General features: G+C 34.0%; 3 protein-coding genes and 1 pseudogene across 4 annotated transcripts; 3 read left to right on the forward strand and 1 right to left on the reverse strand.

Annotated features, from left to right (window-relative positions):
* Positions 1-3557: 3557 nt before the first annotated feature.
* Positions 3558-26094, forward strand: LOC110653473 (cellulose synthase-like protein E1). 2 transcript variants are annotated; one of them, XM_021809125.2, is made up of 8 exons: positions 3558-3900; positions 3993-4305; positions 23902-24042; positions 24147-24278; positions 24386-24598; positions 24687-24911; positions 25013-25360; positions 25447-26094. In XM_021809125.2, the coding sequence occupies exons 1-8, from the start codon at positions 3629-3631 to the stop codon at positions 25996-25998; spliced, it is 2196 nt and encodes a 731-aa protein (XP_021664817.2). In that variant the 5' UTR covers positions 3558-3628; the 3' UTR covers positions 25999-26094. The 2 variants fall into 2 exon arrangements, with proteins under 2 accessions (XP_021664817.2, XP_058001584.1); XM_058145601.1 differs by having other exon boundaries at positions 3759-3900; positions 4043-4305.
* Positions 26095-29857: 3763 nt separating this feature from the next.
* Positions 29858-88777, reverse strand: LOC131179430 (protein FAR-RED IMPAIRED RESPONSE 1-like; annotated as a pseudogene).
* LOC110653464 (putative E3 ubiquitin-protein ligase LIN-1) lies at positions 88720-96198 on the forward strand. Its single transcript, XM_058146275.1, has 9 exons — positions 88720-89062; positions 89709-91459; positions 91896-92156; positions 92247-92274; positions 92364-93012; positions 94137-94281; positions 94420-94671; positions 95187-95493; positions 95639-96198. Exons 2-9 carry the CDS (start codon positions 89735-89737, stop codon positions 95755-95757), a joined length of 3486 nt encoding a protein of 1161 aa, XP_058002258.1. The 5' UTR covers positions 88720-89062; positions 89709-89734; the 3' UTR covers positions 95758-96198.
* Positions 96199-140501: 44303 nt separating this feature from the next.
* On the forward strand, positions 140502-142178 carry LOC110653465 (uncharacterized mitochondrial protein AtMg00810-like). Its single transcript, XM_058146432.1, has 2 exons — positions 140502-140751; positions 141244-142178. The coding sequence occupies exons 1-2, from the start codon at positions 140733-140735 to the stop codon at positions 141696-141698; spliced, it is 474 nt and encodes a 157-aa protein (XP_058002415.1). The 5' UTR covers positions 140502-140732; the 3' UTR covers positions 141699-142178.
* The last annotated feature ends 2001 nt before the right edge of the window (positions 142179-144179 follow it).

The following is a 144179-nucleotide window of genomic DNA, read 5'->3' on the forward strand; positions in this document are numbered from 1 at the left end:
TATAAAGCTAATACAAAAAAAGTTGTAATTTTCTAACTACCCAAGAATATTTTATGAAATTTTATTCTAAATCCAGCACCATGAAATTGAAAAAACTCAAAGTTCAGGTTTACCAACGCCAATTCTGACGCTTGAAACGCATCCAGGGCATCTGGAAATGGTGGGTAGACTATTACTTTGACCTAAATTGAGAGTTGTCCTGGTAGACTGTTTGTCCGGCCAAAAAATGTAGACCCGAGCAACAGTAGAATTTCTATGAAATGAAAGTACCTACGTGAAGCCCATAACACCAAATGTTAGAATAAAATTGTTACAAAATTAAATAAGCTCATTTGGAGCTCAGAAAAACCCTGCGAAGTTCAAGGGATCCACCGAAATTTTAGTGTTGAAAAATTTTGGAATTTATATGGTTGTGGAGCTCTCATCGAGTAGAGCACGCTGGTACTCTCAAAATTTTCTTGAGGTTCCCGGTTTGGGAGAAATTTAGCCTAAAAAGTGAAATGGGTAAAAATTTTCCAGATAAAAATTGGACAATCCGTTCGATGAAAATTTGGGTCTTGGTATCTATGGAAAAACTCTCGAGGTGTAGATGAGTTTTGGGACAAGACATGGTCTGATTAGTGGTCGGATTGGCTGTAATCACGCTAGGAAGATCAAGAGTCGCGCGGTGCGTAGAGGCTCCTTTAGGTGTGTTTTTCGACAACTAGAGCAACAGCTGGCAGCTGAGAAGGAGACCGGGAGGTCGTTGGTGGGCTGGGGAAGGGAGGGGAGGTGGCGGCCGGCAAGGAGGAGGGAGGAGGAGAGTTCTATAGATAGAGGAAGAGGGCCTGTTTGGAGAGAGAAGAAGAAGGAAAAAAAAGAGAGAACTGGTCTGATTCCATCGGTCCGATTTGATCTGGTTCGATTCGACTGGTCTAATTCAGGATATTCGAAATTGAATTTTTTACTTTGCTCTGGGATAAAAAAACGAAGTCCAAAAATTTCGAAAAAATTACCAAAATCTCAAAAAAAATTTTTTGGAGTTCAAATATATTTTTAGTTTTGTCACGTGATCTTTAAATTAATTTTTAAAAACCAATAAAATTTATTGCCTTAAGAAAATCAAACTCAATTTTTAAAATTTAAAAAAATTCCAAATAAATTTTTATAATATTTAATATAACAAAATAATAATATTTACATATAAATAATTATTTAAAAATTAGAAATATTACAGTAACATTCTTATCAATGTTGAATTTATCTTTGATTTCTTTCGAAATGGGTTGAAATGGTAAATAGCAAAAAATGACTAAAATTTAAGCATTCATTTAGTAAAAAATTAAAAAAATTGAAAATAATAATCTTTAACACTAAATTTACTAAGATCGCGTAGTGTTTCAATATAAACTCTGATTTATGAGCAATAAACCTAATACTCCATTATAACTCCATTATAACTTGTATAACTCTATCACTTTATCAAAAAGCAAGAATTTTCTCTAACAACTCTTTAAGATTAAAAGTCGACTTTTCAAAGTAGAAAGTAATTTATAATAGTTAAAAAAAAAAAAATCACCATTGCCGGAGTTGGAGAAATTTCACATTTCTCAAAAAAAAAAAAAAAAAAAAAAAAAAGAAGACGAAGGACAGAAAGTTGTCTAATTGGAGCAAATGTGGGACCAATTGTAATAACAGTATGTAAACTGCATTGATTATAACAAAAGCATATAATAATTCACAAATTAAAGCTAAGGGTAACTTTTTTTAGTTAATTCATGAAATATTTTATAATTATTTTTTATTTATATTTTAAATTTTATTTTAAATTGTTGATTATAACAAAGCATATAACAATCAACAAGTCACCTTTTTTTTTTTAGTTAGTTAAAAATTTTATTCTAACTTATAATTAGTAATCTTAAGCTAAAGAAAATTCTATTTATAAATAAATATTATCAATTTAATTTATTTTTATATTATCACATTAATTAAACTAAAGTTACATTAAATCATTTTTATCCTTATGAAATTTAGATAAATATTTTTGAAGGATAAAATTCACTTTTTGTTAAATTATTTCAGAGTGAAGATTTATTTAACTAATGATTAAAGTTTCAAAATTGAACTTTTTTTTTCTTAATATATAAACAATAAATAATTACAAGCGAAAAAATAAAAATTAATGTGTAATCTAAAATTACATATTATATATTTGGATTCAATAATAATTAAAAATAATGATCACGTAAAATGTTATCAACTTTTAATTTTATGTAGAACAACTTTTAAACTTTAAGTAAAATTTTCATCATTACGTAAAATTTTTTCATTAAAAATATGATTTTTTATTATTTAAAATTAAAAATTTAATTTAATAAAGAAAAAACAAATTAAGTATAAAAAGTAAATAAACAATATATATATATATATATATATATATATATATATATATTAAAACAAAATTATAAAAATTATGTAATGATTCCTTTTGTGAAAATGTCAATGAAGATGGTGGCAAGCATCCTGAAACTAGTATAATAATTACTCATCCCTCGAAGTCAGATCAACTCACAAGACCAACTGGCTATTTTTGTTTGCTTGTTATTTTTTTTTTTAAACAAAAGTGTGTATCTATATTCTATTATATTATAATAAAAATACATTAGGTTCATGTATTTTAATACAATTTCTTTTATCCTTATTCGACTTTTTTAATTCATTAATGAGTGCACTCAACTATATCACTCGTGAGGGTAAGTTACTAAGTGTTTGTTTGCCATTAAAATTTTAAAATTAAATTTATTTTTTTTAAAAAATTATTATAAATATTGTTAAAAAAATAATTTAAAAAATTATTTCACAATTTTAATATTTTAATAATTAAAATTTATTAAATTTAATTTTAAATTATTAACTAATATATATATATTTTTTCAGCATAAATACCAAATAATCCTAAGTTGTTCTATATATATATATATATATATATATATCTGTTGATGCAATAATGTTGCTTTAGAAAACAGATCCAAGAATAACATTTTACAACATAATTTATAATTACTTGAATGATGTTAATCAGTTAGAATCGATTACATGAAATATTTTTTGTTATTTAATTTCATTTAAAATTAATATTTTTTGATCATTTAATTTTTTTTTTCATTTTTGTGTAAAATTATTCGATACTCTATATTGGATTTGAGGAAATTATATTAATCGCTTCTTTCATTTTATTCCCAACGTGTGTTATACACTCTTAAAAGCGGATATGATCAATTCTAACCTTGTGCCTTTTTTTATCATACTCATTTTAAGAGTATACTGTAAATTAAATACCCAACATTCATTGCAATACCTGATATTTCTACCACCATATTTTTTTATCAATTCATTGTGGCGCTGTAATATTGACATTTATTAAGTATTTAATGAAAAATATGATACACTCTTAGAAGGATTTATTGATAATATTTTATGCTTTTACCAGTGATGAAGTCATGTCTTATCTTGTACAATACAATAATTCTTTCATTTTTTAAATTTTATTGGCCGCAAATAAAGACCAAAATGAAAAGGATCGTGTTGCATCAATTATATATGGACAGATTGTTGCTTTGGATTCTCTATATTGAGAGAAACAGAGATGGAAAGTGAGAAGTCTATGCCTTTGTTTGAGACAAAGAAAGCCAAGGGAAGGGTCATGCACAGGCTCTTTGCAGGGACTCTATTTATGGGTGTATGTTTCATATGGGCTTATAGATTTGGTAACATACCAAGAGAAGGAGAAGATGGGAGATGGGTGTGGATTGGATTGCTTGGAGCTGAGTTATGGTTCGGTCTTTACTGGTTACTCACTCAAGCTTTAAGGTGGAACCAAGTCTATAGGTGCACCTTCAAGGACAGGCTCTATCACAGGTACATACCCTAGCTATTAATATTGCTCTTCATGGTATTCAAGATTAAGCTAAGCATGTTACAGACAATCATGCTATTTCTTGTTCAAAAAGATATGCAGAGGAAGACTTGCCTGGGATTGATATATTTGTTTGCACGGCAGATTCCACCGTAGAGCCACCAATAATGGTGATCAACACTGTCTTTTCTGTTATGGCTTATGATTATCCAGCAAAAAAGTTGAGTGTGTATCTTTCTGACGACGGTGGATCAAACCTTACATTTTATGCTCTGCTGGAGGCATCTAATTTTGCAAGATATTGGATACCATATTGCAAAAAATTCAAAGTGGAGCCGAGGTCACCTGCAGCTTATTTTGCTTCAGGATCTAATCCAAATCATTATGGTGAGACCACAGCTATTAAGGTAATACTTAATTCTGAATCCTTTGCTCAAAGAGATAAAGTCTCTCATATTGGGGTCCACATTGTTTAATAATATCTAAACAGGTGGTGTGTTAAGGACGGCACAATTATACTAAATCCAAACAAGACACGATTATTATTATTTTTAATTAACAAAGAATTCGAGACAATAAAGTTTGTGGTGGAAATTAGTTGGGTTGCCGACAATCGTAGGCGTAGAAGTTGTGTCGTGTCGTGTGAACAAGAGAGAAATATTAGTGTATATGTAAACGCAAGAGAGAGAATCGAGAGAAGCATAAAAATCACTTTGCCTCTTTTGGACTTCTTCGGTAATATTAATCGTTTTTAATAATTATTAATTATTTTATTAATTATTTATATAATAATTTAAAATAAAAATATTTAATAAAAATAATTATTAAATTATCAGTTAAATATAATAATGATAATATTATATTTTTAATTTTATTTAAAATATTTTTTTAATTTTTTTAAATTAAGAAAAGTAATTTTTTATGAATTATTTTTTTAATTTTTAAATATTAATATAAATATTATTATTATTATTAAATAATATAAATAAAAAATAATATTTTAATTATAATTAAAATATTAAATATTACTTTAAAAATTATTATGAAATATAATATTTATTGACTACGTGGTATTAAAAATATAATTAAAATAATAAAAATTATATTTTAATAAAATAAAATTTATTTTTTATATTAATTTTTCAATAAAAAATTAAAAATAAAAAAATTAAATTTAAATATGTGAAATGAGTATTTTATTTACAAGCGCTCTGCTAGATAATTCAGAGTAGGCTATTAAATTATTTTTTTAATCACACTTAAAAATGGTGTTTTTGCTTTAAAAAAAAAGTTTAACTGCAATCACAAAATAGTGTATGAGGTGTAACCTAGGGAGAAAAGATATCTGTTTATAGTTTTTTTTTTTTTAAGAAAATTTTAATTTTTATTTTATTTAAAAAATAAAAATATAAAAATATATTTACATATAAATAATAAAAAATAATTTTTAATTAAAGAATTATTTATATTTTTCATAATTAAAAAATAAATCATTGTAAAATATATTTAAAAATTTATTTTATTTCTAATTTTTTTAATTTAACCATTCATTTATTTTACAATAATAATATGATTATTTTTTTATTATTGTAAATAAATATTTTTTAAAATAATTATTCAATTTCAATTTTAGAAAAGTTATATGATTTTGGTCATAAAAAATTATTGTTTTTTCATTAACTTTTATTTTACAGAAAAATAATAAAGAAAATTAAAACTATATTTAAAATCGTAATTAATTAAATTTTAAACAAGTAAAATACTTAATTAATCACGAAATTCTATCTTTTAATTTTTATTAAAAAATATTTTTAAGAAATCTGCTTCAATTTAAATGGGAAAAAGTGCAGAAGTGCGAGAATTGGTGCATGAATGCAGTGAGAAATAAACAAACACTATTTTTAGAAGACTATAATATAATGCAATAATTTTTTTTTATTGAAATTCATCAATACAAAACTTGATTACTTTTACAACTTATTAAACATGATCGAAGGTGCTATTTGATATTGTTATTGAAATTGTTATTGAGAATTTTTTTAATTAAAAATATTAAAAAATAATTTAAAATTAAATTTAATAAATTTTAATTATAAAAATATGAAAATAATAAAATTATTTTTTAAAATTATTTTTTTAAAATTTTTTTTAACAATATCTAAAATAATATTTTTATTAAGAAAATTAGTTTCAACTCTCTAAACGCTATATTAATCACAATAGGCACCAAGTATATATTATGTTAGAATGTGAGATTTGATGGTCTTGTAAAAGTTATTTTTGATATATTCGATAATAAAAAATTTTCAACAAGTCCATTTTTCTCGTCCCTTAAACTCAACGACCCTATAGTTCAAGGACGTGAAGAATTCAAATCCCACAAATTCTCTTCTTTTTCTCATGTTTGAAAGTATAATTTTATAAAAAAATTAATTTAATTTAATTTTTTTTTGTTAATTCTCATATTCTAAATGAAAAAAATTTATTTCTTTTAATTAAAAAAATAATTCATTTTAAAAAAAATAAAATTTATACATGTGAGAATTATTTTAAATTCCTTTTTTTTTTAATAAATAATCAAAGAAGAAGAAGGTGGAGGAGTTAATTATATATATATAAAACTGTACTGTTAATTTTTTTTATAATTATATTCTAAACTAAATAAATTACTAATTAAACTCCATAATTTTTATGTTTTCCTAATTATATCCTAAGAAATTATTAGTGCACCCGGTGCGCATGCACCATCTCTTACAATAATGTGTGACTCACTTTCTATATTGTAGGATGGGCTCACTTTTCTGTGAGAGAGGGAGTACTATTTTTTAGTGCTCTCGGTGCATCTAATAATTAGCCTTATATCCTACTCTCAACTAGTCTGTTAATAATCTAATGGACTTGCCACGTCAGACAGCATGTAAACTCCTATTAATTTTAATTAATTTAAAAAAAATAAAATGAAGAAGTTTTTAGAATTCAGCCTTTAAATCAAATTTGGAAAATATGTGGGCTTTGTGAAGTTGGGTAAAAGGGACATTAGTTTTGGGCAATGGAAATTTATCGTCTTGAACCAATGATTTTGGTCCATATCGTGTAATTGGGGAAAAGTTGTATTCCAATGGGCCGTTTAGAAATTAGGCTGGTTTTGAAAACTTTGCCATCTGCAAATGATTTTAGCCTTTATCAACTTGGGCTTACACACTCAGAAGACTCATAGACTCCCATGGTATTGAAGACAGGCCTTCGCAATGAGGGTTCGGGAGCCTCATACTATATACAAGTACAAAAAGGTCTCCAGCCAGAGAGTACCAAAGGTGGAAAGAGGCATTGGGCATGAGTATAAGTATACAGTATATAGTATGAGGCTCCCGGATCCTCATTGGTATCAGAGCCTGATTTACGTTAAATAGTATATACTTCAAGGAATAGTAAGAAGAGAACCTCCATACACCATGAGTTGCCAAACACCTACTCCTATAGAAACTATTCTACATACACCTACTCGTTCAGATATAGTTAATCTTTCTTCTTCTTTATCTTTCTCCTCACCTCTTCACAGAACCCTTTCTTCTAGAATAGATAATCTTGTTGAAATATATACTCTTCCAGAAGATGCTCAAATAGGAGAATCTCTCTTACCTCTTCTCAGCCCCTATAATATTTACAGAAGATCTAATACCCTCACTAGAGGTATTAGGTCCATCCTAAACTCCAGAAGATCTCTACCCAAAGAATATGTCCAAGCATTTTGCATTGACCAGTGTAGTCTACATGCCACATCTTCAGAACAGTATGTAACTTTGGAGATCCCTCCTCCACTTGTGCCTAAATGAAAGAATGAAGGATTCTCTCACCTTCACTTTAGAGCAGTAAGGTTGATTCTAACATTATATGGAAAATGAGGACTCCCAATCACAGCTCGAGTCTCTCTTTTAGATACTCGCTTCTTACAGTATGAGCATGCTGTCATAGGCACTTGTCTCATAACACTTCATGCTGAAAGTGTGGTTCTTACCTTTTTTCCCAACTACAATATGTCTTTGAGAGATTCAAACCTTTGTATTACCTTAAAAGTACAAGTTCAGATCACTGGTGCAGAACAAGTAACTTCCTTTATGATGGCTACTCTCCATCACCAGATCATCTACAGACTGCAAGATCATGCAATTGATCTCGCTCAGGCCTCAGTTTCTTCAGACGCCTTGCTCATCCTTGCAGATACTGAGCAAACTCCTACAATAGTCCAGATTCCACGGTAAATTTCCAGATCAGAACTGGAATAGCTCATTCCAAAAGTTTGGCTTATAAACTATGGGAAGAGCCACACTACTTCTCATCCTATTCAGCTTACAGAGTCATCTTTTCAGAGACAACCTGATGGGACTGTCCAGACCACATTTCAGCCAGCCAGACACTCTACAAGTTCTCTTCTTATTTTTCAGTCAATGATGATCACTCCACTCCCTAAAGAAGAAAAATGGTATCCTATCAGAGCAGTCACTGCAGATAGTCATTATGTCTATTCCATGAGGATCAATGGCCAATGCCCCTGGGATCTCCCAGGATCAGAATTATGTGATAACGATTGTGACTGTGATGGAGATTATTGGGAGAATGAATATGACATCCACTGTTTAACAAAAATTGGAGAAAATAAACCAAGACAAAGAAGACATCCTGCCGATCTTCATTTTGCCATTCATCTCATCACAAAGATGACCCAGATGACAAACCCTGGGTAGGAATCCATGAGGAGACAATACAGAAGAAGCCTTTACCCATTTATGAGTTGGCCTTAGAAATTCTAAGGAAAGAAGGTTATCCTCCTCCTTCTCCAGTAAAGTGTTCACCTTTTACACCACTTCCTGCCTTATCAATGGTTTCTCCTTGCATGATGATCTCACCATCCTCTTATGAAACGGACTTTCCACCTCTCTCTCAACAGACAGACAAAACCTCTAGTGTCTCCCTAAGACCTTTTGTTCAACCTACTAAGATTACTCCTGAAGGACACCCTAGTCCTTTAACTCAAGCTGAAGAAGTTCTTAATTGGCACACAAAAAATGCCACCGCTCAAAACTAGACACTCCAAAGGCTTGATTCTAAGATTGATCGAGTCCTGTCTTACTCACATATCATTGAAAAGAAGGTTGATTCTTTCTCAATGTACGTTGAAAACATGTGCAAGGATCTCCAGTCAAAGATCTATCATCTTGATAAGGATCTCCGTACTATGATCCAACAGAGAAGATTCGGACCTGACTTCAATCAAAAGGAAGTAGAAATCATAAGGCTAAAAAAGCAGATTGCCCAGATAAAAGCTGATATGCATCGACCATCAAAACATCAATAACCAACAACTTACAGCCCATTTGCCTTTGTAAAAAACCAAAATCCATTCATAGCCACTCCTGCTCTGACTTATTCTCCTTTTGCACTTATTTATACAGAACCCCTGCCATCTATATACTTTCCCTTTCCTTTCCTATCCAAACCAATTCCTCATCCATCTCAGCCATGACCTTTTCACCCAGAGACAACAAACTCATCTTCTGATAAATCTTTACCCAGAGATCCAACTAAAGGCAAAGCTTCTATGAGCTCTGTTCCACCATCTCCACTACAACATATGCTTTCTTAGCACACTCCTGCTCCACCAATCCAATTACCTATTATGCCTGCAGAACAATCATCTTTAGATGATTCTGATGCATATGATTCTTCTGATTCTGATGAAACAAAATAATTGACAGACCTCATTGGTTTACTTATGGCAGTTCCTACGGCCCCCACTGCCTCTGAAAGTAGTACTACTGGTGCCACAGGACCTCCTCCACCAGCAGAACCTACTGCTAGTACTCCTCATATTGAAGTACCAAATGATGAAGTAGAAGAATTGTCATTCACACCGCCTAACTTGCAGCAATCCTCCAGACCTGCTGTAGGACCTTGGTTCACTTTGGATGACGTGCCGCCTTCCCAATGGCGAATCCGGATTGCAGAGTTAAAGCTTGGATTGACACCCAAGTTCTCCATACTGATGTTGATTCCCATGCTTTCCTTCGAGAGTTTGTGTCAAGAATTGTTGGAACATTGCAAGATTGGTTCTCCTCTGTAGGAGAATATCACCTTCTACAGTTCTACCATCTTACTTCTCTTGCTGCTGTAAATGCCATTTTTAATGAGTTTCTTGGAGACACTTCCCTTTACAACAAACAACTCAGACAAGAGTTCTTTGACATGCACTATTTCTCCCTTAAAAGAATAGATAAAGAAAGACACTATCAAAAAATGGTGCAACGCTATTATTTGCTCAATGGCTTTAATGATGTCAACTTATGTCACACTTACTTTGCTTCTCTTCTAGAGTAATTACAACCAGAACTTCACCGCTCCATCATCGCTACAAGAAGAGATTTCAATACAATCTCTATTGGAGAAATCCACCATCTCATGCTAGCTTGTTTAGAGAAAATGTGTGACCAACAGAAGATGTTCAGAGACATTATTGATAATAACAAGACACTCAAACATGTTTTCCAGAAATCTCACTTGTCAATCAATTGCAAAGACAGGAATTGTTAACGCATGACGAAGAAGAAAAAGCATCACAAAAAATTCTATAAAAAACAATGGCATTCCTCCAAGTCATCTTTTCCAAGGAAACATAAATAGAAGGTCAGATATTTCAAAAGAAGAACTCATGGGAAACCTTCCGCTAAATCTGATCGCTGTTACATATGCGGCAACAAGGGCCACAATGCAAAAAATTGTCTAAAAAACCCAAGCAAGGCTATTAAACTCATCCAGCATATTCAACAACTCTGTCCATTTGATGATGATAATCATGATGTTGAATCGCTATTCTCTGAATAAGAAGAGCCCAATGATGAAATAGTCTTTGCATTAGAAAGCCTGGAAACAAAAGTCTTTAACTTCGGACTTAGACTCAAGTTCTGATGAAAGCCCATACTTTAGCCTCCATTTGGCCCAACAAACCCAAATACAACAAGAAACCCATCAACAAACCATTCATGTTCCTTTGGTTTCATTATCCATCCTTCTAGAGAAATACTCTTGGCCCATCTCAGTTATTGGTTTCCTTGACACTGGTGCTCATAAGAGTATGATGAACACAACCATTTTACCTCCAGAAGAATGGCTTCCCCACTCAGAATATTTCAAGGCTGCAGATGGCAAAGTTTTCAAAACCAACCTGATTTCTAGACGGCCCATTAGAATACAGTTTTTCCCCAATTACACGGTATGGACCAAAATCATTGGTTTAGATTTACCTAATAAAGATATTCTCATTGGGTTTGATATATACCAGAAGGCTCAACACTTGAGGATCCTGCTGACAGGCTTGAAATACAAAAGACACTTCAAACCTTTCACCACTATCCCCAAACTATTCTCATTGATGAAAGCTCCTCTAGATTTTCAAGAACAGAAATAATCTCTCCTTCTTTTGTGTGCAGACTCACATGCTAACTTCCTCCATCCTCATCCTCTTTGGAAAAACCAAGACTTCTTCATTCACCTGCCTTTCAAGTTAAATGAAGATGTTAATCCCACCAAAGCGTTACACCTAGGAATGACTCCCTCTGACCTAGCCTTGGCCCAAGAAGAATGTAAACAACTGCTTCAATAAGACCTGATTGAGCCCACAAGCTCACCCTAGGCTTGCCAAGCCTTTTATGTTGAAAAACGATCAGAAAGGCTTCGAAACAAAAAAAGGCTAGTCATTGACTATAAACCCCTTAACCACTTCCTTCAAGACGATAAATTTTCATTACCTAAAACTGATGTCCTTTTTACCCAACTTCAATGCCCACATCTTTTTCAAGTTTGATTTAAAGGCTGGATTCTGGCAACTTGGCATCCACCCCTTACACAGGCCCAAAACCGCCTTTTGCATCCTAACAGCCTAGTACCAATGGACTGTAATGCCTTTTGGCCTCAAATAACTCCTTCATTATTTCAAAAGGCCATGATCCACATTTTTGAGCCCATCCTACACTCTACCCTAATTTACATTGATGACATTTTTCTCTTTTCAAAAGACATCCATAGCCATAAAATAATTGCTGAGCCAATTCGTTCCATTGTCCAAGCTCATGGAATAATGCTCTCTGAAAAGAAGAGTTATTTAGCCTGCACTGAAATTGAGTTTTTGGTATGCATTTCAAAAATGGGAAATACCTGCCCGGTCCACACATAGCTGTTGAGCTCCTCAAGTTTCTTGATAAGAATCTGACTCACAAATAGTTACAACAGTTTCTGGGTATAGTCAATTATATCCATCGGTTCTTGCCACATGTCTTAGTCCACACCAGTCAACTTTCAAAGATGCTGAAAAAGAATGCCCCATCATGGGGACCAGAACAAACAACAGCTATTAAAGCACTTAAAGCAGAGGCACAAAACCCTCCACCTCGCCATATCCCTGGTAATGGCAACAGAATCTTGCAGACAAATGCCAGTAACACTCACTGGGATGCCATTTTGATTGAATCACATGATGGTCTCAAAGACATCTGTGGTTATGCTAATGGACAATTCAAACCTGCTAAACAACACTATCACTCAGTTTATAAAGAAATCCTTGCAGTAAAAAATGGGATCAAAAAATTCGAGCTCCATCTTATTGGCCACCATTTCACTGTCATGATGGACAGCTCTTCATTCCTAAGAATATTAGACTTCAAGAACAAGGCGCTTCCTGAACCACAAATTTTACGCCTAAAACACTGGTTTTCTAAGTATAAATTCAAGGTTCAGCACATTAAAGGAAAAAACAATCTCATCCCTGACCTCCTTTCAAGACCAAGCCCAAGCCCAGTCCATCTTATTAACTCTATCTCTTTCAAGACCAAGCCCAGTCCATCTTATTAACTCTATCTTTGCCCTTCCACTTATTTTCATGGTCAGTTCATCAAACACACCTAACTCTCTTATTCCTCCTCCAGATACCTTTTCACCTAGAAGTTCACCCTCCATGACTCCTGCAGAACTTTAAACTTATGCCAGGAACCACCTTTTTCATTTTCAAAATGCAAGAAATGTCCTCAGAAACATCATTCCCCCTGTTTCTTATTTCCTGCCAAATTATCCCTTTCTCACCTGCATTAGCCTTCATCCTGAAACAGACATGTTCCTTGAAGAACTATGGTTTCTCTGGTGCTTAGCCACCCTGTCCTCTGTAGGCATTGAATTTCCCATCTTGGTTCTTTATTACTATGTCCAAAACCACACAACTAGGACGTTACTCTCAAGATTCCTAGAATGGTTTCAGCCTTTATCAACTTGGGTTTACACACTCAGAAGACTCATAGACTTCTATAGTATTGAAGACAGGCCTCCAGCCCAACAAAACACAGTTCGGTCCATTTTCATTTTCCATCGGCCTTTTTCCAGAAAATTTGATGACCTACTTTGGTCACAGAACCATAATTATGAATAGAGGACTTTTGAAGGAACCATTATTGATAAGGACCACATGGGACCTCTGAGATGCCAACTGGCACACTATTTGTGTGAAAACAATAATTATATATCAGACTTAGATACTTCAGTCACATGCACTTCCCAGGCAACAGCCCCACTGACTGGTCCAATCCTGTCTTTCATGACTCACAGAACCTAATGGATATTGAGGCCCGTGAAGCTATAACAAGTGTTATCCCCTCCTTATCTGAAGAAAGAGAGCCCCGGTACCATGGCTTTTATGGTGATGTTGACTCTGACAGCTCAGACTATAGAAACTATAACCTGTCCAGATCTCCATAAACTATATGTGCTCGTAAACCTGTGAACTTTATCACTGTTGGCTTGTCCCTACTTTAAGTGTGTCGGTGTGTATTATTTAAAGTGTGTTGCTTTATTCAAAGTTTGTAATTAGCTTTCTTTTTGAAGCTTGTCAGTATAATTATTCTTATTTTTTATGGTCTTAAGGTCTCTCCTCTATATAAGAAAGCCTCCTCTAGTTGCAACTCAAGAACCATCTTAGAGAAATAAAACTTGGTGTTTCTCTTTATGGCTTTCTAAAACCCTCTTTTCTCTCTTCTGAAACTCCAAGAATGTATGCTATTTCTTGTAACTCAGTTGCACGTATGCTCTACACTCACCTCATATGAGGATCTTGTGTATCAGAAATGCATATGTTTTGATCCAGTAAGCTACAGTCCTCATACTGTATACTGTATATAAGTACAAAAGGGCTCCCAGCCAGAGAGTACCAAAGGTGGGAAGAGGCATTGGGCATGAGTATAAGTGTACAGTATATAGTATGAGGCTCTCGGACCCTCATTCTCTGTTGGATCATAGTACGGAGATCCTTATCAAGATGATAGATCTTTGACTGGAGATCCTTGTATATGTTTTCAACGTACATTGAGAAAGAATCAACCTTATTCAGCTTACAGAGTCGTCTTTTCGAAGACAACCTGATGGGGACTGTCCAGACCACATTTCAGCCAGCCAGACACTCTACAAGTTCTCTTCCTATTTTTTAGTCAATGATGATCACTCCACTCCCTAAAGAAGAAAAATGGAATCCTATCAGAGCAGTCACTGCAGATAGTCATTATGTCTATCCCATGAGGATCCTATTTGAGCATCTTCTGAAAGAGTAGATATTTCAACAAGATTATCTATTCTGTAAGAAAGGGTTTTGCGAAGAGGTGAGGAGAAAGATAGAGAAGAAGAAAGATTAACTACATTTGAAGGAGTAGATGTTTGTAGAATAGTTTCTGTAGAAGGATAGTTGTTTGGCAACTCATGGACACTTCAGTCACATGCACTTCCCTAGGCAACAGCCCCACTGGCTATCCCCTCCTCATTTGAAGAAAGAGAGCCCTGGTACTATGGCTTTTATGGTGATGTTGACTTTGATAGATCAGACAATAGGAGTTATAACCTGTCCAGATCTCCATAAAATTCTATGTGCCCGTAAACCTGTGAACTCTTCTTCAGCTTGAGTTAAAGGACCGGGGTGTCCTTCAGGAGTGATCTTAGTAAGTTAAAAAAAGGGTCTAAGGGAGACACCAGAGGTTTTGTCTGTTTGTTAAGAGAGAGGTGGAAAATCCATTTCATAAGAGGATAGTGAGATCATCATGCAAGGAGAAACCATTGGTAAGGCAAGAGGCGGTATAGAAGGTGAACACTTTACTAGAGAAGGAGGAGGATAACCTTTTTTCCTTAGAATTTCTAAGGTCAACTCATAAATGGGTAAAGGCTTCTTCTGTATTGTCTCCTCATGGATTCTTACCAAGGGTTTGTCATCTGGGTCATCTTTGTGATGAGATGAATGGCAAAATGAAAATCGACAGGATGTCTTCTTTGTCTTGGTTAAGTTTCTCCAGTTTTTGTTAGACAATGGATGTCCATATTCATTCTCCCAATAATCTTCATCACAGTCACAATCGTTATCACATAATCCTGATCCTGGGAGATTCCAGGGGCAGTGGCCATTGATCCTCGTGGGATAGACACAATGACTATCTGCAGTGACTGCTTTGATAGGATACCATTTTTCTTCTTCAGTGAGTGGAGTGATCATCATTGACTGAAAAATAGGAAGAGAACTTGTAGAGTGTCTGGCTGGCTGAAATGTGATCTGGATAGTCCCATCAAGTTGTCTTCGAAAAGACGACTTTGTAAGCTGAATAGGTTGAGAAGTAGTGTGGATCTTCTCATAGTTTGTAAACTAGGCTTTTGGAGTGAGCTGTTCCAATTCTGATCAAGGAATCTACCATGGAATCTGGACTATTATAGGAGTTTGTTCAGTATCTGCAAGGATGAGCAACGTGTCTGAAGAGACTGAGGCCTGAACTAGATCAATTGCATGATCTTGCAGTTTGTAGATGATCTGGTGATGGAGAGTAGCCATCATAGAGGAAGTTACTTATTCTGCACTAGTGATCTGAACTTATACTTTTAAGGCAGTACAAAGATTTGGATCTCTCAAAGACATATCGTAGTTGGGAAAAAAGGTAAAAACCACACTTCCAGCATGAAGTGGATTGAGACAAGTGCCTATGAAAACATGCTCATATTGTAAGAAGCGAGTATCTAAAAGAGAGACTCGACTAGTGATTGAGAGTCCTCGTCCTCCATGTAATGTTAGAATCAACCTTGCTGCTTCAAAGTGAAGGTGAGAAAATCCTTCATTTTTCCATTTAGGCACAAGTGGAGGAGGGATCTCCAAAGTTACATACTGTTCTGAAGATGTGGCATGTAGACTGCACTGGTCCATGCGAGATGCTTAGACATATTCTTTGGGTAGAGATCTTCTGGAGTTTAGGATAGACCTAATACCTCTAGTAAGGGTATTAGATCTTCTGTAAATATTATAGGGGCTAAGAAGAGTTAGGAGAGATTCTCCTATTTGAGCATCTTTTGGAAGAGTAGATATTTCAACAAGATTATCTATTCTAGAAGAAAGGGTTCTGCGAAGAGGTGAGGAGAAAGATAGAGAAGAAGAAAGATTAACTATATCTGAGGGAGTAGGTGTTTGTAGAATAGTTTCTATAGAAGGAGTAGGTGTTTGGCAACTCATGGTGTATGGAGGTTCTCTTCTTACTATTCCTCGAAGTATATACTATTTAACATAAATCAGGTTCTGATACCAATGAGGATCTGGGAGCTTCATACTATATACTGTATACTTATACACATGCCCAATGCCTCTTCCCACCTTCGGTACTCTCTGGCTGGGGGCCCTTTTGTACTTATATACAGTATACAGTATGAGGACCGTAGCTTACTGGATCAAAATAGATGCATTTCTGGTATACAAGATCCTCATATGAGGCAAGTGTAGAGCATACGTACAACTGGGTTACAAAAAATAGCATACATTCTTGGAGTTTCAGAAGAGAGAAAAAATGATTTTGGAAAGCCATAAAGAGAAACACCAAGTTTATTTCTCTAAGATGGTTCTTGAGTTACAACTGGAGGAGGCGCTCTTATATAGAGAAGAGACCTTAAGAACACGAAAACAAGAATAATTATACAGAAAAGCTTTCAAAAAGAAAGCTGATTACAAAACTTTGAATAAAGCAACACACTTTAAATAATGCATATCGACACACTTAAAGTAGGGACAAGCCAACAGTGATAAAGTTCACAGGTTTACGGGCACATATAGTTTTATGGAGATCTGGACAGGTTATAGTTCCTATAGTCTGAGCTGTCAGAGTCAACATCACCATAAAAGCCATCATACCAGGGCTCTCTTTCTTCAGATGAGGAGGGGACAACACTTTCTATAGCTTCACGGGCCTCAATATCCATTGGGTCCTGTGAGTCTTGAAAGACAGAATTGGACTAGTCAGTGGGGCTATTGCCTAGGAAAGTGCATGTGACTGAAGTATCCATGGTTGGTCTATAATTATTGATTTCACACAAATGGTATGCCAGTTGGCGTCTCAGAGGTCCCATGTGGTCCTTATCAATAATGGTTCTTTCAAAAGTCCCCCATTCATAATTATGGTTCAATGACCAAAGCAGGCCGTCAGATCTTCTAGAAAAAGGCCGATGGAAAATGAAAATGGATCGGACTATGTTTTGTTGGGCTGGAGGTCTGTCTTCAATACCATGGGAGTCAATGAGTCTTCTGAGTGTGTAAGCCCAAGTTGATAAAGGCTGAAACTATTTTAGGAATCTTGAAAGTAACGTCCTAGTTGTGTGGCTTTGGACATAGTAATAAAGACCCAAGGTGGGAAATTCAATGGCTACAGAGTACAAGGTGGTTAAGCACCAGAGAAACCAGAGTTCTTCAAGGAGCATGTCTGTTTCAGGATGAAGGCTAATGCAGGTGAGAAAGGGATAATTTGGCAGGAAATAAGAAACAGGGGGAATGATATTTCTGAGGACATTTCTTGCATTCTGAAAATGAAATAGGTGGTTCCTGGCATAAGTTTGAAGTTCTATAGGAGTCATGGAGGGTGAACTTCCAGGTGGAAAGCTATCTGGAGGAGGAGTAAGAGAGCTAGGTGTGTTTGATGAACTGGCCATGAAAATAAGTAGAAGGGCAGAGATAGAGTAATGAGATGGACTGGGCTTAGTCTTGAGAGGAGGTCAGGGATGAGATTATTTTTTCCTTTAATGTGCTGAACCTTGAATTTATACTTAGAAAACTAGTCTTTCAGGCGTAAAAGTTGTGGTTCAGGAAGCGCCTTGTTCTTGAAGTCTAATATTCTTGGGAATGAAGAGCTGTCCATCATTTCAGTGAAATAGTGGCTAAAAAGATGAAGCTCGAATTTTTTGATCTCATTTTTTACTGCAAGAATTTCTTTATAGACTGAGTGGTAGTGTTGTTTAGCAGGTTTGAATTTTCCACTAGCATAACCACAGATGTCTTTGAGACCATCATGTGATTCAATCAGAATGGCACCCCAGTGAGTGTCACTGGCATCTGTCTGCAAGATTCTATCTCCATTACCAGGGATATGGAGAGGTAGAGGGTTTTGTGCCTTTGCTTTAAGTGCTTTGATAGCTATTGTTTGTTCTGGTCCCCATGGTGGGGCATTCTTTTTCAGCATCTTTGAAAGTTGACTGGTGTGGACTGAGACATGTGGCAAGAACCGACGGATATAATTGACTATGCCCAGAAACTATTGTAATTGTTTGTGAGTCAGATTCTTATCAGGAAACTTGAGGAGCTCAACAGCTATGTGTGGACCGGCTGGTATTTCCCATTTTTAAAATGCATACCCAAAAACTCAATTTCAGTGCGGGCTAAATAATTCTTCTTTTCAGAGAGCATTATTCCATGGGCTTGGAAAATGGAATGAAATTGGGCCAGTAATTGTTTATGGCTGTGGATGTCTTTTGAAAAGAGAAGAATGTCATTAATGTAAATTAGGGTGGAGTGTAGGATGGGCTCAAAAATGCGGATCATGGCCTTTTGAAATAATGAAGGAGCTGTTTTGAGGCCAAAAGGCATTACAATCCACTGGTATTGGGCTGTTGGGATGCAAAAGGCGGTTTTGGGCTTTTTTGAGGGTTGGATGCCAAGTTGCCAGAATCCAGCCTTTAAATCAAACTTGGAAAAGATATGGGCTTTGTGAAATTGGGTAAAAAGGACATTAGTTTTGGGCAATGGAAATTTGTCATCTTGAAGAAAGTGGTTAAGGGGTTTATAGTCAATGACTAGCCTTTTTTTGTTTCGAAGTCTTTCTAATATTTTTTCAATATAAAAGGCTTGGCAAGCCCAGGGTGAGCTTATGGGCTCAATCAGGCCTTGTTGAAGCAGTTGTTTACTTTCTTCTTGGGCCAAGGCTAGGTCAGAGGGAGTCATTCCTGGGTATGAGGCTTTGGTGGGATTAACATCTTCATTTAACTTGAAAGGCAGGTGGATGAAGAAGTTTTAGTTTTTCCAAAGAGGATGAGGATGGAGGAAATCAGCATGTGAGTTTGCACACAAAGGAAGGAGAGATTCTTTCTGTTCTTGAAAATCTGGAGGAGCTTCCATCAATGAGAATAGTTTAGGGATAGTGGTGAAAGGTTTGAAGTGTCTTTTGAATTTCAAGCCTGTCGGCAGGATCCTCAAGTGTTGAAGCTTCTGGTATATATCAAACCCAATGAGAATATCTTTATTAGGTAAATTTGAACCAATGATTTTGGTCCATACCGTGTAATTAGAGAAAAACTGTATTCCAATGGTCAATCTAGAAATCACGCTAGTTTTGAAACTTTGCCATCTGCAGCCTTGAAATATTTTGAGTGAGGAATCCATTCTTCTAGAGGTAAAATGGCTGGGTTTATCATACTCTTATGAGCACCAGTGTCAAGGAAACCAACAACTGAGATGGGCCGAGAGTATTTCTCTAGAAGGATGGATAATGAAACTAAAGGAACATGAATGGTTGGTTGATGGGTTTCTTGTCGTATTTGGGCTTGTTGGGCCTAATGGAGGCTAAAGTATGGGCTTTCATCAAAACTTGGGTCTGAGTCCGAAGTTAAGACTTCTGTGTCCAGGCTTTCTAATGCAAAGACTGTTTCATCATTGGGCTTTTCTTATTCAGAGAACAAAGATTCAACATCATGATTATCATCATCAAACGGACAGAGTTATTGAATATGCTGGATGAGTTAACAGCCTTGTTTGGGTTTTTTAGATAATTTTTTGCATAGTGGTCCTTGTTGCCGCATATGTAACAGCGATCAGATTTATCAAAAGGTTTCCCGTGAGTTATTCTTTTAAAATATCTAACCTTCTGTTCATGTGTCCTTGGAAAAGATGACTTGGAGGAATGCCATTGTTTTTTTTATAGAATTTTTTGTGATGCTTTTTCTTCTTCGTCTTGCATTCACAATTCCTGTCTTTGCACTTGATTGACAAGTGAGATTTCTAGCAAACATGTTTGAGTGTCTTGCTATTATCAATAATGTCTCTAAATATCTTCTGCTGGTCACACATTTTCTCTAAACAAGCTAGCGTGAGCTGGTGGATTTCTCCAATAGAGATTGTATTGAAATCTCTTCTGGTAGTGGTGATGGAACGGTGAAGTTCTGGTTGTAATTGCTCTAGAAGTGAAGCAATGTAAGTGTGACGTAAGTTGACATCATTAAAGCCATTGAGCAAATAATAACGTTGCACCATTCTCTGATAGTGTCTTTCTATATTTGTTCTTTTGAGGGAGCAACAGTGCATGTCAAAGAACTCTTGTCTGAGTTGTTTATTAGAAAGGGAAGCATTTCTAAGAAACTCATTAAAAGTGGCATTTACAGCAGCAAGAGGAGTAAGATGGTAGAACTGTAGAAGGTGATATTCTCCTATAGAGAAAAACCAATTTTACAATACTCCAACAGTTCTTGACACAAACTCTCGGAGGATAGCATGGGAATCAACATCAGTACGAAGAACTTGGGTGTCAATCCAAGCTTTGAACTCTGCAATCCGGATACGCCATTGGGAAAGCGGCACGTCATCCAAAGTAAACCAAGGTCCTGCAGCAAGTCTGGAGGATTGCTGCGAGTTAGGCGGTGCGAATGACAATTCTTCTACATCATCATTTGGTACTTCAACATGAGGAGTATTAACAGTAGGTTCTGCTGGTGGAGGAGGTCCTATGTCACCAGTAGTACTAGTTTCAGAGGCAGTGGGGGCAGTAGGATCTGCCATAAGTAAACCAGTGAGGTTTGTCAATTATTCTGTTTCATCAGAATCAGAAGAATTATACGCATCAGAATCATCTAAAGATGATTGTTCTGTAGGCATAATAGGTAATTGGGTTGGTAGAGTAGGAGTGTGTTGAGAAAGCATATGTTGTGGTGGAGGTGGTGGAACAAAGCTCATAGGAGCTTTGCTTTTAGCTGGATCTCTGCGTAGAGATTCATTAGAAGATGAGTTTGTTGGCTCTAGGTGAATAGGTCGTGGCTGAGATGGATGAGGAATTGGTTTGGATAGGAAAGGAGAGGGAAAGTATGTAGATGGTGGTGGTTCTGTAGACATAGGTGCAAAAGAAGAATAAGCCGGGGGCAGGAGTGGCTATGAATGGATTTTGGTTTTTGGCAAAGGCAAATGGGTTGTAGGTTGTTGGTTGTTGATGTTCTGATGGTCGATGCATATCAGCTTCTATCTGGGCAATCTGCCTTTTCAGCCTTCTGATTTCTGCTTCCTTTTGATTGAAGTCAGGTCCGAATCTTCTCTGTTGGATCATAGTACAGATATCCTTATCAAGATGATAGATCTTTGACTAGAGATCCTTGTACATGTTTTTAACATACATTGAGAAAGAATCAACCTTCTTTTCAACGGTATGTGAGTGAGACAGAACTTGATCAATCTTAGAATCAAGCCTTTGGAGTGTCTGGTTTTAAGCGGTGGCATTTTTTGTGTGCCAATTAAGAACTTCTTCAGCTTGAGTTAAAGGACTGGGGTGTCCTTTAGGAGTGATCTTAGTAGGTTGAACAAAGGGTCTAAGGGAAACATCAGAGGTTTTTTCTGTCTGTTGAGAGAGAGGTGGAAAGTCCATTTCATAAGAGTATGGTGAGATCATCATGCAAGGAGAAACCATTGGTAAGGCAGGAGGCGGTGTAGAAGGTGAACACTTTACTGGAGAAGGAGGAGGATAACCTTCTTTCCTTAGAATTTCTAAGGCCAACTTATAAATGGGTAAAGGCTTCTTCTGTATTGTCTCCTCATGGATTCTTACCAAGGGTTTGTCATCTGGGTCATCTTTGTGATGAGATGAATGGCAAGATGAAAATCGACAGGATGTCTTCTTTATCTTGGTTAAGTTTCTCCAGTTTTTGTTAGACAGTGGATGTCCATATTCATTCTCCCAATAATCTCCATCACAGTCACAATCGTTATCACATAATCCTGATCCTGGGAGATTCCAGGGGAAGTGGCCATTGATCCTCATGGGATAGACATAATGACTATCTGCAGTGACTGCTCTGATAGGATAGCATTTTTCTTCTTTAGGGAGTGGAGTGATCATCATTGACTGAAAAATAGGAAGAGAACTTGTAGAGTGTCTGGCTGGTTGAAATGTGGTATGGACAGTCCCATCAGGTTGTCTTCAAAAAAATGACTCTATAAGCTGAATAGGTTGAGAAGTAGTGTGGATCTTCTCATAGTTTGTAAGCCAGGCTTTTGGAATGAGCTGTTTCAGTTCTGATCTGGGAATTTTCCGTGGAATCTGGACTATTGTAGGAGTTTGCTCAGTATCTACAAGGATGAGCAAGGCGTTTGAAGAGATTGAGGCATGAGCGAGATCAATTGCATGATCTTACAATCTGTAGATGATCTAGTGATGGAGAGTAACCATCATAGAGGAAGTTACTTGTTCTGTACCAGTGATCTGAACTTGTACTTTTAAGGCAGTACAAAGGTTTGGATCTCTCAAAGACATATTGTAGTTGGAAAAAAAAAAGGTAAGAACCACACTTCCAGCATGAAGTGTTGTGAGACAAGTGCCTATGACAATATGCTCATACTGTGAGAAGCGAGTATCTAAAAGAGAGACTCGAGCAGTGATTGAGAGTCCTCGTCTTCCATGTAATGTTAGAATCAATATTACAGCTCCAAAGTGAAGGTGAGAGAATCCTTCATTCTTCCATTTAGGCACAAATGGAGGAGAGATCTCCAAAGTTTCATATTGTTATGAAGATGTGGCATGTAGATTGCATTGGTCCATGCGAGATGCTTGGACATATTCTTTAGGCAGAGATCTTCTGGAGTTTAGAATAGACCTAATACTTATAGTGAGGGTATTAGATCTTCTGCAAATATTATAGGGGCTGAAAAGAGGTAAGAGAGATTCTCCTATTTGAGCATTTTCTGGAAGAGTAGATATTTCAACAAGATTATCTATTCTGTAAGAAAGGGTTCTGCGAAGAGGTGAGGAGAAAGATAGAGAAGAAGAAAGATTAACTATATCTGAAGGAGTAGGTGTTTGTAGAATAGTTTCTGTAGAAAGAGTAGGTGTTTGGCAACTCATGGTGTATGGAAGTTCTCTTCTTTCTATTTCTCGAAGTATATACTATTTAAAGTAAATTAGGCTCTGATACCAATGAGGGTCCGGGAGCTTCATACTATATACTGTATACTTATACTCATGCCCAATGCCTCTTCCCTACTACCAGTTTTTCCCAAACTCAAGACCTTCTTTTTCTATTCTTTAAATCAAAGCTCCAAAAAATACTTTCATATCTATAAGTGATGGCTCCCCCTGCCTGAAGCCAAGAAGTTTCAAGGTGATTCGGGGTTGGCATGGTGAGTCCGTTAGGTCATTAACGAACCAGTTGATAGTAGAGTGTTATTAGGAAAACATACAAAATATAGAATTTTAATTACTAATTTATTTAATTTATAATATAATTGGAAAAAATTTGGAAGTACAGATTTTGGTAATTTTTCATAATAATAATAATAATAATAATAATAATAATAATAATAATAATTTTTTGGAAGCTTTTTCTTATTTTGCACTACAAGTTGAGGCCTCATTACTACTTTACATTGCTACATATCATTGATGTAGAAATTATATGAAGAAATGGAAGACCGAATTGAAACTGCAACCAAATTAGGTCGAATCCCTGAAGAAGCACGCTTGAAACATAGAGGATTTTCACAGTGGGATTCATACTCTTCACGGCATGATCATGACACCGTCCTTCAAGTAAAGCATCTAATATCTGCTCTATATCCCACAAGTAATAATTTTTTATTTCTTATTATTGTGGTCTAGTTGTTTGATAGATGAATTTTCATCTTGTTTCACAGATTTTAATAGACGGAAAGGATCCAAATGCCACAGACATTGATGGGGGTACATTGCCTACTTTAGTATACCTCGCTAGAGAGAAGAGACCTCAACATCCCCACAATTTCAAAGCTGGTGCCATGAATGCATTGGTGAGTTTATCCTGTGAAACAAAACTTAATTCTTTGAATTCTCCTGGCTTTTTATGCCATAGATTGCTCAGTAGATCATTGCTTGCTTTTTTGGTCTATTGTTTCAGATCAGAGTGTCATCAAACATCAGCAATGGACAGATTATTCTGAATCTAGACTGTGATATGTACTCAAACAACTCACTTTGCATATGGGATGCACTTTGCTTCTTCATGGACAATGAGAATGGCCATGACATTGCTTTTGTACAATTCCCACAGGGATTTGAAAATATGACGAAGAATGATATCTACGGTAGTTCACTCATAGTGATTTACAATGTAAGTGTGTTTGGCTCTTTTATCTCAATATTCTTACCGAGTTATCATGTTTGATTGGTAATGCATTTTATAAATGATGGCAATGAAGATGGAATTTCATGGTGTTGATGGTTTCGGAGGTCCTTTATACATTGGAAGTGGCTGCTTTCACAGGAGAGATGTTCTTTGTGGAAGGAAATTCACTAAAGATTATAAGTTTCAATGGAAGAAAGATGATGAAAATAAGATACAAAAGAGTATGCAAGAATTAGAAAAAGAAACAAAGCCTCTTGCAAGCTGTACTTACGAGCAAAACACTGAATGGGGAAATGAGGTGGTCTATGTGCTCTCTCTCTATTTTTAACTTCTCCTTGGAATTTGGAAAAAAACAAATCTGTGACTCCATTTTATTATAATTAGATGTTTTAATTGCAGATAGGACTTAAATATGGGTGTCTAGTGGAAGATGTGATTACAGGGTTGTTAACCCAATGCAAAGGATGGAAATCAGTTTACCTCAACCCTGAAAGGAAGGCATTCTTAGGTGTTGCACCAATCACCTTGTCTCAGACACTAGTGCAGCAAAAGAGATGGTCTGAAGGTCATCTCCAGATTTTACTCTCTAAGTATAGCCCTGCATGGTATACGCATGCAAAGATTAGCCTTGGGCTACAACTGGGATATATCTGCTATAATATCTGGTCTGTAAACTGCTTGGCAACCCTGTATTACTCCATCATTCCTTCGCTTTATCTCCTGAAAGGCATATCCTTGTATCCACAGGTACACCTTCTTCCCCTCCTTCTTTGTGACAAAGATATTGTTCTCTTTTTACTTGTTACTACTACACTGTGTTTTGATTATTTCAGGTCTCAGATCCATGGTTTCGGTCATTTGCCTATGTGATATCTGCAAAGTATATTTATAGCCTTGTTGAATTCTTGTGTTCTGGGGGCACAATCCTCGGGTGGTGGAATGAACAACGAATATGGCTATACAAAAGAACAACCTCCTACCTTTTTGCATTAATTGATACCATTTTAAAGACATTAAAATTTACTAATGTAACATTTTCAATCACTGCCAAAGTAGCTGATGAAGATGTATCTCAACGATATGAGAAAGAGATAATGGACTTTGGAGCTTCCTCTCCAATGTTCACCATCTTAGCTACACTTGCAATGCTTAACTTGTTTTGCTTTGCAGGAGTGGTGAAGAAAGTGATCATGGATGAGAACTTTAGGCTTTTTGAGGAAATGTTTCTGCAACTTCTTCTTTGTGGTGCTTTGGTTCTCATCAACTTGCCCTTGTATCAAGGCCTTTTCCTAAGGAAGGATAAGGGTAAGGTGCCAAGTTCTATCACAATTAAATCATTTATATTAGCTCTTCTTGCTTGTACCAGCTTCACATTCCTGTATTGAATTTCAATTTCATGTCCTGTAGTGTAATAGGTCGGGTTAAATTTCTGTAAATTTTTCCTATTTTCGCGGATAATAAAAGTTTGGTTTTGAATTGTAGCTTATTGTTTTCATTATGGTGAATTTTTTTTTTCTCTTTTCTTGCTTATGAACATAGATTTTACAATTGAACCACATAAATCTTGTGTTTTCGTTTATTTTTTTCTCTAAAATGTGTTTTTGCGGCTATGTACATTAAATTCGTGTGCTTGTTATAATAATTTTGTTTAAACTTAAAACATCGTAGTTATCATAATCTCTAAAATTTTTATTGCTTGAAATAAAATGAGAGTTGCCATCAACTAAATGTAAAAAATAGGTTAATATGAAAAAAAAAAAAATACTTTGATGAATTAGCTATTTAAAAATTATTTTGCTAGTTTATACTTAAAACATCATAGTTATCATAATTACTCAATGATATAATAAAAATTATAAATTGCTTTAATCCATTAAGGTCTTCAATAGCATAAGCAAAAAAGAATTCACCGTTTTCTAATCTCCCATTTCACTTCACTTCCTGCATCAACCAAGTAGTATCTGAAAAAAAAAATCACCTTTCATATACAGATTTGAATAATCAAGATATGCCATCAATAAAAAAAAATTACATTAATATAAGGATAAACAAATAAAAAAAAAAGGGAAAAATTTTTCAAAAGAGTTAAATTAGTGAGCATTACCTTTAAGATGTGAAAAAGTTAAATGCCCATACACCGTGAGACGTGAATCCATCAGTGCATGGACATACTGAAAAATCAATTACTACATCAGTGCATTGCGACTATGTATATTAAATTTGTGTGATTGTTATAATAATTTTGTATCAGAACCTAGTCTAGTGCGTACAATCTAGAATTACTGATGGAAAATCAAGTTTCAGTTTGTGAAAGATTGAAATAAAATCTTCGCTGATTTTGAAAGGCTTATGGAAGATAGATGAGAATAATTTTTCAAATGGTACAAAGGAGGTGAATAAAGCTCATATGAAAGAAAAAGCTTTAGTTGTGATTTATGTGAGCATCACTGATAACATCATGCAAGAGATTGTTGTGAATAAACAATATCTGTAGCATGAAAGAAATTGAAAGAGTTATATTCTGTAAAATCATTGACAAATCACCTTTATATGAAGAAAAAATGGTACAAGCTTTGATTGAGAGAAGGTATGACAATCAAAGAACATGTGGATAAATTTAATTCAATTATCATCGGCATGAAGAATATAGATATTGATCATATTGACAGTGAAAATTAGACTTTGATTGTGTTATGTCCTTTGCCATCCTCCAATGAGATATTTATTGATATTTTGTTGTATGGAAAAGACAGTATGCACAAAATGATGTTAGTGATTCACTAAAATTAAAAGAGTTGAAAAAGAATTTTCCAGATAACTGATAAATGTTTGAAGGAAAGAGTTTAAGTAAGGAAAAAACACAGTTAATGAAAAATTATTCAAATAGACTTGAGCCTAGAGCTTTTAAAAATTGTAAATTTTATCTATCTTAGCAGATAGCGAGAGTTTGGATAAATCCATTAGAATTAGAGTTTAGAGAGCTGTAAGTGACTATAACTTTTTTTTTTTGGTCATAGTGAAATTTCACTATTGTCTTACTTCACAATACAAACTTTACAATTGAATCAAGAAAAATGCTAGCAATAGTCGCTTAATGGAGTGGCTATCCAACACTCTTTATCGTATTTGTGAAAAAATATTTATTATATTAATTGATAATTTATTACCTATGGTAACTTAAAAGAAATTAATTCATTTTTTCTCTCTTATAATTAATTATTATTTTCTCTTTTTATAAATAATCCCTCGTTAATTTCACTCTCCTATTTTTACTCTCTTATTCCATTTTTCCCTAAAATTTTTATTACTTGAAATAAAATGAGAGTTGCCATCAGCTAAATGTGAAAAAATAGGTTAATATGAAAAAAAAATATATTTAATGAATTAGCTATTTAAAAATTATTTTGCCAGTTTAAACTTAAAAATCATAGTTATCATAATTACTAAATGATATAATAAAAATTATAAATTGCTTTAATCCATAAAGTCTTCAATAGCATAAGCAAAAATCACCTTTCATATACAGATTTTAATAATCAAGATATGCCATCAATAAAAAAAAATACATTAATATAAGGATAAACAAATAAAAAAATAAAAACGGAAAAAAATTTTCAAAAGAGTTAAATTAGTGAGCATTACCTTTAAGATGTGAAACAGTTAAATGCCCATATACCGTGAGATGTGAATCCATCAGTACGTGGACATACTGAAAAATCAATTACTACATTTTTAGATAAAAAAAAAATAATTTTCACATAAGCAAATAAAATAAAAGATGTAAATTAAATAATATTACCATGCTATTGTATTTGTTGACTTGGAAAGTAGTCATTTTTTTTGTTTCTTGATTTGGAAAAAATTAATAAGTGTTCTGCAACATATTTTTCAAATTAAAAATTGATGCAAAGCATTATGAATTTTAGAAGTTAAATATTATCAAAAGGAGTGAAAAATACACCAATTCGTCAATCAGAGTTCTCTCTCCAACGTTAGGTATATTAAACTATGGTTGTACCTAAACAAGTTGTAAATGATACAATTAGTGAAAAATGTTAATTAAGTCACTACGAAAATTTATAAATTTATAAATTCTAAATAAATTACTAACCTTTTTTACTTGTTTGTCTCTTTTTTTTTTTTTTTTTTTGTCCCTTCTCTATCCCAGATTTGATTCTTTAAGGAGCTCCTTTTGCTTTTGATACTTTGGGATCAAGTATTGATATATTTCTCATGATATTGCAATCAACGTTTTCTTTATCAAAATCTCCACAAGGATGGGTTTTCTTATGATTTTCTGTAAAACCATTAATAACTTTGCACAGCTCTAAAGCATTTTTCATAACTTGAGACACAAAATTGTAGCTTTCATGAGAAGTTGATCCTTCCTTACTTAATAAAGTGGCTAATTGGAATAAGTCATCATGATGAAGCTGCTTAGTCTGAAATTCTTTAGTCTCAAGCTGTTTTGACACACCCTTTATCTTGAAATTGTCTTTTCCATCTCTAGTCCACCATTTTAAATTACAATGAGAAGGAATGTTAAACACCCCACAATACTGGAGCACACACAAGGAATGTCGACAAAGGAATCCACTAAATGACCAACAAAGACGTGATTTCAGCCTTCCCAGCATCCCATTCTACTATGAAATCTTCATGTTTTCAAAGTCTTGAACTTTGAAAATTGTAACCAATCCATCCTCTTGTTTCATGGGATGACACCCAGATGCTCCCAAAACCTCCACTTGAAACTTCTTGAAAATGTCATGTGTATAAATCAAAGACATTTGCTTCAAAGATGGAGACTTCAAAATAGGTTGTTTATGCAAAGTATTAAACTTTGCATTAGATTCTGCTTCATTGTTGTCTTCTAAAGCTACCATATATTTCTCAATAAACTCTTTCAATGTGTTTTTTTTTTTTTGGTTCATGTACTAGTCAAAAAATGAATTGATGCTTTTTAACCTTTGTGTGGTTGACATGCCTAGAAAAAAAAAAGACACAATACTTATCTAAATTTATAGATTTCTACTAAATAAAATGAAAACCTAATATAATAATAGTTTAGATAAATATATTTAACAAGGAAAGTTTATGCTACATACTTGTGAAAAATGTATCTCTCATATAAGTAGGCACCCAATACTCATGATCTTCATATAACGACAGAATCCATGCATCTTCAATCAACTCAAAATTTTCTGTCATTTCCAACTACCTCACTTCAAATTGTTCTTTAGTCTAAGACTTGTAAATGCATCTATGGAATATCCCTATAAAATCTTGATATTTTCTAGTCACATGACCAAACTTCTTAGGCACCTTTCTCATAATATGCCATAAGCAATAGCAATGACGTCCATTTGGAAATACATTTTCAATTGCTACTTTCATTGCTTTGTCTTGATCTGTGATAATGGCATCTGGAGATTTTCCATTCATGGCTTTCAACCATGTTTTCATTAACCAAATGAAAGTTGATATTTTTTCATCTGCAAGTAAAGCACACCCTAAAATTGTTGACTGAAAATGATTATTCACTCCGATGAAAGGAGCAAGAGGCATTTATATTTATTGGTAATATAAGTGGTATGAAAAGAAACAACATCTCCAAAATTTTTATAGTCACTCCTTCCTTTTCCATGTATCCAAAAAACATTTTTCAAAAGTTGTTCCTCATCAAAATCCATTGCATAAAAGAAATTAGGATCCTCTTCTTTCAGGCGCATATAATATTCAATCATTGCATTGGCATCACCTGATTCTAACTCCAAATGCCTTTCCTTGTCAAGATAATTTCGAACATCTTTCTCCAAGTAACCAATGTTTTGATAACCACCATGTTGTTTAGCTATAGCAGCAAATATTTGACTTGTCTTCACCACTACACCATGTAAATTACTAATTTCATTCTTCTGTGACAAAGTAATATTTCTATGGCAAGGGAAATAATGAGCATGGTCTGGAAAAAGATCATTGTTATGATCTTTAACAAAATCATGAACAACCCATCTTTCATCTTGTGTCATCTTTACATGTAATTTTGCATCACAACCTATTTTCAAGGAGGGGCGAGGATTATTGGCATTTGATTCTCACTTTTTTCCATGCCTTGTGCAAGCATACTTAATATCAATAAATTCCCTTATAACTTTTGAACAACGAGAAGCTTTGGTCGACACACCGAATTCTGCTAACTTAGAATAATTTTTGTAAAACAAAAATACCTTATGATGTGAATTGAATTTCATGCCAACTTGTGGTTTTAAAGAGCTACAGTCTTTACTTTGACCAGTTTTATCCTTCCCAATTATATCTGGCACTTCTTCAATATCATCTTCATTATAGGCATCCCATCACAAGAATCAACATCTTGACTTTCATTCAGATCAAACACCATAGGTACCTGCAATAAAAACATTAAAAAAAAGATTATCATGTTTTCCAACATTATACTAAATTTACTTGATTAATTGCACAAACTTTTTGTATATTTCTTCTTCAAAATTAATTGCAAATAGCATAACCAAAAAATAAATTATTTTGAAATTATCTATATAATCTCATTATATATATATATTAAAGTTAATTCTGAACCAATCAATTAACGAAATGTTATATATTAATTAATACCTTTAACTAACTAAGCATCAAATAATTAATATAATCTGACCTTTTTTTTTAAAGAAAGCTAACTATTAACTAAATTAATTTATGAAAGTATTACATATTGACAAATATCTTTAACTAAAAAGATATAACTTTTTACATACAAAAGAATGCCCACCTCACTAATTGTCCAAAAGGCAAGTAATATATTTTGAAAGAGATTACTAATTGTTCAAACAATGCATACATTAAAAAAAAACATAACATACATCAAAAAATCCAAAACACAAAAATCATAGTGAGATAAAAGAAAAAGCCAATTGCAGTTAAACAACAAAGAGCCCAGTGAATTTTGACCCAAATTTACAATCTACAAATTAAATCATAAATCAACTAAATTTGGTAACAAAATAAGAAAATAAAAAGGGCAAATTAACATATGTACCTGCTAAGGATGTGTTTTTGCTAAAGTCCTAAAGTCCTTTAGCAAAAACAATAGCTTCCAAAGCAAAATATTCAACTATAAAAAGTTATTGCAACAATGGAAAAGAATAGAAATTTTAGAGATAAGAAGATTAGAAAGGAAAAATAAAAAAGGAATGGTGGGACAAATAAGGTAAATGGCGAGATAGGAGAGTAAAAATAGGAGAGTGAAATGAGGAATTATTTATAGGAGAGAAAAATTAAAATTAATTATAAAAGAGAAAAAAATGAATTAATTTCTTTTGAGTTACCATAAGTAATAAATTACCAATTAATATAATAAATACTTTTCCACCGGATAAAGAGTGTTGAACAGTCACTTTTTTAAGTAACTATTGCTTGCATTCCTTATTGAATCAAATATGTGTCTTCTATAATTACTTGATTCTATAAAAATTATAATTACTTTATTACGAAAAATAAAATAATTTAACATTAATTTATAGCTCATCTTATGAGATATTTATAAAATGATTCTTTTTTTTATAAAGTAATTAATTATGAAAACTTTACTAAGTTGATAGGGAAAAAAATAAAATTTCTTTACATAAAAAAACACATTTAATACTTTTTTAAAAATCTAGTAAATAATAATTAATAAAACCTAAACTTGTTAATATAATTTTTTAACAAAGTTTACCATATATAATTTATCTCTTAGACTTTAAAAAAATATTACATATGTTTTTTTACATGGAGAAACATTTTTTTTATTAAGTTAATAAAATTTTCATAATTAACTATCTTAGAAAAAGAGAATCATCTTACAAAAATTTCATAGAGATGAGCTATAAATTTATATTAAATTATCTTATTTTTTATAACAAATTAATTATACTTTTATGAAACAAGTAACCATAGAATATATATTTTTCATTCTATACGATTCTGTTTTTTTTATATTTTTTTTTCATACAAATAAAGACAAAATTGTAATAGCAGTGCTGTACCCATTCTCTTAAAGAATGAAAAAGGGTAGAAGTTAAAATTATTGTCACTCAATTTAAAATTTAAAATTTATAAATTTAAAATGTATTCAAACTTATATATTGGGTTGAAATTTTATTAATAAAATAAGAATGCCCAAATTGAGCTTTAACTTACTCTAGGTCTGATGGTGAGTTTTTGTCTTTGCTTTTTTTTTTTTTTAATAAGTAAAAAATTTATTAATGACAAAAGCAGTGTTATTAAATCTGGTTTGGAGGTTAACCTGATAAAAGGATAGAGTGATTAGATTAATGGTTTGATCAATGGATAAATAGTTGGGTCATTAAAAATTAATTAATATAACACATATTAATATAAATAAATAAATGAATATAATTAAATTTTAATTATTTAAAATAAAACTTTAACATTATTAAGTTATACTTAATAAATTTTTAATAGTGTTTTTAAATTTTATACAAAAGTATTCAACATATATAATGCATAAAAATTTCTATAAATGTATAATTTTCTTTTTAATATTTATGAAATATTAAGTATATGTTAAAAAATAAATATATTAAAAAAAAAACATAACTACCAAGCTAAATCAATTGATTTTTTATTTTAAAAACATTTTATGAGGTTTTGAGTTCAATTTTCTATACCAACACAGAGAAAAAAGATTTTATTAAATAATTAAACTATTCAGGTCATACCTAATCACACAGTTTACAGGTTCAAGTGCCGGGAGATCAATCGGATCTAGCCGGCTCGCTTATTTATTTTATTCAATTACAAACTTAGATCGATTTGAAAGCCAATTCATTGATTCAACTAGTTAGTTTGGTCTAGTTTAATAATTATATATAAAAGAGAGCTTGGGAAGCAATGTATCTCAAAACTACACCAACAGGTAAACTCTGACCCAATCTAAGAAACCAAAAACTTCTTATAAATAGAGCTTATAAACCAATAGAAAATAGAACAAAAAGAAACAACAAATCTAACAAATGATTATGATTGCCTTGGCCTCGCACTATTTCTAATTCGTTGGAAGGCTTGAAAGTGAATGAAGATTATGGAGAACAACCAAAGACCCCATAGTATCTACTAAAGAGAAACCAAATTCACCACCAAGATAATTGCAAACTTCAAGATAGCAAACCAAAATTTTCACTATTTGAAAGCTCCAAAACCTTGCAAACTCACACACTAAACAGTTACATGAAACCCATAGATGCATCAGATGGCAAATATCCGGAACCCACAACTCAACTAAAACTTCATTTGAACAAAAAATCAAACATTTAAAGGGTTCTCTTAAAATACAATAAAAGGAAGATTCAAGGAGGGCAGGGGCAGAGAAAAGGGAGGTTAGGGGATGGCCTTGGCCCCCAAATATTTTTAAAATTATTTTAATATATATGTAATAAAATTTGTTTTTTCATTAATTAATCTCTAAAATTTGTATTAACCTTTATAAATATTTATAAAAAAATATTAAATAAGTGCAATAAATTTTGCTTTTTATTAATTGGCCCCCTCAAATTTTTTATGTCTCTAATAATTTATATTTTGTTGTTTAAGTTGAAACCTTAATATTATTTGGTTGTCATTAAATAAGGGCAAAAGTTCAATTAAAAAATTAATTATTTAATTTTTTATTAGTAGTTATTATTTGATGAAAATTAAATAAAAGTTAGGGTAATAATATCCTATCACACAATTTAAAATCAAAAGAGATTTTTCTGTTTGTATTTTTTCTCTAATAATTCCTATAAAAATATATTTTTTTAATCTACTTTTCTCATTTTGCTTTCTCTCCTTATTTCATTTTAATTAAAAAATTATTTTATTTACACAAATGCAAGTAGATAATAGGTGATCTCAACTCTCGTTCAAATTTTGAATTGAATTAATCAACTTGAATAAATATTTATTTTTGTATAATATATTTAATTTATTAATTTAACAAATTATAATTTTTCATGTCTTTTTAATTTTAATGATTATTTTTTTAATCTTATACTATTATGTGATATAATTTAGTTATTTGGGGTTTATATTTATTTTTTTGGCTTTTGAATATATGAATTTCATATGAGAATTTGATATAATACTTTGATGCTGTATTTTTATTTTCTAAATAATATAATTTATATTATGAAGTTATATAATAATCAAAACTATAATTTTGTAATACTTATATTTATTATAGAGATTTTACTATAATTTTTTTAATAGATAAATAATTCTTACAGTTTGACATTTTGTGTTATTTTTTTATTATATATTTTATACTTAAATATATATGTGTATATGTGAGTGAAAAAAATATTTTATTAATGTATTACGATTGGTCCCCAAATAAAATTTTCTGGTTCCACCCTTGAAGGAGGGAGCCTAGCAAGAAACATAACAACTAAACAATCCATTTAAGAACAAAAAACTAATCAAACAACTCTAGCTAAAGGATCACAAATTAAAATTCCACCAGAAAAACAATCAGAGGACTGCAGAAGCAAGGGAAAAAGGACAAAAAAAAAAAGAAAGCAAGCAATCATCAAGACCTGAAGCTAGAGATCATCATTTTATTGGTTTTGGAGTTGGCACTTTGCAGAGATGAGTATTTCGAGTTTTCATTTTCCTTTTTGCAAGGTTCTTTAGAATTTCATCATAGATTCATAAGTATTTTATTTTGGTTTGGGTAGTAGTGTTGGGAATATTTAATTGTTCAAATTTTTGTATAAGAAAAAGAAATGAAATAAGCAAAAAATATATAAATAAAAAGACTTATAAACTCATTGTCTTAAGATTTTGAATTAGATATATTGTTAAATTCATGAGTATGTTCTTTCACAAGGGTCAATAAAACAAATTCTTTCTAAGCATTTTAGGCTCATTAAATACGTAACTATGATGGTTCAGTAGAATGATATAGTGTAAATGATTCTCTTGGTACCATACACAAAGAAGAGCAAAGGAGACACCCAATGTTTTTGAATAGTAAAGCGGTGACTCTTGATAAAGGAGTGCCAAGGCGCAAACAAAAAAGAGTGGAGACATGATTATATATATATATATATATATATATATATATATATATATATATATATATATATATATATATATCATGTGGCTCTTGATTCTTTTCTCTCCGCAATCTCTTTCTATCTTCTTTCACTCATGCCCACTCGGTTCTTTTCTTCTCTCACTTTATTCACTCTCAAGTCTTTATCTCAAACTCAAGCTCATTCAATTTTGCGTCGCTATTACCATTTTTTTTTTATATTTTTTTATTATGATTTTTCAGTTTTGGTCCAATTCTTGTTGTTGCTTCTTTATTCTTGAATTTGCAGTGGTGGCATTTTTTTTCTAGAAGAGCAAACAGGATATGTTTAGATACATGGGCCACAAAACTAGGGAAATGGGACAAGTGAAGGGAAATGATAAATAAGAGGAATTAGTTACAAGGTTTTAAACTAGAGGGCTTTAAACTTTATTTGGGAGAGAGACTTTTTAACAGACATAAGATTTTTGAAAGTTTTAAAATCTCTAAAATTCTTAATTTTTCAACCTATTAAATTAGTAGGTTGAGAATATTTTGATAATTTATCTTCCATTGTCTTTATTTTAAAAAAATCTCTCTCTTTATATATATATTCAATTTCAATGAATAGAATATGACTAAAAATCTAACTAAATAATATTCAAAGCTCCAAATAAATAATTTTTTAGTACACTTTATACACTCAATGTAACTTGAAGAAGAAAAAAAATCAGGTTTAGTGAGCCACTACAATGAAGTCAAGGTGTAAATGCAAATAAGACGACACCACCAAGTAAGTCTATAGGAGGGTGGAGCACACAGAAATTTTGTAGACACCTAAGAGGCCAGATTAAATATATAAGCAAATATTGATGGAAAAGCACATAAAATATATTCAATCAATAGACTCAAACTAAGTAAAATAAAATGGAGGGTTCAAATCATTGCTTTTTCGAATTGGTTCAATTGAAACTTTCAAGAATTATATTAAACTCAAGAAAATAAATTTTGTTTATTTTAAGATTATTATTTTTAATATTTATAAATTGATTTTATGAAATTTTTTATGTTCTAAATAAATAATTTACCTTACTACATAATTAACAATTTTTTAGGATATCAAAGTTCAAGTGATAAACAATGTAATAAAGCATTTCAAAGATTCTTTTGAATTGTGGAAGACCTATACCATTACTAATTATTTAATTAAAAATATTAATCTTCATTACCTAAATTAGCATTTTTTTAATAATTTTTTAATTATTGTGGTTTATATTAAAGTAGCATAATGTAAAGGATAAAGCTAGTAGGAAAGGAGATACTACTGTTGTGATTGTAAAATAGCGTTTATTTATTTAAATTTTATCATTTTCTTTATTTATATTGTTATTTAAATTAATTACAACAATGTATTTTATTATTATTTTTAAATTCTCTTACAAACTAATTAAATATATCATTATAACATATTAATTATATTTTATATTTATAATAATTACTTAATATTTTTATAAGTAATTTTAATTAATGCTAAATTTAAAATATCATAATTTTAAATATAATTTTATTATTAAAATTCATTAGTATTATTTAATATTTATTGATATATAATAAATGACTCAAAAAATTTAGTATATAAAAAGTTTTTTTTTTCCTAAAAAAAAAGGAAAAATATATGTAAAGCGGGAATCAGAATGTATCAACTGTCACGTTGTAATTTTTTTTTATTTGCTTATTTTTCTCTTTCATGGAAGGTGTATTTTATAGTTATTTTATTTTATTTAAAAAAATAATTTAATATAAATTTACAATTCATTTCTTGAAATTTTTGTAAAATAATTTTTTTAAAATTAATTAATTATAAAAATTTTATTAATTTAATAAAAAAATTGAACATAAAAAAATAAATACAATATTTTTTAAAAATTTAATAATAATATTTAATAAGTCCAAAATCTATTCTTACGTGTATAATTTAGTAGATTTTTAAAATATATTATATTGTTGCGGTACATAAAATTTTTTTATGGGAATGGACCTGCAAAATAAAAAATAAATTGGTTAGAGGTCCACCAAGTATAGACCTGATGAGGACTTTTCAATGCTCAAGTTACAGCTAGTATGATAGAATAGAAAAAATCAGAGGAAAGAAAAGGCTCGTGATTGATTGTAAGCATTTAAATTATTTTTGTAGAGATGACGAATTTCCTCTGCCCAAAATCAACTCCCTGTTCACTCATCTCCAAGAAACTCACATCTTTTCAAAGTTTGATCTTAAAGCAGGATTTTGGTAATTGGGTATTGACCTAGAAGATCAACACAAAATAGCTTTTTACATTCCAAATGCCCAGTACCAATGGATTGTTATGCCATTTGGGCTCCAATATCAATGAATCCAATGACAGAAACAAGTCGCTCATAAAAGCATGATAAATCCTGCAGTTCTTTTTCAAGAAGCATGTGTTCCTCATTCTGAATATATTTGTGCAGTAGGTAGAAAGGTATTTAGGATTGATCTTATTACGAAAAAACCCATTGGCATACAGTTTTTTGCTGATTGTATTATCTGGACAAAAGTAATTTACACAGATCTTCCTGACAAAGACTTGCTGATTGGCTTAAATGTATATCAACAAGCTCAAAAGCTTCAAATTCTATCCATTAGGATAAAATATGAAAGGTTTTTTAAACCTTTTACCACATTTCAAAAGATGTTCTTACTCTCTGAAGTTCCTCCAGACTTTCAAAAGTATAGGGATCTTTTAATGCATTCTTATGTAGACTCTCATGTAGATTTTTTTCATCCTACACCATTATGGAAAAATGAAAATTTCTTTATTAAGCTTCCCCTTAAGCTTAACGAAAACATTAATCCGACAAAGGCAACCCATCCAGGAAATGACTCCTTTAGATCTCTCTTTACCCCAATAAGAATGCCAGCAACTTCTTCAACAAGGCCTCATTGAACCCACAAACTCAGCATGGGCATGTTAGGCCTTCTATATAGAAAAAAGATTAGAAAAAATTAGAGAAAAGAAAATGCTTGTGATTGATCATAAGTCTTTAAATAATTTTTTGAGAGATAACAATTTTCCTATGCCCAAAATAAACTTCCTGTTCAGTCATCTCCAGGAGGCTCATATCTTTTCAAAGTTTGATATTAAAGCAAGATTTTGGCAATTGGGCATTAACCCAGAAGATCGATACAAAATAGCCTTTTGCATTCCAAATGCTTAGTACCAATAGACTGTTATGCCATTTGGGTTCAAGGTGGCTCCTTCCCTATTTCAAAAGGCCATGATTCGGATTTTTGAACCTATTTTATACAGTGTTTTGATTTATATTGATGACATCATATTATTCTCAAAAGACGTCTTAGCTCATAAGAAACTTCTTGTCACACCTTACCCCTCTGTAAGGCATAACATGATCCCGTAGAATACTTAATGAACTACCGAACTTCACCTACCGATAACTCATTAAGTACCCTACAAGGGATTTTAAAACAATTTTCTTACATTTTGGAAGTGGTGAGCATTTTGGTAGGAATTAAAAACCATTTATTCAAAGTTTAAATACTAGTAAAATTTTTTGTCCATTTTAATTTTGCCGCAAATTTTATAAAAATTTTGACAAAGTTCCGTTTGTAATTGGAGAAAACAATTCTTCAAATACCTGAGAAAAACACTTCCAAAAATTTTTCACAACTCCCAACCTCCAATAAACCTCAAATCAACTCAATTCAATTCACTTCAAAATAATTCCACAATTCAATCAAAATTTATCATCAAAAAATATTTAATAATTTCATTCACATGGCATAAAGTATGAAATTCACAAGTACAAATATTTATTTACAGAAGGAAATAAAAAAAAATAATATTATTACAATTTATTTACAACTGCTTAACTTTACATTGATACATACAACATTACTATATTTACATCAAAAATTAACTACAAGGGTATAAAATAATACCCGTACAAAAAGACTGGTGTAGTCCTCAATTCAATAGCAGCTCACTTTGCTGCTTTCTCCTTACTCTTATCTGCGACAGCAAAATAAGCTATCGCTGAGTATAAAAATACTCAGTGGTGCACAATAAAAGAAATTTGAAATGCAATACACAAATCATTCATTATCAAAACACAGTTTAAATATTTCTCAATCATATTTCGCAAATTATCAAAGCTCATAATAACACAATTTAGTCAAATAATTTAAGAAACACAGTGTTGCCAATTCATACACAACTTAAGCCATGACACAAAATTTTCGATCAATGCCGTGTTGTACACCACGACAAAGCAATCTACAACCCCATTAATCGAAATCAATGAGGGAGGTGGCTAGCTAGCTAATGAGTACTCATCCGATTTCAACCTCAACTGGCAAGCCAGAGAGGGAGGAAAATGAACGATCTCAACCCCATAAATGAAGGAGGAATAATGTGATACTGTCATGCTAAGTGTGAACATAAAATCAATTCAAAACAATTTATTCAAATAATTTATGAGAAATCTGGTTAATTTTCAAAGTCATATTCACAATCATAAATGGCAACACAATTCATAATTAACTAAAAAAAAAAATCAAATTTTCAAGAATCATATACTTAAATAAAAATTACTATGCACAGACCTGACGTGAGTCGCCTCTAGGCCTTGACTCAGTCTCTCCGAGCTTCCAAGTCTTTTTCAGCTGAAACACACAGTTTCATAATGTTTCAGTACCATATCTTAGCATAAATCTAAAAATAAATTTAACTTCACTTTTACCTAGCTCTAACGTGCCAAATTCGACGTTCTTGAAATTTTTGTGTTTCGGGTTACTATTCACTACACTATTCAAGTCAATTTGTTGACTTTCTAAAGCTTAATAGGTATGGGAACTCCAACTTCACCCACATACCACATTTTGGTCATTAAATTTGTTGGTTTTGGTCATTTTCTCAAAGCTTAAGTCCTTTAGGCAAAATTGTCAAATTTTCAGTTTTTATGTCCCTAGTTGCACTGTTCCATTGGTCATTCTACTACTGGAATTTAGCGAAACTTTCTTCATAGAAAATGTTCCCTATTGTCTTAAGTTTATTCTCCTTTTCGAATCACCCCAATTGGAGTTTTGTAGCTCAAGTTATGGCCATTTGAACCATGGCTGCCGGATTGGAAACAACCCAGATTTTCTGGGCAAATTTGGTGCTGGCAGTTTTGGGTCACCAACTTAGGGAGGCTAAATGACTTGGTTGCTGGCAGAATTTGGGTTTGTGTTCTTCATGAAAGTTTTAGGTCTATATCTCATCTAGCCACTGGTAAAATTTCAGGTCATTTGGACCTGCCTAACTCGAGTTATGACCAAATGAACAAATACTATTCATTTGGTCAGTTTGTACAGGGCAGCCTGCACTTTTCCAAATTTGGTCAATTTGTTCACTTTTTGGGCATGATTCCTAAATGAAAATTGTGTCATTTTATGTCTATTTTCATCCCCAATTGGTCCCATATCAATTGGACTTGTAAAATTTCATTTTTGGTCCTTCAAAGCTGACTTGGTCATGCTGCCAGCAGCATGACCACACTCCCTCCGAATTTAGCTTTCACTCCAACCATTCCAACACAACTCATTTGGTCACAAATGACCATTTTTAACTTCACAATAGGTCCAAGACACCATTTACTCATTTCTTATATTTTTGGTTCATAAACCCTAAGTCCCAAAACCCTAACTCACTTAATTTGTTACATTTTACTAATTCCAACCATACAAACACAATTCCTCAACTTATTCAAGCTTTCTAACATATTTTATTCAATCAAACTCATGAAATTCTCACCCCTGCATAGGCTGGACGAATTTTCCTTTGGTCCTCTAAAGATGTTTTCTTTTCATTTTAAGTATATTTCTAGGTTAATTAAGTTATAAACATAACTAAATCAACTAACAAATCAAGTTTAGTTTACTAACCTTGTGTGCAGAATTTTCTTCTGCCTTTTCTTCAAGTTTTCTTTTCTTTCTTTCCCTTAGATCTTATTTTCTAGTTGCCCAAACAAGTTTTATCTATGGTAGACTATTTTTTTATGGTGGGATTTTTAGTTCTTCAAGCTCACAATAGAGCTTGAATGGAGATTTGTGAGGGAGAGAAGAGAGAGGCGGCAAGAATGGGAAGAAGATGACTTATTAATTTTTTTTTCTTTTCTTTTCTTTATGTATTTTAGCTTATGGAAGACCCAAAAAAAATCTAATAAATTAAATATATTAATTATTACTTTTATGACATCATGCATGATGTCATGCATGATGTCATCTCCCTACACTTTTTCTTTTTCTTTTTTTTTAATTAGTTCTTTAACTTAATTCCTGACTCCGAAATTTTCTTTTCTCCGATTTTATTTGACAGTTAGTTCAGGAGTCAGCTCTCGGGGTGTCACACCTTACCCCTCTATAAGGAATAACATGATCCCGTAGAATACCTAATGAACTACCGAACTTCACCTACCGATAACTCATTAAGTACCCTACAAGGGATTTTAAAATAATTTTCTTATTTTTGATAAGTGGTGAGCATTTTCTAATAAGTACTTAAAACATTTAGTTAAAATTTAAAACTAGTTAATATTTTTGGCCCATTTTATTTTTTCGCAAAATTTATAAAAATTTTCACAGAGTTCCCTCTGTATTTTGAGAAAACAGTTCTTCAAAGATTTGTAAAAAGCACTTCTAAAAATTTTTCTCAACTACTACTTCAATTTCACAATCAAACTCAATCAATTTCACAATCATTTCAATAAATTTCTCAAGTTCAAAATTCAATAATCCTCAGCATACTAGCAACACATTTCATTTAAATTAAATAAAATAGTTGTACTCATATTTCATTAGAGACAAAACAATTTATATACATTCTTGCAAAATTTACATTAAGAGAGTTTCAAACTACAATATATACTACAAATTTATACAAATTTTATACAAACTACTCAAGACCCATTTTTACATGTCCATACATTTATGTGCAATATATATACATCAAAAGAAATATTTACAGTTAGGGTATAAATTACACCCGAAGACTTCAAGCTGAATGATCCTCAATCTTCATGACTCGATCACTTGCTCCTCTAGTCTCTAAATCTGCGACAGCAATAAAAGCTATCGCTGAGTACTAGGACTCAGTGGTACACAACATACTAAAATAATCTTTATGCAGAATATAAATCACATTTATTCAAAAATTTAACTAAACATGAGCATTAAACACAAACACGAATTATGAAATTTTAATGCAAACCAAGTTCATTTCGAAGAATCAAAACACATTTCATAAAATCCACAGTTAGATCATGCCATTGGAAACAAATAGAATCTCAATAGCCAGAGGCTAAAGAGAAATTACATCACAAGGCTAGCTAGCTCAAATATATGGATATCCATTCACATCCTCTTCTACTGGCACACCTCAACACTTCTCCAGAGAAGGAATCAAAATTCGAAACTAATTACCTCCACTAGTCGTGCTAGTGAGGTGTTCAAATATATGGTCATGACACTGTGGTTTCAAAACTTATCTTAACAATTTGCTAAACATTGTCATTTCAATATACATAATAACTTTCAACAATTTAAATCAAAACATCATAAGAATGCCATAATTCAATATTTCACATTATTCAAAACAGTATGAAAAAGATGATTATAAAAAGTATACGTTGTGCACAAACCTCAAATGAGTCGCCTGTTGGCCTTGACTCGACTCCTCGGGTTCTGTCCCGGTATTCTTTTCCACTGAAACACACAATTTCACAGTGTTTCAGTACCATAACTTAGCATAAATCCAATAATAAATTTAACTTCACTTTTACCTAGCTCTGACTTGTTAAATTCGACGTTCTCGAAATTTTTGTGTTTCGGGTTACTATTCACTACACTATTCAAGTCAAATAATTGACTTTCTAAGGCTTAATAGGTATGGGAACTCCAACTTCACCCACATACCACATTTTGGTCACTAAACTTGTTGGTTTTGGTTGTTTACTCAAATCCTAAGTCTTTTAGGCAAATTTGGTAAATTTCAGTTTTGGAGTCCTAAGTTGCACTGTTCCATTGGTCACTTTATTATTGGAATTTGACAAAACTTTCTTCACAGAAAATGTTCCCCATTGTCTTAAGTTTATTCTCCTTTTTGAATCACCCCAATTGGAGTTTTGTAGCTCAAGTTATAGCCAAAATACAGTTACTGTTCACGCAATCGCTCATGCTGCAATTTTGGTTCTGGCAGATTTTTGATCCAACTTCGTTCAATAATTTGATCAAGTTAAGTCCGTAATTTGGTCTAATTTCCTTCATAAGAAATGTTCTACTATGTCTTAGGTTTCCATCGGTTCAAGATTCACCTAAATCGGAGTTTTCTAGAGAGAGTTATAGCCATTGAAACTTTACTGTTCAAATGGCAATGCTGCAGTTTTGCAGGTTTAGTAACTCAACTTTGCTCAATAATTTGATTAGGTTAATGGCATAATTTGGGTTGGTGTTCTTCATGAAAGTTTTAGATCTATATCTTGTCTAATTACTGGTAAAATGTCAGGTCATTTTGACCTTCCTAGATCAAGTTATGACTAAATGAACAATTACTGTTCATTTGGTCAGTTTGTGCAGTGGCAGACTGCTCTTATCCAGCTTTGGTCAATTGGTTCACTAGGTTTTGGTCAGTTTTTGGGCATGGTTCCTTAACAAAAATTGTGTCATTTTATGTCTATTTTCATCCCCAATTGGTGGCATATCAATTGGACTTGTAAAATTTCCATTTTGGTCCTTCAAAGTTGGCTTGGTCATGCTGCCAGCAGCATGACCATTTACCCTACGAATTTGACTTTCATTCTAACAATTCCCACACATCTCCTTTGGTCATTATTGACCATTTTTCACTTCAAAATAGGTCCAAGACACCATTTACTCATTTCTTACATTTTTGGTTCATAAACCCTAAGTGCAAAACCCTAACTTCCATGTTTAGTTCATTTATTGAATTATAAATGCATATTTAGTTCTCATTCACTTATTCTCACTTAACTACTTTCTAATTTGTATCAAATCACCCATTTCAAACATAAACCCTAGCTGGTTGAACTCATATATAGTCCCTCAATAATTGTTTTCTTTCCATTTAAAGTTAATTTCTAACTTATATCAATTACTTAAACAAAAATTCAATAGACAATTTGAAGAATTTGTCACTAACCTCTTGTGAAGTTTCCCCAAGCTTCAATTTCCCTTTTATTTTCCTTCAAATTTCCTTCTCAATAGGCTTGCCAAGATCTAAGAACAAGTTTTATTTAGGAAAATTATGGGATTTATGGGGTTGATTCAAGCTTTAAAAGCTTGAAATTAAGTAGCCATGGAGGATTTAGTGAGGAAAGGGGGAGGGATGAGGAGCTACGGGAAAGAGAAAAAGAAGAAGAAGAAGAAGAGATAAAATTTGGCTTTTCAATTTTTGTTTTTATGCCCATAATTGACTTGGTCAAAAAAGGTTGGAAAATTAAAATAAATTTTGACATCTTATATGATGTCATCATCATGATGTAATAAGTATCATTTTTATTCTTTTTCTTTTTCTTTAATTCTTCAATAGTTCTTTAATTTAATTCTTGATCCCAAAATTTTCTTTTCTCTGATTTTATTTGACAGTTAGGTCAGGAGTCAGCTTTCGGAGTCAATTGACCAAATTGCCCCTCGCCGGTTCAACCCGGTTTGCAATTAATTTAATATTTCTTCCGGCTCCCTGACCTAATTATTTGACTGGTTTAACAGTTCTTTTTCGTGATTTTCTCTTTTCCACTGTGTTTATAAGGGTCCTAAGGACCGCAGCGTCACTTTTTACGGTTCGAAATTTAAGTTTAAAACGACTTCACAGTTGTTCCCGAGAAGGTCACCCATCGTTGTGACTCTCAGCTCGTTTAACTTCTTCTATTCTGTTTTTCTTATTTATACTCAACTAATTGAACATTACTAATTATTTGTATTTATGGCTTCTCTAGTTGTCTTAAGTGTGGTTCTAATCTACTTAATTGTTCGGACCAACACCAGTCACCGGAACAGTGAAATATACCTAGCTATACAAATAGGGGTGTTACAATTCTCCCCCCCTTAAATAAATTTCGTCTCGAAATTTTACCTAGTATCAATCTCTGAATAGCTGTGGGTGTTGTCTCCTCATGTCCTCCTCTCGTTCCCAGGTAGCCTCCTGGCCCGAATAATGATTCCACAACACTTTCACCAACGGTATCTGCTTGTTCCGTGGCTGCTTCAACTCATAAGCCAGAATCCCTATGGGTTCTTCTTCATATGTGAGGTCTGGATTTACTTCAATTTCCTCTACTGGTAGTACATGAGATGGGTCTGATCGGTACCTCCTCAACATAGACACATGGAAGACATTATGTATCTTCTCCAACTCTGGAGGTAGTGCCAACCGATATGCCAAAGGACCCACCCTTTCCAGAACCTCATATGGCCCAATGAAACGAGGACTCAGTTTTCCCTTTCTGCCGAATCTCATAATTCTCTTCCAAGGAGAAACCTTGAGGAAAACTTTCTCACCCACTGCATACTCAATATCCCTTCTTTGCAGATCAATGTAGGACTTCTGATGTCTGATGCAGTCTTAAGTCGATCTCGAATCACCCTGATTTTCTCTTTAGTTTGTTGAACAATTTCGGGTCTAATCATCTTTTTTTCACCCACGTCATCCCAACACAACGGGGTTCTACATTTTCTGCCATACAAAGCTTCATATGGAGGTATCCCAATACTTGATTGATAGCTGTTGTTATAAGCAAACTCAATCAAAGGCAAGTGTGTATCCCAACTGCCCTCAAACTCAATCACACAAGCCCGTAGCATATCCTCCAAGATCTGAATTACCCTCTCAGATTGGCCATGCATGCGTCTGGGTGGAATGCGATCTTGAAATTCAATCTAGTTCCTAGGGCTCTCTGAAGACTACCCCAAAATCTAAAAGTGAATCTAGGATCTCTGTCTGATACGATGGATACTGGCACTCCATACAGTCTCACAATCTCATCAATGTACAACTTGGCCAATCTTTCTAAACTGTAGTCCATCCGGACTGGCAAAAAATGAGCAGACTTGGTCAGTCTGTCAATAATGACCCATACTGCATCATGACTCTTCTGTGTCCTCGGAAGTCCCATTACAAAATCCATTGTTATTCTTTCCCATTTCCATTCTGGTACTGGTAGTGGATGTAACAACCCAGTGGGTACTTGATGCTCTGCCTTCACTTGCTGACAAGTTAGGCATTTGGATACAAACTCTGCCACATCTCTTTTCATACCCATCTACCAGTAATGCTCCTTTAGCCCTCTATACATTTTTGTGCCACCAGGGTGCATGGCAAAAGGAGACTCATGTGCTTCCTTCAAAATGTTCTTCCTCAATTCAACATCATTAGGAACACATATTCTGCCCTGGTGTAGCAGTAGACCATCATCTCTGATTGAGAATTCTGGTTTTTTGCCCTGCCGGACTTCTTCTAAAAGCTTCTGATACTTCTGATCATTCTAAGCAGCCATTCTAATCTGATCAATCAACACTGGTTGTACATGCCATGCAACTGCTGTCTGCCCATCATCATTAATCTCTAAGCTGGCATGTAATGATCTCAACTCATGTACCAATGACAAAGGAGTAACCCGTAGACTTGCCGTAGTCTTGCGACTTAAGGCGTCAACCACAACATTAGCTTTCCCTGGCTGATAGTCTATTAGACAATCGTAGTCTTTTATCAACTATAACCATCTCCTCTGTCTCAAATTCAGCTCTTTCTGGGTGCCCAAATACTTCAAACTCTTATGATTTGTATAGATATAACACTTTTCCCTATACAAATAGTGTCTCCAGATCTTAAGAGCAAACACAATAGCTGCAAGCTCCAAATCATGTGTTGGATAATTCCTCTCATGCGGTTTTAGCTGGCGTGATGCATAGGCAATGACATTTCGATCTTGCATCAACACACAACCTAACCCATTGTGAGAAGCATCACTATATACTGTATATTATTTACCTGGAGTAGGTAAAGTCAGGACTGGAGTTTCAATCAAACATCTCTTCAATTCATCAAAACTCTGCTGGCATTTGTCCGTCTACTGAAATTTTACATCTTTTCTAAGCAGCTTGGTCAATGGAGATGCCAACATGGAGAATCCCTTCACAAATCTACGGTAGTATCTAGCTAAACCCAGAAAACTGCGAATCTCTGTGACATTTCTGGGTGGCCTCCAATTAAGGACAGCTTCAATCTTACTTGGATCTACCTTGATGCCCTCTTCTGATACTACATGCCCCAAGAAAGATATTTCTTTCAGCCAAAATTCACACTTCGACAATTTGGCATATAGCTGTTTCTCCCTCAAAGTTTGCAGTACAATCCGCAGATGTCTATCATGATCTTCTGCATTCCTCGAATAGACCAATATATCATCTATGAATACCACAACAAACTGGTCGAGGTATGGTCTGAAGATAGTGTTCATCAGATCCATAAAAGCAGCCGGAGCATTAGTTAACCCGAATGGCATAACCAAAAACTCATAATGGCCATAGCAGGTTCTAAAGGCAGTTTTAGGAATACTCTGCTCTTGTACTTTCAGCTGATAATAACCTGATCTCAGGTTAATTTTGGATAACACAGCTGCACCCCTCAACTGATCAAACAAGTCATCAATGCGTGGCAATGGATATCTGTTCTTTATAGTCACCTTATTCAACTGTCGATAATCAATACACAAGCGGAGAGTGCCATCCTTCTTCTTTACAAACAATACTGGCGCTCCCCAAGGTGACACACTAGGGCGGATAAAGCCCTTGTCAAGCAATTCTTGCAATTGCACTTTCAACTCTTTCAATTCTGCTGGTGCCATTCTATATGGTGTTATGGAGATTGGGTCCACACCAGGCATAACATCAATTTCAAACTGCACCTCTCTTTTTGGAGGTAATCCTGGCAATTCATCAGGAAATACATCCGGAAAGTCACATACAGTAGGGATGTCTTTCAGTGTTGGACTCTCCACTTGGGTGTCTATTACATGTGCCAAGTATGCTTCACACCCCTTTCTGATCATTCTTCTGGCTAGTGCAGCCGAAATGATGTTTGATGGCAGTAAATGCCTCTCCCCATGTATTAGCACATCACTGTACAAAGGGAGACCAAAAGTGACTGTCTTTGGTCTACAGTCAATCATGGCGTGATGCCTGGCTAACCAATCCATGCCCAAAATAATATCATACTCTCTGAAGGGCATTTCAATCAAGTCTGACAGGAAAACATGTCCTTGGATCACCAAAGGACAGTCTTTATAGATTCTGATGACTTGGACCTCTTGTCCTAACGGACTAGTTAGTAGCACTTCAAAACCCATTTGCACACACGGAACGGCCAGTGAACTGACTATGCTAGCACTAACATATGAATGGGTTGGACCCGAATCAAATAATACAAATACTTCTTGATCAGAGATAGAGAATGTACCCGCTACCACATTAGAAGTCTCAGCCTCTTCTCGCTGTCTCATTGTGTAGATTCTGGTTGAAGCACTTCCTTGTCCCGATCGACCAATCGTGCTCGATCGCTGCAAAGGCGGTGCCTCTACCTCTGCCTCTTCCTCTGCCAACAGACTATGAACCTCTGGGAGTAGGGCTCTGAATAGATCCTTCGGTAGTAGTAGGAGCTGGACCATATCTCGAAGAAGGAGCACTAGTGCAGTCTCTTGCTAAATGACCCTTGCCTCCACAGTTAAAGCAGGCTCCAGTGGCCCAATAACACTCTCCCCCATGAATCTTGCCATAAGTCTCACAGGGGCGGGCAGAATGTGAACCCCTGCTCGACTGCTGACCAGACCTAAGGGGCCTCTGTCCGGAGAATCGGCCCCTACCAAATCTTCCACCTCGACCCCTACTGGGTCCACTAAACTTCTTTCTCTTTCCAGAGGTAGCACCAGAACTCTGTTCAACTGATTTTTCCCCCTTGTCTTTTTCTGATTTCTCAGCTTTTTCTGATTTTTCTTTCACTGGGGTTACTTCTGATTCAATTCTCTCCAGTTCAAGTGCTTGAGACATAAGCTCTGAGAAATTGCTGTGTCGGAATCCCACAACTTGCATCCTTATGCTGGGCTTCAAACCCGGCTCAAATCTCTTGCATCTTGCCTTGCTGGCAGTAAGGAGACTCCCCGTATAGTGACTCAGGCGGGAGAACTCCCTCTCATGCTCTGCCACTGATCGGTTCCCTTGTTTTAGACTCAGAAACTCTTGTAACTTCTGATCAACATATGCATATGGGATGTATTTTTGTCTGAACTCTCTGATGAAGTCATCCTAGGTTAGCACTGGTGGTTCAGCTAAGCTGTGGGGAATGGTCTTCCACCAATCATACGCATCCCCTTGCAGTAGCGACACGGAATACTCAAACTTTAATTCATCTTGGCAGTGCAGCTTCTTAAATACTCTGTCCATTCTTTCAAGCCATTGCTCTGCCTCTAAAGGGTCCACTGTACCCTTGAATTCTGCAGCCCCATACTTCAATAACTTGTCATACTGTCTGGCTGGAGGCAGTGGTTGTGCCACAGGTGGTTGGGGTGGAGCTTGGACAGGCATACCCCCAGCCATTTGTTGAAATATTGTCGCCATCTGCTGTGCAAACTATGCAGGAATCATGCATTTGGGGTGGTGCTATCGACTCCATGACATTCGGTAAAGCCCGGGCTTCCCCTTGTGCCTTAGCTTCAACAAACTGCTCAACTGAGTGATCCCCTTCTTCCATTTCAGACTGAAGTTAGGGTATCTCCTGAACAAGTAACACATGGAGATTTCCCTTCGTTAGTTCATATTCATGATGTAATGCACTGTATGTAATAATTATGGACATTGAGCAGTTATACTTAACAAAGAAAAGACACAAATTCACAATTTAAAACATACTTCAAAAACTTGCTCTGATACCACTAAAATATGTCACACCTTACCCCTCTGTAAGGAATAACATGATCCTGTAGAATACCTAATGAACTACCGAACTTCACCTACCGATAACTCATTAAGTACCCTACAAGGGATTTTAAAATAATTTTCTTATTTTTGATAAGTGGTGAGCATTTTCTAATAAGTACTTAAAACATTTAGTTAAAATTTAAAACTAGTTAATATTTTTAGCCCATTTTATTTTTCCGCAAATTTTATAAAAATTTTCACAGAGTTCCCTCTATATTTTGAGAAAACAGTTCTTCAAATACCTGTAAAAAGCACTTCTAAAAATTTTTCTCAACTACTACTTCAATTTCACAATCAAACTCAATCAATTTCACAATCATTTCAATAAATTTCTCAAGTTCAAAATTCAATAATCCTCAGCATACTAGCAACACATTTCATTTAAATTAAATAAAATAGTTGTACTCATATTTCATTAGAGACAAAACAATTTATATACATTCTTGCAAAATTTACATTAAGAGAGTTTCAAACTACAATATATACTACAACTTTATACAAATTTTATACAAACTGCTCAAGACCCATTTTTACATGTCCATACATTTATGTGCAATATATATACATCAAAAGAAATATTTACAGTTAGGGTATAAATTATACCCGAAGACTTCAAGCTGAATGATCCTCAATCTTCAGCAGCTCAGTCTGCTGCTCCTCTAGTCTCTAAATCTACGACAGCAATAAAAGCTATCGCTGAGTACTAGGACTCAGTGGTGCACAATATACTAAAATAATCTTTATGCAGAATATAAATCACATTTATTCAAAAATTTAACTAAACATGAGCATTAAACACAAACACAAATTATGAAATTTTAATGCAAACCAAGTTCATTTCGAAGAATCAAAACACATTTCATAAAATCCACAGTTAGATCATGCCATTCGAAACAAATAGAATCTCAATAGCCAGAGGCTAAAGAGAAATCACATCACAAGGCTAGCTAGCTCAAATATATGGATATCCATTCACATCCTCTTCTACTGGCACACCTCAACACTTCTCTAGAGAAGGAATCAAAATTCGAAACTAATTACCTCCACTAGTCGTGCTAGTGAGGTGTTCAAATATATGGTCATGACACTGTGGTTTCAAAACTTATCTTAACAATTTGCTAAACATTGTCATTTCAATATAGATAATAACTTTCAACAATTTAAATCAAAACATCATAAGAATGCCATAATTCAATATTTCATATTATTCAAAATAGTATGTAAAAGATGATTATAAAAAGTATACGTTGTGCACAAACCTCAAACGAGTCGCCTGTTGGCCTTGACTCGACTCCTCGGGTTCTGTCCCGGTATTCTTTTCCACTGAAACACACAATTTCACAGTGTTTCAGTACCATAACTTAGCATAAATCCAATAATAAATTTAACTTCACTTTTACCTAGCTCTGACGTGTTAAATTCGATGTTCTCGAAATTTTTGTGTTTTGGGTTACTATTCATTACACTATTCAAGTCAAATAATTGACTTTCTAAGGCTTAATAGGTATGGGAACTCCAACTTCACCCACATACCACATCTTGGTCACTAAACTTGTTGGTTTTGGTTGTTTACTCAAATCCTAAGTCTTTTAGGCAAATTTGGTAAATTTCAGTTTTGGAGTCCTAAGTTGCACTGTTCCATTGGTCACTTTATTGTTGGAATTTGGCAAAACTTTCTTTATAGAAAATGTTCCTCATTGTCTTAAATTTATTCTCCTTTTTGAATCACCCCAATTGGAGTTTTGAAGCTCAAGTTATAGCCAAAATACAGTTACTGTTCACGGGCACTATTCATGCTGCAATTTTGGATTTCCATCGGTTCAAGATTCACCTAAATCGGAGTTTTCTAGATAGAGTTATAGCCATTGAAACTTTACTATTCAAATGGCAATGCTGCAGTTTTGCAGGTTCAATAACTCAACTTTGCTCAATAATTTGATTAGGTTAATGGCATAATTTGGGTTGGTATTCTTCATGAAAGTTTTAGATCTATATCTTATCTAATTACTGGTAAAATTTCAGGTCATTTTGACCTTCCTAGCTCGAGTTATGACCAAATGAACAATTACTATTCATTTGGTCAGTTTGTGCAGTGGCAGACTACTCTTAACCAACTTTGGTCAATTGGTTCACTAGGTTTTGGTCAGTTTTTGAGCATGGTTACTTAACAAAAATTGTGTCATTTTATGTCTATTTTCATCCCCAATTGGTGGCATATCAATTGGACTTGTAAAATTTCCGTTTTGGTCCTTCAAAGTTGGCTTGGTCATGCTGCTAGCAGCATGACCATTTACCCTACGAATTTGACTTTCATTCTAACAATTCCCACACATCTCCTTTGGTCATTATTGACCATTTTTCACTTCACAATAGGTCCAAGACACCATTTACTCATTTCTTACATTTTTGGTTCATAAACCCTAAGTGCAAAACCCTAACTTCCATGTTTAGTTCATTTATTAAATTATAAATGCATATTTAGTTCTCATTCACTTATTCTCACTTAACTACTTTCTAATTTGCATCAAATCACCCATTTCAAACATAAACCCTAGCTGGTTGAACTCATATATAGTCCCTCAATAATTGTTTTCTTTCCATTTAAAGTTAATTTCTAACTTATATCAATTACTTAAACAAAAATTCAATAGACAATTTGAAGAATTTGTCACTAACCTCTTGTGAAGTTTCCCCAAGCTTCAATTTCCCTTTTATTTTCCTTCAAATTTCCTTCTCAATAGGCTTGCCAAGATCTAAGAACAAGTTTTATTTAGGAAAATTATGGGATTTATGGGGTTGATTCAAGCTTTAAAAGCTTGAAATTAAGTAGCCATGGAGGATTTAGTGAGAAAAGGGGGAGGGATGAGGAGCTACGGGAAAGAGAAAAAAAAGAAGAAGAAGAAGAGATAAAATTTGGCTTTTCAATTTTTGTTTTTATGCCCATAATTGACTTGGCCAAAAAAGGTTGGAAAATTAAAATAAATTTTGACATCTTATATGATGTCATCATCATGATGTAATAAGTATCATTTTTATTCTTTTTCTTTTTCTTTAATTCTTCAATAGTTCTTTAATTTAATTCTTGATCCCGAAATTTTCTTTTCTCTGATTTTATTTGTGATTAGGTCGAGTCACTGGGTCAATTGACCAAATTGCCCTCGCGGTTCAACCGGTTTGCAATTAATTCAATATTTCTTGGCTCCGACCTAATTATTTGGTAGCTTAACGCTTCTTTTCGTAATTTTCTCTTTTCCACTGTATTTATAAGGGTCCTAAGGACCGCAGCGTCACTTTTTACGGTTCGAAATTTATGTTTAAAATAACTTCATAGTTGTTCGCGAGAAGGTCACTTATCGTTGTGACTCTCAGCTCGTTTAACTTCTTCTATTCTGTTTTTCTTATTTATACTCAACTAATTGAACATTACTAATTATTTGTGTTTATGGCTTCTCTAGTTGTCTTAAGTGTGGTTCTAATCTTCTTAATTGTTCGGACCGACACCGATCACTGGAACAGTGAAATATACCTGGCTATACAAATAGGGGTGTTACACGGGGTCAATTGACCAAATTGCCCCTCGCCAGTTCATCCCGGTTTGCAAATAATTCGATATTTATTCCGGCTCTCTGACCTAATTATTTGACTAACTTAATAGTCCTTTTTCATGATTTTCTCTTTTTCACTGTGTTCATAAGGGTCCTAAGGACCGCGGTGTCATATTTTACGGTTCGAAATTTGAGTTTAAAATGGCTTTGCAGTCGTTCCCGAGAAAGTCACCCATCGCTGTGACTCTCGGCTCGTTTAACCTCTTATGTTCTGTTTTTCTTATTTATACTTAACTAATTGAACATTACTAATTATTTGTGTTTATGGCTTCTCTAATTGACTTAAGTGTGGTTCTAATCCCCTTAATTATCCGGACCGACTCCGGTCACCAGAACAGTGAAATATACCAGGCTATACCAATAGGGGTGTTACACTTCTAGCCTAGTTCCAAGCTCTAATTCAAAAGTATGGGATCGTGTTGTTTAAAAAAAAGAGTCACTTGGCTCGTACTAATATCAAATTTCTAGGAATGCAATTTGAAAATGGAAAATTTCATCCTAGACCCACATTGCTCAAGAGTTATTAAAGATTTTTAGATAAGGATTTGACTACTAAACAAATCTAATAGTTTCTTGGAATTATCAATTATCTGAGAGACTTTATTCCACATGTGTCCAAATACACTTCCGTCTTGTCAAAAATAATGAAAAAATAGGCCCCTCCTTGGAGCAATGCACAAATGATAGCTGTCCAAAAATTGAAGAAAATTGCACAGGGTCTACCCCCCTTAAAGATCCCTAGCACAAGAAAAAGGATATTACAGACTGATGCTAGTGGTGAATATTGGGAGCTGTTCTTCTCGAAGAAATAGAAGGAAAATGACATGTCTGTGGTCATGCAAGCAGGCAGTTCAAAGACTTTGAAAAACACTACCATACAATCTATAAAGAAATCCTAGCATTAAAAAATGGAATCCAAAAATTTAAATTTCATCTCATAGGGCACTGCTTCCTGATCATCATGGACAACTCATCCTTTCCTAAGATACTAAACTTTAAACATAAGAGTCTTCCTGAACCACATCTTTTGAGATTAAAAAAAATTTAGTTTTCCAAATATGAGTTTACTGTCCAGCATATAAAAGGAGACCTCAACCTGATTCCTGATCTCCTTACCAGACCACCTTGTATCCAAATTCTTACTTCTCTTCACTCAATTTCTCTTATCTTTATGGCTAGCTCTTTCAAGCTCTCCGACTCTAAAACTCCTTCATTCTTAATCCTTGCACTAGAAAGTTTTTCACCAAGATGTAATGGATGAATGACACTCAACCAAATCATTGAATTTGCAAAGAACCATCTCTTCCATTTCCAAAACCTTGTCAATGTTCTTAGACAAAAGCAAGAAACACACTCTATGTTCCATCCAGATGTTCCATTTCTGACTATCTTTTGTCTAGACCTCCAAGAAGATTTGCTTTATAAGAAAATCTGGTTTTTATGGTACATGGTCACTCTATACGCCATCACCTTTGAAGTTCCTACTCTAGGGCTATACGATATCCTCGAAGACAAAAATTCAACAGAGCTTAATATGGTGCTTCCTTGAATGGTTTGCCCCTGCTTCATTGTGGTGTAAAAACTTAAGGATAGCTAGTGAGAACCATAATCTTCTCCTCAAGTCTTCATCAGAAGTCAAAGTAGCCTGCTCTTTGTTCATTCTACACTGGCCCTTTTTCAGAAATTAAGAGGGACTGTTATGGACTCAAAATCAATTCTATGAATGGAAATCCTATTCTAAAACTATCAAGATAGGACAGAGCCTTACATTACGAAAAGAAATTATTGCTCATCTATATAAAATTGACAACTATAAGTCCAAGGCCTAAATGATGACTTCCACCTCAATCGGTCCAAAGACCCAACCAGAAAAAGTTCCTAATCTTCTTCCTAATTATACTGATCCAATCTGGCAAGATTATCAAGACTCCACTGAGACAGAAAAAGAGGAAGCCATCAAGAGTGCATCTATTTTTGAATAGAAAAATAGTCCATGTCCTTAGTACAAGAGTTTATATGATAAAAAAATATGATTCTGATGACTCGGACTATTATAATTATAATCTGAGTTCAAGTCAAAACTCTTTATAAATTAACAGCAGATTGTCCCCCTGAAGCTGGAAGGAAAATACATCTATATAATTAATTTTAGTCAGATAAGTTATTTGTCTTCATGTATGACTTAGTTAGGCATGAGTCATGTGCCTACCTAACTAGTTCTTATTTTATTAGATATACTTAACTAATTATTAGGTAGACATGTGTTTGTATAGAAAAGTGGTTGTAATAGTTCCAGCTCTTTTCCTATATAAAGGAAGCTTTGGTTTCATTTACAATAGGACTTACCAAGAAATAACATTCTAGCTTCTTTATCTTATGGCATTCTAAATTTCTCTCCCTCTCCTGAAAATCAAAAATTTTATCTTATTCATATAATCTTCTACTAAGGCATGAGTATGCTCTACACTTGCCACTCTTAGTGGATCCTATGTATCAAAAAGTGCTAGTTCATTGATCCATTACTGCGATCCTCCTAATCTAATTCTGTATAATAATACAAAAGGGCAAAGCTTTGAGATTTGCTTGGCTATGGTGGCTTGTTGTATCTCAGTACTACATGAGTATTATTATGCTTAACTAAGGTTTGGGGGCTCTTGGCTAACTGTGGTATCAGAACTGGCCATAAAAATGAGAGGAATTGAGTGAAGAGAAGTAAAAATTTGGATACAAGGTGGTCTAGTAAGGATATCAAGAATCAGGTTGAGGTCTCCTTTTATATGCTGTACAGTAAACTCATATTTGGAAAACCAAGGTTCTGTGGCCTGTACAAGATGAGAATTGTTATGCAGCTTCTCATAGTTGGTTAGCCACTTCATGGGGATTATCTTTATCAAACTCATATCTGGATAACTGTTGTGAAATTTGAACAATTATGGGAGTGAACTCTATATCTGAAAGAATATACAGAGTGCCAATTACTTTTGTCCAGATAATAAAATTAGGGAAAAACTATCTGCTAATGGGTTTTTTTTTTTTTTTTTTTTTTTTTTTTTGTGTAATAAGATCAGTCCTAAATACCTTTCCATCTACTGCATGAAAAATTCTTACTTCTTTTCACTTAATTCTTCTCATCTTCATGGCTAGCTCTTTCAAGCCCTCGAACTCATGGTGTTGATTTGTCCCAACCATAAGTCTCTTCAGATGCTCTGTGTATCCTTTTAGATAAAGAGTCTAATCTCACAATTATTCAAATTCTGTGGCAGTTATCTAAAGATGAGTTGGCAAAACTAATCCGCACGGAGTGGCTAACCAACTATGAAAAGCTCCATAATAATTCCCATCCTGTACAGGCCACAAAACCTTTGTTCCATAGACAATCTGATGAAATTATTAAAATGGTGTTTAAAGCTCCAAAAACTCCCTCCAAGTAGATTTGCTCTATGAGGAAATTTGGCTTTTATGGTGCATGGTCACTTTGTATTCCATCGCCTTTGAAGTTCTTACTCCAGGGCTCTACGATTTTCTCCGTAAGTTAACTATGTAATTATATTGATATTATTGGCTAGCATAATTATAGGATTATATTTTTATTTATAATACATAATTATAGGCATTGCTATATTTGATAATCCTACCAAGATTGCTTATCTTTAATAAAAAATTCTTTCTTTTTATTGAGTAGGTCTTGCAGTGGTTGAACTAATTGAACAAATCTCGTGGTTGAACTGTTAAATATCATTAGGCTCATGGGCTATCCAAAAACTCGAGTTACTAGGTTAATTATATATATTTTGAGGAGCTGTATCATTAGTCCTCGAGTACAATTCTTTAGGTTTGTTTACATGTCGAGGCTTGGTCATCGCCTTATTTTTTTTTTAGTACAGACTATCGTCTTGATAAACTTGATAATGGTAGAATTTTTGCCTTAAGTGGATTTGCACCTTCGATTTGCTTAGTTTGGTAAACTATTCCTTAGGTGGACTTGCACCTCTAATTTGCTTACTTGGTGGACTACCACTTTAGATGGGGTAAGTACCTTTGTTTTAACTTGACAGACTATCATCGTAGATAGGCTAAGCACATTTGTTTTAGCCTGGTAGACTATCACCGTAGATGGGCTAATCACCTTTGTTTTACTTGGACAACTATTGCTATGGATGGGTTAGCACTTTAAGATTTTTTAGCCTGGTAGACTATCACCGTGGATGGGCTAAGCACTCTTATTTTATTTGGCCTGGCGGACTATCTATGTGGATGGGCTAAGCACCCTTTATTTTAACTCGATGAACTATCACCATGGATGGGATAAACACCCTTAGATTTTTTAGCCTGGTGGACTATCGCTGTGGATGGGCTAAGCACCCTTAATTTATTTGCAAAAATAATTCTTGTACAAGTATTTTTGTGAAGATAATCTATATAATGCATGTTGTAAACTTATCTACGATTTCTCAATAAATAGTATTACAAATAGAATGTATAATGTACATTTCCAGGGGATTTACCAACTAATTTTGACAAAAAATAAAGGCCTTCAAGTTTAAAGAATATTTGAGAGTGATATGTTATTCATAAACATATATTCATATATACATAGTAATAAAATGAATTTTAATTTCAATCGCATCTAAATTCTACAGTATAATAAGTATGGGCTAAATAGAAATCAAAAGCAATGCTAGATCATAGAAATTAAAACGATAAATTTTAAAATAATTTTAGGTGTCACCAATTACTATTCTTCTTGAAGACAAATTTAGACTATAATTTAATCTAATGGAGCTTATGCTATTGCCCCCTAAATAATTCTAAAAATTAATTTTTAGAATCATATAATTTTTCAAGTCCCATTAAACTAAAATACAATCATAATTTCTATTTGTTTAAAGTCAAGCAATGAATTTAATTTTGATAATAATAGAATTCAATGTCAAGAAAATTGACTAAAATTTAGATAATATTGATTGGAAGCATTATAGGTGATTTTCAACAAAACACAGCAATGGCCCTAAATACAAAACTGAAGATGTGGTGATGGACTTATTTTTTTATGGCTATTAGCATAAATCGAGATTGTTTCCTTACCATAGAAACATTGACAATTTTGTAAAATAAATAAAAATGATCAAATAAGATTTTTTTATAAGTTTAAATAATTTGAAAGTTTTGAAACTTCACAGTGATTTCCTGTCAATTGTTAAACTATTAAAAATACTCCACAGCAATTGAAAATGTGAATTTTTTTTTTCTTAATGTAAAATCTTTGTAAAATAAAATATGCAAATATCATTTAAACCACATGGGTTATATATAGGTAGTAATAGCAAAGAAGAAAGAGTGATGCAATGATAAAGCATTTATACTTATTACAAGAAGAATGTCATTGATTGATCGTTCAATAGGATATCCCTTTTGCAAATTTAAAACAAAACTCATATGATTGTAAATAAATTTTTTAGATCGTACTTGAGTAAATTTAGAAATTTCTTGTACATGATAAAAAAAATTTTTGCTGGATTGTTACAAACCACAAGCCATCCTCTCACTTGGTTCATTCTCCCATTTTGAGTTCAGAATATAAAGAATATAAGGGAGAGACACAGCTTCTTGTGTTGTTTCCCATAGACGTCTTTACTATTGGGGTCTATGAAAATTTCTTATTGGCATGGACCTACAAAACAGAAAATAAATAGATCAGAGGTCCACCACATGGACCGGTGAGGTCCCTCCAATGCTCAAGTTAGAGCTAATATGGGAGAATAGTATATTAGATTGATTAGGGAGAAAAAACACCTTCCATAAATGATTTGATATCTTTATATAGGATATAGATAATGATTGATTATGGTAAGTTAACTATGCAATTATATGGATATTATTAGCTAGCATAATTATAGAATTATATTTTTATTTATAGTTCATAATTATAGACATTGCTATTGTAACACCCTCACATTGGATAACCCTGTACAATTTACTGTTCCGGCGACAGATGTCTGTCCGGACAGTCAGGATGTCTAGAACTATATCTGTGACATCTAGAAAAGTCATGAATAAAAATTAATAGCAATTACATGAAGGTAAAATGGAAATGAAGAAAATAAAGCATAATGGGTTAAATGAGCCGAGGCCACAGCGATGGGAGACCGTACCAGGAAGTGGCTGCGAGCTTAGTCATTACCCTAATTTCGTGTGGGACCCTATGACACCGCAGACCTAGGAAAAATTGCGAAGCTAAGAGAAATGTGAAAATCATAGAAAAAGGTAGAGAACCAATTTAAATAATTAGATCAGGGTTCCGGAAGCAATACAGTACTATTGGAAAATCGGATCAGACTGGTAAAGGGCAAATTGGTCAATTTACCCTTAGAGGTGACTTTTAGCCTAAATTTCCAATAAAATGTAAGAAATTAAAATTTTGAAATATATAGTTAAAGTGGAGAGGTTGGTAGAAAATGAAAGGAAAAGAAAATTAAATTAAAAAGACTTATGACATCATAAGGCCCATGTAAGCATGACATCATTAACAAATTTAAATTTATATTATTTAACTATGGATAATTATAAAGAGACAAATAAAGAAAATTAAAAGGAAATTATTTTTTTATTTTCTTCTTTTTCTTGCCGTGAACCCTTTCTCTCTCTTCTCTCTCAATTTTTCTTTTCCTTCTCTCCATTAAAACTCACTTTGAGCTTTTGTAAGCCTAAATTACCCCATAAATCCCCTAAAAAACTTGTAGAAATCCTCAAATTGAGCTTCAAGAAAAAGATTTGAAAGAGAAAAATTGAAGAAAATTGAAGAAACAATAAGTTAGGAAAGCCTCATATAAGGTTAGTGAAGTTATTTCCAAATTTCTCTTTATATTAATGTTTAAGCATAAGAATTAAGTTAGAAATTGCTAAAAATGAAACAAAAATAACATGTATAGAATTCCATGGAATTTCAGCCAACTTGAGATGTGGTAGGAATTGATTGAGTTTGATTGAATTAAAGGTGAACATGAACTTGAATAAGTTGATTGGTAACGTTTATATACTTTCATTTGGTGAAATGTAGCAAATTGTAGGAATTAGGGTTTATGGCCATTGGAAATTGGGGAAAAATTTAGGTATTTTGGGAATTGTTGTCAATTGACCTAATTGAGGTTTAAAATGGTCAATTGGTGTCATTTGGAGTGTGTTTGAAATGGTAGAATTGAGTAGAAATGTGAGTATGGTGTTGCCCAATCTAGATAGCATGACCATGGTCCACTTAAAGGACCAAAATTGAAATTCTGCTACTCCAATTGGTGTGAGATCAATTGGAAATGAAATTAGACATATAATTTTACAACTTTGATGAAGAAACCCTGCCCAGAAAATGAACCTAAGATGACCTAAAAATTGACCAAATCCAGGTAACCAATTCTGGACCTGGAAAAATTTACCAAATGAACAGTATGGCCATAACTTGGTGTAGGAAGGTCCAAATGACCTAATTTTTGAACCATTGGAAAGCTATGACATAGTACCACAACTTTCATGAAGAATATAAACCCAAATTCTACCCATAACCAAGTCGAATTGTCAACCTAATTTAGTTGCTCAAAACTTCCAGAACCCTAGTTGCCTAGAATTTCTGGGTTTTTCACCAATCCGACCAGCCATTTTAAAAATAGCATAACTTGAGCTACAAAACTACAAATGGAGTTATTCAAAAAGAGAAATAAATTAGATACAATAAGGAACAATTTTGATGAAGAACATTTGGTCAAATTCCTACTGTAGAAAGGTCATTGGGAAAGTACAATTTGGAAGACCAAATCTGAATTTTTGAATTATTTCCCAATAAGCTTTGAATTTAGTGTGGCTATCAATGCCAACAAATTTGACACTCAAAATATGGTATATGAGTGCATTTAGGACTAACATATCTGTTAAAAATGAAAAAGTCAATATTTTGTCTTGAATAGTACAATGAATAGTAACCCCATAACCATAAATACAAGAATTCATCTTATGAAACCTAATAGGTAAATTTAGTAGGCAAAAATGAAATTATTGTTGGATTAATTCCTATAAATAATTGAAGGGGTATTGAAACACCTTAAAATTTTGTGTTTCAGTTGGAAAGGAACCACTCAAGGAAAGAGGGAAAATTAGATTAGATCAAGACAACCAAAGAGGTTTGTGCACAGCTAATTTTCAGTTGATAATGTTTTGCATCTTTATGTGATTAAATGATTTTATTTTCTTTATGTATTATGTTTACCAAGTACTGAATTTATTTCAACAATTATTGAATTTTGTTACGGTATGAATGAGTTTAGTTTTGGGAAATGGTTAAGTTATGATTTTATTTTAACAATTATTGAGTATTGTTGTGGATTGAATAAAATTAGCTTTGGAAAATTGTAATTGAAATAAGGTTTACATGGAAAATGGACAAATTATGTTTTGAATTGTGATGAGCATGGAAATTTTTTGTTATTGAAATTGGTAATGAAATTGATTTGTACATGCTCCCAAAATGGGGCAATGAATTTTCGGATGTTATGTTGTATCTCACTACTAATGCTCGACATAATTATTACCCGTCCCTCATTTGTTGAGGAGACACTGGTGTTAGCTTTGTTTTGAGTACCATGATACGTGCACATTGATGATTAGATCTTGCTCTTATTAGAGGTTAGATCTAAGTTGAAGATGGCCCTTTTCGAAATTTAATTTGTTATGGTGTTATGGATAGAATGTGTACGATTCGATCTCCCCTACTATAGGGTGTAAGAATCACTTCGAAGATGGCCCTTACGGATTAATCTTGCATGAAGATTGTGAGAATAAGAATGAATTTGAAAGTGAGTCATTGTACTTCCTAAATGATATTTTTGCACAAATGATTTAAAAGAGATTATATATTGTGATTGATTTATATTTTCATGCTTTTCCATATTTAGTGAAATTCAATATTTATTTCCATAATTGATGGGAATGTTCAATTTCCATTTATGATTTGGAGAATTGTAATTATTGATCAATGTCATTTAAATAAATGATTTACATTAAATGGAAGTATTGATTTTGATTTTATGAATTGTGATGAAATTAAATATTTCTAAATTCTTTGCTATGATTTTTTCAATGTATTATGTATTACATTATAAATTATAGTTGTGCACCACTGAGTTCACCTGTCATATCTTACCCCTTCGTATGGTATGACATGTTCCCGTAGTATACTTAATAAATTACCAAACTTCATCTACCGATAATCTATTAAATATGCTACAAGGGATTTTAAAACAATTTTATCTTGTTTTGAAGGTGGTGAGTACTTTTAATAGGTATTAAAAACTTTTAATTTCATTTTAAAGACTAGGTTAAAATTTTTCATAAATTTTATTTTTCTGCAAATTTTGTAAAAATTTTGGCAGAGTGCCGTTTGTAATTGGGAAAAACCAAATTTTAAGGATCTATAAAAAGCACTTCTAATAATTTATTTCACAACTCTCAACCTCCAAATAAATCTCAAACGAGCACAATTCAACCAATTTCCATTCAAAATTCACATCTCAAATATTTTCAAAAATAACTAGATAAATTCATGCACATTGCATAAAAAAATTAATTTACAGATATAAAATCTAAAAATAATATTATTACAAGTTTACTATACAACTGCTCAATTTACATCAATACATATGAACAATTCTATATTTACATCACACTAAATACATTGGGTATAAAATAACACCCGTATTAAAAAGTCAGTGAAATCCTCATCAACTCAGCAGCTCACTCTGCTACTTTTTCTTTTTCCTTAAATGCGACAGCAAATAAAGCTATCACTGAGTATGATTTACTCAGTGGTGCACAATAAAAATTTAAAATACTGGAAATGAAACATTCACTAATAAATAATAATTCAAGCATTTCACAATCTCATTTCAAAATTTTCAAACCAACATTTATAATACAATTTTGTCAAATAATTTAATAAACATAGTGTTGCCAATCCATACACAACTTAGGTTATGACACAAAATTTCCGATCAATGCCGTGTTGTACACCACGACAAAGCAATCTACAACCTCACTAATTGAAATCAATGAGGGAGGTGGCTAGCTAGCTATGTGAGTACTCATCCGATCTCGACCTCAACTGGCAAGCCAGAGAGGGAGGAAAAATAATCAATCTCAACTCCATAAATGGAGGATGAATAATATGGTACTGTCATGCTAAGTGTGAATTCGAAATTAATTTAAAATTATTTATTCAAATATTGCATGCAAAATCCAATCAATTTCCAAAGTCCAATTTACATTCACAAAGTGGCAACACAATAGTTCTTAAAATTCAAAATTAACACAATACACTTACAATGAGTAATAAATCAAGGTTTCAATGTGAAAGCAATAGTTTAAAGTTATTGTGCACAAACCTGGACTGAGTCGCCTCTAAGCCTTGACTCACTTGTCCTTATCCTTCTCAGTGTTTTTTTCAACTGAAACACACAGTTTACAGTGTTTCAGTATCACATCTCATAATAAATCTATCAATTTATTTCATGCTTATTTAATGGTACCCTTAAATATGCTTAAAATGATATTCTTTGAATTTTGCATTTCAGGGTTACTATTTATGGCACTATTCAAGTCAAAATATTGACTTTCTCATGCTTAATAGGCATGTGAATTCCAATTACACCCACATGCCACATTTTGGGTATCTAACTTGTTGGCATTAGTTGCCATTTCAATTTCTAAGTCTCCTAAGAAAAATTTCAATTTTTTAGTTTTGGTCTCCTGTTTTATACTATTCCATTGGTCTAGTTATTGTGGGAATTTGGCTAAGTGTTCTTCATCAAAATTATTCTTCATTGTCTTAGCTTTAATTCCATTTTTGAATCACTCAAGTTGGAGTTTTTTAGCCCATGATATGCCTATTTTTCTAAAGCTGGCCGGATTGATAGCTACCCAGAATTCTGGGCACTTTTTTTGTTCTGGCAGTTTTGGTGTACTGACTGCAGCTTACTTTTTGGATGAGTTATGGTCAGAATTTGGGTTTGTGTTCTTCATAAAAGTTTTAGTGCTATGTCTCAGCTTTCCATCGGTATAACATTTAGGTCATTTAAACCTTCCTACACCAAGTTATAGCCAAATGAACAATTGGTCACTTTTATACAGTGGCAGTGTGCATTACCCGGATTTGACCTAATTGTTCACTATCTTAATATCATTTTCTGGGTATGCTTTCTGCATAAAAATTATGTGATTATGTGTCTATTTTCATCCCTAATTGACCTCATACCAATTGGGGTGGCAGAATTACAGTTTCGATCATTGAAAAGGACCTAGGTCAAACTGCCCAGAAGCGAACCCTCACTAATCCGAATTGCCTTTCAATTCTCACCATTCTAATACACCCCAATTGGCCCCAATTGACTATTTCTAACCTCACTTAGGTCCAATTGCATGAAATTCTAATTTTCACCAAAATTTTCCCCAAATTCATTGGCTCAAGAACCCTAGTTTTTGCATCTTGTTCAATTAGTGCAATTAAAGTGTATGGCTATCTTTTACACACCAATTTACACTCAATTACACTTTTAATTCATCAAAATCATGTAAAACCTAACCTCCTATATGCTGGCCGAAATTCCCATAAGGGTAGAGATGCATGATTTGTTTCATTTTTTTTTATCAATTCGAAGCTAATTCAAGTTTATGAACATAAATCTAAAGAGAGATTTAAGAGAAAATCCACTAACCTCTTTCTTTGAAATTTCAAGCTTTAAATCCTTTAGTTTCTTCTTCCTTTTTCTTCTTCAATCTTCTTTTCAAGTTATGAGAACAAGGTTTAATCAAGAACTTTGAGGAATTTATGGGTAATTTAGGGGTTTTAAAAGCTTAAACATAAGCATAAATGGAGGGTTGTAGAGAGAGAAATGGGAGAGGGAGTGAGCCGGCCAAAGGTAAGGGAAGGAATGAAATTTGGCTTTTTAATTTTTTTTTTTATCTTTAAATCGACTTAGTCAAACTTTAAATTAAATAAAAATTATTTATGATGTCATTGCTTAGGTCTTCTATATGATGTCATACATATGATGTCATTATTCTATTTTCATTTCTTTTTCTTTTTCTTTTTCTTTTTCCTTTATTTTTCCACACTTCTTTAATTTAATTCTATATTTCAAAATTTTTATTTCTTAGATTTTATTAGACAGTTAGGTTATGAGTCACCTCTAGGGGTGAATTGACCAATTTTTCCCTCATCGGTCTGATCCGGTTTGTCAATAATTTAGTATTTCTTTCGGAACCATAATCTAATTATTTGCGCTACTTATTAACTCTTTTATGTGATTTTCTCTTTTCTACTAACTTCCCAATACTTGTTAGGACTACGGTGTCACAATGTCTCGTTCAAAATTAGAGTTACGGTTACCCTCACAGTCACTTCTCGTAAGGTCACCCATCGCTGTGACCCCGGCTCATTTAACCTTTTATGCTTTGTTTTTCTTATTTATACTTGTCCTTCTGGTAATCACTATTAATTCTCATTCAAGGCTTTTCTAAGTGACTTAAACATGGTTCTAATCTTTTTAATTGTCCGAATCAACCCCGGACACTCGAACAGTGAAATATACCAAGCTATGCATATAGGGGTATTACAATTCTCACCCCCCCCCCCCTTAAAATAAATTTCGTCTCGAAATTTTACCTATTCTTAGTCTCTGAACAGCTTTGGGTGTTGCCTTCTCATATCCTCTTCATGCTCCCAAGTAGCTTCTTGGCCTAAGTGATGGTTTCACAGCACTTTTACCAGTGGTATCTGCTTGTTTCTCAGCTGCTTCACCTCATATGCCAGAATTTCAATAGGTTCTTCCTCATATGTGAGGTATGGATTCACCTCAATCTCTTCTACTGGTAGTACATGAGATGGGTCTGATCGATACCTCCTCAACATAGATACATGGCAGACATTATGTATCATCTCCAACTTTGGAGGTAAGGCCAAACGATATGTCAGAGGACCCACTCTTTCCAAAACCTCATATGGTCCAATAAAATGAGGACTCAATTTCCCGTTTCTGCCAAATCTCATAATTTTCTTCCAAGGGGAAACCTTGAGGAATACCTTATCATCCACTGCATATTCGATATCCCTCCTTTTTAGATCAATGTAGGACTTCTGATGGTCTGATGCAGCCTTGAGTCGATTTATGATCAGTCTGATCTTTTCCTCTGTCTGCTGAACAATCTCTGGGCTAATCATTTTTCTTTCACCCACTTCATCCCAACATAAAGGAGTTCTACACTTTCTGCCATACAAAGCTTCATATGGAGACATCCCAATGCTTGATTGGTAGCTATTGTTGTAAGCAAACTCAATCAGAGGCAAGTGTGTGTCCCAATTACCTTCAAATTCAATCACACAAGCCCATAGCGTATCCTCCAATATCTGAATTACCCTCTCAGACTGGCCATCTGTCCATGGGTGAAATATCGTAATGAAGTTCAATCTAGTTCCTAGGGCTCTTTGAAGACTACCCTAGAATCTAAAAGTGAACCTAGGATCTCTGTCTGACACAATCTATACTGACACTCCATGCAATCTCACTATCTCATCAATGTACATTTTGGCCAATCTCTCCAGACTGTAGTCCATCCGAATTGGCAGAAAATGAGCAGACTTGGTCAATTTGTCCACTATGGCCCATACTGCATCATGGCTCTTCTGTGTCCTCGAAAGTCCCATCACAAAATCTAAAGTTATTCTTTCCTATTTCCACTCACATACTGGTAACGGATGTAGTAACCCAGCTGGTACTTAATGTTCTGCCTTCACTTGCTAACAAGTTAGGCACTTGGAGACAAAATCAGCTACATCTCTTTTCATACTCATCCACCAGTAATGCTCTTTTAGCCCTCTGTACATCTTAGTGCCACTAGGATGCATAGCAAAAGGTGACTGATGTGCTTTCTTCATAATGATTTGTCTCAACTCAACATCATTAGGAATACACATCCTGCTCTAGTGTAGCAATAAGCCATTATCTCTCATAGAAAATTCAGGTTTTTTGCCATCTTGAAATTCCTTTATCAATTTCTGATACTTCTCATCATTCTGAGCAGCCATTCTAATCTAATCAATCAACACTGGCTGTACATGCCATGTAACTACTATTTGTCCCTAATCATCGACCTCCAAACTAGCCTATAGTGCTTTCAACTCATGTACCATGGACAAGGGAGAAACTTTTAGACTTGCCATAGTCTTACGACTTAAGGCATTAGCCACTGTATTAGCTTTTCCTGGCTGATAGTCTATCAGACAATCATAATCTTTATTTAGTTCTAACCATTTCCTCTGTCTTAAATTCAACTCCTTTTGGGTACCTAAATACTTCAAGCTCTTGTGATATGTGTAGATGTAACACTTCTCCCCATACAGATAATGTCGTTAGATCTTTAGAGCAAATACAATAGCAGCAAGCTCCAAGTCATGTGTTGGGTAGTTTCTCTCATGCGGTTTTAGCTGGTGTGATGCATAATCTTGCATCAGTACATAGCCTAATCCATTGTGAGAAGCATCACTATAAACTGTATATTCTTTACCCGGTGTAGGTAAAGTCAAGACTGGAGCTTCAGTCAAACATCTCTTCAACTCATCAAAACTCTACTAGCATTTATCCATCCACTGAAATTTCGCATCTTTCCGAAGCAGCTTGGTCAATGAAGAAGCCAAATGGAAAATCCCTTCACAAACCGACGGTAGTATCCAGCTAAACCCAGAAAACTGCGAATTTCTGTGATATTCTTGGGTGGCTTCCAATTAAGGATAGCTTCTATTTTGCTGGGATCTACCTTGATACCTTCTACCGATACTATGTGCCCCAAGAAAGAAATTTCCTTCAGCCAAAATTCAAATTTCGATAATTTGGCGTACAACTGTTTTTCTCTCAAAGTTTGCAGCACAATCCGCATATGTCTATCATGCTCCTCTATACTCTTAGAATAGACTAATATATCATCAATGAATACCACTACAAATTGATCTAGGTATGGCCTGAAGATAGTGCTCATTAGGTCCATAAATGTAGCTGGAGCATTAGTTAACTCGAATGGCATGACTAGGAACTCATAATGGCCATTTCGAGTTCAGAAAGCAGTTTTTGGGATACTCTGCTCTTGCAGCTTCAGCTGATAGTAGCCCGATCTCAAATCAATTTTGGAGAACATAGCTGCACCCTTTAGTTGATCAAATAGGTCATCAATGCGGGGCAACAGATATCTGTTCTTTATTGTCACCTTATTCAACTGCCAATAATCAATACACAAGCGGAGAGTGCCATCCTTCTTCTTAACAAATAACACTGGCACTCCCCAAGGTGACACACTAGGGCGAATAAAGCCCTTGTCAAGCAATTCTTGCAACTACACCTTCAACTCCTTTAATTTAGCAGGTGCCATTCTGTATGGTGTTATGGAGATAGGATCCACACTAGGCATAACATCAATCTCAAATTGCACCTCTCTTTCTGGAGGTAATCCTGGCAACTCTTCAGGAAACACATCCGGAAAGCCACATACTGTGGGGATGTTCCTCAATGTTGGACTATCCACTTGGGTGTCTATCACATGGGCCAAGTATGCTTCACATCTCTTTCTGATCATTTTTTTGGCTAGTGCAGCCGAAATGATGTTTGATGGCAATAACTGCTTCTCCCCATATATTACCACATCATTGTACTGAGAGAGACCAAAAGTGACTGTCTTCAGTCTACAGTCAATCATAGCGTGATGCCTGGCTAACCAATCCATGCCCAAGATGATATCATAATCTCTGAAGGGCATTTCAATCAGATCGGATAGAAAAGTATGTCCTTGGATCACCAAAGGATAATCTCAATACATTCTGTTGACCCTGACCTCTTGTCCTAGCGGAACTACTAAAACATGTCACACCTTACCCCTTCGTAAGGCATGACATATTCCCGTAGTATACTTAATGAATTACCGAACCTCACCTATCGATAACCTATTAAATATACTACAAGGGATTTTAAAATAATTTTATCTTCTTTTGAAGGTGGTGAGCACTTTTAACAGGTATTAAAAACTTTTAATTTCATTTTAAAGACTAGGTAAAAATTTGATAAATTTTATTTTTTTACAAATTTTATAAAAATTTCGGCAGAGTGCCGTCTGTAATTGGGAAAAACCAAATTTTAAGAACCTGTAAAAACACTTCCAAAAATTTATTTCACAACTTCCAACCTCCAAATAAATCTCAAACCAACACAATTCAACCAATTTCCATTCAAAATTCACATCTCAAATATTTTCAAAAATAACTAGATAAATTCATGGACATTGCATAAAAAAATTAATTTACAGACATAAAATCTAAAAACAATATTATTACAAGTTTACTGTACAACTGCTCAATTTATATCAATACATATGAACAATTTTATATTTACATCAAACTAAATACATTGGGTATAAAATAACACCCGTACCAAAAAGTCAGTGAAGTCCTCGTCAACTCAGCAGCTCACTCTGCTGCTTTTTCTTTTCCTTTATCTGCAATAACAAATAAAACTATTGCTGAGTATAATTTACTCAGTGGTGCACAATAAAAATTTAAAATGCTGGAAATAAAACATTCACTAATAAATAATAATTTAAACATTTCACAATCTCATTTCAAAATTTTCAAACCAACATTTATAATACAATTTTGTCAAATAATTTAATAAACATAGTATTGCCAATCCATACACAACTTAGGTCATGACACAAAATTTTAGATCAATACCGTGTTGTACACCATGACAAAGCAATCAACAACCTCACTAATCGAAATTAATGAGGGAGGTGGCTAGCTAGCTATATGAGTACTCATCTGATCTCGACCTCAACTGGCAAGCCAGAGAGGGAGGAAAAATAATCGATCTCAACCCTATAAATGGAGGAGGAATAATATGGTACTGCCATGCTAAGTGTAAATTCGAAACCAATTTAAAATTATTTATTCAAATATTGCATGCAAAATCCAATCAATTTCCAAAGTCCAATTTACATTCACAAAGTGGCAACACAATAGTTCTTGAAATTCAAAATTAACACAATACACTTACAATGCGTAACAAATCAAGGCTTCAATGTGAAAGCAATAGTTTAAAGTTATTGTACACAAACCTGGACTAAGTCGCCTTTAGGCCTTAACTCACTTGTCCTTATCCTTCTCAGTGTCTTTTTAAACTGAAACACACAGTTTACAGTGTTTCAGTATCATATCTCATAATAAATCCAACAATTTATTTCATGCTTATTTAATGGTACCCTTAAAAAATGTTATTATTTAAATTTTGCATTTCGAGGTTACTATTCATGGCAGTATTCAAGTGAAAATGTTGACTTTCTCATGCTTAATAGGCATGTGAATTCCAATTACACCAACATACCATATTTTGGGTATCTAACTTGTTGGCATTAGTTGCCATTTCAATTTCTAAGTCTCCTAAGAGAAGTTTCAATTTTTCATTTTTAGTCCCCTATTTTGCACTGTTCCATTGGTTTGGTTATTGTGGGACTTTGGCTAAGTGTTCTTCATCAAAATTGTTCCTTATTGTCTTGGCTTTAATTTCCTTTTTGAATCACTCCATTTGGAGTTTTGTAGCCCAAGATATGCCTATGTTTCTAAGGCTGGACAGATTAATAGCTACCTAGAATTTTGGGCACTTTCTTGGTTCTAGCAGTTTTGGTGTGCTAACTGCAGCTCACTCTTTGGACGGGTATGGTCAGAATTTGGGTTTGTATTTTTCATAAAAGTTGTAGTGCTATGTCTTAGTTTCCATCGGTATAAAATTCAGGTCATTTAGACCTTCCTACACCAAGTTATGGCCAAATGAACAAATGCTGTTCATTTGGTCACTTTTGTACAGTGGCAGTGTGCATTACCCAGATTTGACCTAATTGTTCTCTATCTTAATGTCATTTTCTAGGCATGATTTCTACATGAAAATTGTATCATTATGTGTCTATTTTCATCTCCAATTGACCTCATACCAATTGGGGTGGCAGAATTACAATTTTGGTCCCTAAAAAGGACCTAGGTCAAACTGCCCAAAAGTGAACCCTCACTAATCTGAATTGCCTTTCAATTCTCACCATTCTAACACACCCCAATTGGCCCCAATTGACCATTTCTAACCTCACTTAGGTCCAATTGCGTGAAATTCTAATTTTCACCAAAATTTCCCCCAAATTCATTGGCTCAAGAACCCTAATTTTTGCATCTTGTTCAATTAGTGCAATTAAAGTGTATGGCTATCTTCTACACACCAATTTACACTCAATTACACTTTTAATTCATCAAAATCATGTAAACCCTAACCTCCTATATGCTGGGCGAAATTCCCATAAGGGTAGAGATGCATGATTTGTTTGATTTTTTTTATCAATTCGAAGCTAATTCAAGTTTATGAACATAAATCTAAAGAGAGATTTAAGAGAAAATCCACTAACCTCTTTCTTTGAAATTTCAAGCTTTAAATCCTTCAATTTCTTCTTCCTTTTTCTTCTTCAATCTTCTTTTCAAGTTATGAGAACAAGGTTTAATCAAGAACTTGAGGAATTTATGGGTAATTTAGGGGTTTTAAAAGCTTAAACATAAGCTTAAATGGAGGGTTGTAGAGAGAGAAATGGGAGAGGGAGTGAGCCGGCCAAAGGTAAGGGAAGGAATGAAATTTGGCTTTTTAATTTTTTTTTTATCTTTAAATTGACTTAGTCAAATTTTAAATTAAATAAAAATTATTTATGATGCCATTGCTTAGGTCATCTATATGATGTCATACACATGATGTCATTATTCTATTTTCATTTCTTTTTCTTTTTCCTTTGTATTTGCATACTTCTTTAATTTAATTCTATATTTCAAAATTTTCATTTCTCAGATTTTATTGGACAGTTAGGTCATGAGTCACCTCTAAGGGTGAATAGACCAATTTTTTCTTCTCCAGTCTGATCCGGTTTGCCAATAATTCAGTATTTCTTCTGGAACTCTGACCTAATTATTTAACCTACTCATCAACTCTTTTCTGTGATTTTCTCTTTTCCACTAACTTCGCAATACTTCTTAGGACTGCGGTGTCACAATGTCCCATTCAAAATTAGAGTTACAATTGCCCTCACAGTCACTTCCAGGTAAGGTCACCCATCGTTGTGACCCTCGGCTCATTTAACGTTTTATGCTTTGTTTTTCTTATTTATACTTGTCCCTTTGGTAATCACTATTAATTCTCATTTAGGGCTTTTCTAAGTGACTTAAATATGGTTCTAATCCTCTTAATTGTCTGAACCAACATCGATCACTAGAACAGTGAAATATACCAAGCTATGCATATAGGGTGTTACATCACCGCTCAACGATAGCTTTGTATTCTATTGCAGGTGAAAGACAGGATAGAGCAGCTGAGTGAGATTACTTGAAGCTGCGATTTGAAGACAGATTGGATTTATTTTGGGTATAGAATAGGTATAGCTCTAGATACTAAATTTTGATGTAAGTATGTATATAAGTACGTTCGAGCAGTTGTATGAAAACTTTTGTAATATTATTTTGGTATGTAATCAAATACAGATTATTGTAGTATTATTGGGAAATTTTAATTACTTGTATATGTTGAAAAATTAATTTTATTACCCCAATGTGAGTACCATTTAAATTTCTTTTTGAATTTGAAACTAATGAATTAATTTCGTATGATGAGTTTTGTTGCAAATAAACTGAGTTGAGATGAATTGAATTTGATTGCTGGATTGGTTTGTGAGTTGGTTGAAATTTGGATTGGGATATATTTTGAAAATTTCTTTACAGGTAAATTGAAGAACTATTTTCGCCCAGTTTTAGTCATAACCACACGGATTTTTCGCAAAATTTTAAAAATACCCAATTAGTCCTAAATAAGTTTCATGACTCATACGTGGGTTGAAAATACTTAAGATAAAATTTTATCACCGCGCTAAATTTAAAAATGCATTTGTTTCATTAAAATCCCTTATAGTATATTTAATAGATTATCGGTAGATGAAATTTGATAATTTATTAGGTATACTACGGGATTATGTTGTGCCTTATGGAGGGGTAGGGTGTGACATGTTTAAGTAGTATTAGAGCTAGTTTTTAAAGTAAATTTTGAACTATGAATTTGAAATATTTTTTAATAAGTACAACTGCTCAAATGTTTGTTATATATAGTACATTTACATCATAAATATGAACTAACGGAGAGAAATATCCTTGTGTTGGTTGTTCAGGAGATAGAAAACCCTGTGAATGGAAATGGAAGAGAGAGAGATAAAACAGTAGAGCAGTTTGATGCAGCTGACATACAAGAAGAGGCTCCAGTTCCTCAGAGTGTTGGAGGTTTGGCTACACCAATCCCTCATGTACAAATTATCGCACAAATGACCCAGTAAATGGCCACTTTCTTTCAGCAAATGGCTAATAATCTGTCAGCCCAAACCCAAGTACAAACCCAACCTCCGTAAGGGCTACATGAAAAAGGGAAAAGTGGGAAATCTAATGGTCAAAGTTCGAGTAGTAATTTGGGGAAGAGGAAAAATTTTGAGGGACCCTGAGTTCATAACTCTGACAGAGGCAGATCTTTAGAACAGAAGCCACTAAGGTCCAATCATCGAACAATAAGAAGTTCCTATCCTACTCATATCTGTGACTCTTGTGGTAAACTGCATGGGGGCATTTATTATAAGGCCACTGGAGCCTGTTACAATTGTGGTGAACATGGACATTTTGCCAGAGATTGTACTAGAACACATTGATCTACTCTCTGAAGTTCACAAACAGTCAGTATGGGCCGAGATAGAAATGGAGTCGGCATTTCTAGCAATCATAGCACAGTGAATCAACTCGAACATAATAGTACAACAGTCAGGGCGTCCACTATGCGCTAAGGAGAAAAAGCAGAAACTTCGGATGTAGCTGTTGGTAAGTTCTTAAATTTTAGAAGAAATAATTAGTTATTATTTGATCCCATCCCTACTTATTCATATGTTAGTATTAAAATTGTAACACCCTCACTGTAGCAACTCCGTACATTTTACTGTTCCGGTGACCAATGTTGGTCCGGATAGCTAGAATGTCTGAAAAAATAATTAGACTAGAGTGAGGAGTCACAAATAACTCAAATATTAATAAGAAAAATTTAGGAAAAATTTTAGAAATAAAATACAGCCAAGTTAAATGAGCCGGTGCCCTAGCGATGGGTAACCTAGTGAGAAGTTGCGGTTCTCACAACTAGGAGCCCGAGACCAGGGAGAAAATTCATAAAATAATTTTTGATTCTCCAGAGAAGAGTCATTGAGTTTTCTATGACATTAGAATGCCAAGAAAAGGTTTAGAAAAATTTTTCAATCGGTACAAATAATTTTAGTCTGTTAAGCCAAACGGAGGGCATTTTGGTCATTTCGTCCTCAGAGATGACTTTTGACCGACTTGTCCAGTTAAGTAAATAATTATTATGATCTAAAATATGAATAAATATTGCTAAAAATTGAATTGAAAATGATTAGAGAAAAGAAGAAAAGAAAATGAAAGAAAATACCTAATTATGACATCATATGATGTCATTAAGAACCTATCCACTAATCACCATTCAACAAGCTTACATAAAACCATTAAAAAGAGATAAAATTGACAAAACAAATCTGTTTTCTTCCTCATTTCTTCAGCTAGCCGAACCCATTCTTTTCTCTCTTCCTCCATTAGTTCTTTATTCAAGCTCCATTCTCCCACTCAATTCTACCATAAAAGCTCTAGTCTTCTTCACAAAAACTTGATTTTACCTCTTGGGAAAGTGTTTGGCAGCCAAGAAAAGCCAAGAAAGTGAAGGAATTACTTGGGAAAATTCTGCTCAAAAAGGGTTAGTGCACTAAACAATTTCTTTCTTTCTTTCTTTAATCTTGTAAGCATGCTAAATCAAGTAGAAAATTGTGTGAAATTAAAAGAAAAACTTGAGTAAATGAAATCTCTAAATTTGGCAGCCATGAGAAAGTTTAAGGATTATTGGTTTTGATGAAATTAAGTGGCTTAATTATGTTATTGATGAGTATAGATGATGGATAAAGTGATTTGGTATGAGTTTGGTGTGTGTATGTCATGAATTGGAAATTGGAGTTAGGGTTTGAGCATGAAATTGAGACTTTGACCATGTAATGATGAAAGTGAGTTTTAATGGTCAATTAGTGACCATTTGGTTATTGGTAAACAAGAAATGAAGTGTGTTTAGTGATGTAATTTAGGTTTAGTGTGGCTGCCCTAGGTGACCTGCAGAATTGGACATAAGTCCAGTAGGTTTGGGTAGCCATAACTTGAATTTTAGAGGTTCAATTGGTGTTTGGCCAATTAGATATGAAACTAGACACATAATGGCACAACTTTGGTGAAGAAACCATGCCCAGAAAACCAAACCAAGTTGACCAAAAGTTTGCCCTAATCCGAGTGACCTGCAATCTGCCTGGGCAAAATAACTAAATGAACAGTGTTTGGTCATTTGGCCATAACTCAATGTAGAAAGGTCCAATTGACCTGAAATTGTACTAGCAACAAGCTGAGATATAGAGCAAAAACTTTCATGAAGAAACCTGACCCAAATTATGACCATAACCTAGTCAAATTGCCAACCAAACTTAGGTTACCAAATCTGGTGGAACCAAATTGCCCAGAAAATCTGGGTACAAGTCACTCCGACCAATTATGGTAAAATGACCATAACTTGAGCTAAAAAATTCCAAATGGAGTGATTCAAAAAGGGAATTAAAGAAGACACAATAAGGAACAACTTTGATGAAAAAAGGTTAGCCCAGTTTCCACTCTAAAATTGTCCAATGGAACAGTAAACTTAGATAATAAAAACTGAAAATTTAGAAATGCATCTAGGGGACTTTAAATTGCAATTGGCAATTAATACTAGCAAATGTAAAACTCAAAATGTGGGATCTTGTTGTAATTAGAATTAACATATCCATTAAGTATAAAAAAGTCAACATTTTGGTTGACTAGTAAGGTGAATAGTAATCAAAATGATTAGCAAACTAAGATAAAGACTTAGAACCAATTCTAAGCTTAAATGCTTAGAATTGTATGACAAATGTGGACTATGCATCTTAGTCAAAATTGTTAAAAAGAAATTAAGGCCATAAATTTGAAATCCATAAAATGTTCATGGATTACTTGAAACATGAAAAATAAGTCACCTAATTGATGTGAATAGATAGTTAGGGCTTATATGCCCATTACAAATGGAATTTATAAAATATTAGTAACTCAACTTGAAATATAAAATTTGTAATTACATAAGTAGATTCTTGAATACAATGGTACATGTGAACCATTGTTTAGAATTGTGATCAATATGAATAACATAATGAATGAATAAATGAACTATATTAATGTATGAATGAGATATTAGTTCTCATTATTGTAGAAAGGAGAAGTATTTTGAGTACAATGGTAAAAAAGGATAATTGATGTAAATTGTGATCATATAAATGATCAAATGAATGTAAGAAATATAATTGAAATTTATCATGAAATAATGAAGTCATAAAACACAATATATTAATATTTGATGATATTATGTGCCCTTGTATTGCCTAGACAAGTGTGTCAGATAGGATAGATTGGCATGCCAATAGGGTATTGTTTTAGCAGTACTGCGAAAGGTTTTATGCCTGTATTCATGGCTTTATGCCCGCATTTATGGCTTTATGCCAACATTCATGGCTTTTATGCCCGATTATGTGTTATCATGGCTTTTTAGCCATACTGACTGCATACGTGGTTGACGTTCTGCGTCCCATGGTATGACGGCCCGAGGCATCGCGGTGTCCAGTGCCAATGACCCGTTATCCAGTTTATTCAGCCTGTCATAGGTTACTTGGGCAGTGAAATTTATTGAGATAATTTAAGAATATTCGCAATTAAAAATATTAGAAATTAAATAAAATAAATGAGTAAGATGACCTAAAATAAATTAAAATAGTTATTTATTAGAAAGAATCGAAATGAACTGGAACGATATTAAAATTTACTTATTATGAGATAATCTAAAACAACCTAGCAAGCATAGAGAAAATGCTAAAAGATTAGCAAAGAAAATTATAACATAAATAAATATTGCAAATGTGACTTATATAATATAAATATAAATTTATTATTTTTAGATCATTTTTCTTTGTACATTATTACTGTACATTAGCGAAATAAACACTTTCAAAGAAGACTAAATTAGGATAAAACATATTAAATTTTAGAAACCGCATATGAAGTATAAATAAATCTTAATTAATTGAATTATGTTTTATTTCTATCTTTATTTGTATATTATTTCCTTGTTATATTATTGCACCACTAAGCAGCAATGCTTAGCGCGATGGAATTGTTTCCTCGCACAGGTACTGAAGGTAAAGCCCAGATAAAAATATTAAACAGAGATTTTAGAGTTCTGATCTGCAGAAGTGTAGGAAGTATTCAAGGTTGTCACCTCCTCAGCAATGCATGTAGATAGGGCCCATATAGATTATATTTTATATTTTGTATAAAATGCTTAGATATTGTATTGTAATGTATATTATGAACAGGTAATTAATAGGAATGCGATGTAAATTAATTAATTAGCTTTTTCATATGTAATTAATTTATATATCATGCAAATTATGAAATTTTGTAATTATTTTATAAATTATGTAAATTAATGAAATTTGAGAATGTTTACATATGAATTGAGTATGAATAGAAATGTATGGAAATGATTATGAAATTGAAATGAATGGATGAGATTTGAAAAATGAGAAAATTATAAGAATAATTGATGAGATAATTATGATTAGCATGTATAAGATTTTATTTTTAAAATATTATTGAATTTCAAACAGGTGAATATTGAAATACGCCAAACGATAATAAAATAGGGGAAACTCAACTGGTTTCTCCATCAAAAAAATAATTGATATTAAATTAAATGAATTCAAAATTATTAAAAAAATAAAGTAAGATATGTTAGGGTGCTCCGGCACTGATTGTAGCACACCTTACTCGGCTACACTGTAGTCCGGTGAGGGATGTTACAAAAATTATATGTTTTGCTACTATTCCTTTATATGGGAATAAATTTTGATATAGTAGTGACTAGTCCTTTAGGATAAGATATAGGGAAGTTAATCTATTGGGATGTATCGTAGTAACTATGCAATGTTCTTGATGTTTGTACTGTAAGCTGCAGATTATAGTACCGACTTAGGATTATTGTGTAGAGCTACGTACTACCCGATAGTGCACTAAGATAAGGATATTTGCAAACGACATCTGTTTTGGTATAGTTATGTCAGGATAGAATTTTATTATTGGAAATGAGTTTGAAAATCCTATTTAGGGATTTAAAACTCTAAAGTTAGAATATCGAAAAGTTATGGTTACAAGATAGCTAGAGTCATCGACTTAGTTATCTAATACGAGCTACGGTATGTCAAGAATTACTATAAAACTATAGATTTTAGTATAGTATAAATTAAAGAGAACACCTATATGGTGAGGTTATCCGATCTTTGATATGGAGTCTTTGCAGTTATTTTGGTATTATAATGAATCTTTTGCCAAAAGTCTGCTACTTGTGTAGCAGTGAGACACGAAATATGATTTTGTTCCCCTAAATGAGACAGGATGCTATGGATGATAATTATAACTTATAAAATGATTGTGAAACAATGTTTTCATAGGGACAGTGATGTGCTAGTAAATAGTTGGACAGGTATTCTTTAGAAAGAGCTCAATTTTATTGTGTAGATCATAAGGATTTAGATTTTGATTGGTGTAAAACTTTTGAATAACATGGGAAAAAGGAGAGTTCATTAGACTCCCTTCTTAAGGTATTAGGGAATAGTGTATGGTTCAGTAAAAGATAAGGCAATGATTGTAAATCAGTGAAAAAAAAAAGCTATAGAATATCGATAGATAAAAGAGATGTGGAAGTGAAAATTTGAATAGTTGGCTCAAATGTAACAAAGAAATATTACAAATATCAGTGAGAGTGCTCACTAGAATGGTTAGAGGACCAAATCAGAGTAATATCAAAGTATAGTGGATTTATTAGGAATGATGTTAAGGAAAAATATTTATTGTAGTATAAAAACATAGAAGCACGAAATTTGGAGTAAGTTAATTTTGGACAGTTTTAAGAGCCCAGACATGGAGCTCATGATTGTAGGAAAAGGGCCAATAATTAGATAAGTAATTCTAATACGACCACAATGGTCATTTAATAAGGAAATTTGAATTGAAATATTAAATAGAACAACAATAAGAGAAGATTATAATTATATAAACAAATTAAACGTTGCATTAGATTGTTAGAAGTCTTACATAGACTTAAAGGAAAGAAGATTATAAGATTATATAAAAAGGAGAAAGACTAAATTCTCACTTCATAGGATCACACGGGATCTTAGAAAGAGTAGATCCGTTAGCATACAGATTTGGTTATCTCTAGAATTGAAATGAATTCAAATTTAACTTATGATGAGGAACTCATAAGGATCTTAGCATATGAGACGAAATCATTCAGAAATAAATGAATACTATTAGGTAAAGTGTTATGGCCCATCATTTAGACTATGAAGCTACACGGAATTGTGAGAAAGACATGAGAAAACAACACATACGACTGTTTAAGGACTGACAGTAGGCAAAATTTTGAGGATAAAATTTCTTTTAAGGAGGGGAGAATTGTAACACCCTCACTTTGGATAGCCCTGTACAGTTTACTGTTTCGGCAACAGATATTTGTTCGGACAGTCAAGATATCTAGAACTATATCTTTGACATCCAGAAAAGCCATCAAAAAAATTAATAGCAATTACATGAAGGTAAAATGAAAATGAAGAAAACAAAGCATAATGGGTTAAATGAGCCGAGGCCACAGCGATGGGTGACCGTACCGGGAGTGGCTTCGAGCTTAGTCATTGCCCTAATTTCGTGTGGGACCCTGTGACACTACAGGCCTAGGAAAAATTGCGAAGTTAGGAGAAATATGAAAATCACAGAAAAAGATAGAGAACCAGATCAAATAATTAGATCAGAATTCCGGAAGCAATACAGTACTATTGGAAAATCGGATCAGACCGATAAAGGGCAAATTGGTCAATTCACCCTTAGAGGTGACTTTTGGCCTCAATGTCCAATAAAATGTAAGAAATTAAAAATTTGAAATATAGATTTAAAGTGGAGAGGTTGGTAGAAAATGAAAGGAAAAGAAAATTAAATTAAAAAAACTTATGACATCATAAGGCCCATGTAAGCATGACATCATTAACAAATTTAAATTTTAATTATTTAACTATGGATAATTATAAAGAGACAAATAAAGAAAATTAAAAGGAAATTATTTTTTTATTTTCTTCTTTTTCTTGCCGTGAACCCTTTCTCTCTCTTCTCTCTCATTTTTTCTTTTCTTTCTCTCCATTAAAGCTCACTTTGAGCTTTTGTAACCCTAAATTACCCCATAAATCCCTTAGAAAACTTATAGAAATCCTCAAATTGAACTTCAAGAAAAAGATTTGAAAGAGAAAATTTGAAGAAATAAGAAGTTAGTGAAGCTTCATATAAGGTTAGTGAAGTTATTTCCAAATTTCTCTTTATATTCATGTTTAAGCATAAGAATTAAGTTAGAAATTGCTAAAAATGAAAAAAAAAATATCTATAGAATTCCATGGAATTTCAGCCAACTTGAGATGTGGTAGGAATTGATTGAGTTTGATTGAATTAAAGGTGTACATGAACTTGAATAAGTTGATTGGCAATGTTTATATACTTTGATTTGGTGAAATGTAGCAAATTATAGGAATTAGGGTTTATGGCCATTGGAAATTGGGGAAAAATTTAGGGATTTTGAGAATTATTGTCAATTGACCTAATTGAGGTTTAAAATGATCAATTGGTGTCATTTGGAGTGTGTTTGAAATGGCAGAATTGAGTAGAAATGTGAATATGGTGCTGCCCAATCTGGACAGCTTGACCATGGTCCACTTAAAGGACCAAAATTGAAATTCTGCTACTCCAATTGGTGTAAAGCCAACTAGAGATAAAATTAGACACATAATGCCACAACTTTGATGAAGAAACCCTGTGACACCCCTTTCCCGTGTACAGTATACCCGAGTAAGCAATGTCACATGGTGTACCGGCACACTCTAATATACCTTAATTAATTTTTATCATGCTTTTGAATATAACTTGTGAACTATAATGTATTTGAGCCATTTATTGAAATTATAATTTATTTGAGGTTCCGAAAATTCTAAAGAAAATCCGGCAGAGTACCGGCTAAAAATGGAGAAAACAGTTCTTCGGAACCTGTGAAAAACACTTCCAATAACCATATTCAATCATCTCAAACTCCAATATCATCACAAATTCAATATTTTTCAATTTCAGTTCTCAATCATCATTTCTCAGGGTACTCATATATAAACAATAAATAAATACTCAAATTACTTCCATACATAACCATAAATCTTCATTATTTACATGAACCTCAAAATACATTACATAAGTTCATTTACATATGAGAAAATAGAAATTTAGTTACAAAATACCAAAATGACACCTAGTGTCCTACCAATGCACTGCAGAAGTTGAGGTGACACGGACACTGTGCAGAACTGCAGGATGGACTCACCCAGTCTGCGGTCTATTGGGCTCACGATCTGTATCTCCAGAACCTACACGTGGCAAAAGCAACGCGCTAAGCAATAATGCTTAGTGGTGCAATAATAAAATAAAAGAAAATAGCAGAAAATAAATATGTATTGAATGTATATGTCTTATTTGTTTTGTATTTGTTATATTCATTTATTTCTTTAACTTTATCCATTTTCATTCATTTGGTTGCCCAAGTAACCTATCTTGGACGATCGGATCGGATAAGCGGGTAAACCGCTTTGGGTATCAAGTACCTCGGGCCGTCACACCATCGGTCACATATGTATCTCTCGTGCAATGTAAGGCTAACAAATCAGAATAATATTAGGCACGAGGCCAAGTCTCAACACAATATCAAAATGGCTAAAAGCCATAAAATCACAGAATGGCATAATGCCATGTGCAGTACTGCTAACTGAACCCTATTGGCATGCCAAACTATCCAAACCAATCTTGTTAGGTATACTAGGGCATTTGATACTTTTGAGTTCTTCAAATTTTGAATTTCAAGTTTTGGTGTCACTATTCACCTCATTGGTCAACAAAAATGTTGACTTTTTGATAGAAATAGGTACATTGGTTTTGGCACTCCCAACATACCACATTTTGCATTCAAAACTTGTTGGCATTAATCCCCATTACCATTTCTAAGCTTAAACCAAGGGAAGCAGAATTTTCAGTTTTTGTAGCCCAACTTTACTGTTCTATTGGGCACTGTTACAGTGGGAATTTGAGGAAATGGTAAACATAAAAGTTGTTCCTTATTTTGTCTAGTTGAATTTCTTTTTTTGAATCACTCCATTTGGAGTTTTGTAGCTCTAGATATGGTTCAAAAACCACAGCTGGCCGGATTGGAAAAACTGCAGAATTACCAAATCTACAGTACCATGAACAGTGACTGTGACTGCCATTTGGGTTAGGTTCTGGTCATAATTTGTGGTAGTTTTCTTCATGAAAGTTGTTTTTCTATGTCTTAACTTGTTTCTGTAAAAATTTCAGGTCAATTGACCATTTCTACAGTGAGTTATGGCCAAATGAACAGTTACTGTTCATTTGGTCATTCTGCAGAATTGGCTTGCAGGGTACCCGGATTGGGGCCAACTTTTGGTCCTCTTGCTTTGGTCCTTTGGGCATGGTTTCTTCAGAAAAAATGTGCCATTATAAGTCTAGTTTCATTTCCAATTGGCCAAACACCAATTGGACCAACACAGCCAAAGTTATGGCTGTCTAAGTGGGCTGGAATCACAGCCTCATTACTGCTGTCTCTAGGCAGCCTGCACATTTCACTTTGCCATGCATTAGCTCACTTCAAATTATGATTAACTTGCCTCAAATGGTCACTAATTGACCATTAGAATGTCCTTTAATAATTTCATAAGCCAAGTCAAATTTTCACTCTCAAAACCCTAGTTTCCATTATAAATTTTCACAACATACCTTAATTACTAACTCATTCACTAACCACATGCAAACATGCTTTAAACATGATCTCTAATCCACTTTAAGTCCATCAAAACACTCCATCATTGTTCCTTCCTTAGCGCTGCCGAAATTCATGGTAGGCATACACACAAATTTGGTTCATTTAATTCACAAATTCATGTTGATTTCAAGTCCCTAACATGGAAAATAAGAGTTTTAAGTAGATAGGTGCACTAACCTCTTGTAGGGCAGATTTTTCCAAGCTCAAACTTCACTTTCTTTCCTTTTCTAGGCTGCCAAACACTTTCCCAAGATGAGTGGACAAGTTTTAATGAAAGGGGTTTAGGGTTTAGTAGTGGAAACAAGAGAGAAATGAAGCTTTTTTTTGTGGTGTTAATGGAGGTTTTGGGCATGGCTTGGTTTCGGCTGGTTGGGAGAATGAAGAGGGCTGCTGTGTTTTCTTTAATTTTTAGTCATATTTATCTCTTTTTATTAGTTAGTTAAATGGTTTTTTGAATGCAATTGGTGGTAGCTTTTAATGACATCACATTATGTCATAAATAAGCCTTTTTTTCTCATTTTCTTTTCTTTTATTCACTACTCAATTTCAATTTAATTTTTAGTAATGTTTATTCATATTTTATGTCATATTAATTATTTACTTAACTGGACAAGTTGGCCAAAAATCACCTCTGAAGGCGAAATGACCAAAATGCCCTCCGTTTGGCTTAACGGGTCAAAATTGTCTATACCGATTGAAAAATTTTTCTAAATATTTTCTTGGCATTCTAATGCCATAGGAACCTCAATAACCCTTCTCTGGAGTCCCAAAAATTATTTTATAATTTTTCCCCCGGGTCTAGGGCTCCTAGTTGCGAGAACCGCAACTTCCCTCTGGGTTACCCATCGCTAGGGCACCGGCTCGTTTAACTTGGTTGTATTTTATTTCGAAAATTTTTACTAAATTTTTTTTCTTATCAATATTTGAGTTAGTTATGGTCCATCACTTTAGTTTAAATATTTTTCTGGACGTTCTAGCTGTCCGGACCGACACCGGTTACTAGAACAGTAGAATGTACGGAGTTGCTACAGGGAGGGTGTTACAAACCCTGCCTAGAAAACCAATCTAAGATGACCTAAAAATTGATCAAATCCAGACAACTTATTCTGGACCTCGAAAAATTGACCAAATGAATATTGTTCATTTGGCCATAACTTGGTGTAGGAAGGTTCAAATGACCTAATTTTTATACCATTGGAAAGCTATGACATAGTACCACAACTTTCAGGATTGGAAAGCTATGACATAGTACCACAACTTTCATGAAGAAAACAAACCCAAATTCTGCCCATAACTAAGTCGAATTATCAACCAAAGTTAGTTGGTTAAAACTGCCAGAACCCTAGTTGCCCAAAATTTCTGTGTTTTGCACCAATCCGATCAGCCATCTTAAAAATAGCATAACTTGAGTTACAAAACTCCAAATGGAGTGATTCAAAAAGGGAAATAAATTAGACACAAAAAGTAACAATTTTGATGATGAATATTTAGCCAAATTTCCACTGTAGAAAGGTCAATGGGACAGTAAAATTTGGAAGACCAAATCTGAATTTTTGAATTATTTCCCAATAAGCTTTGAATTTAGAATGGTAATCAATGCCAACAAATTTGACACTCAAAATGTGGTATATGAGTGCATTTAGGACTAAAATATCTGTTAAAAATGAAAAAGTCAATACTTTGACTTGAATAGTATAATGAATAGTAATCCCATAACCATAAATACAAGAATTCATCTTATGAAACCTAATAGGTAAATTTAGTAGGCAAAAATAAAATTATTGTTGGATTAATTCCTAGAAATAATTGAAGGAGTATTAAAACACTTTAAAATTTTGTGTTTCAGTTGGAAAGGAGCCACTCAAGGAAAGAGGAACAATTAGATTAGATCAAGACAACCAAAGAGATTTGTGCACAACTAGTTTTCAATTGATAATGTTTTGCATATTTATGTGATTAAATGATTTTATTTTCTTTATGTATTATGTTTACCAAGTACTGAATTTATTTCAACAATTATTGAATTTTCTTATGGTATGAATGAGTTTAGATTTCAACAATTATTGAGTATTGTTGTGGATTGAATAAAATTGGCTTTGGAAAATTGTGATTGAAATAAGATTTACATAGGAAATGGACAAATTATGTTTTGAATTGTGATGAGCATGGAAATTATTGGTTATTGAAATTGACAATGAAATTGATTTGTATTGTGATTTTATGCTCCCAAAAATGGGGCAATGAATTTTCGGATGTTATGTTGTATCTCACTACTAATGCTCGACATGATTATTACCCATCCCTCATTTGTTAAGGAGATACTGGTGTTAGCTTTGTTTTGAGTACCATGGTATGTGCACATTGATGATTAGATCTTCTTCTTATCAGAGGTTAGATCTAAGTTGAAGATGGCCCTTTTTGAAATTTAATTTGTTATGGTGTTATGGATGGAATGTGCACAATTCGATCTCCCCTACCATAGGTTGTAAGAATCACTTCGAAGATGACCCTTACGGATTAATCTTGCATTAAGATAGTGAGAATAAAAATGAATTTGAAAGTGAGCCGTTGTATTACCTAAATGATATTTTTGCACAAATGATTTAAAAGAGACTATATATTGCAATTGATTTATGTTTTCATGCTTTTCCCTGTTTAGTGAAATTCAATATTTATTTCCATAATTGATGGGAATGTTCAATTTCCATTTATGATTTGGAGAATTATAATTATTGATCAATGTCATTTAAATAAATGATTTACATTAAATGGAAGTATTGATTTTGATTTTATGAATTGTGATGAAATTAAATATTTCTAAATTCTTTGTTATGATTTTGTCAATGTATTATGTATTACATTTTAAATTATAGTTATGTACAACTGAATTCATCGCTCAGCGATAGCTTTGTATGCTGTCGCAGGTGAAAGACAGAATAGAGCAGCTGAGTGAGATTACTTGAAACTGCGATTTGAAAACAGATTGGATTTATTTTGGGTATAGAGTAGGTATATATCTAGATACTAAATTTTGATATAAGTATGTAATTATGTGTATATAAGTACGTTCGAGCAGTTGTATGAAAACTTTTGTAATATTATTTTTGTATATAATCAAATACAGAATATTGTAATATTATTGAGAAATTTTATTTACTTGTATACGTTGAAAAATTAATTTTATTATCCCAATGTGTGTACCTTTTAAATTTCTTTATGAATTTGAAACTAATGAATCAATTCCGTATGATGAGTTTTGTTGCAAATATACTGAGTTGAGATGAATTGAATTTGATTGCTGGATTGGTTTGTGAGTTGGTTGAAATTTGGATTGGGATATATCTTGAAAATTTCTTTGCAGGTAAATTGAAAAACTATTTTCGCTCAGTTTTATTCGTAACCACGCAAATTTTTTACAAAATTTTAAAAATACCCAATTAGTCCTAATAAGTTTCATGACTCATACATGGGTTAAAAGCACTTAAAATAAAATTTTATCACCACGCTAAATTTAAAAATGCATTTGTTTCGTTAAAATTTCTTGTAGTATATTTAATATATTATTGGTAGATGAAATTCGATAATTTATTAGGGATACTACGGAATCATGTCATGCCTTACATAGGGGTAGGGTGTGACAGCTATATTTGACAATCCTACTAAGATTACTTATCTTTAATAAAGAATTTTTCTTTTTATTGAGTGAGTCTTACAATTGTTGGATCAATTGGATAAATCTCGTATTGAACTATTAAATATCATTAGGCTCATAAGCTATCCAAAAACTCAAGTTAAATATATATATTTTAAAGATATATATATATATATATATATATATATATATATATATATATATATATATATATATTTACATGAATTTTTTTTAAATTAATAAAATTTTCATAATTAATTAATTAATTTATAATAAATTATTTTACAAAATAAAATAAATTATAATTTTATGTTAAGTTAAGTTATTTTTTTTGGTAATAAAATAATTATACAACCAAGTAAACGGACAGGGCAGGGGGCGGCAGTTGAGACCGTTGAATAGACAACATTATCATTGTTATATGGAAGAAAGCATCTTGAAACAGTCAATGTTTCATTTAACTTATCAAAGTCTCCATTCCATAAACACTCCCCCTCTTTTGTCATCTTTCTTTTGTCATTCATCGCTCCTGCTGTTTCCCTTGCTGCCTATTGTAATGTCCCTCTACATTTACCCTTCTCTTTCTTTCTCTTTGTTTTTTCCTCTGTTTTGCAGTCCTTTATAGACAACGCACACCACCTTTTTTTGAATGGGTTTTGCTCATCAAGCATCTTCTTTATTCCGTTCTCCTCCCCTCCTAATATTCTCCTACATTCCCTCTAATCATCGCAAAAGAAGTCGAACCCACAAGTTGTTTCGCAAAAATAATGCGATTTGTTTGATATTCGCTCGTGAAAAGTAGCTTCATGGTAGGGGAATTCTTGATTTTGCTATTGAATTTTATAAAGAATGATATGTATTTCTGTTTTGTATGCTATTAAAGATTATGTCTTTCTTCTCTTGTTTCTGTTTTGTGTCGAAAATGATTGACTATAATTGAGAATTAGGTTGTAATATGCATTTATAATATGATTACTGTAGTGAAGTTGTAGATTTCTGACAGAAATTCTTTCTAACCATGTGTTTGATCAAAAGATGGAACTCAAAATTGTTAAAGAGATGCGTGCTTCAATTCATATTTTTAGGTGGTTGATTAAGTTGCTAGTTATAGTTTGAAACTTCACACATTCTAGTTCTGTCTCTTTTTATGAAGTGAATGTGTAGTTGTTAATAATAATGCTAACAAGCAAATGTTTTTCAGCTTGTCAGTGTAGGAAAACTTGTCAAATTAATTATGTATTCTGTCGACTGAAAAAATGAATTTGTAAGTTAGAGAAGAAAAAGAAATGTCCTATCTGAAGTAACTGACAGATTTTTCTGATAGAGAATAAGAACATGTTTTATTCTGGTTTCATGTTTATCCATAATTCTTGATTTTTTATTCATGCCTGTTCTTGGTTCATAAGAAGATGTTGGATTTAGCTTCTTTCTATTTTCTTTGGTACAAATTTACAGTGAGGTAGATTCTGTTATCAGCAGAAATGGCATCATCTTTGGAGGACCTTCTTGTAGAGGAAGGGTTTAGAGGAAGAAGATCAGGGATGACATCAAGAGCTTCATTCCGAGCAGAAGCTGTGATTAAGTCTCTTCACCCTTCTCGAGACAAATCAAAGACCTACTCTCCATCAGGTCTATCAGGCCGCAGAATTAAGACTGAAAGGACCAGATCTGATGTTTCTCGATACGTTTTGAGAGGTGAATTGCCAAGAAGTGATAGTAGCTTAAGCAGGAGACCTAGGGATAATCTGGTTTCAAGGGAAAAAATAGATGGAAAATCAAAGATAGAAACCTGGGAAAGACCTGTCCACCGAGTTTCAAATGATGTCCAGAATAATAAGACACTTAATTCAGAAGATAGTGATGGCTGTGAAATAACTGAGATTGGTGTGGAAGAAGATGAGAGAGTTAAGGATATATATTCTGATAGAGCATATAATTCAGAGACGAGTGAGAAATCCGCTGAAGGAAATAGGTGGAAGCAGATGTACATAGAAAAGAAAGGAAACAATATAAAAGTAGATCAGACAGGAAGTAGCAATTCTAACAAAAATTTGCTAAAATATACAGCATTTACTGATAGCAATAAGAAAAGCATGAGACAGCCTGATCCATCTTACGACAGTTCCATTAGAAGTTCCAAGAATGCCAAGAACTTTGAAGATGATCAGGGAATGAAGCATGAGAATCTTTCACTTCCATTTTCTAAACTTGCTCTTGATGAAGTTGCTGTCAGAGCCATGGTCTCCATCTTAAATGGTTACATTAAGCGTTTCCTGAAAGATGAGGAATTCCGTAGCACGCTTTGTCACAATTGTTTCTCTTCCCTTAATTTTATGGAAAATGGACAAGACCACAACATTAAGAGCAAAGTCATTACCAATCTTGAACAAGCAATTGACATAGTGGAAAAGGCTACTGAGGAGGCTGCAAGCACAAAGGATTTGAAAAAAGCTTCACTGCAGCTACGCATGATCACAAGTTTGAACTCGAATGGTTTGAAAGATGGATATACATCAGGAATTCCGAATTCCAGGCTGTCAGCTTGTGCTCATCTTTACCTCAGTGTGATATATAAGCTACAGAAGAAGGATAGGGTTTCAGCTAGATATCTTTTGCAAGTATTTTGTGATTCTCCATTTCCAGCTCGAACACTTTTGTTGACTGAACTGTGGGACTATCTTTTTTTTCCACATCTTTCACATTTGAAGGGATGGTACAATCAGGAAGCTGATTCTCTTCTGAACACACCAAGCAAGATGAGGAAACTTAAACTTCTTGACAAAGTTTATAATGAAATTCTGGATTCCAGTACTTACCAGCTGGCAGTTTACTACAAGGACTGGCTTACTGAGGGGGTTGAAGCCCCTTCACTTCCTTCTATACATATCCCTACCTTGTCTGTTCAGGAAGTTCAGCAGGCAGATTCACAGGATCATTCTTCAGGTCTCAGTAGATCTTCTGATAATTTCTCACCTCAGCCAATGGTTAGTAAGAAGCTGTATGAATCTGTATTTGGCCATTCAAGTAAACCTGAAGCTGAATATGATGGGGAGGCACATAACTTCAATAATGTTGCAACATCCTCTGATGGTTCTGCTGCTGAAGTCAAACAAACATTGACATATCCTTCAGAAATTGTTAAATATCTGGATCAGGATATGGGCAATGATTACTGCAAGAATGAAGAAGATAACACAATCCTTTCTGTAAGGAAACGTCATGTTTTTCTATTATTATTATTATTATTATTATTATTATTATTATTTCTTTTGTATCATTTATAATGTTTGTTTCTTTTCCATATCATGTACATACATGAAATAACCTTAGGTGACACCCCGTTGTAATTCTAGGGATGTTACTAGATGGGAAAGAAGCTTGAAGTACAGGACTTCACATGTTGGGCATACGTCATTATTGATGCATACATAACCTATAAATTGATAGTATTGTTTATCTAATTATTGTACCACATTCACAAAGAACTTCAAGACTTCTCATGATTCATTGCATATTAAAAATAGCTCTTGGTGCCATGTAAGGTCTGCATGAGACGATGATAATGCTTAAATGCATTATTTTCGTTCTTTCTCTCTCTCAAATGAATTAATTCCTGCTCCTAATAATTTAATGCTTCTGCAGGATCATGGGCTCTTATCAGCATCTAAGGAAGAATGGAAGTTGATTAAAGTGAGTGCTTTTCTAGAAGCTGACATCAATGGTGAGAGGTGTAACTCTAATGGACAAGAAGAAACTGCAGGAGATGGTCATATGGTAAACACGTTTTCACATACAAAATCAAATGAGTTGATCCTCAAAAACCTAGCAAAATCGGTTTTTGAACTGCAACAAACTGAGGATTCTGGTGATCTAACTGTTTCTGCTCTTTCACACGCCAGTGAGGTACCAATTCTCTACTACGTATTTCGTTTAATGCTTTCTGTTAATTTGTCTCTGCTCATTCCTTCTGCGATTTATTCTTTCCAATTGCAGCCTGTCAATGCATTGGATTCTTATGAAGGTAAGTTAAAGGGAACATGTTATGAGTAGTAATTCTCCCATTATATTAATTTTTAGATTCGCTGTTAATACTGCATTCTCAAAACGCAGAGTTAGATGGAACCTATGAATATTTTGATAAAGGATCCTTTCTTGCAAGCATACCTGAGGACTTCATTTGTCCCCTCTCTGGAAAGTTATTTGAGGAACCAGTGACCCTGGAGACTGGACAAACCTTTGAGAAAGAAGTTATCAGGGAATGGTTTAATCTGCGAAACAGAACATGTCCTGTAACAGGGAAAACTTTGGAATGTCCAACTGTGCCATTTACCAATTTTATTTTGAAGCGTATTATTGATGGTTGGAAATTGGAGCATTGTAGTCATCTATTGGCTCTTGCCTCTCAAATATTTAGGAATTCAGGAAAGCATGACTCAAGGCAAAGGGATGAAACCGCAATGCTTATATTAGAGAGGCTTCTTACTACTTTCAGAAGGAAGGAAAGATTAGCAAATGCCAAACACCTTGTCTCTATAGGAGGCTTGGAATTTCTTATTAGGCGGATTAAATTGGGAAATGTGGAAGAGAAAACGCAAGTGGTAGCTTTCTTATCCTGTTGTATCGAAGCAGATGGAAGTTGCAGAAATCAGATAGCCCAAAAGATTGATAAACAGTGCCTCTTTGAGCTACTCCATAGCAAGCATCCTAATTCTAGAAGAAATGCAGTGTTTCTGATGACTGAATTACTTTGTCTTAGCAGGTATGTAATGTTTTTTCTTAGTAATTGTTGAGAACTACAGGCCTAGGAGTATGGGTCAATAAACAGACAGTCATCCATGCTGAACCGGGCTTGAAATTGGCTCTCCATCACCTAAATTGCCTAGGCCATCACCTAATTTGCCTAAGCCATTTTGGTTTGGTGTGTACCTGCACTTATATGCCCTTTATAATTCTCATGCCCTGGGGATGTAGGATTTTGTTCCCACCTTCAATATTTCAGTACTTCCCCTTTATAATTCTCATGCCCTTCTGATGTGGGTAGTTGTTACTTGCTATTGAATAGGGTGATCCATCTAACTTGGATCTGACTCCTATTGCATCTGCCCTTGAAGTTTAACTCTTCTTGACTAGCTTGTGTGGATCCACCTGAGTTTGGCTCCTCTTGACTTAGCTCACAAGTCTAAACCGTTGGGCCTCACTGCACAAATACCATGTTGAAAATCACGGGCCTAAAATTATGGATCAACAAATAGGAAAGCTTCGATGCTAAACTGGGCTTGAAATTGGGCTGTCACCAAAATTGTCTGAGCCATTTTAATTTGGTTTATCAATTCTTTGTGCCTTTTATAATATAATTCTCATGCACCACCAATGTGAGACTTTGTTCGCACTTCAATATTCCAACGCTATCCCTTTAAGTGTACTGTAGATGTGTGGGATTTTGTTCCCTTTGGTCTGTTTATGATGTGATTGCTGGAAAAGACATTCTTCAATTCTCTTTCTTCAAAGCTTTCTTTTAATAATTTTTAGATTAGTAGAAAATTAGAAGAGAATGACGGGTTGTGTTTCTTCGGCTTTGTGTCTTCTTTGCAGTTATTTGTCTCTCTAAACTTGTCACTACTGGTAATTCGAGCCAGAATTGTTACATTTTCTAATCCGCAATATCTTTCACTTCCTCCTTTTTAGAGTCATACACGCTCATAAACAAGAAGCATAAACTAAAACAACACACCACACCCACCCCCCCACCCCCCATATTCTCTTTTAATTAGTTTATCCCTATATAATTTTTTCTTCTACCAGAAGTCAAAAAGCAATCAATCACATTTTCATGGACACTGTTCTGATGAGCCATAGCAACAATATCTTGTTTTCATGTTACAGGAGGAAGGATGTTAAATTATTTTTAAGTGGGTTGCGGAATGAGGAGATAATGAATACAATGCACATGTTGCTCATGTATCTTCAAAATTCTCCACCTGAGCAAAGGCCCTGGGTTGCTCTACTTCTTTTGCATCTTGATCTTTCGGTATGCTGCTTGAGCAGAAATTTGATGATATAAATTCATTCATTTTATCCATTTTTGCGGACCTTTTGTTCCATCCATCCAAACTGCTACTTCAGAAACTTTGACCGTGATCTTGCTGATATGTGTCATCTGTTGTAGGTTGAACCTCAGAAGTATAGCATATACAGAGAGGAAGCTGTTGATGCCATTGCAGCAGCGCTAGAAGATAGTTTAACTGATGAGAAGATCCGAGAAAAGTCTTGCAGAGCTCTTCTTGCCTTGGGAGGACGTTTTTCTGCTTCTGGGAAGTCATTGACAGAAAGTTGGATACTAAAGCAATCAGGGTTTAACAATAATTATGAAATGAATTCTCAAGAATACAATTTATCACTTGATGACTCTTTTTTATTGGTATGTTGATGCCTATGTTCCTTTCTCTACAAATCTCTCTCTATATCTCCTTCTAACGGTAATTGATTATTCAGAAAATCTGTACATATCTATTTAATGATCAGAATTGCTTTCAAAAATGTTTATCCTGGTTGTCATATTTTCTACAAACTTTGCATATATTTACAGCATAATGATTTGTTAGTGTAAGCGAAGAGTGAAAAGGTGTCATGATTGAATAAATTGAAGGCAAAAGTGTGGTGTTTTCCTGTTTGGTGTGTAAACTCAGCACCCAAGTTCTCATGGTACCTTGCTACTGATCTGATGCGTGGTGGCCTCTGATTTGGTTTGAAAAGTGCTTCATGAGTGAAGTTGCCTGATGTTATTATACATAAAATATTAGAAATATATTTTGCATTTTTATATTAAGCATAAACATTTAAATATTATGAAACACAAAAATTGAAGTTTTGATTCATTTGTTTTAGAAGAATCGCTGAATCATTTATCTGAAGTTCTTATTGTAAAAATTATAGGAAGATGAAGAAACTATCGATGAGTGGCTCAGGAACTTGTCAACATCTTTACTTGGTAATGGAAGGAAATCATTCTTAGAGGTCATTTCAAAGTGCTTAGCTTCTGGAAACTTAGATTTAGTGAAGGCATGCCTAACCACTATTGCATGGTTGAGCTGTGCACTTTCTGCACTATCTGATGCCGAGTTCCACCTCTCTGCCTTCTCCGCCCTCATATCTAATCTGAAAGAAAGCTTGGAAAATGGTCACCGGATCGAGCACAAGGTTCTTGCTTCAATGTCATTGCTTAATTTCAGTAAGATTCCAGGTTAGCAAATCTTCTTAATGGCATACAATATATGTAAATATACCGAGTATAATCAAACATGCAGATTATGCAACAAAATTTTCAGGCTTTAGCATTTCTTTTAAGAATGAGTTTTACAGTTATTACATGAACTTTTATGTTGCAGAATGCAGGGTTTTGTTAATGACAATTGCAGAAGAGATTGCAGTTCCACTGCAAAGCCTGGTCGAATCAACATGGACAGCCAAGCAATTATATGCCATCATTTCTGGAGAATATGTTTAGCTAGTTAGGCAAACATGCTCTGCATCAACAAAATGTAACAATTTTTTCTAGCTTTAGCTCTTCTTTTGAACTCTGAAGTTTTAGTTATATCAAGGGTCATTAGATTATTAATGATAGCATTGAAGCAGCAAATATTTTGGAAGGAAAGGGGAATACTGACATCCAACAATAAAAAGGAGATCACGATGTTGATACTATTACCAGCCTTAGAGAATGCTCAGGACAAAGAATGCTTTTCTAAATTGTAAAATAACTGAATTGCCTTGGAGTTACTGGTTCTGTTTAAGGTAAATTACAAAAGTCCATCAAATTTCGCTTTTTATAATAGTTTAGCCTACATAGATTTAATATTTGTAACAATTTAATTTCTCGAATTTATATTGATTGCTTCAATGTAACATAATGACTATTCTATTAACAAAAACATACTTTAGAGATTAACTTGTTTCTCATTAAAAATAGAGAAATTAAATTGTGATTTTTTTGTCATATCTCAAAAAATAAATTATAATACTAAAAAAAATTACAGAGCATTAAATTGAAAAGTTTTTAATTGAAGGGAATATATATATATATATATATATATATATATATATATATATATATATATATATATATATATAAGTTCTTTCTTGAGGTTCTTAACCACATTCAAGATCCCCAAGTCCAAAAGGATTATCTTCTGAAACTCTAAGAGTCTTTTGAGCCCTCGCCCTCTAACCCTTCTTCAAAAGCCAATAACACCTATGACCTCACGGCCATTCTTCAAAAAGCCAAAACAAATAAAGTCTAAACCCCTACTTCGATCATCCAAGAGCTCCAAACCGAGATTAAACCATCAAAACCGAACTTAAACAACTCCAAGCCAAGCAAACAGAAAACTCAGCTATCATACAACATCTTCTTAAGAGATTTTCTGAAGAAGAAGAAGACCCTGAGCCTGAAATTGAAATACCTCAACTTTCCAATCTTCAAAATATTTCAGAAAATTTTCTCTCTGTTTTAAAGCAAGACACTTTCCAAAAGTATTTGATCAAAATCACTTTGAAAATTTCTGATGATTAGTCTTGGCAAGGTTTGGTGTTTGAGGAAGAAGGCTTTTCATAAGAAATATCAAATTGTTGACAAAAAGAGCCAAGTTCTTTCTTTGTCTTGTGCATCTCCCATTTCAGCTACTTTTGAAGTTTAAGATCTTAATAGATCTTTAATCCTTCCTTTTGAGTGTAATTCATGAGTTCACCATAAGTTAACTGATGATAAAGAATTCGGTCATTGAAATGCTCCTTCATTTTATTTCTGACCTTTTCTCCAAAGAGCAGAGGGAGACCGGCTAGAAACTTTTCTTTCTAAAAGGGCTTATTGGAATCTTCACGAAGCATAACTCTTGTAAGAAAGGTATCTTTATACCATTTGAAGTCGCTAAACTTTTTGCATCTGAGGTTGGAGAGAGGCTCAGCATTTTTATCTTTGAGATGTGATGGATCTCCAACAAAGTGAAGGGTAAGTGCAAGGATAAGTGTGGCAACAACATTTTGAATGGGTCTTCCTTGCTTGTCAAGGATCGACTCTTGATCTTCATCAAGTTCAAGCTTCTGTTGTGGAGTGAGATAATAATCCCACCATCGTTTAAGCTGGACTGAGAATCATGCAATAAGAAGTTCAGCAATAGCCTGATCAGAGGTGCTTGTCTACGTTAGATAGGCATTGGCTGCCATATTCATTTGCTGGAAGATGTTAAGGACGTTGTACTTAGAAATTCCATCTATGTTCCATTCATAGACGGAGGAAGCATTGTAACGGTTTTATGAGAGAGCGCTGGGCTTGTCTTCAATGTTAATATCTGGAGCAGTAGCTCTTGGATAGTAGAGCTGTTGAGAATTCTGCCAATGAACTTTGTTAATTTCTGAAAAAGAATCGTCTTGGAAGGCATTTTCATCAGAAGATTGTTCCATGACATTGACAGAGGCTTCAGGAGTGTCCGGTATCACCATGTCAGATTTTGTCGACGTTGAGGGACCAAGCTTATTCAGACGTTCTTCGATAACTTCAAAGAACTCTTTTCTATTTTTCTGTTGGAATTGAGACAGAGAAAGAGTTGGTAGTCTTGGCAAGGTTTGGTGTTTGAGGTAGAAGGCTTTTCATAATAAATATCAAATTATTGACAAAAAGAGCCAAGTTTTTTCTTTGTCTTGTGCATCTGCCATTTCAGCTGCTTTTGAAGTTTAAGATTTTGACAGATCTTTAATCCTTCCTTTTGAGTGTAACTAATGAGTTCACCATAAGTTAACTGATGATAAGGAATTCGGTCATTAAAATGCTCATTGATTTTATTTCTGACCTTTTCTCCAAGGAGCGGAGGGAGGCCGGCCAGAAACTTTTCTCGCCAAAAGAGCTGTTTGGAATCTTCAAGAAGCGTAACTCTTGTAAGGAAGTTATCCTTATACCATTTAAAGTCGTTAAGCTTTTTGCATCTGAGGTTGGAGAGAAGCTCAGCATTTTTATCTTTGAGATGTGATGGATCTCCAACAAAGTGAAGGGTAAGTGCAAGGATAAGCATGGCAACAGCATTTTGAATGGGTCTTCCTTGTTCATCAAGGATCAGTTCTTGATCTTCATCAAGTTCAACTAACTTTAAGATTTCAAGCTTCTATTTAGGAGTGAGATAATAATCCCATCATCCTTTAAGCTAGCCTGATAATCCTGCAATAAGATGTTCAGTAATGGCTTGGTCAGAGGTGCCTATTTGTGTTCGATAGGCATTGGCTGCCATAGTCATTTGCTAGAAGATGTTGAGGATGTTGTACTCAGACATTCATCTATGTTCCATTCATAGACGGAGGAAGCATTGTAACGCCTTTGTGAGAGAGCGTTGGGCTTGTCTTCAATGTTAATATCTGGAGCAGTAACTTTTGGATAGTAGAGCTGTTAAGAATTCTACCAATGAACTTTGTTAATTTCTAGAGAAGAATCATCTTGGAAGGAATTTTCTTCATCAGAAGATTGTTCCATGACATTGACAGAAGCTTTAGGAGTGTTCCATACCAACACGTTAGATTTTGTTGAAGTTGAGGGACTAAGCTGATTCAAACGTTCTTCGATAGCTTGAAAAAACTCTTCTCTGTTTTTCTATTGGAATTGAGACATAGAAGGAGTTGGTAGTCTTGGTAAAGCTTGCTGTTTAAGGAAGAAGGCTTTTTATAAGAAATATCAAATTGTTGACAAAAAGAGCCAAGTTCTTTCTTTGTCTTGTGTATCTCCCATTTCAGCTGCTTTTGAAGTTTAAGATCTTGACAGATCTTTAATCCTTCCTTTTGAGTGTAACTAATGAGCTCACCATAAGTTAACTGATAATAAGAAATTTGGTCATTGAAATGCTCCTTGATTTTATTTCTGACCTTTTCTCCAAGGAGCGGAGGGAGGTCGGCCAGAAACTATTCTTTCTAAAAGAACTGATTAGAATCTTCACGAAACATAACTCTTGTAAGGAAGATATCCTTAAACCATTTGAAGTCGCTAAGCTTTTTCCATCTGAGGTTAGAGAGAAGCTCAACATTTTTATCTTTGAGATGTGATGGATCTCTAACAAAGTGAAGGGTAAGTGCAAGGATAAGCTTGGCAATAGCATTTTGAATGGGTCTTCCTTGCTCATCAAGGATCGGTTCTTGATCTTCATCAAGTTCAACTGACTTTAAGATTTCAAGCTCCTATTGAGAAGTGAGATAATAATCCCACCATCCTTTAAGCTGGTCTGAGAATCTTGTAATAAGAAGTTCAGCAATGGCCTGGTCAAAGGTGCCTGTCTGCGTTCGATAGGCATTGGCTGCCATAGTCATTTGTTGGAAGATGTTGAGGATGTTGTACTCAGACATTCCATCTATGTTCCATTCATAGACGGAGGAAGCATTGTAACGGCTTTGTGAGAGAGCACTGGACTTGTCTTCAATGTTAATATCCGGAGCAGTAGCTCTTGGATAGTAGTGCTGTTGAAAGTCCTGCCAATGAACTTTGTTAATTTCTAGAGAAAAATCATCTTGGAAGGCATTTTATTTATCAGAAGATTGTTCCATGACATTGACAAAGGCTTCAGGAGTGTCCGGTATCACCACGTTAGATTTTGTCAAAGTTGAGGGACCAAGCTGATTCAAACATTCTTCGATAGCTTGAAAGAACTCTTTTCTATTTTTCTGTTGGAATTGAGATAAAGAAGGCTTTGAAACTTCAAAGGGCTTAAAAGTTGGAGCTTTTAATTTTGAGTCTCCAGATTTAGTAATCATAGTGGGATACTGAATCTGCTTTTGGATTTCAATCAACTGGTTGCCAATGGTATGAAGATGATTGTTGGTCTAGTTGTTTTACTGAATGATATTCTCAAGATCTTTCTTAGTGCCCTTTTCGCTTTTAAGTTTGAAAAGTGAGACTATCGGGGTTTTCTTGAGGTGTTTGAGCTGGAGTTCACGAAGTGGATGATGAACAGATTGTATCCATTCATTCTTTGAAGTTTGCAATGAAGTGGTTTCAGAAAGTGGATTTAAGGTCTTTTGGGCAAAAGGATATTCCATTTTATTTTCAGAAGCATAGATTTCAAACCAGTCAAAAAAGAAAATATGTGCTTAATGCTCATAAATGAATGCATAAAACTTTTCTTGGATTTCATGCCTTTGATCTAAAAAGTGCTTAAAAAACCAAAGTTTTTTCTCATGATTATGCAGAGCATAGAAATCCTTTTGAAGGAATGCTTTATCAACTTGAAATTCTTTTTGAAGAACATTTAATCTACATTCTCAATCACAGAGTGAAAATTAGATATGTGGGTTGTGGTTGTTCTTCAGGAGTAGAATAGACAGGTCTAGGTATAGTGGTGGAAAAATCAGCAGTTTGCATGGTAGTTGGTCTCGGAATGTCAGAAGTTAAATGCCTAAGTAAATTAGGAATTTGGACAAAATGCTTTTGAGTAGCTAGAAAGTTAATAACAGACGAAGTCCTTGTAATAGGCAAGTTTATTAAAGAAGGTAAGGCTGAAATCCTTCCTAAATCTATGGTTTCAGATGAATAGGCAATATCATGAGATGGTCTTGAGCTGATAGATTTTCTTGTGAAAGATAATTTTACTTTTCCATCAGGGAATTGGGCAATTTCTCTAAGCTGTGTGTTTGGACTTGGAAGAGATAAAGGTTTAGGTTTTAAGGCTCCTTCTAAGATCCAATCATCTGGAAGGGAAACTTCACTCCATTTGATGGATCTAGGGACAACAGCATTGGCTTTGGTGAAGTCAGTTTATAGGAGGAGGGTTTCTCCTTTCTGACTGTGAATGAGAGCCTTAGAAGCAAAAGCAGTCATCATGGCTTTATAATGGACTTTAAAAATCAAAGCAACTAGAGCAGATCTAGGAAGCATTTTGTAGTTGTGAGTATTTATCTGTAAAATAAGACTATCAAGCAAGTTTTTATCATTTAAAGACAGTTAAATTTGGATAACACTCAAAAAAGATAGGGCCAGTACAAATACTAGACTCAATAGAGCTAAGCAAAGAATCTTGAAAGTCATAGAATCACGCATCTCGAAGGACAGCCAAGATAGAGGTGTTAAGACCTTCTTTGGTCAGGGGGTTTATTGCCACCTAGACTAATCCTATGTAGATGTAGTTGTATCCTTTGGCTTTGTGTTTGTTCAAGGAAGAAGAAGTTAAAAGCTTTATGATTTTAAAAGGCTTTGTGATATGGATATCTCTTTCTTCAGTTTTGATGTTATAATCAGTTTTGCTAAGGAATTTAAAATTGCTTTGCTTATAGATATGATCTTTCTAGACTTAAGGAAGTTCCCAAAGGCATTAATCCAGGCTTGGTGGTAATCCCAGTAGGTGAAAGTTTGGTTAGCAGGAAACTTCACTTTTACTTGTGCATAACATACATCATACTGTTATACTTGGCACTCCATTTATTAATCTCATTACTCCATGGTGCAAGTTGAGTAATTTGGAGAGGGAGAGTTTTATGGGAAGTGTTTTATTTTAACTGAGCCAGTTTCAATCAAAATGCTTTGATAATAAGCTGGGTCTTTAGATTATTCCCAAGATTTGTAATGCCAAGAGCCAAAGAACTTTGCTGCAAACAAACTTGGGTTAGAATTATAAAAACCATCTTCAATTAAAATATTTTAGAAAGATTCTTTGGAAAACCATTGCAGAGAGAGACCAAAATTTTGTGAAAAATTTTGAGAAACAATTGGTTCCTCAAGCTTTAAAGTTAAATTCATTGGAGAAACAAGCTTTGTAGTTAAATTAGTTTGTGATTTTTGAAGTTTTTCTAGAGCTTTTTAGAAGTTTGTGAAGTGGAAGGGTTCTCTTTGGTGGCTTCTTGAAATTTTTTTGGAATTATTCCTTTCTTGATACAATTAAGGTAAGCACTTATATCAAAAAGAGCAATAGTATCCAATTTAAAATCATTAGAAATTTTCGAAGTGATTTTGATAAAATATTATGTTCTAGATTTCTACCCAAATCTTAATAGGATCCTCCAACTTCTCCATGACAGGCTCAAGAAAAATCCAAAACCTTTGATTCAAGAAAATACCCTTGTTGTTCAGAAAATCAAAGCTCAAATTAGAGAGATCCCTTACTTACACTTAGCAGACCCCAGTGCCTTCAAAATTGTTGAAACTGATACTTCTAAAGTCGGATATGGAGGAATATTAAAACAAAAGAAAAAAGATAAAGAAGTTCTAGTTTAGTATGTTTCTAGGCTTTGACTTTCTGAACAATAAGGGTATGTTCTTTCGTCCAAGGTTTTGGATTTTTCTTGAGTTTGTCATGGATAGGTTAGAGGATCCTATTAAGATTTGGGTAGAAATCTAGAACATAGTTTAAACATCCTAGAAATCTTTGAAGCTGGCTTTTCTCAAGAATTTTATCAGGAAATTTATCAACAAAAGTAAGAAACCTTTCTATAGGAGAGATGGTGCCATTTGAAATATAGTGTCCTAAGATCCATCAAATGGAGTGAAGTTTCCCTTCTAGATGATTGGATCTTAGAAGGAGCCTTAAAACCTAAACCTTTCTCTCCTCCAAGTCCAAACACACAGCTTAGAGAAATTGCCCAATTCCCTGATGGAAAAGTAAAATTATCTTTCACTAGAAAATCTATCAGCTCAGGAAAAAGAATTATTTTCCCTTTTGTTAAAAAGCCTGACCAACAATCATCTTCATACTATTGGCAACCGCAACAAAAAGTTTTTGAAGAAGATCTTTTTTATTTGGTAAATTCAAATAGCTCTCAAAGATCGTTACAAAACTGCTTTCACTATGCTTTTTGCCAATTTGAATGGAAAGTTACGCCATTTGGTTTGAAAAATGCTCCATCTGAATTCCAAAGAATTATGAATGATATCTTTAATCCATATTTTGTTTTCTGTATTATTTATATTGATGATGTCTTAATTTTTTCATCCTCAGTTGAAAAGCATTTCAAGCATCTGATCACTTTTTTGCTTGTTACCAAAAGAAATGGTCTAGTTGTCTCTAAATCTAAGATGAGTCTTTTCTAGACCAGAATTAGGTTTTTAGGACACTATATTTCGAATGGCACCATCTCTCCTATTGAAAGGTCTCTTGCTTTTGTTGATAAATTTCCTAATAAAATTCTTGAGAAAACCCAGCTTCAAAGATTTCTAGGATATTTAAACTATGTTTTAGATTTCTACCCAAATCTTAATAGGATCCTCTAACCTCTTCATGACAGACTCAAGAAAAATCCAAAACCTTGGATGTAAGAACATACCCTTGTTGTTCAGAAAATCAAAGCCCAAATTAGAGAGATCCCTTGCTTACACTTAGCAGACCCCAAAGCCTTCAAAATTGTTGAAACTGATGCTTCTGAAGTCGAATATGGAGGAATATTAAAAAAAAGAAAAAAATTAAAGAAATTATAGTTCAATATTTTTCTGGACATTGGGATAGTACCCAAAAAATTTATTCCACTATTAAAAATGAAGTTTTGTCTATAGTTATATGTATTCAAAAGTTTTAAAGAGATTTACTCAATCAAAAGTTCCTTTTGAGAATAGATTGCAAATCTGCAAAAAAAATTTTGAAAAAAGATGTTCAAAATATTGCATCAAAACAGATTTTTGTTAGATGGCAAGCTATCTTGAGTATTTTTTATTTTGATATTGAATATATTAAAGGAGATATGAATTCTATCCCTGACTTCTTAACTCGTGAATTTTTGCAAACCTCTCATCATGATTCCTAGAAAACCTTTGGGAGATTCACCAAAGGAGAAAAAAGAATCAAAAGCAAAATCAATTTTCTCATCTAAATAAAAGCCTTTAAGCCAATCCCAAGCTCTTAGTTTAACTCAACCAAAAGTGTAACACCCCTTACTCGTCTACAGTATAGCAGAGTAAGATATGTCACACAGTGTACTGGAACACCCTATTTTAATTTAATCATTTTTATTTTTCCTAATGTATTTCTTTTTTTGTTATGAAGAATAATTCGTGAAATATCATTTATTTAAGTCATTTATTGAAATCATAAATTTATTTGAGGTTCTGCAAATTTTATAAAAAATCCGGCAGAGTACCGGCTAAAAATGGAGAAAACAGTTCTTCGGAACCTGAAAAAAACACTTCCAAAATTTTCAATCAATCCAAAACTCCATTTCATCAATAAAATCTCAATATTTCTCAAATATACTCCCATTTCTCATTCATTCATTTCATACGATATTCATGTACAAGTCATAAAGAAATATTCACCTTTTCATTCATAAACATAATTTTCACTATTTACATTGATAACAAAATACATTACATGAGTCTTAATTTTATATGAGAAAATAAAAGTTAATTACAAAATACCCAAAATGAAACCTAGTGTCCTACCAATGCACTGATGTCGGTGAGGTGACACGAATACTATGCAGAGCTGCAGAAGGTCTCACCCAGTCTGTGGTGTACTGGGGTCTCGATCGGTTTCTCAAGAACTACGCTTGGCAAAAGCAACGCGCTAAGCAATAATGCTTAGTGGTGCCAATGATAAAATAAAAAGAAATAACAGAAAATAAATATGCAGTGCATGTTCTGATATCTTATACAGACAATTTTTTTTTATCATTACTGGTAATCTTATTTATTTTATACTTGTTATACTCATAATTTCATTAAATTTATTCACTTTCATTTTTAGTTACCCAAGAAACCTATACTGGATGACTGGACTAGATGAACGGGTAAACTGGTACTGGGTATCAAGTACCTCAGGCCGTCACACCATCGGTCACATATGTATCTCCCAGTGTGCAATAGAATAGCTAATGAGCTGTAATAAATATTAGGTACATGGCCAAGTATCATCACAATGTCAGAATGGCTAAAAGCCATAAAATAACAGAATGGCATAATGCCATGTGCAGTACTGCTAACTGAACCCTATTGGCATGCCAACCTATCCAAACCAATCTTGCTAGGTATACTAAGGCATGTTACACTTTTAAATTGTACAATTCCTGAAATTTAAGTTTAGGTGTTACCATTCATTTCATTAAGCCGACCCCAAATTTTTGAGATAGAGGCTTAGTTGAGTTGAGTTGAGTTGAGTTACTATTCATTTCATTAGTCAACTAAAATGTTGATTTTTGCATAAACAATAGGCACATTGGTTCTAATACTCTCAACATACCACATTTTGCATTCTAAAGTTATTGGTATTGGTTGCCAATACTATTTCTAAGCTTAGTGCTAGTTATTCAAAATTTTCAGATTTCAAGCCTTGTGTTTACTATTCCATTGGTCATTTTTACAGTAGGAATTTGACAAAGTTGTCAACATGAAAGTTGTTCCTTATTGTGTCTAGCTATATTTCTTTTTTTGAATCACTCCATTTGGAGTTTTGTAGCTCAAGTTATGGCGTAAATACCATAACTGGCCGGATTACAAACTTTTTAGATTTTCTGGACTGACCAAATCTATAGTGTTTTGTGCAGTGACTGGAGGTCACTTTTTGAACATGTTATGGTCAAAATTTGGGTTAGGTTTCTTCATGAAAGTTGTAGGTCTATATCTCAGCTTTCTGTTGGTAACATTTTAGGTCAATTGGACCTTTCTACACTGAGATATGACCAAATGAATAGATCATTTGGTCATTTTGTCCAGGCAGAATGCAAGTCACTCAGATTAGGGTAATTTTTAGGTCAACTTGGTTTGATTTTATGGGCAGGGTTTCTATACCAAAGTTGTGCCATTATGTGTCTAGTTTCATGTTCAATTAGTCTTACACCAATTGAACCTCTACAACTCCATTTATAACTGCCCAAACCTGCTAGACTCATGCTCAGTCCTGCAGGTTAGCCAAGGCAGCTCACCCATACACAAATGCCAAGCCTCAACTCACTTCATTTCTTGTTCACACACAACCAAATGGTCACTAATTGATCATTAAAACTTATTTTCATCCTTACATGAACAAAGTCTCAAGTTTGTGTCCAAACCCTAACCTCCACACTTCACATCTCATGCAAACACCACCATCCAATTATACAAAGCATATAAACAATTTAATACACACTAGTAGGCATGTGTAATCAACTCAATTCAATAAAACCACTAAGCTCTCATTACTGGCCAAAATTTTGGTTCTTCATTTAAGCATAATTTCATTCATTTTCCATGAAAGTCCATCTCATGTTAACTTAATTCTAAGAATTAAAGAAGGAAGAGGTCTAGAAATTGCATTAACCTTCACTTAGTCACTTTCCAAGACTTAAAAACTTCACTTTCTTCCTTTCAAATTGCTGCATAAGGCTTGCTCTAGTGGTAGGGATAATTTTTAATGAAGGCAAGTTAGGGTTTTGAGGTAGTTTGATGGGTGAACCAAAGCTTGGAAAAACATTAATGGAGGAAGAGGATGGAGGTGCTGGTTCAGCCAAAGGAAGAAGATAAGGAATTCTGATTTTTTTTTTCTTTCATTTGCTGCCCATTTATTTATTTTAAGTGAGTGCCAGCCATGTGTCATCATGTGATTGGTTAAAATTATTTTAATGACATCATAATGATGTCAAAATTCCCATTTTCTTTCATTTTTTTCTTTTTATTTTCTACTCATTTTCAATTAAATTTTTCAGCAATATTTATTCACATTTTATGTCAAAATAAATATTTACTTAATTGGACAAGTCGGCCAAAAATCACCTATGAAGGCGAAATAATTGAAATGCCCTCCGTTTTGCTTAACAGACCAAAATTATCTGTACCGATTGAAAATTTTTTCTAAGTATTTTCTTAGCATTCTAATGCCATGGGAACCTCAATGACCCTTCTCAGGAGTCTCAAAAATTATTTTATGAATTTTCTCTCAGGTCTAGGGCTCCTAATTGCAAGAACCGTAACTTCTCACTGGGTTACCCATCGCTAGGGCACTGGCTCATTTAACTTGGTTTGTATTTTATTTCTAAAATTTTTTCTAAATTTTTCTTATTAATATTTGAGTTAATTATGGTTCTGCACTTTAATTTAAATATTTTTTCAGACGTTCTAGCTGTTCGGACCGACACCAGTCACGGGAACAGTAGAATGTACGGAGTTGCTATAGGGAGGGTGTTACAACTCTTCCCCTCTAATTTAAATTTTGTCCTCGAAATTTACCTGATGTAAATAGTTGAAGGAACTATTGCCTCATCATCTCTTCACTTTCCCAAGTTGCCTCCTCGGTGTTGTGGTGCCTCCAAAGCACTTTTACCAGTGGAATCTGCTTATTCCTCAACTCTTTCACTTCCCGAGCCAAGATCCGTATGGGTTCTTCTTCATTTATCAAATCTGGTTGTACTTCAATTTCTTCCTTGGAGATGACATGTGAAGGATTTGAGTGGTATCTTCTTAGCATAGATACGTGAAACACATTGTGGATCTTGTCCAGCTCTGGTGGTAAAGCTAGCCTATAGACCACTGGACCCACACGTTCAATGACTTCATATGGGCCAATGAACCTAGGGCTCTACTTACCTTTTCTTTCAAACCTCAATACCTTCTTCCACGGTGATACCTTGAGGAACACTTTGTCGCCAACCGCATATTCTATTTCTTTTCTCTTCAGGTCGGCATAAGATTTTTGTCTATCTGAGGCAACCTTCATATTGGCTTTGATTAGTTTTACCTTTTCCTCAGTTCGTTTCACCAGGTCTAGCCCTACTAGTTTGTCTTCGCTCAATTCAGTCTAGCACACTGGAGTTCTACATTTCCCCAAATACAGTGCTTCATACGGGGCCATTTGAATGCTAACTTGGTAGCTATTGTTGTATGCAAATTCTGCCAGTGGGAGGTATCTATCCCAACTTTCCTCAAACTCAATGACACAACTCCTCAGCATATCCTCAAGTACCTGACATATATTTCATATTATTATTATCATTTCAGTTCAATATTTGTATTAGTTCAATTGATTTCAATTGTTTACCTGGATTACTCTTTCTAATTGCCCATCCGTTTGAGGATAAAAAGCTATGCTGAAATGGAGTTGTGTACCCCAAGGATTCATGCAACTTCTTCTAAAATCTCGATGTAAACCTTGGGTCTTGATCAGATATGATGGAAAGTAGAAATCCATGCAATCTAACTATCTCACTGATATACAATTCTGCTAATTTCTCCAATGAGTAGTCAGTCCTAACTGGCAGAAAGTGTGCTGACTTCATCAATCTATCTACTATCACCCATACTGCATCATGTTTCTTCTGGGTGAGAGGTAGACCACTTACAAAATCCATGGTGACTCAATCCCACTTCCATTCAGGTATGCGTATGGGCTGTAGCAAACCCGATGGAACTTGATGTTCTGCCTTGACTTGCTGACATGTCAAGCACTTAGTCACATAGTCAGCTATGTCCTTCTTCATACCAGGCCACCAATAATGAAGCTTCAGATCATGATACATTTTTGCACTTCCTGGGTGCATAGCATAAATAATGGTTTGTGCCTCTTTCAGGATATTGGCTTTTAATTCCCCATAGTCTGGTATACATACTCTTCCTTTATAGTATAGACACCCATCTGCTTTCACCTCATAGTCAGTTGCTTTCCCTTTTGAGATTTTACTCACAGTAGCCTTTAACTTCTCGTCTGCCTTCTGCCCATCTAAAATCTACTGTAGCAGGTTTGGCCTCACTTGCAACTCAGCCAAAATAGCTCTATCTCGAGCCAAAGATAGACGAGCATTCAATGATCTCAAAGCTTTGAAGGATTTTCTGCTCAAAGCATCAGCAACTACATTTGCCTTCCCAGGATGATAGTCAATCACACAATTATAGTCCTTCAGGAACTCAATCCATCGCCTCTGTCTAAGGTTGAGCTCCTTCTGGGTTGGCAAGTATTTCAGACTTTTGTGGTCAGTGTAAATGTAGCACTTTTCACCATACAAGTAGTGCCTCCATACCTTTAGTGCGAAGATAATTGCTGCAAGTTCTAGATCATGGGTAGGGTAATTCTGTTCATTTGGCCTTAGCTACCTAGAAGCATAAGCAACCACCTTTCCCTCTTACATCAATACACACCCTAACCCATTATGAGAGGCATCACTATAAACCACAAAGTTCTTTTCCGACACTGGCTGTGTTAACACTGGTGCCTCTGTCAACATAGCCTTCAACTTCTCAAAACTAGCCTGACACTTGTCATTCCAATCAAATCTGACATTCTTATGTAACAACTTGGTCATTGGAGCAGCTATTAAAGAAAATCCCTTCACAAATCTTCTGTAATACTCAGCTAGCCCCAAGAAACTTCTGACCTCAATTATATTTCTGGGAGGCTTCCATTCCATCACTGCTTCTATTTTCTTAGGATCCACCCTAATCCCATCAGCTGACACTATGTGTCCAAGGAATGCAATCTCATTCAACCAAAATTCACACTTGGATAACTTAGCATACAGCTTCTTTTCTCTCAGGGTTTGCAGAACAATCCTCAAATGCTTATCATGTTCTTCTCTAGTCTTGGAATATACCAAAATATCATCAATAAACACCACTACGAATCGATCTAGGTATGGATGGAAGATACAATTCATAAGGTCCATAAATACTGTTGGTGCATTTTGTTAGGCCAAAGGGCATCACCAGGAACTTATAATGCCCATACAGGGTCCTGAATGCAGTCTTTGGCACATCTGCATCCTTCACCCTCAACTGATGATACCCTGATCTGAGATCAATTTTGGAAAATACTCCTGCTCCCTTCAATTGATCAAATAGATCATCAATTCTAGGCAACGGATATTTGTTATTCACAGTCACTTTATTCAACTACCGGTAATCAATGCATAACCTCAAAGTCCCATCCTTCTTCTTCACAAACAGCACTGGAACTCCCCATGGTGACACAATAGGGCTCCCTATGGTGACACACTGGGGCATATGAACCCCTTATCTAGCAACTTCTATAACTAGATGTTTAGTTCCTTCAATTCTGTGGGTGCCATCCTATAAGGAGCAATAGAGATTTGTGCTGTACTTAGCAGTATTTCAATAGCAAATTTAACTTCCCTTTCTAGTGGTAAACCAGGCAATTCTTTAGGGAACACATCTGGGAATTCTCTTACTGTGGGTATGTCATACAGACTTGGCTTAGCCTGCCTAGTGTCCACCACATGTGCTAGGTAGGTTTCACAGCCTTTTCTCATCAGTTTTCTTGCAACTGTGACTGAGATAACATTGGACAAGAAATCTGTCGTTTTCCCCCATAACTATAATCTCATTACCCTCAGAAGTTTTCAAGGAAATCCTCTTCAGTTTACAATCAACCATTACCTGATGACGTGACAACCAGTCCATTCCCAAAATCACCTCAAACTCATGGAAAGACAACTCAATCAGGTCTGCCAAGAATTCATACCCCTGAATCCTTAATGGACATTCTTTGTACACCTTGTTCATCACTACACTGTGGCCCAATGGATTAGTGACTAGGATGTCTTGGTCACTCTTCCCTACTAATATCCCCCTTTCTACGGGTAGGTTGATGCAGATGTATGAATGAGTAGATCCTGGATCCACCAATGCATGCACAGATGTATTGTAAAGGGAGAACGCACCCTTGATGACGTCCGGGGCATGTTGCTCCTCTTGAGCTCTTATGGCATAGGCTCTGGCAAGTGCTCTGCCCTCAGGCCTCTCTGCTGGCTCAGATGCAGGCCTCTGTGATGGTCCCACTGCCTCAGATTTTCTAGATTTCCTACCTCTTTGTGGTGTAGGAGTAGGTCTGTCTGCTTGCATTAGAGCAGCTATAGCAGTTATGTGTGGACAGTTCCTCAACTGATGCTCTGTCGACCCACACCTTAAGCAGGTACCAGTCACTCTCCAACACTCCCCCTTATGCCACTTCAGGCAATGTGGATATCACGAGAAGATCTTTGCTGGTCCCTGAACCCCGTCCACGAGACCGCCACCTTGATGGTGTGGGTGACCTCTCCTAGGGGTGAAGGTGAACTATGGCCTGGGCCCCTGGGACTGACCCTGACCTTGTGATTGACCTGAAATCTGTGCAGATGGACCTTTGAACTTCTTCCCAGGTGCAGGAGATGAATTAGACTGACCCGAGCCCCTCTTCTGCTGTCTCTCCCTCCTAGTCTGCTCACTTATTCTAACCTTTTCAACTTTTATTGTAGCTTCCACTAACTTGGTGAAGTCTGTGATTCCCAAGGCAGTGATCATGATCTTTATGTTGTCATTTAATCCCTCTTCAAATCTCTTATACCTTTCAGCCTCATTAGGGACTATCTCCCTTCCATAGCGGCTCAGTCTGATAAATTCCTTTTCATACTCAGCCACTGTCAGTTGTCTCTGCCTCAGGTTAATGAACTCGCTTCTTTTCTCTTCTAGGTATACACTACCCACATATTTCTTCTTGAATTCTGAGAGGAAGAAGTCTCAAGTTATTACTTCTGACTGCACTTCACTAGACATTGTATCCCACCATTGGTAGGCATCATCTTGTAATAGAGATACAACAGCTTCTAGGTTTTGCTCTGGAGTGTAGTGGAGTTGTTTTAAAACTCTCCCTGTTCTGTTCAACTAGTTTTCGGCTGCAATAGAATCATCTTCTCTCTTGCCAAAGAAATCCATTGCTCCAAATTTTTGCAGTCTTTCCAAATGTGATTTCTGCTATGGAGGTGGTGGTGGTGGTGGCATTACTCCAGCCATTTGTCTGAAGAATTCAGCCATTTGCTGGAACATGGCCTGCGGAGGCTGAGCAGGCTCTGCTGGAGCTGGTGGAGTAAGTTCTCCCCTACCCCCAGTCTCAGCTACTACAGGTGAAGCATGACTCTCCACTTCCTCCTCAACTGCCCTTTGAGATGTGGGGTCCATATCCTAATCAAAATAACAAAGACAAACAGATCTGCATTAGTGTCACCTCGACTCTTACAAATGCGATGCACGGTATGGACTCAGTCTAGGCTCAAAAATGCCTAAACCGTGCTCTGATACCACTAAATATAACACCCCTTATCCGTCTACAGTATAGCCGAGTAAGATATGTCACATAGTGTACCGGAACACCTTATTTTAATTCAATCATTTTTATTCTTCCTAATTTATTTCTTTTTTTGTTATGAAGGATAATTCGTGAAATATTATTCATTTAAGTCATTTATTGAAATCATAAATTTATTTGAGATTTCGCAAATTTTATAGAAAATCCGGCAGAGCACCGACTAAAAAGGGAGAAAACGGTTCTTCGGAACCTGAGAAAAACACTTCCAAAATTTTCAATCAATCCAAAACTCCATTTTATCAACAAAATCTTAATATTTCTCAAATATACTCCCATTTCTCATTCATTCATTTCATAGGATATCATGTACAAGTCATAAATAAATATTCACCTTTTCATTCATAAACATAATTTTCACTATTTACATTGATAACAAAATACATTACATGAGTCTTAATTTTATATGAGAAAATAAAAGTTAATTATAAAATAGCCAAAATGAAACCTAGTGTCCTACCAATGCATTGATGCCGGTGAGGTGACACGGATACTATGCAGAGCTGCAGAAGGTCGCACCCAGTCTGTGATCTACTGGGCTCTCGGTCAGTCTCTCCAGAACCTACGCGTGGCAAAAGTAACGCGCTAAGCAATAATGCTTAGTGGTGCCAATGATAAAATAAAAAGAAATAACAGAAATAAATATGCAGTGCATGTTCTGATGTTTTATGCAGACAATTTTTCGATCATTACCGGTAATCTTATTTATTTTGTACTTGTTATACTCATAATTTCATTAAATTTATCCACTTCCATTTTTAGTTGCCCAAGTAACCTATACTGGATGACTGGACTAGATAACCGGGTAAACTAGCACTGGGTATCAAGTACCTCAAGTCGTCACACCATCGGTCACATATGTATCTCCCTGTGTGCAATAGAACAGCTAATGACCTGTAATAAATATTAGGCACAAGACCAAGTATCATCACAATGTCAGAATGGCTTAAAGCCATAAAATCACAGAATGGCATAATGCCATGTGCAGTATTGCTAACTAAACCCTATTAGCATGCTAACCTAACCAAACCAATCTTGCTAGGTGTTCTAGGGCATGTTACACTTTTAAATTGTACAATTCTTGAAATTTATGTTTAGGTGCTACTATTCATTTCATTAGTCAACTAAAATATTGACTTTTACATAGATAATAGGTACATTGGTTCTAATACTCCCAACATACCACATTTTGCATTCTAAAGTTGTTGGTATTGGTTGCCAATACCATTTCTAAGCTTAGTGCTAGTTGTTCAAAATTTTCAGATTTCAAGCCTTGTGTTTACTGTTCCATTGGTCATTTTTACAGTAGGAATTTGGCAAAGTTGTCAACATAAAAGTTGTTCCTTATTGTATCTAGTTATATTTCTTTTCTTGAATCACTCCATTTGGAGTTTTGTAACTCAAGTTATAGCCTAAAAACCATAACTGGCCGGATTGCAAACTTTTCAGATTTTCTGGACTGACCAAATCTACAGTGTTTTGTGCAGTGAATACAGATCACTTTTTAAACATGTTATGGTCAAAGTTTGGTTTATGTTTCTTTATGAAAGTTGTATGTCTATATCTCATCTTTCTGTTGGTAAAATTTTAGGCCAATTGGACCTTTCTACACTGAGTTATGACCAAATGAATAGATATTGTTCATTTGGTCATTTTGCCCAGGCAGAATGCAACTCACTCGAATTAGGGCAATTTTTAGGTCAACTTAGTTTGGTTTTCTGGGCAGGGTTTCTATACCAAAGTTGTGCTATTATGTGTCTAGTTTCATATCCAATTGACCTTACACCAATTGAACCTCTATAGCTCCATTTATAACTACCCAAACCTATTGGACTCATGCTCAGTCCTGCAGGTTAGCCAAGGCAGCTCACCCATACACAAATGCCAAGCCTCAACTCACTTCATTTCTTGTTCACACACAACCAAATGGTCACTAATTGATCATTAAAACTTATTTTCATCCTTACATGAACAAAGTCTCAAGTTTGTGTCCAAACCCTAACCTCCACACTTCACATATCATGCAAATACCACCATCCAATTATACAAAGCATATAAACAATTCAATACACGCTAGTAGGCATGTGTAATCAACTCAATTCAATAAAATCATTAAGCTCTCATTACTGGCCGAAATTTTGGTTCTTCATTTAAGCATAGTTTCATTCATTTTCCATGAAATTCCATCTCATGTTAACTCAAGTCTAAGAATTAAAGAAAGAAGAGGTCTAGAAATTGCACTAACCTTCACTTAGTCACTTTCCAGGACTTAAGAACTTCACTTTTTTCCTTTCAAATTGTTGCACAAGGCTTGCTCTAGTGGTAGGGATAATTTTTAATGAAGGCAAGTTAGGGTTTTGAGGTAGTTTGATGGGTGAACCAAAGCTTGGAAAAGCATTAATAGAGGAAGAGGATGGAGGTGCTGGTTCGGCCAAAGGAAGAAGATAAGGAATTCTGATTTTTTTTCTTTCATTTGATGCCCATTTATTTATTTTAAGTGAGTACTAGCCATGTGTCATCATGTGATTGGTTAAAATTGTTTTAATGACTTCATAATGATGTCAAAATTCCCATTTTCTTTTCTTTTATTTTCTACTCATTTTCAATTAAATTTTTTAGCAATATTTATTCACATTTTATGTCAAAATAATTATTTACTTAATTAGACAAGTCAACCAAAAATCGCCTCTAAAAGCGAAATTATCAAAATGCCCTCCATTTGGCTTAACAGACAAAAATTGTCTGTACCGATTGAGAAATTTTTTTAAGACTTTTTTTAGCATTCTAATGCCATAGGAACCTCAATGACCCTTCTCTGGAGTTCCAAAAATTATTTTATGAATTTTTCCCCTGGTCTAGGGCTCCTAGTTGCAAGAACCGCAACTTCCCACTGGGTTACCCATCGCTAGGGCACCGGCTCATTTAACTTAGTTTATATTTTATTTCTAAAGTTTTTCCTAAATTTTTCTTATTAATATTTGAGTTAATTATGGTTCTTCACTTTAATTTAAATATTTTTTCGGACGTTCTAGCTGTCTGGACTGACACCGGTCATAGGAACAATAGAATGTACGGAGTTGCTACAGGGAGGGTGTTACAAAAAGCCACTCCTCAAAACCCTATCATTTCTTGGAATTCCTTATTCTAGAAAGAGGTAGATCAACTGCAAAACCCTTTCACTTCACAAACTTCTAAAGCTCCAGAAATGTAACACCCCAAACCTCCGAGCTATGAATAGTATCATTTTTTGTATGTGACTAGTACTATTCAAAGACATCTTGAGGACCAAAAATAAAAGAAAAATTAATTGAGATAGACACAATAAAAATTTCAAGTGAAACAAAGACCTAAGGACTCATTGGGTATTATAAAAAAGAAGAATTATGACCCGATGAGGGGCATTTTGGTCAATTCACTTCAAGAGTTGCTTTTTGATCAAAATGTCAATTTAAATTAAATGAAAAATAATGTATTGAATTACGAAGAAATTTTTTGAGGAAAAAAAAAATAAAGTATAAAATGAAAAGAAAAGAAAAGAAATAAAATTTAAGTTAATTACATTTGTGACACAAATTAAAATTTATAATTAAACTAAATTAAATTTTGGGATAAATATATAAAGGAGATAATTACACTAAAAATCAAAAAGACAAATTTCTCTCTTTCTCCCTATTGTGCCGCCACCCTCCCCATTCTCTCTCTCTCTCTCTCTCTCTCTCTCTCTTCTTCATTTCCCCCATTTGCAACCTCCCTCCATTCTTGATTTCCCACCTTTCATCCATGGGTTCTCAATCTAAATGGTAGAAAATACCAAAGTGACCTTTGATTGAGGGATTGAAGCAAGAAGAATAAGGAATTTGGAAGGGAAATTGAAGATTAGAAGTTGGACACTTGAGGTAAATTTCTTTTCTTGCTCAATTAGTTATACAAACTTTGAATCAAGTTAGATTTTGATAAAAATTACATGAGAAAGCATGAGAATCATTTATGCATGAAAAGGTGTGATTTCGGCCAATTTGGGAAAAACTTAGGGTTTGATGTGTTTTAGTTAAATTGATGATGAATTCAAGTTTAATTGAAGTGGTATACATGTTTAGGATAGTAGAATTACATGGAAATTGCATAAATTGGAGAGCTTTTATTGTATGAAGTGTAATTGGTATTTATAATGGCAATTATAGTCATTTGAAGTTCTTTGAGTGTGAATTGACAATTGTAAGATGAAAGGAATTAGTGAAATGGTATGGATTAGGAAAAATTGCAAACTAGGGCTTATGTAGAATTAGGGGTTTTATAGTATGTTATACAATTGAGGGTTATAAGACCTAATTACGGTCATTTGATATATTTTAGTTAAGAATTTATGTTAAATTGATGAAGTGCACATGATTGGTGAAGTAAATGTTATGAAATTGCATGAATTGTGAAGTTGAGAATTTGGGGGTGTGATAAAAAATTGGGGGTTTTTGTACTATGAAGTGTTATGAATGTATTAATGTTTAATTATGATCATTTAGGGTGAATTAAATGTGAGTTGATGTTGATTAGTGGAAGTAATTAGGGAGGTGACAATTGAACCTTAGGGCAGGAAATTCTAACCTTAGTCTAGCATGGTTAAATAGCCATAAATGGAGCAACACAACTTCAATTGGTATGAAACTAATTGAAAATGAGACTTAAGACATAGGGCTAAAATTTTTATGAAGATACCCTGTCCCAAATATGACCATAAGCTACCCTAAATGAGCCTTGAATCTGAAGGTGGAATTCTGAAATCTACAGTGGTGACCATGTGAATAGTAAAATTTGCACTATCATAACTTTCTCTAAAAAACTCTAAATTAGGTGATTGATAAACTGATGGAAAGCTTAAACATATAAGAACATTTCATATGAAGAACTCAAGGCCAAATTATGAACTTAACTCAATCAAATTACTGAGCAAAATTAAGTCAATGAATCTACTAGAACCTGAATATATAGAATTTGGACCAAGTGAACAGTAAACTTTGCATTATCATACCTCTCTCTAAAAAACTCCAATTTAGGTGATTCTTAAACCGATGGAAACATAAAATATAGTACAACATTTCATATGAAGAACTTAAGGCTAAATTATGGACTTAACTTAATCAAATTGCTAGGCAAAGTTAAGTCACCAAATCTACTAGAATCTGCCCATGTGAATAGTAACTACTATTTTGGTCATAACTTGAACTACACAACTCTAAATTAGGTGATTTGAAAAGGAAAATAAATTTAAGACCTAGAGGAATAATTTTCTTGAAGAACACTTCACTAAATTATGATTGGAACTAGGTAAAAATTGGGTTAAAAAATTTGGACACCAACCTGTCCAAAGTTCCAAACTCTTTGAAAATTTTCAATCTAAATTAGGGAGGCATTAGACATTTATGAAATGAGTTTTTGGCAATAATTAAGATGAATATTGAGACATTCTACTTGTGTATTTATAGTAGAAAAAGAGATTGGGACGAACAAGGAGAAATAAGTAAAGAGAAAAGAGTTCATTGATGGTTTGCGCACAACTACCCTTTTGCTTTATTTTTAAACTTGTAAATTGATTGGAATGAGTTTATTTGAATGGGTTTGCTTTAAATGAGTTTAATTTGAATGAGATATGATTTTTCTCTTGCATTTGAGAAATTTGAGTGTTGCCACCTATATATATGATTTATGATGAACTTAAATGTATTTATTAGTTTGTAAATATGATTGTTGATTGGAAAACTTTTGAAAATTGTTTTGAAATCACAGTTAGCATGACAGTCCCTTTCGGAACTCTCCAGTAGTAATGGCTACTTAGGGTTTGATATTTGATTATGATTATGTCCCCCATTAATAACGGTTAGTGGGGTGAGACTATATGAGTACTCATTAGCTAGCTAGCCATTCCCTCATTAATAACGGTTAGTGAGATTGAAATTGCTTTGTCATGGTGTACAACACGATATTAATCATAAAATTTTATGTAATGGTTTAAACTGTGTGTTGATATTAGCAACACTTATGCTTTGTGAATTGTGATTTGTGAAGTATGATTTCTCATTTGAAAGGTGATTTCAATAAATAGTTCTTATAGACTTAAAACTATTGTGATGTTTTCATGCTTAAGAAAAATATGATTTATTATACTTTGACAAGTTGTACTTTATTTTAAGTTTTAAAGTTATTAGTAGTACACTACTGAGTGATGTACTCAGCGATAGCTTATCTATGCTGTCGCAGGTAAAGGAAAGGAGAAGACTGCTGAGTGAGAGATTTGGAAGTAGTATTTTGTATTGACTGTGGGTATATATATAGTAGGTATACCCCTGTAATTTCCTTTTGATATATTTTGTAGTTATATGTATGGATGTACGGACATTGAGCAGTTTGTATTAAAAAGTATTACATTGCTATGATATTTTAAGTTTGTAAATATTTATATTTTATTTTGAGACTTATGTAATTTGTAGATTTTGATAATGTTAAGTTATGTTGTGAAATGGATTGAAGAAAATCTTTGACTTGACTTATATTATGCTTTCAACAAGTTATATATTTGGGTTTTGCTAAAGTTTTATCTATCACCATGTGGGTTTCCGTAAAAATAATGATAAGATAAAAAGCTATGCTTTGTTTAAAATTCTTTGTAGTATATTTAATGAGCTATCGGTAGGTGTAGTTTGGTAATTTATTAGGTATGCTACAGGAACATGTCATTTCTTATAAGGGATAAGGTGTAACAAGAAAAACTTCAAAAATCACAAGAAAGCCAACTAAAGGAATGGTTAGCAAATCTTATTAACCATCCTGAGCTTTGTCAGGTTCTAAGGGAGTCCCTTTCTGAAGGACTATAAAAAAATGCTATCACTGATATTTGCGTAAAAAATACAGAGAAAGATATTGTTTTACATAAACCAAAGTCTCTTTCTCAAACTGTTTCTCAAAATGCTTTAACTCAATAAACTGCTTCTCAAACTGATTTAACTCCAAAGCTTGTTTCTCCAATGAATTTAACTTTAAAGCCTGAGGAACCAATTGTTTCTCAAAATTTTTCACAAAATTCTAGTCTCTCTCTGCAATGGTTTTCCAAAGAATCTTTCCAAAACATTTTAACTGTTGAAGATGGTTTTTATGATTCTAACCTAAGTTTGTGTGTAGCAAAGTTCTTTGGCTCTTGGCATTACAAACCCTAGGAACAATCTAAAGACCCAGCTTATTATCAAAGCATTTTGATTGAAACTGGCTCAGTCAAAATAAAACACTTCCCAGAATTGCCTTTATACCTCTTAGCCACGTGTGCACGGTTGAGCTGTCAATTCCTTTCTCTCCCCCCCCCCCCCCCACCCCCCAAAAAAAAAAAAAAAAAATCAAGTACAGGGGGACCCCTAACTAGTGAGACCCATGCACCTGGGCTTACAGTACCTAGCAAGTCCTTACTAGAAATTCACATAGGTGTCTAGAGCTTCCAACGTCTCGAACTTGCAACCTTGAGGTGATAAGGTTGGCTCTGATACCATTTGAGCTGAAAAGGATATCCTGCCTAGTCAAGGCCTAGAATTGCCCTTATACCTCTTAGCCACGTGTGCATGGTTGAGCTGCCAACTCCCTTCCCCCCCGCCCTAAAAACCGGGTACAGGGGGACCCTTAGCTAGTGAGACCCATGCATCTGGGCTCACAGTAAACCTAAACCTTTATCTCCTCCAAGTCCAAACACACAGCTTAGAGAAATTGCCCAATTACCTGATGGAAAAGTAAAATTATCTTTCACTAAAAAATCTTTCAGCTCAAGACCATCTCATGATACTGCCTTTTCATCTAAAACCATGGATTTAGAAAGGATTTCAGCCTTACCTTCTGTAATAAACTTGCCTATTATAAGGACTCTGTCTGTTATTAACTTTCCAACTATTCAAAATCATTTTTTCCAAATTCTTGATTTACCTAGGCATTCAACTTTTGACATTCTGAGACCAACTACAATGCAAACTACTGATTTTTCAACCACTATACCTAGACCTGTCTATTTTACTCCCGAAGAACAACCACGATCCACATCTCCAACTTTCTCCTCTGTGACTGAGAATGTAGATGCCGAATTAAATGTTCTTTAAAAAGAATTTCAAGTTGACAAAGCATACCTTCAAAAGGATTTCTATGCTCCTCATAATCATGAGAAAAAACTTTAGTTTTTTAAGCACTTTTTGGATCAAAGGCTTTTTGAAGGACATTTAATTCAACATTTACATTGTCAGTCACAGAGGAGAAAGTTGGAGATGTAGGTCGTGGTTGTTCTTCAGGAGTAGAGTAGACAGGTCTAGGTATAGTGGTAGAAAAATCAACAGTTTGCATAGTAGTTGGTCTTGGAATGTCAAAAGTTGAATGCCTAGTTAAATAAGGAATTTGGACAAAATGCTCCATATTATGATTTCTGCATTGTTTATATTTATGATGTCTTAATTTTTCTCATCCACTGTTGAAAAGAATTTCAAGCATCTGAACACTTTTTTACTTGTTGCAAAAAAAAATGGTCTAGTTGCCTCTACATTTAAGATGAGTCTTCTCCAGACTAAAATTAGGTTTTTGGGACACTATATTTCGAATGGCACCATCTCTCCTATAGAAAGATCTCTTGCTTTTGTTGATAAATTTCCTGATAAGATTATTGAGAAAACCCAGCTTCAAAGATTTTTAGGATGTTTAAACTATGTTATAGATTTCTACCCAAATCTTAATAGGATTCTCCAACCTCTCCATGACAGACTCAAGAAAAATCCAAAACCCATATTAGATTTAGAGACAACTAGACCATTTCTTTTGGCAGCAAGCAAAAAAGTGTTCAGATGCTTGAAATTCTTTTTAACAGAGGATGAAAAAATTAAGACATCATCAATATAAACAATGCAGAAAGCAGAATATGGATTAAAGATATCATTCATAATTCTTTAAAATTCAAAAAGTGCTTAAAAAACCAAAGTTTTTTTCTCATGATTATGAGGTGCATAGAAATCCTTTTGAAGGTATGCTTTGTCAACTTGAAATTCTTTTTGAAGAACATTTAACTCAGCATCTACATTCTCAATCACAGAGGAGAAAGTTGGAGATGTGGGTCGTGGTTGTTCTTCAGGAGTAGATAGACAGGTCTAGGTATAGTGGTGAAAAAATCAGCAGTTTGCATGGTAGTTGGTCTCAAAATGTCAGAAGTTGAATGCCTAGGTAAATCAAGAATTTGGACAAAATGCTCTTGAGTATTTGAAAAGTTAATGACTGACGGAGTCCTTGTAATAGGTAAGTTTATTAAAGAAGGTAAGGCTAAAATCCTTCCTAAATCTGTGGTTTCAGATGAAGGGAATGTGTTAATTAAACTGTATAAATTATTGATATATTTTGTAGGAATCAGTCTATTTCCAGCTCTTCTACCTCTAGAACAGGGAAGAAGATAATAAACAATAAACAAGAATTAATTATTGAAGATTTTGAAAAGTCAATAGATAATTGGGAACTTCTTAAAGTCCAGAAAGATCATATCTACAAGCAAAGCAAGTTTAACTTCCTTAGCGAAACTAATTATAGCATCAAAACTGAACTAAGAGATATCCATATCACAAAGCTTTTTGAAATCATAAAGTTTTTAACTTCTTCTTCCTTGAACAAACACAAAGCCAAAGCATCATCAATATAAACAATGTAGAAAGCAGAATATGGATTAAAAATATCATTCATAATTCTTTGATTTGAAATTCAAATGGAGCATTTTTCAAACCAAATGGCATAACTTTCCATTCAAATTGGCCAAGCCCTTTGAAGTTTCAAAGCCTTCTTTGTCTCAATTTCAATAGAAAAATAGAGAAGAGTTATTTCAAGCTATCTAAGATCTTTATTCATTTGAATGGGGAGAGCTTTTGTTGGAATTCGGGATTCATGAAAATCATTTTCATATGGGAGGTCAACAACATGTTGTTTTCATTCCCAAAAAGCATTTGGAAACTGAAACACTTCAACTTTCCAATCTTCAAAATATTCTAGAAAATTTTCTCTCTATTTTAAAATAAGTCACTTCCCAAAAGTATTTGATCAAAATCACTTTGAAAATTTCTGATGATTTTAAATTAGATACTATTGCTCTTTTTGATACAAGAAGTCAGGGACAGAATTCATATCTCCTTTAATATATTCAATGTTAAAATAAAAAATATTCAAGATACTTGCCATCTAGCAAAAATCTGTTTTGAAGCAATATTTTGAACATCTTTTTTCAAAATTTCTTTTGCAGATTTGTCTTGAGAAAACCTAGCTTCAAAGATTTCTAGGATTTTTAAACCATGTTCTAGATTTCTACCCAAATCTTAATAGGATCCTCCAACCTCTCCATGACAGACTTAAGAAAAATCCAAAACCTTGAACTCAAGAACATACCCTTGTTATTCAAAAAATCAAAGCCCAAATTAGAGAGATCCCTTGCTTACACTTAGCAGACCCCAATGCCTTCAAAATTGTTGAAATTGATGCTTCTGAAGTCAGATATGGAGGAATATTAAAACAAAACAAAAAAGATAAATAAGTTATAGTTCAGTATGTTTTTGGACATTGGGATAATACCCAGAAAAATTATTCCTTCCTTGATACAATTGAGGTCAGCACCTATATCAAAGAGAGCAATAGTATCCAATTTAAAATCATTAGAAACTTTCAAAGTGATTTTGATCAAATACTTTTGGGAAGTGACTTACTTTAAAACAAAGAGAAAATTTTCTGGAATATTTTAAAGATTGGAAAGTTGAGGTGTTTCAGTTTCAGACTCAGGCTTTTCTTCTTCTTCTTCAGAAAATCTCTTAAGAAGAAATTAGATGATAGCTAAGTTTTCTGTTTGCTTGGTTTGGAGTTGTTTGAGTTCAGTTTTGGTGGTTTTAATCTCAGCTTGGAGCTCTTAAATGATCGAAGTAGGGGTTTTGACTTTAGTTATTTTAGCTTTTTGAAGAATGGGCGTGATGTCATAGCTATTATTGGCTTTTGAAGAAGGGTTGAGGGCGAGGGCTCAAAAGACCCTTCGAGTTTCAGAAGATAGTCATTTTGGACTTGGGGATCTTGAATGTGATTGAGAACCTTAAGAAAGAACTTTTGGTCTTTAGTAAGCATATTCAGTTATTTTTTGGGTACTTCCTCAGAAGAGGAATCAGAAAAGACTTCATCAAGTTGAAAGGCTTGATTATTTTCAGAAGAAACAGAGACTGTATCATTAGAATTTGAGGAGTCAAGCAAAAGGGCTTCAATTTTACACAAGGCTTCTTCATCAATTTGGATCTCATGAAGTCTTTTGTTAAGCTTGCAACACTTTGAAATATGACCCCTTTTCCCACATATGTAATAGGTAACTTCTTTTCTGGGAGTGGGTTCTTGCGGCTTTGGGTAAGATTTTTAGTGTTTTTTGGTATGGGCCTTTCTTTTGTAGAGCTTTTCTGAAGGTTTGTTTTTAGAGTAATGTTTCTTGTGTCTATAGTATTTTTTGGTCTGGCAGTCTTGGCAAGGTTTGGTGTTTGAGGAAGTAGGCTTTTCATACGAAATATCAAATTGTTGACAAAAAGAGCCAAGTTCTTTCTTTGTATTATGCATCTCCCATTTCAGTTGCTTTTGAAGTTTAAGATCTTGATAGATTTTTAATCCTTCCTTTTGAGTGTAACTAATGAGTTCACCATAAGTTGACTAATGATAAGGAATTTGATCATTGAAATGCTCCCTGATTTTATTTTTTACCTTTTCCCCAAGGAGCGGAGGGAGGCCAGCCAAAAACTTTTCTTTCCAAAAGGGCTTATTGGAATCTTCACAAAGCATAACTCTTGTAAGCAAGGTATCCTTATACCATTTGAAGTTGCTAAGCTTTTAGTATCTGAGGTTGGAGAGAAGCTCAGCATTTTGATCTTTGAGAAGTGATGGATCTCTAACAAATTGAAGGGTAAATACAAGGATAAGCGTGGCAACAACATTTTGAATGGGTCTTCCTTACTCGTCAAGGATCGGTTCTTGATCTTCATCAAGTTCAACTGACTTTAAGATTTCAAGCTTCTGTTGAGGAGTGAGATAATAATCCCACCATCCTTTAAGCTGGCCTGAGAATTCTGCAATAAGAAGTTTAGCAATGGCTTGATTAGAGGTGCCTATCTGCGTTCGATAGGGATTGGCTACCATAGTCATTTGCTAGAAGATGTTGAGGATGTTGTACTTAGACATTCCATCTATGTTCCATTGATAGATGGAGGAAGCATTGTAACACCTTTGTGAGAGAGTGTTGGGCTTATCTTCAATGTTAATATCCAGAGCAATAACTCTTGGATAGTAGAGTTGTTGAGAATTCTACCAATGAACTTTGTTAATTTCTGGAGAAGAATCATCTTGGAAGGCATTTTCTTCATCAAAAGATTATTCCATGACATTGACAGAGACTTCAGAAGTGTCCGATATCACCACGTTAGATTTTGTTGAAGTTGAGGGGCCAAGTTTATTCAGACGTTCTTGGATAGCTTGAAAGAACTCTTCTTTGTTTTTCTGTTGGAATTGAGATAGAGAAGGAGTTGGTAGTCTTGGCATGGTTTGTTGTTTGAAGAAGAAGGCTTTTCATAATAAATATCAAATTGTTGACAAAAAGAGCGAAGTTCTTTCTTTATCTTATGCATCTCCCATTTCAGCTGCTTTTGAAGTTTAAGATCTTGACAGATCTTTAATCCTTCCTTTTGAGTGTAACTAATGAGTTCATCATAAGTTAATTGATGATGAGGAATTTGGTCATTGAAATGCTCCTTGATTTATTTCTGACCTTTTCTTTAAGGAGCGGAGGGAGGCTGGCCAGAAACTTTTCTTTCTAAAAGGGCTTATTGGAATCTTCACGAAGCATAACTCTTATAAGGAAGGTATCCTTATACCATTTAAAGTTGCTAAGCTTTTAGCATCTGAGGTTGGAGAGAAGCTCAGCATTTTTATCTTTGAGATGTGATGGATCTCCAACAAAGTGAAGGGTAAGTGCAAGGATAAACATTGCAAAAACATTTTGAATGGGTCTTCTTTGCTCGTCAAGGATTGGTTCTTGATCTTCATCAAGTTCAACTGACTTTAAGATTTCAAGCTTCTATTGAGGAGTGAGATAATAATCGCACCTTCCTTTAAGATGGCCTGAGAATCCTGCAATAAGAAGTTCAGCAATGGCCTGGTCAGAGGTGCTTGTTTGCGTTCGATAGGCATTGGCTGCTAGAGTCATTTGCTAGAAGATGTTGAGGATGTTGTACTCAGACATTGCATCTATGTTCCATTCATAGATGGAGGAAGCATTGTAATGGTTTTGTGAGAAAGTGTTGAGCTTGTATTCATTGTTAATATCTGGAGCAGTAGCTCTTAGATAGTAGAGCTGTTGAGAATTCTGCCAATGAACTTTGTTAATTTCTGGAGAAGAATCGCCTTGGAAGGCATTTTCTTCATCAGAAGATTGTTCCATGACATTTATAAAGGCTTTAGGAGTGTCCGGTATTACCACGTTAGATTTTATTAAAGTTGAGGGACCAAGTTGATTCAGATGTTCTTGGATAGCTTGAAAGAACTCTTCTCTATTTTTCTGTTGGAATTGAGACGGAGAAGGCTTTGAAACTTCAAAGGGCTTAAAAGCTAAAACTTTTAATTTTAAGTCTCCAGATTTAGTAATCACAGTGGGATGCTGAATTTGCTTTTATATTTCAATCAACTGGTTGACAATAGTATGAAGATGATTATTGGTCCAGTTGTTCTACTGAATGATGTTCTCAAGATCTTTCTCAGCACCCTTTTCACTTTTAAGTTTGAAAAGTGAGGCTATCAGGGTTGTCTTGGGGTGCTTGAGCTGGAGTTCAAGAAGTGGGGGATGAACAGATTCTATCCATTCATTCTTTGAAGTTTGCCATGAAGTGGTTTCAGAAAGTGGATTTAAGGTATTTTGGGCAAAAGGATATTCCAGATTATTTTCAGAAGCATACATTTCAAACCAGTCGAAAAATGAAATATGTGGTTGATGCTCATAAATGAATGCATAAAACTTTTCTTGGATTTCATGCCGTTGATCCAAAAAGTGCTTAAAAAATCAAAGTTTTTTCTCATGATTATGAGGAGCATATAAATCCTTTTGAAGGTCTGCTTTGTTAACTTGAAATTCTTTTTGAAAAACATTTAATTTAGCATCTACATTCTCAGTCACAGAGCAGAAAGTTGGAGATGTGGGTCATGGTTGTTCTTCAGAAGTAGAATAGACAGGTCTATGTATAGTGGTGGAAAAATCAGCAGTTTGAATGATAGTTGGTCTCAGAATGTCGGAAGTTGAATGCCTAGGTAAATTAGGATTTTGGACATAATACTCTTGAGTAGTTGGAAAGTTAATAACAGACGTAGTCCTTGTAATAGGTAAGTTTATTACAGAAGGTAAGGCTGAAATCCTTCCTAAATCTATGGTTTCAAATGAAGAGGCAATATCATGAGATGGTCTTGAGCTAATAGATTTCTAGTGAAAGATAATTTTACTTTTCCATTAGGGAATTGGGCAATTTCTCTAAGCTATGTGTTTGGACTTGGAGGAGATAAAGGTTTAGGTTTGAAGGCTCCTTCTAAGATCCAATCATTTGGAAGGGAAACTTCACTCCATTTTAATGGATATAGGGACAACAACATTGGCTTTGGTGAGGTCAGTTTGTAGGAGGAGAGTTTCTCCTTTCTGACTATGAATGAGAGCCTTAAAAGCAAAAGCAGTCATCATGGCTTTGTAATGGACTTTAAAAATCAAAGCAACTGGAATAGATCCAGGAAGCATTTTGTAGTTGTGAGTCTTTCTCTGCAAAATAAGACTATCAAGCAAGATTTTATCATTTAAAGACAGTTAAATTTGGATAACACTCAAAAGATATAGGGCCAGTTCAAACACTAGACTCAATAGAGCTAAGCAAAGAATCTCGAAAGTCATAGAATCGTGCATCTCGAAGGACAACCAAGATAGAGGTGTTAAGACCTTTTTTGGTTAGGGGATTTATTCCTACCTGGACTAATCCTACGTGGATGTAGTTATATCCTTTAACTTTGTGTTTGTTCAAGGAAGAAGAAGTTAAAAGCTTTATGATTTCAAAAGGCTTTATGATATGGATACCTCTTTCTTCAATTTTGATGCTATAATCAGTTTTGCTAAGGAAGTTAAACTTGTTTTGCTTATAGATCTGATCTTTCTAGACTTTAGGAAGTTTCCAATTATCAATTGACTTTTCAAAATCTTCAATAATTAATTCTTCACTGTTTATTATCTTCTCCCCTGTTTCAGAGGTAGAAGAGCTGGAAACAGACTGATTTCTGCAAAATATATCCATGATTTAAACAGTTTAATTAACACATTCCCTACAGTAGGACAAGTTTTTCTGGATTTACTGCCGGACCAATAGGACTTACAACCAGTCAACTCAAGTCCTCAAAAGGGCTCAGGAATATGGTAATTAAACAGAGTAAATCACAAAGATAATGAGTAGTAATCCTTTTACCCCCTGTCTCTGGTACCAATAAACACCCGGATCGAAGGGATAACAAATAGATCAAAGAATTAATATAAAGAAGAAGAAGAAAGATCAACAGACAATATGATGATGAAGCAAAATAACAATTAAAGCACAGATAATAGTAACAAAATAGATAAGTTAAAGCGCAGAATATAAATCAATTAAAACATAAAATATAGGCGATAAAACTAGCCACTGATAGATAAATAATTAAATAATCAAAGTAAAATAATTAAATATAATGGGCGGTTAAACCAGCCACTGATAGATAAACAATTGATAATAAGAACAAAATTTTCTAAAAATAGACTTTGATTAAAACTTGAAAGTTACTTACATATGGAGATAGAATTTAAAGTTAAAAAAGTAAGAATACAAGGGAAAGGATGTCGGATGAGAGAGAGAGAGAGAGAGAGAGAGAGAGAGAGAGAGAGAGAGAGAGAGAAGAAAACTATAACTTGGTAATGGAAAACTCTTACGGAAAAATTCTATCCAAGTCTTGAGCCCAACCTCTCCTTTTATAGGTGAAGGAGGGTGCTTTACAATAATTGGAAGTTACTATTACAAATGTGAAAAGTTGGTAGAGCTGGCCAAAAGTGAAGTTTTCTATAGCCATATAAAGTGAAAGTGAATTTCTCTGTAGCCATGCGAAGTGGAGAAGTTAAATAAAGTCTGCTGAAAAATGTCATTTTCTATAGCTTTGTCAAAGTGAAAATAAGTGAAGTCTGCTAAAGTGAAAACTCCTGTGTTCATGTGATGATTTAGGAGTGCTTTAAAGTGGTAAAAATGCCAAAACAACCATCTTCATTGTCATTTCCAAGACTGACCGCTTTTGATGAGGTGCTGGCTTTGCTAGAAGTTACAGAAGAATTTGTCTTACTTGATAATAATTGCTTCATTATAGTGAAATATTCTTCCTCTATTTTAGCTTGGGCAAGTAGAGCGCTTACATGAGATTTCTGTACAAGGAAAGTTGAAGTTGAAGTAAGAGAAAGTTGCTTTTGACGGTCCTCAGACTGCTTTAAAAGCCATTTTTCCACAGTTGCTAAGGAAGCCTTTTCAGTTTTCTAAAACTTAGACCACCATTTGACCTTGAATATTCAGATCAGAACAGAGCCTTGAATAAGTTGTCCAGGTTTAAAGTTATATTCTCAAGTGAGAACCCAAGGAACAAAGAACTTTGAAGCAAAAAGAGCTAATGGATGAAACAAGTCTTCTTCTGGCAGAGAGACATATCTGGCTTTAAAAGTGGTATACCCTTGATAAATCTGAGAAGGTAAGATTTCAGGCATGGCTCCCATCCATGCCCACAATTGAGCAAACCATCTGGGGAAGTTAAAAGTAGAGACAATGTTGAAGAAGAAGAGTTAGGTATGAGTTAAATTGGAGTTTTGGATTAAAAAGGCATTAATCCAGGCTTGGTGGAAATCCCAGTAAATGAAAGTTTAGTTAGCAGGAAGGCTTTTTCCATATCTAGCTTGGAATTTTTTGGGAAGTGAAAAGTTTTATCCCCAATCCATGGGGTGGATAACTTTAACGATGGTGCAAATTGAGTAATTTGGAGAGGGAGAGTTTTCTGGGAAGTGTTTTATTTTGATTGAGCCAGTTTCAATAAAAATTCTTTGATAATAAGCTGGGTCTTTAGATTGTTCCTAGGGTTTATAATGCTAAGAGCCGAAGAACTTTACTACACACAAACTTATGTTAGAATCATAAAAACCATCTTCAACAGTTAAAATGTTTTAGAAAGATTCTTTTTAAAACCATTGCGGAGAGGGACCAGAATTTTGTGAAAAATTTTAAAAAACAATTGGTTCCTCAGGCTTTAAAGTTAAATTCATTGGAGAAACAAGCTTTGGAGTTAAATCAGTTTGAGATGCAGTTTGTTGAGTTAAAGCATTTTGAGAAACAATTTGAGAAAGAGGCTTTGGTTTATGTAAAACAATCTCTTTCTCTGTATTTTTTAAGCAAACATCAGTGATAGCATCTTTTTGTGGTCCTTCAGGAAAGGACTCTCTTAGAACCTGACAAAGCTCAGGATGGTTATGTCACATCTATTCCCTTGTAAGGCATGACATGTTCCCGTAGCATACTTAATGAATTACCGAACTACACCTACCGATAACCCATTAATTATGATACAAGGGATTTTAAACAAATCATAACTTTTGATCTTATCAATTCTTTTACGGAAAACTATATGGGAATAGTTAAAATTTCTATATAAACATTCATTAGAAATAATGATAGACTAAATATTGCAAAAGTTACATTTTCATAAGTCTCAAAATAAAATACAAATAGTTACAAACTCAAAATATGATAGCAATGTAATGCTTTTAAATACAAACTACTCAATGTCCGTACATACATACATATAGGTACAAAATACATCAAAAGAAAATTACATGGGTATACCTATGATATATACCCACAATCAAAACCAAAATGCTGCTTCCAAGTCTCTCACTCAGCAGCCTTCTCCTTTCTCTTACTTGCGACAGCATAAATAAGTTATCATTAAGTGTATCACTCAGTGGTGCACAACTAATAACTTTAAAACTTAAAGTTAAGTAAAACTTATCAAAGCATAATAAATCACATTTTTCTTAAGCATAAAAACTTCACAATAGTTCTAAGTCCATAAGGGTCATTTATTGGAATAACATTTCAAATGAGAAATCACACTTCATAAATCACAATTCACAAAGCATTAGTGTTGCCAACATCAACATACAATTTAAGCCATAACATAAAATTTCACGATCAGTGCCGTGTTGTACACCACTACAAAGCAATCTCAACCTCACTAACCGTTATTAATGAGGGAAGGGCTAGCTAGCTAATGAGTACTCATGTAGTCTTACCCCATTAACCGTTATTAATGGGAGATATAATCAATATCATTATCAACCCCAAGTAGCCGTTACGACTGGGGAGTTTCGAAAGGGATTGTCATGCTAACTGTGGTTTCAAAATAATTTTCAAAAGTTTTCCACTCAACAATCATATTTATAAACCAATAACACATTTAAATCATCATAATATCCATATAGAGGTGGCAACACTCAAATTTCTCAAATGCAAGAGAAAAACCATATTTCTGTCAAAGTAAACTTGTTCAAAGCAAACTCATTCAAATAAACACATTCCAAACAATTTACAAGTTTAAAAATAAAGAAAAGGTTAGTTGTGCATAAACCTTCAATATTTCTTCTTTCTCGTTACTTACTTCTTCTTGCCCGTTACAACTTCTTTTTCTACTGAAAATAAAAAAATAGAATGCCTCAATACTTATCTCAATTGCTGCTAAGTACTCATTACATGATTGTCTAATGCATCCCAAGTTAGCTTTGCAAATTTTAGAAAGTTTTGGTTTTCTGGTAGCTTGGTATATTGAATTTTGAACTCAATTTTTACCTGGTTTCAATCATAATTTGATGAGGTGTTCTTCATGAAAATTGTCCCTATAGGTCTCATCTTTATTTCCCTTTTTGAATCACCTCATTTAGAGTTGTGTAGCCAAAGTTATAGTCAAATGAATTTTACTATTCACATGGGGTTGATTATGGCAACTTTGGTGACTTAACTTTGGCTAACAATTTGATTGGGTTAAGTTCATAATTTGGCTCTAAGTTCTTCATATGAAATGTTCTAATATATTTTAAGTTTCTATCAATTCAAGAATCACCTAAATCGGAGGTTTCTATAGAGAGTTATGGCCATTTAAATTTTACTGTTTACATTACTATTCATTACTCTAGCAGATTTATCAACTCAACTTTGCTTAGCAATTTGGTTGGGTTAAGTTCGTAATTAGGCTTCAAGTTCCTCACACCAAATGTCCTAGTTTGTTTTAAGTTTATATCGATTTAAGAATCACCTAAATCAGAGTTTTTTAGAGAGAGTTATAGTCTTGTAAAGTTTACTGCTCATATGGTCAATTTGCAGAATTCCAGATTTTTGGCAGATTTGGTGACTCAAATTAGCTTAGTAATTTGATTAGGTTAAGTCCATAATTTGGCCTTAAGTTCTTCATATGAAATGTTCTACTATGTTTTAGGTTTTCATTGATTTAAGAATTACCTAAACCAGAGTTTTCTAGAGAGAGTTATGGCTATCCAAAATTTACTGTTCATGTGCCTAATTTTGCAGGTTCTAGAATTTTATCTCCAAGTTCAAGCCAAGTTTTAGGCAAATTTCTAGGCAGTTTTTGAGTTAGATCTCTTCATGAAAATTCTAGCCCTATGTCTTAAATTTCATTTTCAATTGGTTTTACACCAATTAAAGTTGTGTAGCTCAATTTATGGGCTGTCAAACACACTGAACTCAGTGTGCAAAATTCTGCCCTAGGTTCAAATTTTCATTTCTTCAATTACTCCCACTAGCCAACCTCAATTCACATTTAATTCACCCCAAATGACTATAATTTAGCATTGACACATCCATAGCACTCATAGCACAAAAATCCCTAGTTTGCACTTTTTCCCAATCCTATCATTTCATTGCTTCTATTCATAAACCCAATGCCAATTCAAACTAAAGGAACCTCAAATGACCATAATTTAACACTACACACACCAATTTCAATATCTAGCACTAAAGCCCCAATTTCCCCATGAACCCTAATCTTCCATATTTCAATTTATGCAAATCTCATGCAATTTTTGTACTCCAATCATGTAAACTACTTCAACTAAGCTTGATTTCATCATCAATTACATTAGAATAAATCAAACCCTAATTTTCCCTAAATTAGCCAAGACCCTAGTTTAGGTTCCATGCATGTTTTCTTTCAATTTCTCATGAAATTTCATCATAAATTAACTTCATTTAAAGCTTATACAACTAATCTAACATGTAAAGAAACTTACCTTAAGTGACCACTTCAAATCTTCAATTTCTTCCAATTCTTTTGTTATCTTAGCTTTTAATATCTCAATCAAAGATAAATTTGATGTTTTCTACCAATTAGATAGAAAACCCATAGAGAAAAAGTGGGGGAAATCAAGGGTTGAGAGAGGTTGTAAGTGAAAGAATGAAGAAAGAAGAAAGAAAAGAGAGGGAGAGGGAGAGAGTGTGGGGCGGCACAATGGGGGAAAAGAAGAAGGTAAATTGGCCTTTTTTATTTTTAGTTAAGTATCTTGTCTCTTATATATTTATCCCCAAAAATTAATTAATTTAACTTAAAATTTTAATTGTGTCATAAAAGTAATTAAACTTAAGTTTTTATTTCCTTTCTTTTCTTTTTACATTTACATTTAATTTTCCTCAAAATTTCTTCATAATTCAACATTTTATTTTTATTTTATTTAATTGACATTTTGGTCAAAATCAACTCTTGAAATAAATTGATCAAAATGCCCCTCATCGGGTCAAAATCCTTCTTTTTCCTAATGCCCGATGAGTCCGTAGATTTTTTGTTCACTTGAATTTTTATTGTATCTATCTCAATTAGTTTTCCATTTATTTTTTTGTCCTCAATGTGTCTTTGAATAGTACAAGTCACAAAAAAAAAGGTACTATTCAGAGCTCGAAGGTTTGGGGTGTTACAGGTTAATAAGATTTGCTAACCACTCCTATAGCTGGCTTTCTTGTGATTTTTAAAGTTTTTCTGGAGATTTAGAAGTTTGTGAAGGGGAAGGGTTTTACAGTTGATCTACCTCTTTCTGGAATAAGGAATTCCAAGAAATGATAGGGTTTTGAGGAGTGGTTTTTGGTTGAGTTAAAGTAAGAGCTTAGGATTGGCTTAAAGGCTTTTGTTTAGATGAGGAAATTAATTTTGCTTTTGATTCTTTTTTTTCTCCTTTGGTGAATCTCTCAGAGGTTTTCTAGGAATCATGGTGAGGGATCTGCAAAAATTCACGAGTCAAGAAGTCAGGGACAAAATTCATATCTTCTTTAATATATTCAATATTAAAATAAAAAATACTCAAGATAGCTTGCCATCTACCAAAAATCTTTTTTGAAGCAATATTTTGAACATCTTTTTTCAAAATTCTTTTGATTGAGTAAATCACTTTGAAACTTTTGAATACATATAACTATAGATAAAACTTCTTTTTTAATAGTGAAATAATTTTTCTGGGTACTATCTCCATGTCTAGAAACATACTGAACTATAACTTCTTTATCTTTTTTTCTTTTATTTTAATATTCCTCCTTATCTGACTTCAGAAGCATCAGTGTCAACAATTTTGAAGGCATTGGGGTCTGCTAAGTGTAAGCAAGGGATCTCTCTAATTTAGGCTTTGATTTTTCTGAACAACAAGGGTATGTTCTTACATCCAAGGTTTTGGATTTTTCTTGAGTCTATCATGGAGAGGTTGGAGGATCCTATTAAGATTTGGGTAGAAATCTAGAACATAGTTTAAATATCCTAGAAATCTTTAAAGCTGGGTTTTCTCAAGAATTTTATTAGGAAATTTATCAACAAAAGCAAGAGACCTTTCTACAGGAGAGATGGTGCCATTCGAAATATAGTGTCCTAAAATCCATCAAATGGAGTGAAGTTTCCATTAATATAGGACTCTTATTTGTATAGAATTGGTCTTTGTATACACTTGTACTGCTACCGTATTCTTATCTTTTCATTAATATAAATAGGGGTTAAACCCCACTGTGAGGGATAGATAATTACTCCCTCTTTATGGTATTAGAGCTATAGGAAATTTTATCCAAATGACAACTCCTTCACTCAATTCTGCCTCTACTTCTTTTTCTTCCATTGAGACTCCTGCCATCACGTCCTCTAGATCAGTTTCTTCATCCACTTCCTCATCCGTCTCACCTTTAATTTATCAAGTTACCAATATTCACAATCATGTTTTAGCAATTCTTGATTTCTCCAACTTCTTGATCTGGAAAACATTATTTATCAATATTCTCAATTGTTATGGCGTTTATGGCTATATTGATGGAATAACTCCTTGTCCTGCATAGTTTATGCCTGATTCTAATGGTTCCTCACTTCCTAATCCCCTTTTTTCCTCATATAAGTAAATAGATTACATTACTGTTTCTTTGCTCCATGCTGCTATCTCTACAAATTTACTCAAACATCTTTTACAAACTAGAGTTACTTTAACCGCTGCTGAAACCTGGAATGAAATTGAAAAACTCTTCGATGACCATGTTAGTGCAAGGTATTTGCAACTCAAATTGAATTTTATCCAAGCTTCAAAAGGCACCAAATCAATGGCCAACTTTTTGCAAAATGTTAAGTCCTTATTTGGTTCTTTGTGCTTTATTAGTCATCCTATTTTCGAAATCGATCTTGCCCAATAAATTCTAGCAGGTCTACCAGAAAATTATTCTAATGTTGTCACTGTCATGACTGCATAGAAGCCTTTACCATCTTATCTTGACTTATGATTCTATCTTCTTGCTCATGAATCAAGAGTTCAATCTTCTACACCACCACCCATCCAAAATGCCCGTCTTTTATGCTAATAGAGGATGTGGCCTCAGCTATGGCTACAATAATCGAGGAAGCTAAGGTCGTTGGAATTCTAATGGCAGAGGACGTAATACACAACCTTTCTTTTCTTTTCAATCTTATGGTTATTCAAATAACCACCCAACTTCTTATTCCACATCAAATTTTCATCCTCCCAGACCATTTGACAATCGTCCATATTCTTCATCCTCTTCATCAATTCTTGGAACCCTCCACCTCAATGTCAATTTTGTGACAATTTTTATCATACTGCAAAAAATTATTCTCGCAATACCTTGCCTGATGCTGGAATTCATTTTCAAGAGCCATATTCTCATCAGGTTTGGCAAACTAATACAGGTCCTAGTCATCATATGACTAATACACCATCAAACTAAGATTCTGTATCAGTTTATCATGGTCAAGATACAGTTCAAGTTGGCAACAGTTCTTCTTTGCCCATTATTCATATTGGCAAGAAAACTCTTCATTGTCCTTGCGCTAACTGTTAGCCCAATAATGTTTTGGCAGTTCCTCCCTTAACTAAAAATTTAATTTTTGTTCGCCAATTCTTGAAAGATAATGATTTTTTTATTAACTTTGATTCTTTTGGTTTTTCTATCAAGGACAATCCAACTTAGTCTTCTTCTATGTTGCACTAGTCCTTGCCTTCTTTATCCTGCGTCGTTTTCCTCTTTGTCTTTAGCATTTTCTCCAATTTCATATCTAGCAAGCAAGGTTTCTCCAATCATTTAGCACAATCGATTAGGTCATCCTAGACATGATGTATTACTTACCTTCAATAGGAAATTTCCTTTCTATTTTACATCCAATTCCTGTAATTTAGATTGTCATGCTTGCCAACTTGCCAAGCATGTTAAGTTATCTTTTTTTTATTCCATCAATAAAACTTCTTATCCTCTTGCTATTATACATTCTAATGTTTGGATGTCTCCTAATTTTTCTTTTTCTGGTTTTAAATATTATATTGTTTTCGCTTAAGTAGTTTGCGCTTAGCCGGTCCCAAGCCCGGGTAAAGGAGGAGGGTTGCGGTAGGTGACAACCAGCGTAAAAATTTCGTCACACCCTATGATATGGATTCAAATGATATAAACGTTGGGGCGTCCTCTACTAACGACGCGCTACATCGGAGCCCGGGTGTAGTGATAAATATGCAAGGGTGTAGGGCGTTCACCGAAAGCGACGCGCCATGCCGGCGCCCGGGTGTGGTGTTAAGTGAGCAAGGGTTCCCACATCATGGACGGGTGTGGGTAAAGAAGTTAGTCTATAGGACAGATAGTAGAACAAATAGTGGAACAGAACACAAGATAGATATAGAAAACAATAGAAGATATCATAGAAGGAGACCAATTAGGAAGGAGCAGGATAGGAGGAGGATCAGGGTTGGTACTTGGAATGTTGGATCACTTACAGGAAAATTAATGGAGCTTGTGGATACCTTGGAAAGGAGAAGGGTGAATATTGCTTGCATTCAGGAGACTAAATGGGTAGGAGAGAAAAGTAAGGAAGTGGGTAATTCAGGGTACAAACTGTGGTTTACCGGAAAGGAGAGAAATAAGAACGGAGTGGGTATAATCATAGACAGAACATTGAAAGACGCAGAGTAGTTTGTGAAAAGAGTAGGAGATAGAATTATACTAGTAAAACTAGTACTAGAAGGAGAAACAATAAATATAGTTAGTGCTTATGCCCCACAAATAGGACTAGACAGTGAGAGTAAACAAAGGTTTTGGGAAGATATGGATGATTTAATGCAAAGCATACCGAATGAAGAGAATGTTTTCATTGGTGGAGATTTGAATGGACATATAGGAAGTGATAGGCAAGGTTATGAGAATGTTCATGGAGGTTTTGGTTTTGGCAGTCGAAATGAGGAGGGAAAAAGCATCTTGGATTTTGCTATGGCATACGACCTAATACTAGCAAATACCTACTTTATAAAAAGAGAGTCACATTTAGTGACTTTCAAAAGTGGGCAACATAGAAGCCAAATCGACTTTCTCTTAACCAGGAAGACAAATAGAGCTCTATGCAAGGATTGCAAGGTCATTCCAGGAGAGGCTTTAACAAGTCAACATAGGTTGGTGGTCTTGGATGTCAAGTTTAGGAACAATTCAAGTAAGGTTAGAAGAAATAGTGTAGCTCGAACAAAGTGGTGGGAGTTCAAAGGAGTAAAGCAAGTGAAGTTCAAAATGAGCTTCTCGAGTCCAAGTATGGAAGCTAGATATGGAGGCCAATGATATGTGGATACAGATGGCATCAAAGATTAGAGAAGTAGCTAGAAAAGTACTTGGAGAGTCTAAAGGACATGGACCACCCTCAAAAGAGAGATGGTGGTGGAATGAGGAAGTACAAAAGGCAGTGAAGAGAAAAAGGGAATGGTATAAGAAATTACCTAAATGTGATAATAATAAGGCATATGAACAGTACAAGATAGCAAAGAAAGATGCAAAAAAGGCAGTTAGTCAAGCAAGAGCACAGGCCTTTGAAAAGTTATATGAGAAACTTGGAACTAAAGAAGGGGAGAAAGATATTTATAGATTAGCAAGGAGTAGAGAAAGGAAATGTCAAGATCTCAATCAAGTTAGGTGCATTAAGGATAAAGAAGGAAAAGTGTTGGTGAAAGATGAGGACATTAAAGAAAGATGGAGAAATTATTTTAATGATCTCTTTAATAATAGTCAAAATGGTAATAGCGTGAATATAGATTATAGAATAATAGAAAAGAATGTAAATTATACTAGAAGGATTCGATCTTTAGAAGTAAAGGAAGCACTTAAGAGAATGAAAGTGGGTAAAGCCTGTGGACCCGATGAAATACCAATTGAAGTGTGGAAGTATTTGGGAGATATGGGAGTGGCATGGTTAACTAAATTATTTAATAAGATTCTAAACTCAAAGAAAATGCCTGATGAATGGAGGAAGAGTATTTTAGTACCTATTTTTAAAAATAAGGGAGACATACAGAGTTGCTCAAACTATAGGGGAATTAAACTCATGAGCCATACTATGAAGTTGTGGGAGAGAGTTGTGGAGCATCGACTACGTCATGATACTTCTATCTCTCTCAATCAATTTGGTTTCATGCCTGGTCGTTCAACTATGGAAGCGATCTTTCTCATTAGAAGCTTTATGAAGAAATATAGAGATGGGAAGAAAGATCTACACATGGTTTTTATTGATTTGGAGAAGGCTTATGATAGTGTTCCAAGAGAGATCTTATGGAATGTGTTAGAACAAAAGAGGGTATCTATTAGGTACATACAAGTATTGAAAGATATGTACGAAGGAGCAACTACTATTGTGCGCACAGTGGGAGGGGACACAAGTGATTTTCCGATCTCAATTGGATTACATCAAGGATCAGCCATAAGCCCTTACCTTTTTACATTAGTTTTAGATGAACTGACGAAACATATACAAGAGAGTATTCCTTGGTACATGATGTTTGCGGATGATATTGTTCTGATAGATGAGACACGAGAAGGAGTCAATAGGAAGCTAGAACTTTGGAGAAGTGCTCTAGAGTCAAAGGGTTTTAAGTTAAGTAGAACGAAGACAGAATACATGCATTGCAAGTTCAGTGAAGGCCAAACTGGTGATAGGGAAGGAGTTAGTTTGAATGGGGTGGTACTATCCCAAAGTAATCACTTTAAATATCTAGGCTCAGTCCTTCAAGTAGATGGGGGATGTGAGGAGGATGTTAGTCATAGGATTAAAGCCGGATTGTTGAAGTGGAGACGTGCCACGGGAGTTTTATGTGATCGTAAGATTCCCAATAAATTAAAAGGAAAATTTTACCGTACAGCCATACGACCGGCTATATTGTATGGTAGTGAGTGTTGGGCACTGAAAGAGTCGTATGCATCTAAGATAAGAGTTGCAGAAATGAGAATGTTAAGGTGGATGAGTGGCCATACTAGACTAGATAAAGTCCGTAATGAGAGTATCAGAGAAAAGGTAGGAGTGGTGCCAATTGAAGATAAGTTGAGAGAAGGGAGATTAAGGTGGTTTGGTCATGTGAAGCGTAGACATACGGAGGCTCCAGTTAGACAAGTAGAGCACATTAGGTTAGAGGATAGAAAGAAAAAAAGGGGTAGACCTAAATTAACTTGGAGGAGAGTAGTACAACATGACTTAGAAGCATTACACATTTCTGAGGATTTAACCCAAAATCGTTCAGAGTGGAAAAAGCGAATCCATATAGCCGACCCCAAATTTTTGGGATAAAGGCTTAGTTGAGTTGAGTTGAGTTGTATTGTTTTCATTGATCATTGTTCTTAGTATTGTTGGGTTTATCCATTACGAAACAAATCCTGAAGTTTTTGAAAAATTTGTTGAATTTAAACTTCTCATTGAGAATCAACTTAATCTTAAAATACAACAATTTCAATGTGATAGTGGTGGTGAGTTCATCAACAACAAATTTCTTTAGTTGTTTGTGGATAATGGTATTACTATTGCATTTCTTGTCCATAAACTCCACAACAAACTGGAGTGGCTGAACGGATTCATCGTACTCTTCTTAATTCTGTTCGTAGTATGCTCTTCCATAGTTCTTTACCATATTAGTTTTGGGTAGAAGCACTATTTACATTTGTTTATGTTTATAATATAATTCTTCACTCTGTTCTTCTTTTTAAAAGTCCTTATGAGTTACTCTTTAACAAGGCACCCAGTGTTTCTACACTTTATGACTTTGGGTTTGCTTGTTACTAGCATATCACTATTCCTCTTCCACACAAATTGGAACCACGTTCCACTTTGTTTATCTTTTTGGGCTATGAGTCTTATCGTAAAGGATACTATTGTTGTGATTTTCTTTGAGACAAAATCATTATCTCCAGGCATGTCACCTTCTTCGAAAATGTTTTTCCTTACAACTCTCATTTTGCTACATATGCAATCTTATCTGCTTCCAATTCTAATTCTACCAAAATACCTTCAGATGTCTCTCTTAATTTGACTACCTCTATTCTCCCAATCATTTCCATGTTTTCTCTTTATCCAAACTATTCAGTATTATCCTCTTCTAGTCAACCAACTCATAGTTTGACTCCACCAGTTAATTCTACCTCTAACACTCCATTGCCATTACCATCATCATCACCAACTAATACTTATCCTTATCCACTATCTCTATCTCCCTCTAATCCTTTATCCACCCTAATGACATCTACTCTACCTAATTCTCTTTCTTTGGCCATAATTCCTTCTTTATAGCATTTAGAAACAATTGCCTTTTCATCTTCAGCTAATCTAGGCTCCAGTTCACCTTCTCCTCAACTTCTCATTCGTAGGCATCCAATGATCACACAATTTCAAGATGGAACCTTAATACTGAAACAATATCTCTCTCTTTCTATTGAAACTAAACCATCTGACCTCACTGAGCCTACCACTTTCAATCAAGCAGTTAAATTTCCTCAATGGCATGAGGCCATGTAGAAGAGGTATGATGCTTTTCTTTCAAATAGCACTTGGGTTGTTATTCCTTGTCCATCTCCTACAACTAACATTGTTGGTTGTAAATGGGTATACAAGTTGAAGTGATGTTTAGATGGGACTATTGAGCTCCATAAAGCACATTTGGTAGTCCAAGGATTCAGACAACAGTGTGGCATTGATTTTGATGAAATGTTTAGTCCAGTTGTTAAACCAATGACAATCCGCAAAGTTCTCTCCCTTGTAGTCTCTCAACGGTGGCCAATAAAATAATTAGATGTCAAGCATGCATTTTTACATGGCCATTTAAAGGAAGACGTTTATATAAGTTAACCAAAGGGCTTTATTAATTCTACTAGACCTGATTATGTCTGCAAATTGCAATGTGCAATCTATGGTCTTTGTCAAGCGCTAAGATCCTAGTTTCAACATTTTACTAATTATTTGTTGTACCTTGGTTTTATGAGTAATCATTCTGATTATTCAACGTTTGTATATAGGAAATATAGCAAAATGGAAATTTCATTATTGTATGTTGAATCTGCATTACTTCCTTGGTTTAGAGGTTCGACGCCAAACCAATAGTTTATTTCTCTCTCAAAAGAAATATGCTGCTGAGCTTCTTTCAAAGGCTAGTATGATTAATTGCAAGCCTGTATCCACACCTCTCCCAAGTTATCCTTCTCACTCATCAAATACAAGTGAATATCCTGATCCTAGCTTTTATAGAAGTATCATTGGTGCACTTCAGTATCTTAGCTTCACTAGGCTACACATTGTTTATGCGGTTAATTCTCTCTGTCGACATATGTCAAAGCCCTTACAGGCACATTGGTTATTGGTGAAAAGGTTGCTTCAATATGTTAAAGCTAATTTTGATCATGGCTTTCATTTTACAGCAGATAACGAACATAATATTGTTGCTTATACTGATGCGGATTGGCTGGTTGTCTAACGACGATAAGATCTACTTTATGCTTTCGTGTTTTTCTTGGTAATAATTCGATTTCTTAGTCCTTAAAGAAATAACAAACAGTTTCTCGTAGTAGTGCTGAGGTGAAATACCATGCCTTAGATAGTGTTGTTATTGAAATTTGTTGGATTTGGTCCTTGCTTAAAGAGTTGCACATTTCTATTCCCTTGTCTATGGAGATTTTCTGTGACAACTTACCCACCACTTATCTAGTTGCCAATCCAATCAATCACGCTCAAACCAAGCACTTAGAAATTGATCTTCATTTTGTTCGAGAAAGAGTTCAATGGGGTGATATATCTGTCTGGCATATATCCAGTTCTTCTCAGCTAGTAGATATCTTCACCAAAAGTTTATCTTCTATAGCCCATATTGTCAACAAGTCCAATCTGGGTGTGGCAAGTCTACCCCCAGCTTACGGGGGGATGATAGCATAGCTACTATAGGACTCTTATTTGTACATAATTGATCTTTGCACATACTTGTACTAGTTTTGTATTCTTATCTTTTTCATTAATATAAATAGGGGTTAAACCCCACTGTGAGGGATAGATAATTACTCCCTGGTAGCACTTTTCTTGCGTAATTTGAGATATGACAATTGCAAAGTAGAAGATCAATCATTAATTCTTTTTTATTTTATTTTATTTTTTTATAAAAATGAAAAAATATATATATTTTATAATTGAAAGTATAATACAAAAGAGAAGAACAAATCAACATATTATGTCTTTGCATGATTAAAAATAACCACTCATAAAACAATTATCTTCCTATTTAAAAACTCGAATTTTATAAGAATCCAATTCAATTGATTTATTTTTGTTATGTTTGGAACCCAATAAGTGAAAGAATTTAATTTTTTTAATTAAAAAAATCATTTAAAAGAAATAGAAATCATGCTAAAAATAATGAGTATGCTTGGAATATATCATTTTGTTGGAATTCAATTGAATTGAATTCTTTTCTCTTAATTTTTGTGTTTGAAAAAATAATTATATAAGAATTCAACTTTATCAATTTCTTGTGGAATTGATTTTAAGCTTAAAACTAATATGGCCAAAATTCGCCAGATTTGCGATAAATGATTGTAATTAGGGTTGTTTATATCAAAATTACTTAATTACCTCTATTAGTGAATGGATTTTAACTTCTACAGCCCCTAATTAAAGCTCACATGGGCCCTGCGATTTCCATAGCCCACTTGCATCACAGCTCAAATCTTTTTGAGCCAAATCCAATATTGGTGCATTGATATTTTTTCATTGAAATTAGATTCAAATTATTAGTAGATTGTTATTATTTTCATATTAAATTAAAATAAATTTATAGTTTATTTTCATTAATCAAAAACCAATAATAAGATAAAGAAGAACATTAGCTTAAAAGGGGATTAAGGATAATAAAGAAAATAAATCGATTTGAATTCATTATTATTTTGTTCCAAATAAAAGAATTTTGCTATTAATAGAAATGAATTGAAGTCTATTAACAGAATATAATTCTTTTCTTATAAAGGATTTATTTTAAATAGATTGAATATGATTATATAGAATTCAATTGAATTTCCTTCCAATTTTTTTAAATATAATTAATATAAAAATTTGGAAAAAAAATCTTGTAAATGATTTTTTCCAAATAAAGCTAAAAAAATTTAAAAGAAAAAGAATTAAATATCAAAATTTGACATAATCCGAATATTTTGGAGTAGAAGGAAAAGAAGTTGACAAAAACGAAAATTTATTTAATGCTGAGATTTACTTGATATTGTGAGATTTATTATAAGATCCTTCATGGTAATAAGAATTAAATGTCTTTTAAAATGGAAGACAAGAAAGTTTAAATGTATATTAATTACTTTCCTATGAAAATTTAACTAAGACGGTAGTGAAAATATATTTTTATTAATAATTTATATTTTGAAAATTTAATAATTTCATAAAATATTTAAACTTCATTTTATTTAAAATAAAATATATAAAAAATTATAAATATTACTATAAAAAATATATTTTATATTTAATTAAGTATTTATATAAACAGATTTCAATAATAAATACTCAATATGTAAAATTTAAATTAAATTTGAACCCGTTACGAATATTATTCTTTAAATCTGAACTCGTTACGGGTATTATTTCTCAAATCCGAACCCATCCCAAACTTGATAATATACTACCAACTATTAGGGTTTCGTCAATTTGAATACCAATAAAAACCAACCCGTTGCTATCCCTAAATGTAACAAGTTGACAAAGATATTTACTTGATTTGTTTACTATTTTTATTTTCTTAATTCTAGATTCAAAGAATAAAAAAAAAAAAAAGGAAAAGAAAGCACAATTTGAAATTGTACAAGGATGGATGTTAAATGACATTTAAGTACTCTTGCACATTTTATTTATTTATTTATTTATTTATTTGAGAAGGGATCGAGAGAATGGAAACTTAAACCTGAGTTTA

The sequence above is a fragment of the Hevea brasiliensis genome, chromosome 4, assembly GCF_030052815.1.
Source record: "Hevea brasiliensis isolate MT/VB/25A 57/8 chromosome 4, ASM3005281v1, whole genome shotgun sequence".
Lineage (NCBI taxonomy): Eukaryota > Viridiplantae > Streptophyta > Magnoliopsida > Malpighiales > Euphorbiaceae > Hevea > Hevea brasiliensis.

Coding starts and splice junctions, on each gene's coding strand:
- LOC110653473 (XM_021809125.2), top strand. CDS start 3,629: ATGGAAAGTGAGAAGTCTATGCCTTTGTTTGAGACAAAGAAAGCCAAG. Junction 3,901..3,992: donor AAGGACAGGCTCTATCACAG/GTACATACCCTA, acceptor TTGTTCAAAAAG/ATATGCAGAGGAAGACTTGC. Junction 24,912..25,012: donor ACACTGAATGGGGAAATGAG/GTGGTCTATGTG, acceptor TTTTAATTGCAG/ATAGGACTTAAATATGGGTG.
- LOC110653464 (XM_058146275.1), top strand. CDS start 89,735: ATGGCATCATCTTTGGAGGACCTTCTTGTAGAGGAAGGGTTTAGAGGA. Junction 91,460..91,895: donor AAGATAACACAATCCTTTCT/GTAAGGAAACGT, acceptor ATGCTTCTGCAG/GATCATGGGCTCTTATCAGC. Junction 94,672..95,186: donor TTGATGACTCTTTTTTATTG/GTATGTTGATGC, acceptor TAAAAATTATAG/GAAGATGAAGAAACTATCGA.